Genomic DNA, 144,179 nt, shown 5'->3' with positions numbered 1-144,179 from the left:
TTCCAGGCGTTTGCACATTTCCCGGCGTTTGCACATTTCCCGGCTCCACAATGCCCCAGTGGTCTTCTTAACTACGGGATACTTATGATTTGCGCTTTTGATAGTTTGAATATTATATATATATATATATATATATATATATATATATATATATATGTGCCTATATTGCCTGCCGACAAAACCAACAATTACTACTCAGTCACTCCTCGAGAATACAACAAGTTGATGAGAGATAATGTCACAGCCATATACAGGAGGGTAAACTACCAAACAGAGCACAGCACAAATGTACAGGCCAAAATGACATTATCGTTGACTTCCATTTGACCTCACCAAGAAGGAATTCAGACCGTCACTAAGAGAATACCACAGTCCATTCAGTCCCGCCTACCCAACATCTCCAGCAACGAGGAAATCTTCAACAGCACCAAACCAGACTACGAGAACGCGCTCCACGAGGCTGGACACCAAACAACTTTGACGTACACACCCAAAGAGACCACCAGCTGCAGAGAAGAATAAAAATCACCAAAGAAAACGAAACATAATGTGGTCCAATCCTCCATACAGTAAACATGTCAAAACAAACATCATCCGGGAGAAATTTCCTAGTCCTTGTCCTTTTCCTTCGAAAAAGAGCATCAGCTTCACAAGATATGCACTTCTTGTATTCTCAGTGTCAATATGCTACTCGATACACATCGAATCCTTTCAACAGGTATTTCTAACGTATGTTACATGACTGAAAACCATGCCTCGTTTGCCTCTCCGTCCCGCCAGAAAGAGGTAGTCTTTTTGCTAGCAGCTCCTCCTCTCCCACTAGTTGTAATCAAATTTACAATGACTAATGATGCTAATATAAACTCTATATTCAGTTTTGTGACTGAGACTACAGAATGTGCTGACAACCCTGGGTTTTTACAGTCACTTTACACGGCCACATCTGAGCTGTAATTTGATTTTGATCTCAATGATCGGTCAGTTTATAACATCAGTAATAATCATCATTTCCTGAATGAAATGATTCAAATAACGCAAAAAGGATTCTGTTAGCCCACTTCCTCTTTTTTTTTTGGCATTATACCATAAGAAGTCTTAGTAAGAAAATTGATCAGTTGAAATTTTGATATCAGATGAGATCTGATTGTTCCGTTATTGGTATCTCAAAGACTTGGATAAATAACTTGCCGTCCTCATTTTGTTCTATTCAGTATATACAATGTATTCAAATAATAGACTCAGTAAGGAGAGGAGCCTGATTTTCTATACAACTTAGGCACATTTATGTATCGGTTAACAGCCAACGACTTGCCCGACATATTCATATGCATATGTTTCAGAAAAAAAAAAAAACTATGCGGATCATGCATACCCCACAAGATGTTTACGTTTGCTTTATCTCTGGTTTCAGCTTTTATCGTGCTTATGGTCCCGTATAATCACTACGCTATACACTCTTAAAACAGTTGGACAAAAAATCCCCAACTTTTAACCAAGACTGGGCAACATACTGTTCACACAACTATTGGTTATTGTTAGGGAATGAATTTGCTATGTGGTTGGGCAAATTAAATTGCCCATCAGCTGTTGACCAATCAGACTTTACCCAACTTCGCAATTTCCCAACCGTTGGTCATACTTTGAGTTGGGTAATCATTTGCCCAACCAATTCTACCCTATTAGATATTGTTGACAAAACTAATTTAGTGTTGAATTATTTGATGTATGGGTGTTTACGCGAACATGTATGTGTCAAGACGTTGTTCTTATTATCTAACCTATCATAACCCTACAGCTAGTCGTTAAGCCTGCACGTACAAGTACATCTAGGCTTAGCCTACATCCTACACCTAGTTAGTACTAGGGATATTTTATTCACAAAATTATATAGGGCCATCTTGTTGTAATGCTTTAAGACATGGTTACCATGTATATTACACCGTTTATGATAAAAATATGAAAATACCTCATCAAAGATACAAGTTGAAATTGTGAATGTCACGGCAATAATATTTAATTCATTTCTAATACATTTCAGATTTTAATGAAATCATAAAAAACATTAAATTTAGCCATATTTTATCTTTTTCACGAAGAGAATTTGAATAGCTTATGAATATTCATGAGTAAAAAAAAAAAGGTAGAAACCAATAGAAACCAAATGGTATCAACTGGTATCAAAATTTCAATGTTTTAGTTACTGGGTTTCAATCTGGAATAAGGTGGAAAGCAAGTGAATTCAAGTATATGGGTTTCATATTGTGTCATATAACTAATGTTTGCTCACAAACCGACACACAGACGCACGTACACACACACACACAAACGCACACACACACACAAAACACAAAAAGCAATATTGTAGGAGTATCCTGTAGTTTGCTCTCACAGACAGATACTCCCACAATGTTGATTTTTTTAACCCCTCCGGTGTTGACGGAATAAAGGGAAACGTAAGAAAATTATGTCAAAATACGTCACAATGTAGCTCTTGCTTATATTAATTATGATATATATATATATATATATATATATATATATATATATATATATATATATATATATATATATCATATATATATATATATATATATATATATATATATCATATATATATATATATATATATATGCATAGAAGATGAAGAAGTAATGCCTTTTGACAGTCCAACAGTGCTATTTATTCAGACCAAATTTTCGACGATACATTCGTCTTCCTCAGGGTCGACAATAATTATTGTCGAAGATAGACCTACTTAGAAAGAACTTTATGAAAATGGTTAAAAGCACACAATTCTAAGAGAGATCTAGTTTATTTGATGAAAATTCGGTTTTGAAAGTCCCTCCAGCTCTTGAGCAGAACCCATGCAGTTTGAACAACAGCAACACCAATAACAACAACAACAACAACAACGACAACAGTTAAATGCAATCGAAGAATGGTTTTATTCCAGGTGTTACGAAATAATAAATTGACTCTCCAAATCCACAGATCGGTCCGTCTCCCGTTCTCTCTTGGTATTTCTTGTCCTGCGTTTATGGTTGAAAATTCGAAACTCCGAGTGATAGCCGTAAGTACTAACGAGTGTAGAAGCTTTATGCTCTACATATAAGGTACCTGATCGTACCTGATCGCGGCAGTAATTTAGTGTTAACTCATCACGTCCGCGAAGGTGCAGTCGGGGGTTTTGGACATCTTCAAGAAATGTTGCGACCTCCGACCTCGGTCGCGTAAAATCGCAAGCAGGTCGCATAATAATCACCCCCAGATTTGCCTCGATCGCACACCGGGCAAAGAGCGCGCATGTTCAGGCTGAACTGCTCGTCCGGCCAAAAAAGGTACTTCGAGTATACAACTGCGAATTCGTGGGTAAGTTGTCTTAACAGTGTAGGAAGACAATGCATGTTCCACGAAGAGCCCCATTACCACTTGATCCTGAGAAGGAAAGCTAACAGTGCAATGATGCATGGTCCCAGACTTCCCCTATAATGTGGATTCAGTTGGGTACCACAACATGCCCTGGAAGGAGAAGCAATGGACCTAAGGGACCTCAAAGCTGGACATATCTGGTAGGTTGTGCTGCTACCTGCATTTATTGTGATTAACCTGCAGTGCACAGAAACCCTCAAAAAGAAGATGAAGAACAAGAAGAACAAGAACAAGAAGAAACTTTTCTAAAGCTAATAATATCTTGAAAAGAAAGAAAGAAACAAACTATTAAATCAACAAAATTAAACCTAAGTAAAACTAATTCTTTGATGAAAGACACACGGACAAAGTAACACACTCCCTCCATGGAAACTCGCCAAGTTCGGCATGCGAAAGAACACACAATTTGCATAGTCATCTTATGCACGCAGCGCGGACAAGCGTCAAAAGGCAATTCCCAGGGAAGGCACCTTGAGATCCCGAAAAGATCGCACAGTGGAAACTGATCTGACTGAAGAGATCGCGTACGCAATGAAATCGTGCGACCAGGTGCGATTCACGAAGAAATCAATAGAACTCTCAGTTCGTGGCAAATCGATTCCCCCCTTTTTTATCAGACCGGGATATAATAGGTTGAAAATGAGATCACTCAAATCACGTAGTACCTTGACAATCTGGTATTGTTATTCTAGGGTGGAAATACACAGGTGGCATATTGTCGATCGCGATATAGATCCTGTCACCGCTCCATTCTACTGCCATATATTTTGTAATGGTGAGCGGTATAGACCGATACGAGGTTTGACTGAATCACATCTATCTCGAGAGTTTCTTTTTTTTTCAAGCCAATCAGGAGCGTCAATTTCTGTCTAGAAACTCTCACATCTTCAGAGAAAAAAAACAAAACAAACGTATTATATACATAATAATATTGATATAGCTATACTGGCATGGCCGTATGAAGAGCTCAGGTGCAAAAGGTACTGCATCCATTTTCATTTTCATCAAAATTCACTTTTCAGTCTTAATGTGCTCATGTTTAGGACCTCTATACACTTATCCTAATAAAAAGATGAATTTCCAACCAGAAAGTGTTAAAAAAATCACATTTAAAAAACAAACAGTTTGGTTTCAAAAGGTACTACATCCACAAAATATGAAAATTATTAATTCATTTTGAATCTGGATTTCTTTAAGAGTCGTTTTAGTGTTGTATCATACAGCAGTCTGATAGGGGAAAATATCATTCCGATCTGAGCTTGTTAATTATTATGCTAATAAAAAAAAATCAAGTTTTCTCAGAACTTGAAATAATGGATGTAGTACGTTTTGAAACCAAACTCTTCATATCATACTGAGGTGTCCCCGAGCTGACCGAGCGATTGTACACCTGAATAAATTCAACATGTACGTATATATTGAAGACATATGAAAAAAAAGAAACAAACACAAATAAACAAACAAACATTGCGTAACGGAAATTACATCAATCTTGATGAAAAAAAAAGGTTCCAGTAAAATCTCGAAATGTAACATGTTTTGGTAGTAACATCCACATGACACCTAGGAATCTGTGTTAGAGAAGCATTATCTGTATTAGTGAAGCATTGTAAGCACCGAAAGTGAACAAGGTATCTTGTTTGAGACTTAAACAAACGAAAGGAAATACAAAACACAGGATCGAACAAACAATTAGAAATATCAAGACATCACGGGGAGAGTATCTCTTATTATTATAAGCCAGCGAAAAGAAATTTTCAATGATAGGTTTACATATCTTCTCCTTAAATCCTCGACGCGATGTTGGACTTTTAGCAGGCATCGGTTATTGGTTGTACTAATAGATGTTACAAAAAAAAACATTTCCAACTTCGATCCTTAATAGTTCAAAAACTATGCATCAGATAACACTGTCATTGATATCAGTAATAGCTGAATAGTGTACAATTTAGTTGGAGGTAATTTGATTATAAGAGCATGAATTAGTTTCGCTATTAAAGTCCATGATTGATTTTAAAGTTAAGTTCCAGATTTTGGTCAAATTTGAACCCTTTGTACAAAATATTGAACTTTACACAAGAGCCAATGGTGTGCATGTAAGTGTGTGCTTACAATGACCCTAACAATAAACATGAATACCACGACTACCTGAGCTCTGCTGACTAGGCTTCTGGACTCTTGCTCCAAGGCACATGAATGCTTTATTAATAATTCATGATGGATTGCCCTGGGCGCTGCTAATCTGAAATCATGGTAAAGGGTAAAATAATTGAAAACATTGAAAGATTGTTTGGTATCGTTACGAATTTTATGCACCTGTAGGATCGATACACGAAGTAGGACCTTGATCTCCTGAAAATGAAATTTAACACTCTAACCAAGCTCATTGGAACTATCACATGACTATAGCGTGAATTTGAAAGCACGAGTAGGAAAGTCAATGCTCGAATTTGGAAATTGAACGCCAAAGCATGAAACAGAACTCCCATAAAAGAAATTGATCGTTTTGATCCTGAATTTGAATGCCCGAATATTTTCGCGTGCGTACGCTGTTTGAATTCGAATGCACGTTATCGAATTTGAATGACAAAAGTATGAAATTGAACGCACGTTAACGAATTTGAATGACAAAAGTATGAAATTGACCATGAAAACCTGCATTATTGTTATCATCATCATCATTATCATTGTCATCAACATCACTATTTTTTGCCGTTGTTGCTATTATCAGTGTTATTATTGAATATAATCGGTATTGCTCTACAAAAAGCACGACATGACGGTTAAATGCCATTCCTCATCAGCGTCGCTGATATCGTTTAATCATTGTTTCTTTTAGAAGGCGCGTGTAAGGAATATCTCCACGGATTAGATCGACACAGAACGTTGAAGCGTTCGGCTTCAGTACGAATTTATCCTCCCGTTGGTCTTCTTTGTTCGTCGCATTTTTCTTGATACACTCGTCCTTGACATTTTGCTGTAAGGCCCGAAAATGAGCAAGATCCTGGCTAAAACTGTTGCCATACTCTTGGACTTTCTTCCAAAACGTTTGGTTGAAATGATCATAAAGCATTATGTCTCCGGCATTCCACGAGCGGATTCTTTGTTCAATTTCCTCCGTGATGGGAAAGCGGTGGCTTTTGCTCCGAATAGTTTTAGATATGTATAGAATGTCTTCATATTCCCAGCACATCAGTTTCCGCAGAAGAATCAAAGACTCGTCATAGTACTCATTAATCATCATCAGATCTATTTCCGCAGCCAATTCCTTGATTTTCTCCTTGATTTTGGGCAGATTTTCATCATATCTATGGTCAAACCCTAAATCATATAGCTGTCCGTTCTTGTTCGTTGCCACTGCAGATAGTTTCTTTTGGCATAGAATTCTTCTACATTAGACATGAACGTTTCAAAGGGATTAGAAGTATTGATATGCAAACGCCATGCTACTTCAAAATACCCAAAGAATGATTCAAGCTGCGCGACTGGGTGTCGAATTATTGAAATATATTTTGCATGAGGCACAGCGATATCCATTTGTTCCCGGTTATATCTAACATGATGAGCTAGTATGTTAAAACCTGTTTTCCTTCGATTCTTGATTTTAATAGTCATGGATGTTTGAAACAAGCAATAATCGGCTAGGACGTGGTTGCCCTCCAGTGGAGGTAGTGCAACGTCGAGATTGCGAAGATATGCGTACCGTTCAAGTATGGTAGCTAAAGTCGTTGATCCCGTCTTGTATGTTTTAGTATACACAACTCTTTGAAGTGGTTGACAGTCAGTCCGAGGTAGCTGATTGGATCCATTATGGACGTCATTAGCAACAAGTGTGATGGAGGATTTTGGAAGTGACCCTGCAATCATCACTGACTGTTTCTCTTTGCTCGTTGTTGCATTCGTTTTTCTGTAGATGAAAGAGATAGACATGATTTATTAAAGTTGAAAATGAGAACAATACAAGACAGTGAATTTAAATATGATACCTCAATTTAATTAGGATTTTTTTTTTTGGGTCATAAGTAGGCCAGTTCTTCGCTGAGGATGTAGGACAGTATTTTTTTTTTTTTTTTTTTTTTGGGGGGGGGCATTGTTTGGATAATCGTATAATGCATTGCGTCATCATATACGTTGCGTTGCTAAATCAGGCGCTTTTAATAGAGACCAGAATTTTGCTCTCTTGGTATCTATTCAAAATGGTGTCATGAAAATTTGCATGATTTCCATTGTCCGTCCGTCCATTCCGATTGTTTAGAGAAATGCTGAATATTTCAAAAGCATTAATTTCCTTTGACATTTATGAGACCTAAGGCATGCCTTATTGAAAAATGAAACCCAAATGGAACTCGAGCATGTGGTCAGAATTGAAGCAGATGGGAACTTTACCACAAATTTTCTAGCTGTATCGTTTAGTTGGGTTTAAACTGAACAAGGCTCTGTTATGTTTGGGGAAAGCGAAAACGGTTGAAAGATGTTTGCGTCCTAGATTCCGTCGCGTCATTCCAATACATGTATTTAAAGAGCACGGTGATATCGTGACTTCAATGAGTTACGTTGGCGCTGTCCTTTCTTCTTCTTCTTCTTCTTCTTCTTTTTCTTCATCTTCTTCTTCTTTTTTCTTTTTGGTCCATCTATGCAGGGTGGCCGGCGATGCTGTTATAATGAATATTCGCTAGATGTGTTCACGAAAATGGTTATTATTAGTTGATGGATTTCCATTAGAATGAATGTGGGGTGTCTCGAGGATCATGAAACCGTGTTCCTATAGATGTCCGTATTTTTAGTTAGTATGCCCCATATGTGTTTCCACCCTTACAGGCTTATGCGTCACATTCGTTATTATCTTGGTTTGGTTGATTTATCTATTCAAGCATTGTAATTATGTGACGTTGCAATCCAGCACATACTTGAGAGCGTAAATCATAATGTTTTCGCATTGCAAAAAACAACGGTGTTAGATTTAACACCATGGGTGTTAAATCTAACACCGATCAAGTGTCAATAGAGGACCACATCCACAGGTGTAGAAAGTATGTTGTGATGGTATTGAAAAGTGTTCCCCTGGTACTTCGTGGTGTTAATTTGACACTGTAGCTGGTGATACTTTTGACACTGCGCTGATGTTAATTCAACAATGACACCGCATGGTGTTGATTTGATATTGCTGGTGTTAATGTCAATGGTATAACACTCGTCCACCTTCAATATGAGACCACACCAACTGGTGTTACTATGGTGTAAATGTGTTCACACTTTTTTTTTCTTCAAAAATCAAGTATTTTATCGGAAAAATTCTTGATCGTCTTGTTGAAGTTCAAAATTAACAAGAAGAACAGTAACTAAGAAACTATTCAAAAAACAATTTTATATTTTTAAATGACACCCGGAGGTGTTAATCTAACACCATAAATGAGCACCGGAAATTTAACACCAGCTCGGTGTTTCATATTTAACACCGGACTTTTTGCAGTGTATGATTAAAATAGGCTTTACAGAAAGACAGCTATCAAATGAAAAGTAGAGAGGACGCAACGTTACTCATAAAAGATCATGACGGAACAAACAAATGAAGAAAATATAGTTCAGTGAAAACGGCATTGCGTATATAGTATTGGAATATTGACGAGCAAAAAGAGAATCGAAAATATCCAGGGCGGCAATAAAATAGTTTGGCGAATGCATCATGGTCCTGTTGTTCATGTGATATTGTGTTCGAGGCATTTGTTGTTCTAAAAGACTTTTTTTTAATGATAATTATTTTTCTTAAAAATCTACTACAGGGCAGAAATGTACACATTATTTCCACATCCACTCATACATGTTTACAAATTAAGATTAATAAGTAAATAAATGCAACAGATAAACAATAACGATCAGAATACAACAAAATAATAAAGCTGCAACCCAATACACGCAACCTATTAACTCACCCTTGCACTGAAATGACAAGTGCATTCTTTATTCTCCCACCTCGCAATGAAATGGTGTGAAACAATACGTTAAACCATTTTGTATTCTTCGGGGCCAAAATCAAGTTTCTACTTAAGATGGCGATCTCCATCATTGTTCCTAACAATTTGATTGAATAATCAATGATTTTCCATTTTTATTTTGTTCGTGTCTGACTACAATTTATCATATATGTATATTATATTTTAACTCCAAGATCTTCGAGTGATCCCTGAGGTCAGTCTAAAATGAGTGAAAAATAAACATTTTCACTCAAAATTCACTCCAATTTCACTCTAAACTCACTCTCTTCTGCAATTCATTCCTTCAAGAGTTCCTTTTTCCTTTTTTTCCTTTTTTTTTTTTTAGAGAGAGAGAGAGAGAGAGAGAGTACGTCTTCCGTAGACTGTTCGGTGCAGCTGTCTGAGTGTTGACTACCGGTGTAGTGTGTGTGATGAGCGCTGACATTATCCCCCCCCCCCCCCCATGGAATATTTGATATTCTACATCAGACATTATTTATCTGAAAACACAATGCATCACAAGCACTTTGAAAATAACATTTGATGATATATCGTGACCATCATAATCACACATAAAACAGGTGTCTAAACAGGCTGGTGTTATGATACTGCTGCACTTCTGGGCCCTGTTTTATCAAGAGTTAAAGCAGACCTCCGGATGATTTTCAGATTTTTACATTTGAACAACTACATGTATAAATTAGTTGTATTGAGGACAGAGTTTCAGAATATAAATGGGATGAAGAATAAGAATATTTTCGAAATTTATAACAAATTGCAATGAACAAGGATGATGACATGGCAGAGTCAACATAAGAATGCATGAGTTGGGGCTCAAGAGAACAGAACAAAAGAAGATGGCATGCATATCCCCATACACAGGTGAACTCGCAAGCAATCGGTATTTTAATGGAAACACACTGCTACATTTCTGAAATATGTGAGCCTCCTATGTCATCATCCTTGTTCAGTGTAATTTGTTTAAGGTTTTTCAAAGTATTGTTTTTCTGCTCAAGAATCGCAAAAAAAAATTCCACAAATATATACATGGAGCTGTTGATTTATATACTACATGATGTGAAATTATGAAAATCGTATGGAATTCCCCTTTAAAGTGTAAAGTTGAATTCAACTGTAAGTCTATGGCAGCCTGTGTGTTAAGGAAATAAAAAAAAAATCTTTTGTGAAAAAATGGGACCCTGATCTCAATGTTGCAACAAAAACTTTCTGGTAAAAAGCACTAGATTTTACTTTGAACTGTTTCTGGCAAGCCAGGGTCTAAAGTGCCAGAAAGAAAATAAGAAAGAAAATAGAGAATTCAACAAAAAGGGGATTTACTCTTACCCAAGCATAAAGAAAAAAAAAAAATCAGCTCAGGTATGTCAGGCCTATTGTTTACGTATACCTATTCAAAATCGGTCACATAAATAGCGAATGTCTCGCATGATATGGTATTCTATCTACCTTGTCTGTTACACGGTCATGTTTGAATGAACATAATTATGCCAAGATACAGTATTCTTTGTTATTACACTGTCATTGTAACTTTCTGCTGCGAGTCGCACGGTGTGATCGCATACATTTTCATGAGGGTTTAATTTTCGCGAATTTTGCGAATCACTGTTGGACCGCGAATATAGCAAGAAGCGAAAATATCTCGAACTGACAGGAATCCAGCGCACTCATGATAGCGTCGGCGTCAAAATCGCGAAAGCATCATTTTGCGAAAATGTCCGTTACCTCCTCATTCTTGAAAATATCTGCACAAGAAAATATTAGCGTATACTACAGGGATACGATTAGTCTGGTAGGAAAGGGTGGTCCCCATGCATCATCCGAACACATTTTGTAAACTTACTTTTTTTGTAACCCATAGGGCGTCTAGTAAATGATTTTTTTTTTTTTTTGTTCCCAAGCAAAAATCTTGTCCCATGGGGGTCATTGACTGGGTTCCTACATGCACACCTAACCTCGGGGGCTCCATTGTACAGTTGTACTATGGGTTGCCGTCCATGCCCACCTAACCTTTTCTCGTTGTCTTTAAACCAAATTGATTTGATATTTATTTCAAACCTTGATGAACTTCACAAGGTTCCTGTATCTAGACGATGCAATATCAGTATTTCATTCATACTGTATCAGCATAATTAATTACTGATAATCTCTAACATCCTCTTGTACGAGTGCAATGTTCACACAGCATACTTTATAAATTAATGGTGGCATTTTTTTTTTGTATCAAAATTTGTTTCCTATGGATCAGTTGTGTGTATTTCTTGCACACAGCTATATGTGTCCTAGCAGGGAGGTGGGAAGTCTATGAGTGCACAATCATGTAAGTCAATCAGACTTTTCTACCTGAATTCAATATTTTCATATTATGGAGACACTGAAGTCTTTGAATGACCCAAGTCACCCACATGATGAACCTACAGCTGTATGAGAAACTTTCAAGTTATGTAAAAGAAAGTAAAAATCATTGCATGAAGTCTCTCATAAGTGTGTCTTATAAGAAAACAAAATCTCTCATCAGAATTTCATGAAAGGGACCCCAGCTTTATGATTTTGAGGCTGATAACAACCAAGACCCCTATCGACAGAATAAATTTACAGGGGAATTTGTCTCAAACATAATTATGCATGTGGATTGAGGAAATGCAGCAGTATTAGTAGGGCCTAGAACACATCGGTACAAATTTGAGTATAAAAAAAAAATCGGACAATCCGTTCAAAAGGTATGAATTTTTAAAGCTTTGGTGACCATAAGACCGCTGGATTGGAAGGCTACTACAGATCATGACATCACAACTGAAGTACGATATAAAGAAAAGAGAGCGATAATTCAACATATTTTCACTTTTATAGCGTAATCAAAGAGCACTAAACTAACCTCTGTTACAGAAAATATGGGGAATAATATTACCCTTGATACAATGTGTCAGCAACAAGTCCAAAGCATGTGTACTTTTTAAATGAAATGATATTTTGTCAGCTTTCTTTATTTTTCCATCAACTCCAGAGTTCATGTCTCTTAATATGTAACATGTATGTTGTAAAACAGCTATGGTGCATTGTGCCCACCTTTTCAGCAAGGGGAGACGAACTTCGGGGTACTGGAAGAGGAATGCGGGATGTAGCTTTGCCTCCAGCAGGTAGCAGCACATGATAATCGCAGACGCCAAGACTGTCAAATACAGTAATGTCCGGATTGATCGGGATGACTTGTTGGTTAACATGGTTATCGCATTACCCTTGAGTGAAACCAGCAGAGATGATGATGGTAGAGAAAGTATGATTAGATAATTCTGTAGATACTGAGAGTAACAAAGGATAACGCAACATAAATTCATCCCATTAAGGGGATGGTAGAGTATATTGGTGGAGCTGAGGATTTGGCTTTTAACTTTTTGCCAGATACCAAGAAATCACTTATGAAATGGTACAGAGCATGCCATTCTAAGAGGAATTCAAAGTTTATTTGATGAAAATCGGTTTTGGAATGGCTGAGACATCCAAAAACAAAGTTATAAAAAACAATCGTTATAATGTTGGTCCCACATTTTATTATTATTGCTCTGTTTTGGGTATCTCAGTCATTTCATAAACAATATTCATCAAATAAACGTTGAATTCCTCTTGGAATTATATGCTCTTTCATATTTCATAAGAGCCTTCTAATTATCTCACCAAATTTAAAACCTGAAGTTAGGTCTCAACCAAAACTATACGAGCCCTTTAATAAAGCGCGACATCGGAAGTCACGTTCTTTGTCCAATAAAACTTGCATTATTTAGTCAGTTAACTTTTCAAAACCAGCAAATTCAGTCTGCTCAGCGGCTGGGCGGCGATTCTTATTTCTTTCTTTCTTTATTTTTATGTATTTATTTAACTTTTTTTTTTGGCCAATTTTTGACCGGCAATGGCCCACTACCCCAGTCAGGCGGTCACCTGTACCGGATGCGCCTTCCCGATTTTTCGGGAAAGGGGTATATTTTAGGGGCTCAGTTCGGGGAAAAAAATCCCCCAAAAATCCTTTTATCATTTTTTTTTTAAAGCGAAATATTTCTAATTAGGAGTAATTTTCAAATATTTCCAATACAATTCAGAAATGGATCCCGAACGAACTTTAGTTTCAAAACCCCCGAAAGAAATCTGAATTTAATGAAGAATGCCTGTTTTGCTGCAAAGCATGCCAGGCTGGGTTTCTTTTCGCAAGACATTTCGCCACATGTGTTCAGTCAGACCGCAAAACACAGTGATGAACAGTCTGCTTCCCAATTATCGTGCTTCATGTTTCACAAATCTTGCTATTTGGTTTAACGAGAACGAGATTTCGCGAGGAAAGAGGAAGGGCCCTACAAATATTGAGGTCAAACAGAGCGTGAATACAGAACATGGAAAGATGATGGAGTACTTTGGTCTCTGAGAAACACTCTTTCGTTTGATATGTATAATTTTCAACTTTTTAACATTTTTTTTAGGTCTCCTATAAAGTAGGTCCTAAGTGATGAAGTTTGTGAGTAATACCATTTCCAGTCTTTTTGTTGTCCTGCATCTGACTGATTCTCTTTTTTTTTCCTAGACCTGACCCGTGGAGAAAAAAAAAATCTTATTTTCGTTCGTGATTGGGGCTTGACGAAAAATCAAGCTCACAGAACATGTGAAAGAAAGATAACATCGAAGATTTTCATGGGATTTTGATAGGTATGGGGTTCCACAAAATGAGGTGTAATTCCAATCGTTGGAGAATGCTTAGATTGTCGAAGTTGCACATACTTTGACAGGGATCCAGGAATCAAAGGTTTCAATATCTTGTACTGCGTAATTCTAAATTTTGTATCATGTCACACTGGCGGGCAATTTGAAAAAAATTTGTACTTCTCCAAATCCAATACTAAACATCAAAATGATCAAAACACTAGATTTTCCATGATTATATATATATATATATATATATATATATATATATATATATATATATATATATATTTATATATATATATATAATATTATATATATATATATATATATATATATATATATATATATATACATATATATATATATATATATATATAGTATAGTGTAACTGTCGTTACGCTATATTATTTCATCCTGCTACCCAATTAAAAGGAAAGATATTCAGGAGTTTAATAAAGGGGTGATAATCTTGATGAAAAAGAGCTGTCACTAACTTGGTATCTTCTTGAGCCAATAAAAAACAGTGAAATATGTATGCATTCTTTCAAATGCAGAGGGCGGACATATTCATCTATATAACGTGTTCGTCACTTAACCCCCCCCCCCCAACCGTATTCTAATTTATTTGTATTAAACATAGACTTCCCATGAAAAAAAAAATGTATTTATTATTCCAAATTATTTGATTCAGTAGGATCTACACTCAATTCTCTGTTCTGGAGGAAGAAGGACGTTTTTCATACTTCTAAATACCAGCGTGAAACAGTAAACTTCAACCTTGGAACATGACAATTGCAGAAGATTAAAAAGTCTCTTCCTATCGGTGATAACAAATTCAGAGAAATAGATTTCCACCCTTTTGAGCATGACCCAAATAACCTCTGCATCCATTTTTTTTTTTGAGCTTGCATCATTGACTTTACACAGCATCTTATCAAACCTCCCTCCTCATAATCTTTTACTGAAACATCTTACCTTATTGTATCTGGGCCTCTCCAAACAATTAACGTTATTTACTTCGTGTATAAATGACTCTGGCACTGAGATAATGCTCGCAATTATGTAACAACTGAGATAATGCATATAGTAGAGGCTACTATGTAATCCCGTGAGATTTTCGTGCCAAAACTAGATTTTTTGTTGTTGTTGTTGCTAAGTTTGTCAATTTGGGATGCTGAATCAAAAAACAAACAAACTTTGGTTCCATTTTCCAGTCACGTCCTCAGTTGTATTTCTGAATATCAAAATGGCTGCCATAGCAAGCTGTATTTTGAACGATATATCTTAAAGTGAACATTGTAAAAGCTTCAGATTTTGTGCAAGATGCATAGTTGTGATGTCAGACACTTTTTTTCTGATATTGTGGATTGTTTTGATACGATTTGTAGGACGCCATCTTGAAATTCAGATGACCGCCATAGGTTTATTTTGTTTGGGTTTTACCGATATCTCAAGTTGCAATTATTGTAGAAGCATCAAATTTTAAAAAATGCACATGTTTGTGGTGTCCAACGGTCCAGTACAGCTGTTTCCGAATTGTGAGTCATAAGATAGGCCACCATCTTGAAATTCAAGATGGCAGCCAAAGAAAAACATATAATACACTGTGGTAAGCACCGTAGATGAATTTGTAAAAATTGTCCCACTTAGAGGGCGAATTCATTTCCAGGTCAAGCAGAATGATAGCCATCACTCAATTCAAAATGGAAACCATACATTCAAAATGTAAGGACGATGCTCCGATGACGTCATCGAGCCATGATGAGGGGCAAAAACTGCGTATGGTAAGGGGAGGGTTGGGAAAGAGGGTTCCCATACCACTGCCCCACTTGCGTGAAAACGTTACGTCCCAAAATAGCCAGGCGGGTATATGTGGTTCGCCAACTACACGCTAAAGCTATGCGCTTAATTTGCCTACTTACCTGTTTGTTTGTTTTTTCCCCTGACGCAGCACATTATCTGGCGTTGTGGAACATTGTCGGTGATAATTATATCTAACCCCAGTCATTAAATATTTGTACATTAGCCAGCGTTGATACGATTTAAAGTTGTAATCACAAATTTGATGCTGCCTCGACAGAATAAACGTGAAAAGTCTCACAATAGCCGAAAAAAAAAAATGCCATGGTTACCCTACCAGGCATCCCAATTAAAAAGCTTGTTTGATGATCACAAACTGAAACAACTCACCAGGGAGTTCATAATTGTTGGATGTATTTCTTGAATAACACAGAACGAATAAGCAGCAACAAGAAGGCCTACGCTTTTTCCTGACTGCCTTAGTGTGGATCAACTGGGAAATTCAGAGATATTAATGATTATAACATAGGCACTGACATTTTCATTTTCCTGGTGGATCTTTGCTCTACTTAGGCGCCTTGGCAGATTACATTGTGCGGGAAACCTGCGGCGCGGCCGTTCTTCGGCGCTTTGAGCGTTCTTTTGAAAAGCCGGCGATGCGCCGGGGTAGCGTGTTTTCACTTTGGCCCGCTCTACGGCGTTTCTTTCAAAACGCCGCGTGGGTCCTTTCTAATCCTTCAATGAGTAACAAACTCCAAGTTGTCAAAAGACTAGTGTGACAAACCACATTTTTAGCACAACGCCCTCTCGTGGCGGCGTTTGTGACTAGCACAGTATAGCGTTACGTTTTCAAACCTTCTAGGGAGCGCAACGCAGATACGTGTACTATCAATAGGTTGTTACATGACTCGTGGAGTTGATTCTATCTCCCTAAGTTCACAAAATAAATACAGCTCCAAACGTTGAGAAAAAAACAGGATTACGTCATTATAGTTTCTACGTCATCTTGCTTTGTTTTAATAAGCTATGAGTTTATCTGTTTTTGGAGTTCCATAATTCAATTTTTGTTAGGTATGCTTTTTATCTTTATTCCTATCAACGCACGCAGTGTACACTGCCAGCGACGCTCTAAATGATATAGAAGGGGACGCTTTTGTCATCTTGTGTTTGTGTGTATGTGTGTTTGTTTTCCTTTATTTTGTCCCGCTTTGTTTTGTTTTGTTTTGTTTTTCTTTTTTTTTTGGGGGGGGGGGGTTAATCAGTGAATTATGTAGGCCTATACAAAAGCATCCGTAACCAGTTGTGAAATCATGGCATGTTGAAAACGCTACAAATCCATCTGTCGTGGATTGCATGACGATGGACGAGTACCATTACTGTCTCTCATAACAATTTATTTGAACTCTAGATCCTATCTTTCTATCTGTTTAACTGTTTAAGTCTGTCAGTATTTTACAAACTTGCAAACTCCAAATATCATAACGAGAATATTATTTTTATTATTCTCTTTTCAAAAGCAAATTCGATCATAAATAAATATGCTAACAGGCAATGTTAGCAGATCATTTCATGTCCACACCAATTCAACTAAAATTCGATTTCTTCTGACGCGGCAGTTCACAATCTCTCATCGCTATCACCCACGCATGTACGGACACGAAGTAGGTTTTTATAATATCTGTTCACCACTTATTTCCTTTGATATCTCACTATGATTTGCTACATGCAGTGGATGTGATGGATACAGACACTTATTTCACCATGTAGTGAAACATTACACACCTTTTCATAAAAACAGCATGTCTCGAGGAGGTCATAATATTCTGTAGCATGTATGGTATCTTGTGAAATGAATCGAGTCTCTATTTAGCTCACCAGCCGATGTATATTGTTCGACGTTTATGGATCGCTGAAGTCATGCACGTCATGTATAGGGCTATGATATAGGGACTGCAGCCAAGAGATAGTGATCGAGGAGGCTGCAGCGAAACGATTAAAAAACCTGCGACCAAAGAGTCCAAAGGGCCGCGGTAAAATAATCAAAAGGGCTGCGATTAATTAGTGAATGAAAGGGGCCACAACCAAAGCCACCGAAGGGCCGCGGGAAGGGTGAATGGGGGAAAGAATACAAAACAAACCCTGTTTCTAAAGATCGCCAATAGACTGCGCGTATACAAATCAGCATACAGCGAAGGTGCTACACGTACAATAGATTTGGGACATAGAAGTCTCTCCAGAGTGCCCTAAACCTTTTTTTTTTTTTTTTTTTTTTTTTTTTTTTAATGCCTCCGCCACGAAGTGATGCCGGAGGCATTATGTTTTCGGGTTGTCCGTCCGTCCGTACGTACGTCCGTCCGTACGTCCATCCGTACGTCCGTCCGCTTTCGTTTACGCGATAACTTGAGTAATATTGACTGGAATTTTACTAAACTTGGTCCAAGTATAATGTATGATGGGGCAATTAATTGATAAGATTTTGGGTGAAATCAGCCAAAGGTCAAAGGTCAAAGGTCAAGGTCAAATCATGAAATTGTATCCGTTTACGCGATAACTCAAGACTGGATCGAGCAAATTTCACCAAACTTTGTCGGAGGATGATGTATGATGGGGCAATTACTTCATAAGTTTTTTACTGAAATCGGACAGAGGTCAAAGGTCAAAGATCAAGGTCAAATCCTAAAATTTATCTGTTTACGTGATAACTCAAAACTGGATGAAGCAGCTTTCACCAAACTTGGTCCAAGGATGATGTATGATGGGACAATTAGTTGAGTAGATTTTAGTGACATCGGCAAGAGGGCAAAGGTCAAAAGGTCAAGGTCAAATGCTAAAAATGTTGCTATTTCCCTCATATCTATGCAATGCCCAAAGGTATTTTCTTGAAACTTAGTGTAGACATGTACTACTGCGTAAAGATTCTCCAAAGAGAGTTTCATGTCATAAGGTCAAAGGTCAAAAGGTCAAAGGTTAGGTGAAAATGTTGCAATATCACTTTCCTCGCAAATGGTTCAATGTATCTTCATGGAACTTGGTGCATACGCATTTACTGACTGGCAGGGATTATCTAGGGAATTGAGGGGTGGTGGGTCAATAGTCAGGGGGTCAAAGGTCAAGGTCAACTCCTCAAAATTTTACTATTTCCCTCATATACTAGTATATGCAATGCTTGCATTATTAGTTTTAAAACTTAATATATACATGCATTACCTAATGGAGATTCTCCGGGAAATTTCCAGCCAGAAGGTCAAAGGTCAAAGGTTAAGGGTCAAAGGATAGGTTTCAATGCCCCCCTCAAAAAGAAAAACAACCAAAACTATTTTGTACTTTAATTACACTCTTTCTTCGTACCTTGGAAATTACTCAATGCATAAACTTATAAAAGGGTCCGTCAGAAGTCAAATAAAAATTCTCAATTCCCTAAATATGTGTACCTGCACTCTTAGACAATTATAGCATACCCAGTTCAAGAAAAGTGAACATTCAAGATATTTCTGACACACCTGTCATTTCAATATTTTGCCAGTTATGTGAAACTGTCATCACACATTGTGAAGACATTGTACTATACACCTATTTGAAGAATCATGCATTATGGCGGAGGCATCAGTCGCCATAGCGACATTTCTAGTATTTTTTTTTTTTTTTGTCCCAAGAAGATTAACTCTTTCGCGATGGGTACCGTGAATCAATCATTACCTATTGTCTTTCCCGGCCAACACGTATAGCTGTGATAGCTCACGCAACGGATGCTCATACTGCGTGAGTAGACAGTGATTTGTCGCATTTTCCATATGCAAATTAAGAAGAGCAAGAAGACATGATGCAATTGTCAAAGATTATGAAATTCTTTTTCACCCAAAATGCCTTCTCAAACTGAAATCGTGTACAGTTTTTTTTTTTCATTGTTTATCTGCTTTTATCATTTCTTATATTTGATTTCATCATTAGAATTATTTCATTTGCTTAATCCGCCCAGGAGATGAGGTTTTTCTGCACTTGGAGTGATCACGTAGCTCCTGGTCTTTCTACCTATCTCTATCTTTCTGACAGTTATCTGACATTCTTTAATATCCATTTTGTCAATCTGTTTATCAGTCATCTATCACAGTGGCTAATCGGGTGGGGGATGGATCGGGCGCGCGCCCCATTTTTTTTTTTTTTTTTTTGCTTAAACAAAAGAAATACTGAGAAAAAAAGATGGAAGGGGCATGCGCTCCCCTTTAATTTTTTTAAAGGCGCCCCCTCTTAAAGGCGCCCCCTCTTTAAGGAATTGCTGGATCCCCCCCCCCTTTATCAGCCTCAATTCATCATTTTTGTTTTTAGATATATATTAATCTCGATGATGTATCTCAAGAATAGTTCTGCTTAATTTCGCAGATGCATTTAGGTGGAATTATTGTCAAACTGATAACGTCAATTAAGTTGTTATCGTGATTTTTTGCATGTATAAGGTTTGTTGATTCTACACACACAAAGCAGTGTAACTCTATGCAATGCGTTCCTTCAGCACATATTTTCAGTAATTGTACTGCACTTTAATGTTACTGCCAAGTTCAATATGTTTTTGAAATCAAAATTTCTGTTCAGGTATCATTAGCCTCATTCGATAGTCTCCTTTCTGATTCAGGACCTGTAATAGGATAATACCTCACTGCCATGCGGTTACCACCAAGACATAACTCGAAGATTTATCGGAAATAAAAACACCCCGCCCCCTTTTCCTCCTCCTCCTTCCCGGAAAGAAAAAAAAAAGAAAGACTCTATATATATTTGTGATCATATTCATGTTTACTTATGTAAAAGATTGCAACCTCATTATGCAAACACTACAAGATGAGAGAAGAAAAGGTATCTACTATGTATATCTATACATAGCCCCGTCATTATCTACTTTGAGAATGGGTATTTAGGATCCCAGAGTGTTGTTAATGCGTGGTTTGTTTAAAAGTGGCAGCATTGCAGTAATAGGTTAAAGCAGTATCTCTATTACATTAACCATTATACTTTTTCAGCTTATTGCTGTTCCTTTTGAATTGCTGCGCAGCGTTGTATATATTACGCACTGTTTAAAGCTGCAATAGTCCTTATTTTTCTCAGGAGGTCATGTTTGTGATGATGATGATGAAGGGAAAAATATAGTAAGGAAGTCGTGAGGATTGACATAATGCTGTTAGGCCTATACTTGTTTGCGCCATCATCCAATGGCAGCGTACATGATGTGGTTGTAAATTGGATAGAAGTGGAAAGTAGAATGAATGTTATACTATCTAGAAGTTTGCAGAGTTATATAATGATAAGATGTTGTATATCCCGTTTTAACAAAAAGCCATCGAATTTCTTATAGAATTATTAATATTCTATATACCAAAGCCAGCGGGCGAGGTGGTCTCGACGCTTTCAGATAGGCACGATAGACCTATTTGCTAGTCGGGTTTCCAGACCCTCTGCCACCTGGACTCCGCGGCGACGAATTTGCAGCCTTTGCTGAAGGCAAATCAACCTAAAGCTAGTCCAGTTTTCGACGTTGAAGGCGTCACTCTAGAGCGAAAGCGTACGAGCAGAGGGTCTGGAATCCAGACAATATGGCTGTCGCGTATTGTTCCGTACAGAGACAAAAGGTACGTAATTATACTGTATAGCAGGCTGGCCGCAAGGCGCCATGTCGCTATGTCCGTGGCCCACGTTTTGTATGATGATCACAAGTACACGTATCAAAGTTACCGCAATGGATTTAGTCAGTAGTGGATAATGAAGGCAGGGTAGGCCAATAAAACCAACGAGTAATCCTAGGGAGTACAGATCCCTATGCAGTTTGTGTGTTTCTCTGGGATCAATCGTCAATGGCGTGGGTGTCGTTCAACACAACTTCAGCAAACGCGAGAAATCACGGAAACTAACGGGCAATAAAATTTTTTCACCAGTTGAACTCATGAAAAAAAAAAAAGAATCAAGAACGATGTGAATACGATGTGCACTCCCCCTGTACTCATTTTGACATTATTGTTTCTGTTTTAAAAATACCTAGAGACGGTTGAGTAATGACTGTGGAGGGGAAATATAATTTCATTCTTTTACATTTCTTTCTAAAAATGCATGTGCATGAAAATATGTCCAAACATACTTGAACCAAAACTAGTGGTTAAGATGTCCCCATCTGAATATTCAGAATAACGCATGTTACTAGATCAATAAATCACGAACCCATTTGCCAATACAGCAAACAGTAATGAAATTTCAAACTTTTGGCTAAGTTCAGGTTCCACCATTGTTGGACAACAAATATGTTACACTAATTATACCACGAAAAGTATGAAAAATATTCCACTTTTTTTTTTTCAAATCATTCCTACACACTCATTCCTTTGTAACCGATCTTTACATATTACATCCCCTCTCCGGAGGAGGCGAGTCGGTGCCACTCTTTTGTTTTGTTATGCCAAAAATGACAGTAAATTAGTCATGCTTTGTGAATATTACTCTGTCTCTATGTATATTCATGACCCCTTTCCACCACTTATACATATTGGATTTTGTATAGCATTAAGTTGATTATAATAACCAACATTTGTGAAATGTCGTTTTTTTTTTTTTGTCAAACATAAACTGATCTGCATTCACATTCTACATTCACTGAAGACACTCATGGGGATGTACATGACGATATTGTTGGAAGAGGTGTACCTATAATGTAGTATTGATATATGCGTGCATCGTACAGTAAACTGTGTAACCTTCTCCATCATATCATTATCAGAGGCGATAAAAGTTCACAAAACGAATCTAACAAAGTGAATTCGTTTAGCAGCTGGAATTGCTCACATGGCGGTATTATAGCAGCTTTTTCAATGATAATTAACAACGTGTGATGTATTAGTATGTGTCATGGGCCGTATTGTTCACCACACGCTTTGGCTGTGAATTTATATTCTCAGAGGACAAAACTTATAGGATACATTTCGGACACTCCCTCTATAATGAGCGTCAGTCTACCAAGAGCGAAGGGTGGCAAGAGATACATAAATAAGTGTTAGACTTAGATCAAATATTCATAAGAATCTCTGTTAATAGTTTCTAGCAAAGGGAAGCAATGTCTGTACGATAATATATTATTTTATTCTGCATGCTGTATGGTTTGGTTTGGTTTGGTTTTTTGTTTTGTTTTATTTTGTTTTGTTTTGTTTGGTTTGGTTTAGTTTGGTTTGGTTTGGTTCGGTTTGGCTCGGTTTGGTTTGGTTTGGTTTGATAGTAAATGGAATGACTTTCATTTACGTTTGAAGACATTTCAAGAGATGTAGTAGTCTGATATGTTAAGGGGCAAATCATTCTACTGTTTGCAGTCTTGTAAACATACTTAAATTTTAGCGAAAACTGTTCGAGTACGTGGACAGTGATAAGTAGGCCCCTATAAATCACTCTGTCGAGTATATTATATATGAAATAAATGGCTTCTTTTGAACATGTATTATGTTGAAAAGTTCTTGGTAATTTTTTTCCAGGCAAAATGTGTACATGAAAATTCCGATGTTAAAAGCATGTGATGGGAAATGTAAACAGTACGTGCGAATGCTTCTGTGTTTCCTGCTAAACTTGTTTGTTAGTGGGGAAAAGAAAAGAAAAGAGAAGAGAAGTCTCGCTCTACCACGTCTTCATACCACAACGCCTACGGATATCTTTGTTTCATATTGTTAGTGGAGAAAAGCAAAGAAAAGAGAAGTCTCGCTTCATGAGAGATGTTCAGATCCCGCTCCACACCACAACGCCTACGGATGTGGAGGAAGAAGGTGGGTTTGAATGTCTTATAGGGCCGATAGAGCACCAACAGTAAGTGCAGATTAATTGGCACGCTATCTTTTGAAGAGAAACAATACTTTCTTTCACACAAGATGAAAAAGCAGAAAGACAACTGATAATCATCCGCTCATGAAAAATCAAGCAGAAGTTTTTCAAAACATTTCAAGAGGCATCTTGGTGAGTTACAGTCTGTTAAACATGCCAATAATACTGTGAAAAACAAATTGAAGGCCACCTTCAATAGGCTACCTGCAATACAGCCCGGCATTTTCCGACATCACAAAAACTTTGATCAACACGTTCCATAATTGTATACTCGTGATGAAGAGGGAAAATAGTAAACAACAGCATTGCAAGATTGATACATTTCTTCCAAGACAACAGACAGGAACAGATTCCACGTAGAATACATAAACATGTACTTTGATTTTTCCATTCATTTTTCCCATATCATTACACACAATCATTACACACGTATACTTGATATGGTATTCAGCTGACAGATTCAGCTGTCAGGGCGGTGAGTTGGCTCAGTCGGTAGCGCGTCTGCCTCACGATCACGCGGCCCGGGTTCGAACCCGAGTCTGGACTGAGCAATGTTGTGTGTAAACATACCGTCCCCTCTAGCAAGAGGCAAAAGACTCTGTCCCTTGGATAGAACATAAAATGGAGGTCCCGTGTATGAGAGAGTAATAACTCATGCACGTAAAAGATCCCGCTTCATTCATTCATCGCAAAGAGCGGTGTCTAACCTGGTGAAGTGGTCCTACCTCACATCCAACTGGACCCCATGGAAGACCAGCTTAACGTAGCTAAATATGGGCTATCCAGCCATCTTCTCAGATGGAAATTAACAAACAAACAAACAAACAAACAGCTCACTGTGTGCAGACTGATTATCATCTCGTGCATCCTGTACTCTATATGCAATGCACTCAATCATAGAGACAAGCTTGCCTTCACCCAAACTGTTTAGATATTGCCATTGGAAGACTCTGATGATCGCATACAGTGGCTGTGCACCTATAAGAACGCTGGTCTGACCTCAGGATGTCTATCCAGTTTAGTCGTGGAGGAGATCTGTGTGCCGATCGCGTGCTTCACTGAAGACGCAGATGCTGCCCTGTCTTGAAAGAGATCGAGGGTATAGATCTAGACCAATTTCAGCAGGTTACACTGAATCATCACCTGCTGGCAGAGAGTCTTAACCGGATCATGCAGGTGATATTACCCGCTGCCAGCGTACCCTGATTCACACATTGGATGCAAACCAGATGGCGGCATATTGGAAACAACCAATATTTGGGCATGGGGGCACAACTCTTGGCCAGGCCCAAGTGTTAAGGAGTATCGGGCATAAAGAAGACTATTAGAGTAAATAGTAGTTCCACTCCTATTTGGAATTGAGGTTCCTAAACAGGTCATTGAAAAAATGCCCAAAATTTCCTGACGTAATGACCCAAACTTAATTGGATGACAATAGCAAGTTGCAAGACACAGGGTTGCTTCATGTGGAATGCATGTTATGCCTCACAGTATGTCGCTTTCCAGATGGTCCATGACGTCACTGTATGCTCCAGGACCATGAGTCATTCACCGAAACCATACAGCCCACGAGCTTGACACTGACCAACACAGGCCTGCCAGCTCGAACCTAGGTAGCATTGCCCATGAGCTTGACACTTAGGCAAACCAGGCCCATAAGAGTCCGACACATGGGGGGGGGGGGGGGGGAGGGGGAGGTCCACAAGACGTACACTGAATAGATTACGAGTGTCGAGCTCGCGGACCGCACAGCTTGTGGGCCTATTATATTTGATGTCGAGCTCATTGACCTTGTTCATCTACTAGTATAGTATTTAGGTCACAGGATGTATGACTCGTGGGCTGTACGACTCGGGTTGTTTGACTCGTGACGTACATCTGATGAGGTGGGCCTGTTGTTTTCTGGTTAGCATCTGTCACCCTTTCATCCAGTTCAAGGGACTTTGCCATATGCCTGTTCACAAACTATTAAGCATCAACCCAAAATATGGTACTCCTCTCCCCACCTTCCATGTTTTTTAAAGCGTACAAATTTTGTCCAGTGCAAATTGGATAATTGTGCACATAATTTCATGCAAGCTGGTCTGCATAACTAACCCAGACATAAATATTATATTTGAGGTCACTGCCATCACTGAAGACACGTAAGCTTCATTTCTGAAGTAATTTACCGCTCACATTCCTGAGACCTGTTACTATAAACCAATGTTTTGTGGAATGTGCATACATACTTTGATTATAACGTCAAGGCATGATTTGTACATGATTAAACATTTAGAATTAAACCAATGAAGCCAAACATCAGTATTTGCAATCCTACACAAATTGTTAGTGATATTCTAAAAGTCTGACCTGACATTGTCCTTAGAGGTCAAAGTTGGATATACACAGGGTAATGACCAATGTTCTGTGGAATGAGAAGACACTTCTTGTACAATATAGTATAAATGCTAATAGCATAATGCAGTTAACCATTGAATATACATCAAATATCGATATTTTGATATTTTGAGGTCATTGACTTGTTACAGTCCTCAGAGGTCAAAGGCAGAGACATGTAAATATTTTCCCTTGATCTGAGGAATAGGAAAACGATTCAGTTGTAACGTAAATGAATTTTTAGGACATCGTTGTGTTTATCATCAACCAATTGCACCAAATATCAAAATTCTGATAATTTGAGGTCAATGATTGACCTCTGGAGGTCATTAGAGGTCAAAGGTAGAAACCTGTCAAGGATCTATGGAATATGAAGACAATTCCGCTGTAACAAAAATGAGTTTTTATCTACATCATTACCATATTATTTGAAATTAATCAATGACGCAAAATATCAATTTTTATCAAATTTTGAGGTCATTGACCTCTGGAGGTCATCAGAAGTCAAAGGTAGAAACCTGTCAGGGTTCTATGGAACATGAAGACAATTCCACTGTAACAAAAATGAGTTTTTAGTACATCATTACCATACTTAACAATAATCAATGACGCAAAATATCAATTTCTATCAAATTTTGAGGTCATTGACCTTTGGAGGTCATCAGAGGTCAATTCAGACTTACCTCCCGATCTTAAAATGAATCTGATAACATGTACTAACACTGGTGAAAGTTTCATGCTTTAGTCAAATTTTGCACAATTTTTCGGCTCATTCTGCTCTACTACATTGCGTTCATGATCATTATGTACGTACAAATAAGGGTTACATGATAGAAACCAGTGGAAGAGAATGAAAGCTATAAGGTCAAGTCTTTTGAAAAGCGAACAGGAAAGAAGGTTCTCAAGGAAACACGTCCCCCATTGTATCGATGGTTTGACGCTGTAACGGCGTACTACAGTCATACATACGTACCTACACCCTTGGGCCTACCCTGTATACGCTGTTATTTTCGCGTACAGATATTGTCGCGGATGAGGTCACGGACATTTTCGCGAGATGTTGTTTTCGCGAATTGACACACACGCCTAGTAAGCGCACTACCATACTACCTTAGCATATGGTGACATTTTCGTGTGTTGTTAAATTCGCGGTCCAACTGAGATTCGCGAAAATTCGCGAAAATTAAACCCTCGCGATAATAACAGCTTATACAAGTACATGCAAAGGAACGGTGGAGGGGAATGTACAGGCATATTCATGATTATAAATACAAGCGGAAAAGCTGGGTTGCCATAACTTTAGCCATGTTAACACTGCTTGCACACGGAAAAGTTGACAACTGCAATTATACGTTTGCCCTTGCCGTGTATACATGCGTGACTTTATAAAAGAGTCAGGAATACTAACATAGATGAATTGTTCCAGTTAATTTTCCAGTCGTCTTTTGTTTCTTGTTATTCTACTAGATTCTATTTTGGCAATCTTGAGTTTTGCTTTTATTGTGTTTTATATAAAAGGATTGTTCTGTTAGAAATTGGCGTACAGCTCCTATCATTACGAATTTGAGTTTATTTGTTGTTGTTTTTTTTTTTCTCGGGGGGGGGGGGGAATATTATGAGGCCTGCTCAATAATACTTTATCAGACTTGTTGGCCCTTTTTAAGCACATAATCCATGACTTAAACCATGCTTTGAACCAGGAACACCAATGTTTATACATTGTAAGAAACTTAATTCTGAACAGTGATAATATTCTAGGTAATCTCAGCATTGACACTAGGTGTATTTTTATTTCTGACATTTTCGAACTCATAAACATCTAAATCAACTGTTACTAGCCATAGGTGTTATCTCTGATATGCTTTTGCGTTCGGGCCTTTCTTTACTAGTAAATAGTAAATCGACGGGAATATCCTGTATTTTACAAAAGGTTAATTCTGCTACAGAAATATAGAAATCATCATTTAATTGTGCAAGAAGATGACATGATCAAGCATTAACTAACTGAACATTAATGCAAACCTACCTCATGTTTAGTTTGGACCGTCTTCACATTATTCAATTGCACGCCAAAGCGAAGAAAGACAAGTTATGTAAAAACTCTGTAAATCATTCCATCGATTTGCCATAGGAAAAAAAAAAAAGGTCTTCTTCTTCTTCTTCTCATTAATGCTTACTTTCATAAATCGGAATACTCCGATGATCGAAATTCTCGTGAAAACAATGGAATCGAGAGAAGTTGTGGACCATGCGTATCACAGAGGACTTGTTTCCCGACATAGTTATGAGTGGCATGTGCGAATACTTTGTTTGTAACACATGTTTGATTTAACGTGTTTAATGATATATCCACAAGTTAGTTCTGAATACTATTATGACCCGAAGAATGTGTATAGGGACGTATTCCCTCACGTCTAATCTTTTTCACCGCAATTTCCTGCTCTGGAAGAGACCATTGATAAATTGTGTGCCTGTATCTAAATGTAAATATCAGCTTGTCAGTGTTTGGGTATCTGCTCCGTGACCTATTCAGCCATCTGCATGGCAACGGCCGTTTTATAAAGTATAATAGGTGTATTTGATTTGCGATGCAATTTTGTGGTAGGAAAACTGAAAAAAAAAAAAAACCAAAAGCAATCGACTGATGATAGACTTGAAGCGGATGTTATTACCAAGAGCTGAGAGGACGGGTCAACATCTTTGTAGTGTCGTGGAAGAAGCTTACACCTCCTGTATCATAGACATGGTCAGTGGGCCGAATGCATAAAACACTGAGCAATTGCTTGTAAGCAATTGCTTCAAGCAAAAGCACAAGCTTGTCTAGCAAAAGGTCTAGCTCAAGCAATTGCTTAAATTCATATGCATAACCTTTTGCTAGTGCTTATACCTTTTGCTTGTCCCGCACAAGCAATTGCTTGCGTTTTCAACAAAAGGGACGTCACGCCTGTGCGAACACAAGAACAAAGGCGAGTGTGGCAGCATGCATTTGAAAGGGCATGTGTGTGCAGAAACATTTCCTGACATAGCAGAAGAGCTATGAAATGACACTCATAAATGCACACACAGACGCACACACACACAACTATACACACACTCGTATTACTGGCTGATTCCCATCACTGCTTACAATGGGCCGAAAGCAAAAGCACAAGCTCGTCTAGCAAAAGGTCTAGATCAAGCAATTGCTTTATTCCATATGCATAACCTTCTGCTCATGCTAATACCTTTTGCTTGTCCCGCACAATATTGCTTGCGTTTTGAACAAAAGGGACGTCACGCCTGTGCGAACACAAGAACAAAGGCGAGTGTGGCAGCATGTACTAGTATTTGAAAGGGCATGTGTGTGCAGAAACATTTCCTGACATAGTAGAAGAGCTTTGAAATGCACACACACACACAAATATACACACATCTATACACACACACATAGTACTGGCTGATTCTCATCACTGCAGCTTACAGTAGCTCGGATCTGCCAGATCGCACGCGGAGAGAAGTCTCCTTGCTCTCCACCGAAGTCAGACATCCTACCTGTTTTTCATCACATTTTGCTTGCTAACCACTGGAAATTCCTGTTGTTGAAATGAAAAAGTTTCTTACACTACTTAAGAGTAATTTCTTGTAGATTTACCACTCCTTCACAAGTGTGGCCTTTCTTTCATAAATATGAAAAAGGATAGTTAAAAGGGTTTTATGATTTATATGCTGTTTATGATTTCGATTTCTGGGAAACAGATGTAGAATTTGATGAGGATAATAATGAACGATATTTAAGCTCCAAGTGTTATACTATGAATCAATTCAAATCTTTAACCGGACTCACCGATTGTTTTTCATTATTGCATTTGAACATATTAAAGGAGTTTGAACAAGAATTTTGATAAATTCTGTTGTTTTTTTTTGATAATACTCATGACATATCTTTTTCTATAATAGGTCTTACTGAAACATGGATTACTCAGGATTCTGCTTCCGCATATTCTCTTCCAGGCTATGATTTTATAGAGAATAGTAGACGCGATAGAATGGGCGGAGGTGTTGGTTTATACGTTAAACAAAACCTTGATTACGTTATACAAAAAGATTTAATTTGTATGAACGGAATCGTTGAATCATTATGTGTTGAAATCAAGGTCGCCCATGCCAAAAATATACTTGTATTTATAATGTATAGACCTCCTAATTCTAACACCCAAGGTTTTTTGGATTATTTGCAATTTCTATTCCATAATCCAATATTTCATGATAAAGACTGTTATATTATGGGAGACTTCAATATAGATTTATCTAAGTTTCAAACAATGAATACTGCTCAATCTTTTCTTGATATTATGATGTCCACATCTTTTTTACCCCTTATAACCAAACCAACTCGAGTAACCAATCACTCGGCAACTCTGATTGATAATATATTTTGTTATATTAACCCCTTACTGGTCTCCGGTATCATCCTTTCAGATTTATAAGATCATGCCCTATTTTCACTCACATTCCCCTTCAAAAAAAAAAAAAAATCACCATAAACGACCCGGTGTCAACTTTCCGGAAGGTGACACCTGGAAATATAGAGAGGTTGCAAAATGACCTCGGTAATGTGGATTGGTCTTTTGTATAGAATACCGAAAATACAAATGAAGCTTATGACTTGTTTATGAGTACTTTAATTTCGGTTATGGATAAGCATGTTCCTGTTGTTAAAAAGAAATCCAGAAATTATAAAAGATCCCCTAGACTTCCATGGGTATCCAAGTCCTTACTGCGATCAATCAATCGAAAGAATAATTTGTATTATGCTGACAAAATTAAACGTACCCAGCAATCTCATGATAAATACACTTCATATAAAAACGTCCTCACTCAAATATTACGTTATGAGAAACGGAAATATTTCACTACTCAGATAAGTTTGTTTAAACATGATGTTCAAAATACTTGGAAAGTCATCAATATGGCTATCAACAAAAATAAGGATAAACCCCGTATTACATCAACCAAACATGGTGATGTATTTGTTGATGATGTTTCCTCAATAGTTGATATTTTCAACCAGTATTTTTCACAAATAGGAAGTAATCTTGCCCAAAATATTCCACAGTCATAGTCATCTGAATTTTCAAGATTATTTAGAAGTCCCCAATCCAAGCTCAATGTTTTTCGTGCCTTTGCATAGAAATGAATTATTAGATATAGTTCAGAATCTGAAAAATAAAAAAGCTCTGGATATGACGGCATTGATAATGTCCGTTTGAAAAGTATTATTAATTATATTGTTGATCCACTTGTATATGTATTTAATCTGTCTATAAGTAATGGCGTTGTCCCTGAGGCTATGAAAGTCTCCAAAGTAATTCCCGTCCATAAAAAAGGGGAAAGGGAAGATGTCTCCAATTATAGACCAATATCCCTGCTAACCTCTGTTTCGAAAATATTAGAAAAGGTTGTGTACACCAGGCTTTTGAATTTCTTAGACACCCACGAAATTATTTCTGATTATCAATTCGGATTTCGGCAAAAGCATTGCACATCTCATGCAATCCTTACCTTCCTTGATTGGGTTTCAAAAGCGATAGACACATTTCATCATACTATTGGAGTCTTCCTGGACCTCTCCAAGGCCTTTGACACCATAGACCACAGCATACTACTTCACAAATTATCACATTATGGTATCAGAGGAAAGGCCTTGGAGTGGTTCAGGAGTTACCTTACTAATCGAAAACAGTTTGTATTTATCAACGGACATGCATCGACAACACAAAATGTTAACTGTGGTGTTCCTCAAGGAAGCTTAGTAGGTCCCCTTTTATTTATTCTCTATGTGAATGATAATATGTCAAATTCTTCAAACATCCTCTCTTTCTTATTATTTGCGGGTGATACCAATGTGTTTTTATCTGATTCTGATTCTGATCGATTAATTGATAATTTAAATAGTGAATTAATGAAGTTACTTCAGTGGATAAGAGTGAACAAATTATCAATAAATTTGCAAAAAACTAAATGCATGTTGTTCAGTAACTCGCTGGAAAATTTACCGAGAAATATTTTCCTGGAAGACACGGTCATAGAAGAAGTTTCCTCCATCAAATTCTTAGGTTTGATCCTGGACAATAAACTTACCTGGGGTTCGCATATTGATACTATATGTCGTGTTATTTCAAGGAATATAGGTGTTATAAACAAAGTTAAATTTTATCTTCCTAAAAATGTACTTTTTATGTTATATTCTACTTTGATACTACCTTACTTAAATTATGGGATACTCGCACGGGGAAACACTTTTCCTACTTATACAGAAAGAATATTATTATTACAGAAAAAAGTTCTTCGTATCATTTGTCACGAATCGTGGAGAAGTCATACTAATAATTTATTCCACGAAAATAATATTTTGAAAGTTCATGATCTTTATCGTTTGCAATTAGGACAATTCATGTATAAACTCACCTACCATTCTCTCCCCCTTGTGTTTGGTTCCATGTTTTTAAAGAATGAAACTGTTCATGCATATCCAACCCGTCAATCCCATGAATATCATTTGCCTTTGACTAGAACTGTTTTTGCAAAATCTTTATTCTCCTTCTCTGGACCAAAATTCTGGAATTCTCTGGATAATAACATAAAAGAAGCTTTAAGTTTTTATAAATTTTCTTTAAAGTTAAAGAATTATCTAAAAATTTCGTACGCAGCATAATTCATTTTTCTTTTTTTACTTTTGATTTTCAAAGTTGTTGTTGCTTCGTTATTCTCACTACTCTTTCTTCACCAGCGAGCCCGTGCTTCTGTGCCTCCAGTGCCCTGGATATGACCCACCATTTTCCTCTCCTCTCCCCTCCCCCCCCCCCCCCCTTGTCCACCTCGGACTTACTACCTTCTTCACTACTATATCCTCCTCAATTTTTTCCTTACAAGAGAACCGCCATGTGTTTGTTAATGTGCGTCCGTAAGTGTGCTTGTATCTGTGTATTACTCTTGTCTGTTTTTTTTTTTTTCGTTTGCTACCGCTTAGGGAAATTTGTTGTTGTTTTTTTTTTGCATTTTTTTTTGCATTTTTTTTTTCTTGATGAGGAGACTGCATTCTACAAGCTCTGCTTTTTAGCAGTCCCCTCCATTTCCAGCAATATCGTTTATGCATTTACCACAGTGACGTAACAGATATTTGTATCTCTGTTGATAATTTACCTATATTTTTCTTACAATGTTATTCTGTTCATCGCATTGTGGTACTGATTTCATGACGTCTGTGTATATGAGTGTTTCTTTGTATTTCTTATTTGTTTGTTGGAAGTGAAATAAAATCAACAACAACACTCAACAACAAGGGTACGTTCCGGTTAAGCAAAAGCTCAAGCTCATTTTACAGAGCTTGGAAAATCGTAAGCAATTGCTAGCAACAACTAGCAAAAGGTATGTTTTATGCATACGTTTTTAAGCAAATGCTTGGTCTCTAAACAATTGCTTGCGGGCAGCAAGCAATTGCTTGTGCTTGCTAGCAAAAGCTTCTGCTCGCAAGCAATTGCTTGTTTTTATGCATACGGATTCGAGTAAAAGGCTAGCACAAGCAATTGCTAGCGTTTATGCATTCGGCCCAATAGCCCGCATCTGCCAGATCGCACGTGGAGAGACGTCTCCTTGCTCTCCACCGACATTGACCGAAGTGAGACATCCTACCTGTTTTTCATCAAATTTTGCGTGCTAACCACTGGACATTCCCGTTGTTGAAATGAAAAATTTCTTACTCTACTTAAGAGTAATTTCTTGTAGATTTATACCACTCCTTCACAATTGTTGTCTTTCTTCCATGAATATGAAAATGATACCTAAAAGGGAACGTCCCAGATAAGCAAAAACTCAAGCTCATTTTACAGAGCTTGGAAAATCGTAAGCAATTGCTAGCAACAACTAGCAAAAGGTATGTTTGCATACGTTTTTAAGCAAATGCTTGGTCTCTACGCAATTGCTTGCTTCTGCTCGCAAGCAATTACTTGTTTTTATGCATACGGATTCGAGTAAAAGGCTAGCACAAGCAATTGCTAGCGTTTATGCATCCGGCCCAATTATTACCGCTTAAAAGTAGAATTATACTTACCTTTACTAGCGGGCTACAGAAGTCAGAAGTACAATGTAAAGTCAAAGTCAGGGTCAGAACGAGATCATAGTTCGACCACAGCAGGAAGTCGAAGACTGATACTTTATGAAATATGAAGTAGGCGAAATGATATGTCGTTATGTCCCACAATCCTGTCAGGTGATCACAATTAATTATATGAAAAAAGGGCTGGACACATCTAATGCAAGGCCACTGTTGGAATAAACGGGGTTATCATGTAAGGAGTAGAGGCATAGAGTAAACGCGCTACTACACCACGCCACGCATCTGTTTGCTCATTGTCGATATTTATTCATTTTATCTCCCAGGTACATATGACAAACCGGTGGTCGATTCACGGAAGACTGCATCCAATCAAGGAGGTGAAATAAAGTGCACACTAGACATTAAAAGCAAATATACAAATGCCGTGCACTGTGACTCTTTTGTATTGCAGCTTTCTAGAGACTATGAGCCAGTTCACAGTTTGCTCTTGGGCACATTGGTACAAATGACCTTTCTTTTTTCTCAATTGATTTCTCAATTGATTTCAAAGCAGCATGCCACAATTTATGGAATTCGTGTTCAAATAAAGAATGACCTTGCGCAGAGCAGGTGACAAGAATGGTCTGCCAATTGACACTTTGGCAGGCATTCATTTCATGTGTGTGTGTGTGTGTGTGTGTGTGTGTGTGTGCGCGCGCGCGCGTATGTGTGTGTGTATTGAATGCATAAACAAAGTCTTTCTACCAACATTGCTAAATACCGGGCTTGATGTCAGGTGGATGTGCTAGTAAGCACCATTTACAAGGGTTACATGAATATATTGGGGATGCTTATCTCAGTGAATTCAAATACAAACATGCCTGATTGTACAAAATGACATATTTCTGCTCATGCGCAAAGTGGAACTGTAAATTGGCTTATTGGACGGTATCTCATATTCATGTTGCGAAGTTCTAGATTTTAGTTGTAGATTTCAGTTTTAGAAGTAATTGCGAAGTTTTAGATTTGGAGCAGGCACATACCCCCGTGAAAAGTAACATACATTTTAATTGTGTAAAGTATTATACGACTCATGCGTCTTATATTCTTACGTACTTTGCAATAAAGTCTAAACATTTGTGCTTCTACGAGTCGCTCCTTTTAGCGGTTCGGTCACTGCTGGCAACACTTTTTAATCATCTTAAGATGGTTATTGTAGAAACATGATTAACCATGCATTGACCATGAGGCACGGTACTATGTATGGGGGGGGGGGATGGGGCTTATCCGTTTAGGACTTTCCCCCCTACCCCGGCTCTCGAGCAGAATCCGTTTGAACTAAACGATAGAAAACTAGTTACAAAGGCAAACGAATAATGGTTTTACTTCTGGTGTTGAAAGAAAAAAAATAAATAAAAATCCATGCAACCTTTGTTCCCAGGTCGATCCGAACCCCGTTCAGATATTCAGCGCCCCCCCTTTTTTTTTTCATATACCAGGATAATACACTTTCAAAGTAATGCGTTACTCAAATGTATAGCGTTGATGTTATTGAAAAGTATTTTCTCAAATGTATAGCGTTGATGTTATTGAAAAGTATTTTTCTTCTAACATTTCTCGTTATTCTGGATTGGAAATAAATAAATTAATTTGTCGCAATATCTGTCACCACTCCATGATACTGCCGTTTACTATGCACTGCTGCTATGCAGCTACTATGGGCAGCCGTATAAACAACTCCATATCAGTAAAGATGCATGCGCAGAAGAAGAGATAACAGAGATAGGGCTGCCACTGGTTATAGCCACTGACATACTGATTTGTGAACATTCAATTTTTTTCTTCTTCTTCGATCTAAAATGTACCACATCTCCTGTCATATGATTCATCGTTTACTTTCCATTCCTAGAATGCAAACCCTCCCTCATGTCTGAGGGGATACCCCTCTCTCCCTCCCTTCCTCCCTCCCCCACCCTTAGTCCCTGTGTGTTCATTCATTTTCACACACCCCTCTCCCCCCCCCCCAAAAAAAAAAAAAATACTGAACGTGCATAGTCTTGTGCCCATCCCATTTGCACAACGGAACATTATATATATATATATATAAGGAAATGAACTTCTGAATGGGTGATACATGTGTTAAAACAAATTATTAAAGGTCAAAATCGATTACTTTTTTTTTCCGTCTAAAGATATACCATTCCCACATCCTTTTCAACTCGGTCACTTCAATCCCTCAAAAAGATCCATGCACTCTTTCGATCTTTCTTTATTTTTCTATTATTTTTAAGGAAAAAGTAGCTGGTAATTTTGGTACACAAATACGCAGACAAATAAAGGTCTTGAAAATTCAGGGGGGGGGGGAGGGGGGTGACGGAGGGCAATCGACACGGTAATACTCTAGCAACTCCTCTTTCCCCATCACTCATTTCTTCCTCATACCACTATCGGAACACCCTTCTACACTTACGCACGCTTAATTGGTTTATAAGATGGCGCTGTTCATCTTGTCGAACTAGAATTCCATGAAGGCACTTTATGTCGAAGTCGTGGGCCTTCCTTCTTCAGTTTTTTACGTAAATATTTTGTTAGGATTTGTCCATAATCTTGTGCCCATCCCATTTACACAACAAAACAATTTTGTATGATACGGAAATGAACTTCCGAATGGGTGATATGTTATGTCTTAAAAAAGGTGAAAATTGATTTTTTTTTCCCGTTAAAGATGTACCCTTCCCACATCCTTTTCAACTCGGTCACTTCATTCCCTCAAAAAGATCCACTTTTTTCGAATTTGGACCCCCCCCCCCTCATAGTTTTATGTTTTAGGGGGTTTCCAAATTTGGCTCTTATGGTTGACAGACGCACTGTCATAAAGTGAGCTGCAGCAAGCAAATGGCAGGGAAGAAGAAATGAAACACGGGTAAAATATCAGTATACTGTTAACATGACGTGATTTTTTTCTTATGTCCGTACTTTTAGTCCATATTTTGCCCTACATGATTTGATTTGATTTGATTTATTTATTTTCCGTATGGCATCATTTACAATTTTTTTTAAATCAACAAAATCAAACGTATATACAAATAGGATACGCATTATAGCTAGTTTCTCTTTATAACAAAAAAGAAGGCACATTTCATTGCTTCGTCTGGAATCTTAGAGATTGAAAAAACGGAAAGCTTTAGATTATTTCAGATATATATTTTACTTAGGACCTCCTACTTAAGAAAATAACAGGAAGGAAATTTGTCTCATAATCATGCGCATTGTGAACACGTAAAAAAGCAATTCGACTGGGAAAGAACGAGTACCATCCCTACCATCTCTCATCTTGTATGTTCATCAGAATTACGAAAATTAAACGAAATGGATTTCGCATACTATCCGTTCGCAAGAATCTATACAAATAAGCCTGGTAAAGAGCATCTTGACATATGAAACACAGCGCATGCATGCAGAGAGTCGTGTGTAATAGCATCTTATAAATGCCAGCTAAAATTCGTTCTTGTGAGACGATCAGTTAGAGGAATCATAATAAAATTTCGCATTGATAATTCATAGGATTTAAAAGGCGGATTGACATGACTTTGAACCAAGTTGATGTGATATGAAATAATGGTTTTATATCTTATTTTAGAAAATAAATGATAGCTATAAAATGGGTTTTCGCTTGATATTGAATTCTCTCTACAGAACATTCCTCCCTGCACTCTGTTTCCATATCCCCTCCCCCTCCCCCCCCCCCCCCCCGGCCACTTTCCAACAGCAGCAGCTCGCATACTATACAGTAGTGACATACTCCTGCCATTACACCCGTCACTGGTTCCAGAAGGCGCCCCCACCGATGCAAATCATCCACAGCACGCACATCTGCCCCATCTCAGTGACTGCTCGTAACGGCTGACAAAAAAACAACAATAACAAACAAACAAAAAAATACGGTCTCTCGCCAAAATGACCCCCCCCCCCCCCGGCATTCCTTTATTGATTTTGATTTTTGATTTATTCTCTGTATGCCATTTTTTTCCCAAATACATCGACTTTCTCCAATTTCATTAACAAAGTACAAAATAACAGTAGTATACTTTCAACAATTTATTATCATCATTTTCATCAATTATACAATACATCTGTAATATAATTGCATGAGTAACATCTTAATAATTTGCATACAGAACGATTGCCAAGAATAAGCACAAAGCTTGACTGTTTGGCAACCGATAACGAATGACATTACAATGAAGAAAAACGAGAGGGTCCAACATGATGCTCGTGGAATAAGGGTTAGAGAGGGAGAGAGAGAGAGAGAGAGAGAGAGACAGAGACAGAGAGAAGAATAGAAGGGTCACGCTTTTTATGGAATATTTTTCCCCGACAATGGATATTATAATATCAAATTTTTTTCTAAAGTAATTTTTGTTCTTAAAAACTTTGAAGTATGAAAATCAGAATTTAAAATCTGTTTCAATTTCAATTTCAGCTACAGGGCAGCCACACGGACCATTCCGGATTGTTCTGCCAACATGACAGTCCCCGGATGACGCCGGATGTTTTTGACCTCCAAAAGTTGCCGTGTTGGCCTCCCGGATGTCCAAGGATGCCACGGATCTCTCCCCGGATCACCCGGATCAGATTTGGGGTGATCCGGCATGTCTATGTGACTGGGGCTTAAAGTGAAAAGAACATAATGGAGAGTGCACTTTCGTCACGCTATTTTTCATAATAACATCGTACTCTTCATGGACCCCCTCCATCCCCCTCAAAAAAAAAGAAAAAAGGGGGGGGGGGGGGGACAAGAACGATGTATTGCTTCAAGTTTAGGTCTTTGCATTTTTTGAGACTTGCCCCATTTCTGGCTAGAAGAGGCATGGCAGGACGTCACATTTCCCTTTTTTTCCTCTTGCTCCACGAGTAAAATTATTATTGTTAAGTATTCAATATTCTACTCGACTGTAAAAAAGTATAACAGAACCAATGTGTGTGAAATTGTAATTTTTTAAATTTTTTTAAAGGAAAAAGTAGCTGTTAATTTTGGTACAAAACATACGCAGACAAATAAAGGTCTTGAAAATTCGGGGGGGGGGGGGGAGGGGGTGACGGAGGGCAATCGACACGGTAATACTCTAGCAACTCCTCTTTCCCATCACTCATTTCTTCCTCACACCACTATCGGAACACCCTTCTACACTTACGCACGCTTAATTGGTTTATAAGATGACGCTGTTCATCTTGTCGAACTAGAATTCCATGAAGGCACTTTAGGTCGAAGTCGTGGGCCTTCCTTCTTCAGTTTTTTACGTGAATATTTTGTTAGGATTTGTCCATAGTCTTGTGCCCATCCCATTTGCACAACAAAACAATTTTGTATGATACGGAAATGAACTTCCGAATGGGTGATACATGTGTTAAAAAAGGTGAAAATTGATTATTTTTTTTCCCGTTAAAGATATACCATTCCCACATAATTTTCAACTCGGTCACTTCATTCCCTCAAAAAGATCCACTTTTTCAATTTGGACCCCCCATAGTTTTATGTTTTAGGGGGTCTCCAAATTTGGCTCTTATGGTTGACAGACGCACTGTCATAAAGTGAGCTGCAGCAGGGAAGAAGAAATGAAACCGGGTAAAATATCAGTATACTGTTAACATGACGTGATTTTTTTCTCATGTCCGTACTTTTAGTTCATATTTTGCCCTTCATGATTTGATTTGATTTGATTTAAAAAAAAGGGGGGGGGGGACAAGAACGATGTATTGCTTCAAGTTTAGGTCTTTGCATTTTTTGAGACTTGCCCCATTTCTGGCTAGAAGAGGCATGGCAGGACGTCACATTTCCCTTTTTTTCCTCTTGCTCCACGAGTAAAATTATTATTGTTAAGTATTCAATATTCTACTCGACTGTAAAAAAGTATAACAGAACCAATGTGTGTGAAATTGTAATTGATGAAAACGTTTTATATCTTAGCGAAGCATCGTCGATTTGTAGCTGGTGTTTGTAATAATTCTCCTCAAAACGGATAATTTGTTTATTAAAGGAAGTAGCAGTACTTGCATTTAATCACTTGTTGAGACATTTAACACACCTTCGCTTTCAGTATTTTCTGTTTTTTTTTTAATAATTTGTTATCCTGAACGCACATACTTGTAGATGTATGATCTTAAATCCCCTGCATTCTAACTGTTATCGATTTGACGTGCCTTTTTTTTTCTGGATAAACAAATGTAAATTGTGGTGGCGTGATAAAATTGAAAAATCATATACTGAGTTGCACATTTTTAGTCAAGGGGGCAGATGGATCATTATCTATCCATGCTATTAGCAAGGGTTACTGCCTGTGGAGAAAAAAAAAACACTTATGAGCAGTATAAGATTTAGCTTCATCTACACTGTTATTCTCATGAAGGATTTAATAATTATATTAAAACATTTCCCATTTTGCTGCACTTTCATCTTCTGCAATATTATAGACGCTGATATAGGAAATGGGCCGTGCAGTTAACAGCTTTTAAATCGGAAATATTTTGTTCACCTGTCAAGATAACCAACCACCACTCCCCGCCACTTAAATCTAGATTTGTGTTTATCCCTCCACGTCCAACCACATCAAGTAAAACTTTACACAAACTGTTAATAGTGACTTCACGTATATGTTCCCTTGTACATTAGTTTACTCTTACGGGCAAATGACATTGGGTGTATGTACTAGCACCTTACAATATAACAAAATATGCACTGACAGAGAGCGCAAAACGAAGCCATTACTTTTACAAATATGTAACTTTATTTTCTCGACAGTTTTAATACTCATTTATCTTACTAAAACCGATAAGGCTGAACCTCTATTCGTCGTGGAATTAACAGCAAGGATCTCCGAATTGTGAATGTAAATACTTATTAAAGTATTATATAAAAGTAAATTATATCATTCAAGAGCAACGTAGTGTTCTATATTTATTCAATATTGCCAAGTGATTTATGGCAACACGTTGAAAGAGCTTGGATTCATCTAAGAAGTCATGTAGATTTGGCTTCGATGGTTCCATACTCTCTTAAATACGCTCATGACGAAATCATGATAAAGATTTGTCATAAATTAAATACTGGAAAGTACATGTTGTGTTTTCTTTGTTATGCAGAATATTGTTATGTAGGCTACTTCATCACTATCAGCTTTTTAAGTAGACGTGTGCCTACAATTTACGACACTAAAACTCCACAGTGACATTCTATGGGGCAGCTCTTGTGACATGTGGCTCGCAATCAAATGGAAGAGTGTAATCTCACTGAAAAAAAAAAAGCTGTCCATATCACGGGAACGGAACATATTTTGCGTAATCCTCTGCCTGTGACTGTTCCTTACATGTATTGACATAGCAATTAAATCTTGGATAAGTTTTTCTTATAAAACTTTAACAGCTTTAAGAATTTCATCGTCTTCTCAGATAATTTATTCTTTGAAGTGATATACTACTGTTATGATATCTATTATTAGTTTTGGATTCTATTTTGATACACGCAAGTCAACTTGAACATTGAGTAAAGAACTTTTCGCAAGTCCGTGCATGCTCAATGTTTACGTGACGACATCACACCCGACTGTTGAAACACCGTTGAGAACAAAGTCTGTGAGGTGCACGCGATATAGACGTGTCACCGATCAAGTCGTTTTAAACCTCGCTTTGGGTACAAAGTAATTATTTTGGTATAACACGTCTCTTTGTGGTATCATAAATGCATAAAGTTACTTTAGATATATTGTGGCCCTGCACCACAAAAACCAACAAAAAATCGCCAGACATGAATTTTTAGTTAAGGGCAAATTCTAAAAAAGCAGACTCTAAGCTTTAAAACGATGTATTACTCGACTGATTTGGACTCTCCTATTAAACCTATCAAAATACTGTAAAGAAAGCACACACTCTGGAAACATGTGAACTGAGAAAAGAGGCTCTGAAGTACAGCGTCTATTCAAGCGCTTAATCTTTACCAAGCCGTGCCAGCTGTGCGATGAAAGGGACATAACACAGGATGTAAACCACTGGAGCAACAACAATGAAGGGATTTTCAGATTAAGCTGAAATTGAGCATGCTCTATCAACACATTTTGCCCGTGATTACTGTTAACTTTCAAATCAACACCGTTATCTTTTCAAAAGCTATTAGACTTGGAAGTGAAGAGTGTACAAAGGATTTCAAGAAATGAATGAGGGCCTCTAAGACATACATGATCATTCTACTCTCCTCAAAAAAAAAGAAGGGTTGTAGAAAAACTGGTGAAAACGCACTTTCTCATTCACGTTGTGATCCCAAACTAAAGTTTATTGTAAAAGAAGGAAAGCTCTTTCAGAAAACATGACCAAACTCAAGATTGACTCAATTGACCCATTTCACCTCTTTTGAGTCCTCGCGTAGAATTAAGGAGTGCGACTTTTTGTTTGTTTTGGTTTTGTGATGCACGGTCACAATTATTCCTCACCGTCTCTGCAGGACCATTCTTTTATTTTTTATTTTTCTGTTTATTTACCCTTTTTAGGCAGAGTTGTTTAGGCATGGACACTTATAAATGGAGGCAGGGCATGTAGTTTTCCATCTATGTTCATCCACTATGATTTTTCGTGAAACGATGTGTTTGTTACAATTTCAGGTCAGTCAATATTATATATGAAAACAGGTATATTTGAAAGTGACCACGCATATCAGTTGTATTGGCTACTTAGACAATGATTTTTGCCATGCCATGCAAATAAGATATACATAAAATCTATTCAAGCCTTTCGTAGATAGAATGCTGGCAAAAGGGCTTACAAGCCCTTCTAGATTTTTCATTAAATTAACCGACAGCCTACAACTGTGATCACAATGATAACGCCTTTTCATTTCAAAGTCTGGATGCCTTAAGTTTGTATTCATTTTTTCCTTCTTTATTGAAAAGTCATCTTCAGTCGGGCAGGCACACATCAACCTATTCACTTCTAATTTTCCAATTGCCGGATAAGGCAAACGCATGAGAAAGGAATGTCGATTTTTGGCTTTCGTTGATATCCGTTAAAATGCGTTTTATGTCCTTTTCATTCTTTGGATGGACGTTTATTTTCCGGTAATTTCCGTCAGAGCGGCCAGAAAACTTTCTGGCGGCACAAAGTTTTATCTCGATAAAATCGGATAGGGCGATCTAACCCTTGTCCGATAGTTGTGCGTTTTCTCCTGTATCTGTATTGTATATTGTCGTTTTCCACGCGTTTCCATCCGCTAGGCGTATAGCAGTGTCCGTTGCTGCAAGAGATGAAACGGATGGAACGGCTGTTCATGGCACATCAAACACCTACGCACTGTTCTCTGATGTTCGATTTACGTCTCATGCGTCAACAATTTGTTCCTCATGCGTTTTGTCCTGAGGGCATGCGGTTCATATTCGTTTCTCATGCGTTTGCGCACGTTCCAATGTCCTGTAGACAATCGCCCCACATGCGTTTTGTTCTGCACCTGGACCGTGCATGTACGTTCCTCTAAAACGGAAACCTAACACTTTGTACACTGGATTGACGATTTAAACAACGGATGTGCAAGATATCGCCTGTGTCTTGCACAATGAACTAAACCTATTCAGCAAAGTTTGACAGGGGCTTTATGAGAGAAAAGTCTCTCGTAAGACTTTCACTCAATAAACGGTTCCCTGGCTTCTGCATATAGCGTAGTGATTAATTTTTGATAACCTTTTAGGCGAATCATAGTAGCGCCTACCTTCATTAAACTCTTGGCAGGTACGGATCTGGGACAATGCATAGTCTACAGTGCATTTACATATTGTAGGCAGTTGAACAGACACAACTTTATCCATCATTACAAATTATTGATGCTTTATCACGCGCTTTTCTGTTGTCTCATGCATGCGTGCACCCCAATTTCCGTAACTATATCACACCTTTTGTAATTACACTGTAGATCGGCCTTTGACCACCGGGAGAGAAAAAGTTTATGGTATCATGTTTTTGAGCGAGTAAACAAAACATTTTTTTTTTTCTAATTGAACTTTGAACAGCAATGTAGTCGGTATGACTATGGTTTACTAGTATGCCACGTATTATGTGAGATATGGGGACATCGCAAAACTAGTAAGCAAACGGTAGCGTTGCGGGGTGGAGTCACGTAATTACATTTACGCGCTCTTTCTACAGACTTCGTCTCAAAAGGACGCATTGCATGCTGACGTGTGTTCGGATATCAATAACTGTAAAATGTGGTCATTTGACAGCCTTGCCGGACATTGCGATCGTGTATATTCCCTTTTCTTGATATAAAATTCTCAGCTTTCGAATCGCTGTGATGGATAGAGGATACGACCTCATTCTGCTTCTGACATTGGCAGCGTCTCTGTTCTATGGACCCAGTGCAACAGGTAGGTTAATACATCACTATGTCCATGGTTCCTTGTTAAGTTGGGTACGTTTCTGAGAGTTCTTCATTCCGCTGATTCCTTATTCCGAAGATTCGTTATTCCTATGAGTTATTGTTCCGAAAACGCTAGTATGTCTAAGTAAAATAATGATAATAAAAAAAGATTTTCAAAAAAAATAAGATAAGGAGTTGTGTTACCAAAAAATGAAATAAGTTCGGGTCTAATATACATCCAAAAACGACGTAAGATTTGATACCTTAATTTCTCCAAAACACTAAACAGTGTTCGGTGTTCCGGAAAAAAAAAAAACAGATACACATCCTGAAAACCACAACGAATTACACGCACACTAAGTCCATTAAATATGACTCAGTAAATTTTTCAAAATACATGTATCTCAGTGAAGGAAGATACATTTTGTGCATACAATATTATTCTGGCATCACATATAACAACGCGCATCAACCATTTTACTACATATGCGCTTATGCAATATGAGAATTGTTATGTCCCAAAGTAAGGCGGATATAAGAGTTAAACCAGAATGTCGTCAAGATTTCGTATCATTGATATTTTAATTCAATAGTCCTTTATTTACATCCAACAGAAGATAATACAAATAGCAATACAAAGTGTTTGTTTAATAAATCATGATGAAATATCAGATTGTGTGAAATACATATCACTAATTACAATGATTATAACTGAAATGATGAAAGAAATTAATGAACGTTAGTTATGATAATGATGGAAAAAATGCATAGCTTGTGACAAAAACGTAAATGTATATTGACAGAAAAGAGTGGTCTATTAGAGCATGTAAAACGTAAATCACCCACAAACAACATTCGAGTACTATACATCATGTATTAACCCTATAAAGCCCAAGGGGGGCACATTGTGCCCCCCCCCCTACCAGATTTTCATTCGCCACTCCTTCGCCCTTAATCCAATTTTAACCAAATTTGGTGACTTTTCCTAAAATCTTATTCCGAACATTTTGATATATAATTTAGCTATATTTGATATTGCTGGTTGCCATGGCAACCATAAACTGACAACCATGTCAGTCAGATTTTGCATATTTTTTCTGTTCCAATGCCAATTAACCATATTATAATGTATGAAATGGGCGTTTCTTGGCTGAAATTTGCTGAAGGAGCAAAATGTGAAGTTATTATGGCCCTGAAATGTTTTTCCTATTATTTCCTTTGTTTTTTGTGACAATGCCATAAAACAATAGATATAATAGAGATACTTAAAAATAACAGTATTTTCCAGAGATTGCAATTCTATTTTGTGTTATTTTGATTCCTTCACCCAAGTTATACCTCTAATATCATTTGTTTATCACATTATCAATCTGCAAACTTAAAATTCCGATATTATGGGAATATGAAATATGATAACTATGCATGTACCTATCCCAAACAATACATCACAGGTCTCATAATGTATTTCTTTATTTTGTTATGAATAGCGCCCCCATGTGGTGACCTTGAGAAATTTCAACCATAAAAAATAATGAGCTTTGACTTGCAGATCATTTGTGGCAAATATGAAAAATATTTGTGTATGATAAGACAAATATACTGGGGATAAAGAAATTATACAGAAAAATCATGTTTTTAGCATATTTCCTATGTATTTCTTTATATTTTGGTAAATAGCGCCCTCTATGGGTGACCTTGAAAAAATTCAAGTGTGCAGTCATGTAGACTATGAGTTGCTCTACCTATGTGCCAAATATGACGATGAAACATCAAACAATAACAAAGTTATATAGGGGGGCACAATGTGCCCCCCCTTGGGCCTGGGAAGGGTCAAAATAGCTTGGGCTTTATAGGGTTAAGATACCCATTAAGATGTATATGAAGAGCTTGCTTCCAAAAGGGGCTAAATCCATTGAAAATGATGGATTTAGCGCCTTTTGGAAGCAAGTTCTTCGTATATATATATATATATATACATATATATATATATATATATATATATATATATATATATATATTAATATAATTAATATATACAATGCATTTTCTTACTGGAATGCATCATGAATGTTGGTGGTGATATTGAAACATTTCTTGTTTTAAAGAGTAGAGGACATTCAAACTTTAGATAAGATAAATCTTACCTCACATACACTCTTCAAAGAGCCGTGTGTACCAAGAAAATATGGTGGCAAAAAGAACAAAACATAAAAATGCACACAGGCTACACAGCCCATCATGATAAAAAGAAACGGAACAGAAAGAATGGAATAATTCAACGATGACTAAAAGGGCAACATTGTAGAAGGGAGAAAATACAAACAAACAATGACATTACAACACTATACGACGGTAAAAGAGAGAGAAGGGGCAGACAGGTGAAAGTAGCGATTCAATCATCTAGTGTTGTGTCTAGAAAGCATATGTATCTTTATCATAGAAGACTGCTCCAAAATGTTTTCTAGCTATTCTGACGTCAGCTTCCAGTATAACAAAAGCTAATATATTTTGGGTATACGATATTTGTTGTTGTTCAAGTTCAAGTTCAAGTTCAATCATAGTTTATTTCCAATCAAAGAAAATCAAAACGTAATGCAAAGTATACATATCATAAAATGATATTGTCTACACTTTTACAAAAGGTTCATGTAATATACGAAATAAATTATATACATCAACATATGTACAATAATCAGAAGGAACGATGCGTATACATGTATACTTCGCGAGCTTTCAGAAAATAACTTCAATTTTGGAAAATAGCGATCCACAAATGTTGTTGTTGTTGTTGTTTTTTTTTGGGGGGGGTATGCTTATTCATGTCTGGTGTGGAACGCGAAATGAATAATTTCAGCGTTACTATGAATCTAAACTTCTCTGACTGGTTATAAAATGTAAACAAAAAAGTCATTGGATGAAAATATTACGTCCTAACTCGTCAGAAGTTGTTCAATGCGTATGAAGGCAGGGTCAATCAGATCCCCATCACACACTCACTTTTTCACCAAGGTTAGTAACGACACATGAGATTGTGCTTGATGAAAATAAAAAAGGGTGGAATTGTATGAAATGTTTCATTTTTCTTATCTCAATTGCCTTCTAGTTTGTATGAGTTTCCTGGTTTGCATGGAAAGATCGTAGTCACTGCCATTGAAAAGTTCATCGAACTTTGAACCACATCGGGATGGATGTTACAGAGAGCCAATGTGGTTCAAAGTACAATTATTATTATTAATATCATAATTATCATTATCATTATTATCATTATTATTATCATTATTATCATTATTAGCATTATTATCATTATTATCATCATCATCATCATTATTATTATGTGCAGTAAGAGCCATGTGCAAAAGATGCACGAACAATTAGGAGGGAACAGTAAATTGATTACAGAAAAATAAATTTGTAAGAATGATAACGCACAAAAATTGGTTGCCAATAATTTGTAATTTAAGATTACATGTTTTACAGATAAATAAGCTTTTGTCTTAAAGGGAATGGCTAGTAACTGATCAGTGGGAATCAGTGGGAATGCTGGGGATGATTGTTCCAATTCTTTAGGGATTCATTTAAGAGTACATTATATAGCTATTATTGTGTGAAAATTATTTGCGTGAGAATAGTGTCATATTCAAGTAATGTGCAGTTTAATGTTAAACGGGGCGATCGTTGAAGGGGCCGTTAACTATCGCCCGGTCACTGTACAGGCATGCTAACCTGGAAACATTTTGCAGTTGAAACGAAAACCCAGCATTAGAGATTAGAAATAGTTCTAAAATGTGGGTTAGGAATACAAACAACGATTGCAGAAAAAAATAGGGTAATGCTAATCAGTATAATCACTGTTAATTATTGTTAAATGTACGAAAAGAGAACAGTAGTGACAATATTTCTTTTTCTGAAATAAACCGTCTACAGTCATGACAGTGTTATGGTTTATTTAGAAAAATAGTGTTATCTCCTTATATTTTAGATTTTATTGCAACATTTTGATATGGCTAGATGTTTTGTGGTGATACATCAAATGGGATAACTCCAACCTTTTCTTCTTTTTTTTTTAATCACTACCCCCAATGGTACATAGTACCGTTAAAGTAGGAAACTGACAGGTATGTTAACTTTCATAGACTATACACATTCTATTATAGTGTATTAGACATTGTGCAGACATCAGTGATATTATAGCCAGTGCCATGTAACAATAAAGTACGTATGATGAACGGAAGCCATGAAAGTTCGGAGGTGATTGCAGTCTACAAACAAATGGGATACGGAAAAAAATATTTGTAATCATGGGCGAATATCACGACTTTCCTTTATTTGAAAATTATAAAAAAAAAACATTCAAAAGATATTCATGAAATCATTTCTGAGTATCAGTTTTGGCTTCCGGCAAAAACATAATACTTTTCATGTACTGCTTACCTTTCTTGACAAAGTTTCAAAGGCCATTGATAAACTCCATCACACCATTGGAGTCTTACTGGACTTCGCCAAGGCCTTTGATATCATCTATCATGACATGTTATACCTTTACATGTATATGAATTATTTCATATTATTAGTTTTCATATTTTTAGTTTTCGAGGCAATTACAGTTGTTATTTTGCAGGGTCGGGAGTTCAGCGGGCGATATTAGAGCTAGCATATTACGAGCATCCGGGGTTTTACATATACAGTGGGCTCTCGTTATAACGAAATCCTCGGGACCGGCAGTTATTCTTTCGTCATATCGGAATTTTGTTATAACCGAACAAATAAACGCTAGAAATACATAGAGTGGATGACATTGCAGCCCAAATTTTTACTTCGTTATAACCAGAATTTTGTTATAACCGCGTGTTCGTTATAACGGGAGTGCACTGTAAAACAGGGAGGTGGGAAGAGAGATTCCACTCCTTCTCTTCCCACCTCATATAAACATTCCGATCGACCACGAAGAGAAAACATTCAAGGACGTCGCTGCGTGTCGATTACACGCACCGCAGAAGAACGCCGATAAATCAACTCATACAAGGTCGACCACTTCCACTAGTTCCAGCAGCACGACGCGTCAAACAATGACTAACTGCACAGTGACCATCAGTTATTACAACTCTCCAAATTGAAACAGAAGCAAAAATAAAGTGTAAAAGCGTTCAGATGTTTGAAGTTCGCCTGTTACAACTACATATGTATCTTTGAAGTTGGAGTTGAATGATATACATTGATGAACAATTTTTCAATTATTCGACATGTTGGTGATGATCAACAGGTAGTCAAATGTGGCTTGATCTATATCATAGTGTATAGCTGTATTCAAATATTTTCTTAATTTACCTAGGGAATAGGTAATAATTATGATATTGACTGGCCTTGAGGGAGATACCAGATAGATATTGCCCGCACTGAAAGAATTTTGCCCTCGTCTTCGACTCGGGCAATATTCTTTCAGTCTGGGCAATATTTTCTAGTATCTCCCTCGAGGCCAGTCAATATTATATAAATATCCGAGGAAAGGTCTTGGAGTGGTTCAGAAGTGACCATAGTAATCGTAATTTGTACTTATCAATGGGTTTACATATATATATATATATATATATATATATATATATGTATATATATATATATATATAATATATATAGCTTGCGAAATATTCGGCAGTTGTGGCCTTCGTCGAGGATCTGGATTGGACCTCTTTCATTTGTGTGTTATCGTATTAACCTGGAATTTATTGAGTATTCTCTCTTTTTTATTACTCGCGGATGACACTAATGGCCCGAATTCACGTAGGTGGTACGTGAAACCAATTGTACCACCTTTGTGAATTCGGGCCAATGTGTGTGTGTTTTTTAAATATAATTCTGATCCCGTTGTATTATTCAATATTCAAAATATTGGATCAATAGGACTACTTCAGTGCATAAGAGCAAATCAACTGTCGATAAAATTTCAAAAACACATGGTGCATGGTGCAAGTGCATGGTTTTTAGCTATACTATGGAAATTTTACCAAGGAATGTTTCTCTGTCCATTCTGAGGACAGTCTCTTCCTGTCATGCATTTCAAGCTAGTAGGGTGTCTTTTTTTTCTGTTACATGAGAGCAGTTTGTTTATATGTCTGTATGTGTGTTCTTCTTTTCCTTTTTTTTTTTTGTTAAACAATTTGCCTGGTTGTAAGTTTTGTAATTGGAAACTTTTATGAGGTGACTACAAGTTACAATCCCTTCTTTTCAAGCAACTTACTTTGGGTATTTGTCATGAAGTTTACAATAATGTATCTCAGTTCAGTTTGTTTGTTTCAGCACATTGTTGTGTTACTGTGTGTATTCATAATTATGTAATGATTATATCTTCTTTTTTTTTGGGGGGGGGAATGTAATAGAATAAACGAAAAGAAATGAAAAAGACACATGATGTGTGGGCAATACATTGTAAAGGTAGGTTCAATCCCCTTGTTCATCCATGATCCCGTCCCCCCCCCCCCCAAAAAAAAAAGAAGTTATACTGTGGTGTATGAAAGAAATGACCACTGGAGAATGAATTATTGCATGCTCCTGCGACATTTGACCTGCTGGGTTCGTGCATTTATTGTAGGTTCGTTGTCACAGGAACTTCCACACCATCCTCTGTGACTTTAATGATCAAGGCCAGTGTTCGTTCATGATAACAGTGAAAACAATAAATACAAACAAGCAATGATTCATAAATGCAAAAGCGATCTGTGCTCAATCAATTTCCATTTATGTGACAATCTTACACAAGAGATGGATTTATGTATTCAGTATGCTCACAAATTAAAGTCATTTCCTGTGACTCTACCATAATTATATCCTTCCACTCTCCCAGTCTTCTTCTTTTTTCTCTTAATCCCTCAACACCCGTCCCGATGTTCTTTGTATTGTTGCATCTGTAGTGTTCTTCCTTGCACTTTGGTGTGTCTTATCTCAAGTGCTTGTCTTGTGTCTTGTTTGTTCGTTAGTCTAGCGTGTACTGGACTTATACACTCAATCATGATGCCCATTAAAACAACATATACATTTATGTATAATTATATTCATATTATCGCCACTCTTGTGGATGTGTTTTTTTTTTTCTTTCTGTCCCTATTTATTGCAAATCCAGTTCTTTTTTATGCGACTCATGACTTATTTAACAGAGTATAACGACATAAAGTTTTAATATTGTATATTTGCTCATGGGATCAGCCTCGACAGGCCAATGGCCTACTGCTGATTTCCTCCACCATTTATTTTAATTGTTATGTCAATTTTGAACACACACTTTTTAACTTTTAGCTGTGATTATGTACTTATCCAAAACAATATTTGGTTTGTATATGTATGTGTTAGAACTGATTGATTGTGTATTTATATGTTTTTACCTGAACTTGTGGAAATAAACTGAAACTGAAACTGAAACTATCAAAATTCCTGAATATTTACGATGGCATCGCCATCTGAAGTAAGTAAAATGCACTATTCATTGGTGTACGTTTGAGAAGGGTAAATGACTGAAAATAAAAAGTAATACAAAAAGAAAGACAAAAAAGAGCACCTGGAATAAATCGCTTTTTGATACATGTTGGTGTTCTGTGCTGTTCACAACAGCGACTTTGTGGCTTGGCATCATTACTTAAGCATACATATTACTAACAAAGAGGTTACTCTGTGAACAAGTTAGTACATGTACCTGCATGCATGCCTGCGATAACACGGGCTTGCTTTTAGTACATGGATTTATACTACTCATACGCATTTAATTGTCTATATCCATTGGTAGGCACTGTCCCCAACGTTCAGGGATGGAAAGGGGAAGATATCCGACTGCCATGTATCATTCCGGAGGAGCCTCTCGCTGTGTACTGGGACAAGGAGAGCACCTTACATCAACAGCCTAGGACGACCAAGGCTACTTTCTACAATGGGGACTTTGAAAGCAGGGATGAACGGTTCTACATCGAGAGGAACTTCAGCCTCGTCATCACGGACTTGAAGGTGGCAGATGAGGGTCTCTACCATTGTGAAGTTGTGCTGAATAATTTAGAGCGTTTCGAGAATTCTGTCCTAACGACGGTTAGCTGTAAGTATTCTATCCAGTAATGTCACCATGACACGTGGACAGGGCGACATTTTGAATAATCACTCCTGGTGTCAATTTCGTGAATGCAGAGCTGTTTAACACGTGAAACTAATATTATGTCTATTTTGTGTTTTACATTTTGTAATCATCATCATCATCATCATCAATATATATCATTGTTTTTCTTCTTTCATATCATTTATTCAGTAATTTTGTATTTTTATTGACAAAAGCAATGCACTTATCCTATGGTAAACACAGAATTCGCTGTAATTTCCTCGCAATAAAGTCTAGTTGATGACGCTTTTATGTATGTGTTAATAACTAATGTGAAAAATAAAGGAACCAGTCCTTCATTTGTTGGAACAGTGACCTGCAGCACTCCAGGCAGTCGTAAACTATACCCACTGTGCAGTTATCTTGTCATTCTCGTTGATCTCCAACAGCGGTCGTCATTCAGATGATAATAATATAGGCTAAATTATGTATGTGTGTGTGTGTGTGTGTGTGTGTGTGTGTGTGTGTGTGTGTGTGTCCATGTGTCCATTCATTTTTATTAATTCTTGGTGTTATCGTCAGCCAGAAAGCTTTCTTTTTCCAGTCAGTCAGGGCAATTACAACAATTGGTATATAATTATCAAAATTCGAACCGAAACCACTACGTAAAAGATACACAATCTAATTTACATACTATAGGAGAGACGCAAATACATGCATAGGCAAATGTTTATAAATATATATAATGTTATTATATATGGATTCACAACAGAAGTTCATATGAAAACTCCGTGAGAGACATAGTTCTGACAAATTTTCGCCCATAGCGATTTGTCAAGTCAATGGCAGATCTTATTTTAAAGCAGATATAAATCAAGATGAAAGATGCGTCGTCAGTGGTATAGCGCGGCCATAACAAAATGCGCGCATATTATGTGAACTACGGTTGTGAATCAATACTTTCTTGGACTCCGAGCAGAAACCTATTGCTGTCATTCATTTATATACGTGCAATCGTATCCGGGCAATTACCCACAGAGGGCAATTACCCCTCGACTAAATACTGGTTAGTGGTAAGGTTTAGTAGAGTAAAGATTATAGGGTAAGGGTTAGGTTCCGGGATAGGAGTTTGGGTTAGGATTATGATAAGGGCCAGGGGACGGGTCCATGGATTTTGCCCAGGGGATAATTGCCCTAGACCCATATATTATATATATTTAATAGGTGTGACGGTGGAATGACTGCGTTACAGTATAATGTTCGCTTAGCCTTTATTCTCCCGAGTTCTCGACCGAGTTACCAGTCTTTTTCAAGGGCTTTTAGGGTGTTTGGGGTATACTTGTGGTGTGTGGTGTCAGTGGGGTTCTAAGAGCACTACCCCCTGGAAAACTACCCTTCCGGATAACTAGCACCCGGATAGTTACCCCCCCCCCCTGGACAATTCCCCCTAGGGCAATTCCCAACTAACATTTGGACGTTTTCTGAACGAGGCTCGTTATTTGGACGTTTTGTCAAAACGTTTTCCGAACGTCTTTTTGTGGAAGGTTTTCGACATATTTAAAACGTGTCAAATGGACGGTATATAAAACGTATCTTTAACGTTCAACAACAACAACAACAACAACAAACCTTTCGGAATTTTTAAGAACCTGCAGAAAACCTTTTGGACGTTATAGAACAGGACGAGGCGCGCCGTGCAGCTGGTATTGATGACGTAACAAAAGGTTTCTATAATCGGGAAATCGGGCGGTTTTCAGCATGCATACGACCATGGGTGGAAATCACTGATCTCTATGGAAGAACAAAGTCAGTGGTGTGAATGAGCTGCTTGGCCAGTAGTGTTGGCGGAGGTCTGCGCTCTCGGAATGCTTCACTAGTTTATTTATTTATTTATTCACTTTATTCATTCATTCCGTCTTATTTTCACAGGGTAGCTCTTTCAGTTTAAAAACAAAACTGATTTACAAAGGGGCCCTGCAAAGTATGTGCTTCTGTGTGTGTGTGTGTGTGTGTGTGAGTGTGTGTGTGTGTATATATGTGTGTGTGTGTGTGGAGGGGGGATGTAGATCATCAAAATACATCTGTTTACTATAGAAGACCCAGAATCTGGAAGAGCTTAGGTAACAGTTTAAAAGAAAAGCCTAGATTAAGCCTATAGCTGGATTTCGCATTGCAGTTAATCTGCATGCAACTGTTGCCAACATTATACGCTATCATGAATACCTTGAAAGGATGCATGGTTCCCATGCGGTCTTAGCTACAAATCCATGAAGGTCCGACCTTTAACTAGGAACGATTTTTTTTGGGTCATATTTCGCAGCCATTTAAAAACCAAATGTCATCAAATAAACTTTGAATTCCCTTTAAAATTTCGCGCTCTTTCATATTTCACTTAGAGGTTTCTCATTGAATGAAAGAAAGATATTATTAAAAGGGGTGAAGTTTCAGGTGTGAGTTCCTTCAAATTGTCTCCCTCTACAAATCAATGAAACGTGTTAAGATAGTTCATTTGTTTATTTGTAGAGGGAGACAATTTCAAGAAACTAACACCTGAGGTTTCTCATTATCTCAAAAAAAAAAAATTACCTCTTCAAAAAATGTCGAAAACCTGAAACCTGCAGTACACACTCGGCCGCGGATGATTGCTGCTAACACTCAACTAGACAAAAATCATAATTTCAGGCAAAGTGTGCATTAGACTACCAGTGGTCATTTGACCATTTTGCAATAGGCTATAGGTATCCATTATTTTTTTTTTTCATAGACCAAATTGGCCGTGTGGGATACTGTTTGATATCCCAAGTAGGATAATTGGTTATAAGACCTAATGAAACTGTGCCGAAATGGTGATACATGGCATATGTTGATGGCTATATATAGCTAGTCAAGTGGATGTAGTGTAAGGGCTTATTGAACGTAAAAATGATTATACAAAATGAACATTAGTACTAATGGGGAATATACGAATCGGACATTACACTGGGAAATGATGAGACAATCTTTTAAATAAACTAATTGGTATGAATAGACCAACTGGATTAAATAAAATGGGCAAAACTTAACTGGTAATAACACGAATCAGGTCACGTTGTAGATAGAGTGAAATGTTGTTCGGAGAACTGGTTATAGATGAAACAGATTAGAGCATTTGAGATATAACCAAAAGGTGTAAAGTAAAGTAGGATTGGACCGAGTGCAATTTCCTCATTAGTGACTGTGGTTTCAAGTTTGTTTGTATGTTTACTTTTCATTGCGGATCTGCGGTGCACCACTTGGAGATGAGGGAGGGAGGATTTGTGCCCATTTTACGCATTTTCATGTTCTTGAAAAGGCATGGTCAAATTGTCACTAAACTGGCAATTATTATAGCTACTATGATTATTTTTGAACAAACACCATGGCCCACCGTAGGGCCCCCATTGGTGACCAGAAGTCCAGAATTGAAGAATGTTTCAATTTTGAGAAAATCTTCTATACAAAAAGCTTTAATGCTCTGAGTAAATACAATGTATCCTGAGAGTGTACTTCAAGCTTGATCATGGCAAAAATACATAAAAGGTATTCAAAATAATGGATTTACAAATGGACATCGCCCAGTTCTCTCTCCCCCCCCCCCTCCCCCCCCCCCCCTCCCCTCTGGTCTGAACCTGTATTCATACTCCGTTTCTCTTTCACAGAAACTTATTATTCGGGGCTTACAGCCAAACAAACTTGCTTTCACGTATATAGGTCCCATAATATTTCTTTTTGTCTAAAGAACCCCATTTTGTTCTTGTCCTGTTATTATCATAATTACTGTGTTATTATCATGTATGCATTCTATTTTGTAATTGTTGACAAGGAAAAAGAACTTGTGCTGTTATGTTTTGATGCAATATTGATATGCGAGAAGTACGACATAAATTGATGTTGGATGGACTTGAATTGACTCCCACTCACTTTCATTCAAAGAAATAAAATCCATTTAAATGATTTATTTACAAGGGAAAGAAATTATCGAAAATGCAAATATATGACTCCTTTTATGTTTTTATGTATCCTCAGCGATGGCGTCAAAGCATGCGATCGAAGAATGCGACGATACGAGTCAGTCCCATCAGAGCCGATGCACATATCAAACTCCCTCCAACACTCCTTCCTTTAACCTTACGTGTGTCGTTAGTGGATTTAAGCCGAACATTTCCATGTTATGGACCAAGGAGTCGGGGGAGAGACTGAATTTAGTTGTTTCACATCAGACAACACTATCTGACGACACATACGAGAGGTTCGAGACAATCACAGTTTCAGCCAAACGTGGGATTGAGCAAACCTTCATATGCACGGCTACCGGTGACTCGTTGAATGGAACGTCGACCGTAGGAATCACCATCCAACCTTTACCAGGTTTTGTGAATCGTTGTCAGTTTTGTGTTTCTTAATCATAACGGATAAGTGAGTAACGATACTCTAACAAGTGTTTGTTCCTTATTTGTCTCAGGGAAAGTTAAGTTGATTCGGTATAATATCACACAAAACGCTAGTGTCCAATGATGCGTGCGAATACAAGAAACATCGATTAATGTCCCCAAAACAATATTAACATTTCAATTCAATTCGATTGAACTCAAAGGTTTTATTTTCACTTCTTTAAACAGAATGTACAAAAGTATAAATTCGACATGCATTTTAAGGAGTGATGCATAATAGGTAGCAAGGAATAACATGTACATGTCAGTAGTCATTACAAAGTGAGGCATTTTTCAAACAAACATATTCAAATATTCTGTAAAAAAAATGGAGGTACCCATTCAAAAAACTGTGCTTGTGCTATGCGGGCACCTCACAGGGAAAGGGAAACAAATGGTGAAAAGCTTAAAACTACAAGTGTGTGGGAAATGAGAAAAGAAGGAGGAAAAAAGAAGAAAGGGGAAACAGAAATAGGAGGAAAGAGATGAGACAACTAAAATCAAAAAGCCTAGAGCAATCGATACATTAAAGATCAAGCCCACAGAGACTATTAGCCATAGATACGGCGTTTACAGCGACCTAGAAAGTGACGTAAGGAAATGCTGATAGCGGAACTTATCTGTTCTGTGAAGGCACGTATAAAGGTATACCAGTTCGCAATGATATAAACATGGGATATGATATGGAATGCGCCGCGAAAGACGCGACGTCGTGCTTACAAAATAAAACCTACATACCTCAGAAAAACTACCTCTCTATTACATCATAAGACTTAAAGAGAAATTATTTCAGTCTTTTTTTGTAGTATTTTCTCTGAGTGATATATTTTGCCAGACATGTTTTATTATACATATACATACATTATCTTGCAACAGTTCCAGTCATGTAATCAACCACTTCTTGTCACTAACTTAAAAGTATAAATGTCATAAATACTTAGGGTACATTGTCTACATTTTTACCGTCTTCTGAATCTTGTAATGAATATCAAACATGGTTAAGCTTCCTTTTTTTCTTTTCACAAAATTTCAGAAAAACGTCGTAATTCAAATTTCATCGTTGGATTAAGTATTGGTGTACCTGTTGTCTTGGCCATCTTATTTCTATTTGTCGGTGAGTATCTTCAAAAATTCCACCTGGACTGCTTGTTGCGAAAAGATGTGGATAATTTTGATATATGTATATGTATATGTATATATATATATATATATATATATATATATATATTTCCAGCTGCATGGGGTATTTCTTCTTGACTACATTGGAGTGAATGGCAGTTGGTCTGCCTTATAGCATACAGTGTGTAACTCGAAAATGCGTATAAGACTACGATTCTAATAACCAATGAACTCCCAAATGAAGAGAGTTATATCATGTAGTATGATGCTTATAAATGTTGTTTTTTGGTTACAATTTTGTTACAAACTCACCATAAAATCAGTCAAAATGGTAATGATGTAGAAATTACATTACAATCACAATTATGAGGTTTTAAATAATCTATCGGAAAACTTCCTACCGGAGAAAATGAACAATAAGATTATGATTTTCAATAAATGTACGTAAAGATTTATAAGATAGCTACAAATTAGTTATCTACACTGCTGTAGATTTAGTACCTGTTGGATTAAAAAAAATCATCAAGGTGAGGAATGACTTGTAGAATACCGTTTCTTTTTAGTACTTTTTTTTTAGTATTTGTGACTTTCTGTAATTTGAGGGGATGATTCGTTATCTTCACACATCCACCTGTTGCCATCTCCATCTCTCCAAAGAATGTGTATGCATTGCACGAAGCATATCATAGCAATAAGGAATATTTTGGCAATCTGAAAAGTGACGCAATCAATGAGGAAAGCTAGTCAGCATGACCTTACTCTAGATTCAAAGTGCAGTCAAGTATGCACTCAGGTTCTGATCGGTTGTTGGCAGATTTAGCAACTTTTGAAACAAAGCAGAAATAGAGCACCTTTAAAACCTGGCGTCTACTTAGGATGCGGATAAGACGCGGAAAGCATATAGTAATTTCTGGTTCATTCGGCAATCTCTCCGCATGTTCTTGAAAGAGTCTGTTCACCGTCTGTCTATACATATTATTCCTCACCAAATTTTAATCGAGACAATTTTATAAATCTTCTTGACACATTGAGCAACTTGTGATGACATTGTCGAGACATTCACTAGAGCCCCGATAAGACTAGAAAGGATTGCGGAAGCAAATTCTGAAAAAAAAAGTGTGTGAATCAGCTTGACCTGGGACATTCCTAGGAAAATCTGCGGATTGACTGCAGACCTTCCTAGGAGTGTAGCACTGGTACCGGCCCTCAATGGACCAATGTCTTTTTCTGATGACGACTCAAATTTTAGTGGTTAAGTTTGTCTTATCCTGGAGAGTAATCTTTTCTCTACTTACTGTTGAAATTATTTGACATGCGCTTCTCTCACCGAAAAATGCATGTTTTCTTGAATGCTTTTGCAGAGTTCCGTATCCATACTTTGTTTTTCTCTCTCTTCATTTACGAAATTCTATCTCCTTACTATCTCTCATTTTAATCAGTGTGTTAGAATGGTCCAATTCTAATTTTTAAAGATTGGAATTAATTGACTATTAATGGTTTATTAAAAAAAAAAAAACAAGCAAACAAACGAGGAATGTAGGCTGAAGACTAATCATCAATCCATTACATTGTAAAACAATATAACAAAGATGATACATATGGAAATGCAACTTTTTAACTATGACAAATAAGACATACCGAACAGATAAGATGTTATCAAAACGCAAATTGAAGGACAATTACCCACTTAAAAAGATAACAATCATAGACATCAATGTAGAATCAATCGCTCGCGCGCGCACACACACACAGTCACAGAAAAAAAGGAGAAGAAAGAAACACACATACACATGACGCCTACATGTCTTCAGATATACCCCTACAATGATCATAAGTTTCAATTCAACACTTGTAAAACTTAAAGTCACACATCAAACGAAGAAAGATTATAATTTCACGATTATAAGAAGTAGGACATTTTAAGTATAGACAACATGGTTTAATTCAATGATATGCTGGTAAACTTCATTTAATAGCAATTAGCTTTGTACTTTTGCTCAGGACCCAATTGATTGTTTCTTAAACTCCTAGTGGGATTCGAAGGCTAAAACCAGTGATTTGACGTATTTGATTTGAAAACATTACGAACAAACTCTAGCAACATATACTGACGCCTTTCTTCTAGTGATTTAAGTCCCATAAGCTCTATAATGCTTGGGAATAGGAAAGATAGTTATATGATAACATTAATATTAACAAGCGAATATTTACTCTCTATATTATACTGTATATTGTGATACAAATGCATTGGTTAACATGATTTGTATAGTATTCATGCTGCTGACGTTGCTGATGTTATGTTTCCCAGGATGTGTCCTCAACATCTGCTGGCGGAGACCACGCCAGCAACAAGAGCGACTTGGTGAAGAAGTGGAAGAACTAATAACGAGTATGAGAAGCATTTTATTTATTATAATCTTATCCCCAGTGAATGCTTATTTCTTGCTGTTCATTAACACAGAAACCCTGTATGACATTCTCAACATTTCATATGCATATGTTTATATATATATACATATATATATATATATATATATATATATATATACATATATGTGTGTGTGTGTGTGTGTGCGTGCGTGTGTGTGTGTCTGTGACCCTGCACCACAAACAAAAAGTCGCCAGACATGGATTTTTAGTTAAGGGCAGATTCTGAAAGAGCAGACTCTAAGCTTTAAGATGATGTATTACTTAATTAAAATCAAAATCTAAATATTGGAAAGATAGCATGCACTCTGGAAAAGTGTGAACCAAGAAAAGAGGCTCTGAAGTATAGGGTCTGTCTGTCTATTCAAGCACTTAATATTTACCAAACCGTGCTAGCTGTGCGATGAATGGGACCAAAAACAAAACAAAACAGGACGTTAACCACTGGGGCAACAACAAAGAAGAGATTATTTGATTAAGTTGAAGTTGATCATGATCTATTATCACATCCTGACCATGATTATTGCCAACTTTCAAAGCAGTAGCCTTATCCCTTCAAAGTTATCAGACTTGAAAGTGAAGAGTGTGCAAAGGGTTATCAAGAAATGAAAAGGGGCCTCAAAGACATACCTGATCTCACTATTTTACAAAAGTGAGTTGTAGAAAAACTGCTGAAAAGGCACTTTCCCATTCATTTTATGATCCCAAATTTAAGAATAACGTAGAAGAAGGGTAGTTCTTTCAGAAAATATGAAAAACTCAATATTGACCTAGTTGACAAGTTGTTATTCAAGCGTATACTCTTTCATTTAACAATGAAACAAAAGACAGATTCAACACATTAATAAATGCAAATCAATTTGCAAAAATCACCTTATGATCTCCAAAATGTCTTTGAAACCCTCCATAGATAAAGAAAGACAAAATAGACAAGGAAAAGTAGAAATTACGCGGTGCGTAATATATGTCCCCGCCGGAAGTAGCATTTTGTAGCAAATGTACAATACAGGTCAAAAATCAAGGTCAAAGGTCAAAGAAGTCAAAGGTCAAAATTCTGTGTAGAAGTTCTGAAGCCCTCACCTAGTGCCAGCACATAAAGCAAACGGAATTGAAATCGGGTTAGAAATGGCGAAGGAGTAGCATTTTGTAGCAAAATGTACAATACAGATCAAAAATCAAGGTCAAAGGTCAAAGAACTCAAAGGTCAAAATTCTGTGTAGAAGTTTTAAAGCCCTCACCTAATGCCATCACATAAAGCAAACGGAATCGAAATCGGGTTAGAAATGGCGAAGGAGTAGCATTTTGTAGCAAAATGTACAATATAGGTCAAAAATCAAGGTCATAGGTCAAAGAAGTCAAAGGTCAAAATTCTGTGAAGAAGTTTTGAAGCCCTCACCTAGTGCCATCACATAAAGCAAACGGAATTGAAATCTGGTTAGAAATGGCGAAGGAGTAGCATTTTGTAGCAAAATGTACAATACAGGTCGAAAATCAAGGTCAAAGGTCAAAATTCTGTGAAGAAGTTTTGAAGCCCTCACCTAGTGCCATCACATAAAGCAAACAGAATTGAAATCGGGTTAGAAATGGCGAAGGAGTAGCATTTTGTAGCAAAATGTGCAATACAGGTCAAAAATCATGGTCAAAGGTCAAAGAAGTCAAAGGTCAAAATTCTGTGTAGAAGTTTTGAAGCCCTCACCTAGTGCCATCACATAAAGCAAACGGAATCGAAATCGGGTTAGAAATGGCGAAGGAGTAGCATTTTGTAGCCAATATACAATATAGGTCAAAAATCAAGGTCAAAGGTAAAAAAGTCAAAGGTCAAAATTCTGTGTAGAAGTTTTGAAGCCCTCACCTAGTGCCATCACATAAAGCAAACGGAATCGAAATCGGGTTAGAAATGGCGAAGGAGTAGCATTTTGAAGCAAAATGTACAATATAGGTCAAAGGTCAAGGTCAAAGGTCACAACTGAAATTCTGTGTAGAAGTTTCAAAGCTCCCATGTAGTGCTATCATATAAAGCAAGCAGAATCAAAATCGGCTCATAAATGACAGAGAAGCAGCAAATTGAACATTTTGATCACACACGGACGCACAGACGGACGGACGGACACACGGACACACGGACACACACACGTACGGAGCCCGTTTCATAGTCCCCTGCTCGAACTCGTTCGGCGGGGACAATAATGGAGGAAAATTAATCTTCTGTCTAATCCATTTTCAAACGACATAAGAGAAGAAGTAATGGTAGCACAGATGGTAGAAATTTGAAATGTTGTTCCAAATTAAGAAAACTGTTTACGAATTTGATTTCCACTGTTAGCAAACCTTGACGAAACCTTAAAAATTCCGCAGAATTCGCTACACTCACAAACATTCGCCGCTCAGTGAGATGTCCTTGTAAGACCTATCGGAACCAATATATAGACCAAATACAAAGTAGACAAAATATTAATTACTAATAATGAATAGTAATAGTTAGTGACATAAACCAAATAAGAAATATTATTATACACAATGAAAATTAGACGAACTAGTAAAAGACAAAATGTTGTCAGATGATTATAGAGAAAATACGGTGGCAATACGGTGGCAATAATTTAACTTCGTCATTAATAGACAAATATTTATATTACTCATCATAGTGGTTGAAATATTTCGCCTTATTTTGTGATTTCGGATTTAGAGCGAATGGTAGTACACCAGGTTACTATACAGTGACACACACGCAGAGATGATGGCCTTATGTGAGTTAGAATTCGACCTGGAATGAAGGAGTAGCGCAGAGACTGTCAGCGAGACCCAATCCTCTAGCATTTTGTCTAGTGTTTTTGTTTGAAAGAAGAGACGAGCTGTTTGTTTTTTTCTAAGTATCAGATCCATTGTAGAAAGAAGTATCAAGAACACGGGCAGTTTAAAAAATATCTTATTTTGTTACTTTTTGGTCTAAAAGATAGGAGTTGGTCAGGGTTGGGAAATTGAGTAGAGAAAGACAATTACAAGAATATTAATGTAATGGATGTGTTTGAGGTCACGTTGATGTCCGTTTAGGAATGTTGGAAAGAAAGTATTGCAGTGATGATAAAGTGTCAAAATACTTGCATTACTTGGGGGAAAGGGGCCAAAATTGGGAAAGCGTTTGGGTTTTCAGGGAGTTTGGAGAAAAATCAATAATGTGAAAGATAGTGCAGTTGTCTTCTGTTCCTTCACTAATGTCATACTGTCCCAGCAAATCATTTTGCGTCGTCACCCCTGAGCTTTAGATCTGCGATGCGAACGCTGAGACGATGCTAATTAGGGTAAAAATGGTGTGATGCACCTGCGAAAGACATTGCCCTACCCCAGAGGTTGCGTGGTATTAGCGTTAGCGTCGCAGATTTAAATTTTTAAAAAATTTGCGCCGCCTGAAAACCTATATCCATTGCAGGTCAGGACTACCGTAAAGTGAAAGCTGTTTCGAGCAAACTTTCAGAGACTACATATACAGTAGATATAATACATCATAATAAAATGAATATTTTGTTTCACATGTGTAATTTATGATGATATTTTCTATCTAACTGTGTTGATTCTTCCTTAGGACCACCGACGCTTACAAAGGGACAGGTGCAGCAATGTAAAGACGAACTAAAGAGTTATTACCGGTTGTCACAACGCAAGGTCTCAGTGGATCCACTGAACTTTATGGAACGTGTCGAATTGGATGAAATATATACTAATTTGAGTCTAATAGACAGAAGTAGCATGCATAAGACGCCGATAACATACAGTGATCTGTTGACCAGCGATAGAAATAGTCAACTTTCAAAGCACCTACTTGTTCAGGGTGAAGGAGGTGTCGGCAAGACAACTCTCTGTGCTAAAATTGCCTGGGACTGGAGCCAAGGAAGAATTCTCCAGGATCTGGATATGTTACTCCTTATTCCGCTTCGACATGTCACAAACGAAAAAAGTATCGGCAGTATTGTAAAGAGATATCTCTCTGACTTAAACGCAGTAACAACGAAGGAGATAGAATACTACATCTCAACAAATCCAAGTAAAGTTCTTTTTGTGCTTGATGGGTTCGACGAATTTAAATGGAAACTAAGTGAAAAGAAAAGCAGTGCCATCATTCGCATTCTAGGATTAACGCAACATAAGTCATGCAAGGTAATTGTGACCACACGACCATGGAGAACAAATGAATTCATGGAGGAAAAGAATCTTGCGGAAGCTTACACTTTACTTAGCGTGGAGGGATTTAACAAGGAGAATTTATCAACTTATATCAGGAAGTATTATCGGGCTACAGAGAAGGACGTTCTGGCAGAAAACTTAATCAGTTTCATAGAAGAAAATAACGTTATCCGGTCGTATATGGCCCCATTTCCGATCTATTGTACAATGATTTGTCTCATGTGGAACAATGTAAGTGAAATGAGACGAAAAGAAATGCAAAAGCTGCAAACTTTCTCCAAAGTCTTTGGAGAAATGATATCCTTTCTGAAAGAACATTATGCATCAAAAGTATGTGAAAATTTACAGAATCGGAACGTTGTTAAACATTTCAACAATGCTAGTAAGGCTATTGAAGACATAAGTTCGATAGCGCTGAAAGGTCTGTTGGACAAAAAGCTATCATTTCCCGAAGAACAATTCCGAGTTTGTCGTGATGCCATGGAAACATGCTGCAGAGTCGGGGTCTTAACAATAGATAGAGATGTTATCAGTAGGGAGCGTCGGCGTAAAGTTCTTATTCCATCCTTCGTTGTGTCAGTTGTTTCGTTTCCCCACAAATTGTTCCAAGAATATGTTGCAGGGTTATATATTGATAGCTTATTCACCAGTGATCCTTCCGAGTACAACAAACTGAAGAGGACAATCCTGAATCGCTGTGAAGAGTTCCGCTATCTACTCTACTTTACCTCAGCTCTACGGAATGAACTTGGTCTTGATATCATCAATGGTATGATAGAGTGTGCTGACCGTGGGTTCCTGATTGACCCTCCTCGCCATGGTTTTCATGTGGATGAGAATGGTGATGATGACAGACGTGATTTTTGCGTTGACGTGGCATTTGAATGTTATACTGAAGATGCCACCACAGCAGTGGGAAAACGATGGAAAGAATACAGACTATTTTCAGATACATCGGAACATACCAAATCAGGAGTGGTATTGATGATGCACCGTGACCAAGTGGTGAGTAACATAGTCTGGCTTCCAGACCCTCTAATGTACTCGTACTATTTTGCTATACAGGATATTGGGCAACTACATCCCCGCGGAGTCCGGTTGGCAAAGGGTCTGGAAATCAGACAATGAGTGACATAGCTTGGATATTACAACCATAGAAATATAAGCTAGCTCGCAGTTACATTTTGCGCATGAGCAGAAGAAAGGTCATTCGTACAAATAAGCATGTTCGATTTGAATTCACGGTGATGAGCATCTGTGATGTAATGATAATTCATGTAATCCTTATAGATGCTGCTTGCCAGCACATCCATCTGACAGCAAAAGTGGTATTTGGCAATATCAACAGAAAGAGATTGTTAATGCGTTAAATGAGAAATAATGAAATTGATGCTTTTTTAAGTTTTAATTGACGGATCATTCTAGTCATCTGGTCTGAGCAAGTTCATCCTTTGTTTGAACAGGATCCATGAATTTTATAAATTGTTTCGTGAAGCTTACGCATTATGTCGCTGTCAAATGAGTGAAGTGCCCCTAAGGCCCAAGTCACATATAAACACGGATCCTCAAGGGGATCTACACCGCATGGTCCAGGTAAACGCCGTGAAAATGCCGTATAGATGCCTTGTGATACCGTGTATGTGCACAGTCATCAAGCTCGTCGACGCTCTATCCAGGGCGAAACTATCCTGGACTGGAGCTTTAGACTGTACAAACGGTATCAACACGGTAGCTCAGCTACACGGATAAGGACGGAAGAGCGCGGCGTCTACACGGACAAACACGACATCTACAGGGATCAACACGGCAGCTACACGGCAGCCACACGGACCATCACGGATTCAGAGCTACCAAGTCTCACGCATTGTCAGTGAGACTCAAGCATTTAGGGTCTGTCTCACGATCTCACGCATGACACCCATTTTTCTCACGCATTGGGAGCATAGCTTAAAGGATTAAAGGAAGAGCTGCAACTGAAGGCATATTTCCCTTTTGTCTTTCAAAATAAGTGAAAAATAATCACTTAAGTATGCACCAGCTTGCACCAGTAAGAGCTAAATATTGGAAAAGTTCCTAACCTGGGAGGGAAGACACCCGCCTCCCACACCCTCCTCTCGCTCGGTCACTTCGCTCCCTCGCTCATACACAGTCATGCACGCGTCATGAAAATCTCACTCATAAAAACTGTTTGAACTTGGCATGTATGCGGATTGCTTTGCCAACACCGCAATCTCCGGATGACGCAGGATGATTTTGACCTCCAAGATTTGCCGTGTTGGCCTCCCGGATGTCCCCGAATCCACACGGACATTCATGGATGTCCAAGGCGTCAACACGGATCTCTCCCCGGATCACCTCGGATCAGATCCGGGGTGATCCGGGATGTCTATGTGACTGAAGACATCCGTGTTCATGCCTTGGACATTCCTGGACATCCAGGAGGCCAACACGGCAACTTTTGGAGGTCAAACAGCAATCTGGGATGGTCCGTGTGGCTGCCGTGTAGCTGTTGTTTGATTCGTGTAGCTACTGTGTTGGTTTGTGTAAGATGCCGTGTTGGTCCGTGTATACGCCACGCTCTTCCGACCTTATCCGTGTAGCTGCCGTGTTGATACCGTGTGTACAGTCTAAAGCTCCAGTCCGGGATAGTTTGGATGGAGCGTCGACGAGCATTGATGACTGTGCGCACGGTAACACACGGCATTTAAAAGGACCATGCCGGACCCACCCGGCAACTACACGTTCAATGCCGGAAGAGCGTGGTCGAAACTATCCAGGAACTCCCCGGATCGTCGTGTAGATCCTTGATCCGTGTTTATTTATTATGACTGGTGCCTAACAGACTGAGAAAAAAGAAAGGTCATTCGGACCAACGTGCCCATAAGCTAACTCCGAATTGGGTTAATACGTAAAATGGTGATACAATTCTGAGCGTGTGTCTGCGTTTACGATTAGTGTAAGTCGAACACAAGGTGCCTTTTCATCCTGCCTTGGCTCGAAACTATTTTTTCTCTCATGATACAGTTCTTTAATTATAATGAATCGATATAAATATTATTGGATCCCCGAACAGAGTTCGGAGGACAGTATGGATTTGGAATTGTCACCCGGACGTTGCGTCCGCCGCAGAAATTTTCTTGTGAGCGCTCTATCGGCTGGAGTTCTTTTCGGATCATCTTCAAATGTGGCATGAAAGTGTATTACGGTAAAGGCAAAAAAGTATTTTGATTTTGATGATGACGCCCCCACTTGTTCCGTATTTACACACAAAAATGCAAAATATTCAAGGTTTATTTGTGTGTGCGATACTGGTAATGTTTCTTGATCAATTTTTTTGTTCTTTCATTTTAGTATGTATATGTATCATAGTCAAATCTAGATATCTATACCTATTGGTAATGCTGCTCCCACATTTAGACCTTTTACACGGTCAAAGATCATCTTCAGGTCAAAACTGGCAAAAATGCTTATCTATTCAATTATGTAAAATTCACTTTTCTCAATATGTGTATGTATATATAATATATATATATATATATATATATATATATATATATATATATATATATATATTGAAACAAGGAAGGAAAAACTGACCAGAAAAAATTGTAATAATAAATAGCGAAAACTTTGAGAAAAGAAAATGGGTTTTCATCGGGATTCGAACCCGAGACCTCCGGATTACTAGACCGGTACTCTACCGACTGAGCTATTGAAAGCCCTAGATCGGTGTTCGTCCCAAACCCTTAACTCTCTTTGCTCGTGTGGTCAGAAGCTATAGTGTGTGTATGTGTGCCACACACACACACATTAACCTGACATAAACCCAAATGATGGGTTCATTTGGGTTTATGTCAGGTTAATGTGTGTGTGTGTGTGGCACACATACACACACTATAGCTTCTGACCACACGAGCAAAGAGAGTTAAGGGTTTGGGACGAACACCGATCTAGGGCTTTCAATAGCTCAGTCGGTAGAGCACCGGTCTAGTATTCCGGAGGTCTCGGGTTCGAATCCCGATGAAAACCCATTTTCTTTTCTCAAAGTTTTCGCTATATATATATATATATATATATATATATATATATATATATATGATATAATATAAACAAAATAGAAAATACTCCGAAACAACTACTCATCATAATGGCAAGTCACGTCAGCCAGTGAGTTTCTTGGTAGACTCTTTCGATATATTGTTACCAAATACGAAATAGTGCAAGACGGGTTCTCATGCCATTACCAAAACTATGTTTTCACTTTGAGGATGTGCAAACGGTGTATGGATGGTCAATCTACATGTTGAACACAACAGTTTGTGATACAGCGCCCTCAGTTTTGTGATTTGGATACCATGTCACATTTCTTGTACGTGCTGTATCAGCCACTTTATAATTTTCTTGTCTGATTAATTCAAACTTGCTATATATGGACGTATATGAGGGGGGGGGGGATTGTTTCTAGGTAACAAAGGTTTCATTGACAGCCCTATTATTGTTCCGTCTTTTATAACATGACATGTCATATTTCTCGTATGAGCTATAACAGCCTTATTCCTCATCGGATTTCATTGATCTGAATGGGGTAAGGGGACGGGTTCAGGGGATAAGTAGATACTATAAACATAAATATAATATCATAATTATGATGTGCTTGAACTGGTCCCCCGTGCGAGTGTTCTAGTTTAACTAGATATTTATTATTTCTATGAAATGGAGATTGAATTTAAACTCTCCGTTTTCACTATGGCTTCTTCAGCGGAAGCTTTATTTGTAGATTTTGTAAAAATTTGAGGGCCATTGATAAAGAAAAACAACTTAAATTTGCTCTTTTATAAAGACATGGGGATTCCCTGTGAAATTACAGAGCAGAAGAAATATTTACAGTGCATCTCTCATATTAGTTTATTAGAGTATAGGAAATCGCTATAAACGCTCACTGTGCCACACACCGTTGTGAGGAGAACTTGTGTTAAAATGTCAACGTTCCAATGGTATGGTGTTAAGAAATACACAAAGTTATATAAGTTAAATACACGAATAATAGACGTATAAGTTTACCCGGAAATCAAAAAGAGTTTGTTATTTCGAACATAGATATGTGGCCTTATTCCGAAGATTCGTCAATCCAACATCGAATTAAGGTTCGTTATTTTAAGGGCTTGTTAATCTGAAGATGAATTAAGGTTAGTTATACCGAAAGTGCAATAGTCCGAAGATGAAAATACGGTTCGTATTAAAATCAAAAAGTGAAATTACGAAAGGGTAACTGAAAAATTTCAGGAATAAAAATAGCTGCCAAGTACCTGCGTGGGAGTTGCCTGCAAGGTGCTCCCGCTCAAGGCCGTGTCACACCAGCCTTGCATGCGACTTGCAAAGAACAATTTTGACGACCGGAGGTCCCCGTAGATGATCCGCACATGACAGTACCTAGCAAGTATCTCAAAAGTAGTCGCCCGGAGGTGCGCACGCATATTTTTTTTTACCCGCAACCATGTTTAGGCCCTGTCACACCTTTCCGGGCAAGCTACTCGGGCTTGTTACGTTTAGGGATTTTCTAGCATACCGGACATTCCTGAGGGCGGAAAAGGATTTGTGCGAGTCAGCGCATGTGTCTTACTTGCTGGACGCGTTATACTTGCGAGCATACTGTGTGACCTTTGTACCAGTCGCGTGGGGGCTGACAACTCAGTGAAGGAATTCCTTTAATGGAATGGCTGAAATCTCACAGAATTTCATTATCTTGGCTGCATACGGGACTGCGAAGTACCTGCGTGGGAATTGCCTGGGAAGTACTGCCGCTAAGGTTCTCCTACCGACGTTCTGCGTGGACCTCTACGGGCATTCCCGCGACTCACCCTGAAAAAGTTTTGGTCATGCTCAAAACTTGGCTGCGGTTAAATTGGACTTGCGTGAGCACCTCCGGGCAACTACGCGCTAGATACTGTCAGGTGCGGACCAACTGCGGAGAACTCCGGGGAGTAAATTTGTTTTCCCGCAAGTCAAGCCGTAGGAGTTCCCCCGTACGGTATGACAAGGCATGAATGAAAATTGCAAACATTCTTGTTCGCCCGCTGAAAATCTTCTTCGTGCTGGAAACTACATCCTCGCCACAAGCCCGCGTAGCTTGCCCGGAATGGTGTGACACGGCCTTAAGGGCCTTCTACTGCTGCTCCATGTGTGTACCACTTTCGTTGAAAGTGGTCTGCTTTGCAGCATGACTTGTAGATGTATGTATAACTACGAGACTCGATCTCGCATCTCTCGGAGTGTATCTCGCTTAGAAGCAATCATAGGAATCATTTGATGCCTGACCCATGACAAGGGACGCATGAAAGGCAGGAAACCCAATGGTCACCCAACCAGGAATCCAATTCACAAACTTGTTTGTTGGTTACACACTGAAACAACTCATCAGGGAGCTAAAGATTGTTTAAAGTGAATGTATAGTACTAGTGGAGATGAGAATTGGGCTGTTAACTTTTTGTGAGATACCAAGAAACCACTTATGAAATGGCACAGCTAGAGCATACAATTTAAGATTAATTCAAAGTTTATTAGATGAAAATCAGTTTTGAAATCACTGAGACATCCAAAACAAAGCGATCCTAGTAAAATGTGGGTCCCACTTTAATTTGGAATGCTCTTTTTACATCTCAGCCATATTAAAACCAATTTTCATCAAATAAATGTTGAATCCCTGTTGGAATTACATGCTCTTTCATATTTCATGAGAGGTTTCTCATTATCTCACCAAAAATATTAGAAACCTGCAGTTAGGTCTCAACCAAAACTATGCACTCCCTTTAAGGTATTTTAGGAATAACGCAAAACGGGAAAGCACTGAGTAGTTGTGTTTTATATTTTTTTTTTCCTGATTGCCAATGCGTGGGTCATTCTCATTTGTGACTGTGCATCACAAAATGAACAAAAAGGCGCACCCCTTGAATATCACGTGCGGACTCCAAGAAAAACAAAGAAGGTAAAATGGGTCAACCAAATCAATATTAAGTTTTTCATATTTTCTGTAAGTGATACCCTTTTACATTAATCTTAAGTTTGGGATGATAAAATGAATGGGAAAATGCATTTTTAGCAGATTTTTTACAACAGTTTTTTTTTTTTGTAGAGTAGTGAAATCAGGTGTGTCTTAGAGGCCCCTTTTTCATTTCTTGATAACCCTTGGAACACTCTTTACTTTCAAGTGTGGTAACTTTTATAGGGATATAGTTACTGCCTTTTGAAAGTTGATATTAATCATGGACAGAATGTATTAATACAGCATGCTTAATCTGATAATCCTTTCATTGTTTTTGCTCCAGTGGCTTACAACTGTTTTTGGTCTCATTCATCGCACAGCTAGCACAGCTCAGTAAAGATTAAGCGCTTGAATAGACAGATAGAGCCTGTACTTCAGAGCCTCTTTTCTCGGTTCATATTTTTCCAGAGTGCCCGCTATGTTCTTAAAAATGTCTAACCCTAAATCCTCGTCATTTGCGACGACCTACGTACGCAAGATCCACGCGATGTCCACAAACCTTCGTAAACCCCCAAACAATGCCAGTCAGTTTGGAGAATGTCTCGCTTATGTTTCGCGAAATCTGCAAAGTTTTTCTCATCATTTTTACCTCATATCCGTTAACCATTTGGGTACTAATTAAGACATTGTCACGACCGCTGAATGCATGTTTGGGGGGTTGGGGGAGGTGGGCTTTATCGGCACCAAGTGACGTCTGACTTATATAAAAAGCGCATGGCCGAGTTTTGTCATTTAGTTTGTTGACACATTTCATTTCGTTTCATTTCATTTCATTTCCCTATATTTCATTTCACTTCATTTTATTTCATTTCATTTCATTTCACTTCACTTCACTTCACTTCACTTTACTTCACTTCACTTCACTTCACTTCACTTCACTTCACTTCACTTCACTTCACTTCACTTCACTTCACTTCACTTCACTTAATTTCATATAATTTCATTTCGTTTCATTTTTACTAGTTTTTCTACAACCAAGATTGTAACATACTTCTTCACCTCAATTTATTATGTTGCTTCAAACATCATGAAAAGGAGAATATCTTAATCGCTTATATACATAGCACTTGAAATAACCTTAGAATAAACCGAAATTATATTTGAGAATAAAAATAATGTGTGGGGAACATTTATCCTTTTAGTACAGAAAATCATACGCTTGTGGGGGTAGGCCCTCAAAAAAGATGTCGGCACACAAACACATACACACACAACTAGCGAGCGTGCAAAACCCAACAAACACCAGAGAGAAATGAAAGGGATAGAAAGAAGATACAAAAGAAAACAAATTTGACTTCAACACAACTCAAAACATTTGTTTTTGCTGTGATTATTGGAAAATTCGTGTAGTAAGCATCAAGTCGCATCTTCTTGGTGTATATGTGACTCCCTGTAGTTTAGCAGTACACACGAGGTTCGCACATACGTCGTTAGAACTGCACAAAAACTGAGCATAAACGGTTAAAGCTCCAATGCCGGAACACATTGGGAGAAAAACTCTTATGAATGGTGGACTTCGCGTCCGTCCCAAATCGTTCGAAAGCTCTGTAAAATCAGTTCTGATTTTCGAGCACAAATCACGAAGAAATCACAACTGACATTATCACAGATTTTTTCTTCTTTTATCTATTCATTTATTTCTTGAAAAAAAAAAAGACACAGTCCCAGCCCTGATTTATCCTCAAAAAACGAATATTGAACTTTTTTCGAATCCTTCTTGAATGTCCCTTGAAAACAGACCTCTAGTTGGAACAAGTTCTGGGAGTACGCACTGCGTGTTAGGTTATCAAACCCTTTTTCTCCTCGAGAGAATCCCGGAGACAATCTTAAGATGTAACCTGCCAAGTTAGGGAAAAATCCGTTGTGGGGTCTTCAGGAAGGTGCTGTAAATGCAAAAGTCCGCCCCCCTTTTTTTTTCGGCCCAGTGCAGGGTACACCTTGATCCGCCATAACAACCCCTTAAGACCCTGTCACACCTTTCCAGGCAAGCATTGCGTGCGACTTGAAAGGAACAATTTTTGCTCCCCGGAGTTCCCCGCAGAAGACCCGAACATGAAAGTACCTAGCACGTATCTCGCCCGTAGTTACCCGGAGGTGCGCACGCATGTCCTATTTACCCGCAGCCATGTTTAGGCCCCGGCACATCTTTCCGGGCAAGCTACGAGGGCTTGTTGCGTGTGGGGATTTTACAGCGCGCAGGACAATTTTTGCGCGCGGATGAGGATTTGGTCGAGTTTCGCGTACGTCCTAGCTGCAGGAACTTTGCTACTTTCGCTCTACTTGCGTGCATTCCGTGCATTCCGAGTGAAGGAATTCCTCTAAATGAGTTTGATAAGGCAGAGCTCCAACAGAATGTCATTATCTTACCCTAGAAAGCGTACGCGGTGCACCGTGAAGCCTTTTACCACCCAAAATGGCAGTAACCGACACTCAGCATGCACGCAATTTGTTCGTATAACTCGCTCCACACCCGCAGAATTGACCAGCTACATGGATATTGGCTAGTGTCGATACCGTTTCTTGCTAGTAAAGCACCCATATTAGGCTCGTAGAATGCCCCGCAGATGACACACGCTTCCAGCGCATAGGCATGGATCCACGGGCAAATTACCTACTTCAACCGGGTCAACTGCATATGACATGCAGCAGCTACGGGCCTGCTACTGGTGTTTTGCGAGGACCTCTCCGGGCAGTCCCCGCCACTCACCCGGAAAAGTTTTGGTCATGCTCAAAACTTGGCTGAGGGTAAATCGGATTGACGTGCGCACCTTCGGGCAACTGCGGGCGAGATACGTGTTAAGTAGGCCTGCTGTCAAGTGCGGGCCAACCAGTCTGCCAACTGCGGGGAGCTCCGGGTAGCAAACATTTTTCTACGCAAGTCAACCCACAAGGCTTCCCGAGACACCGTTTGACAAGGCCTTGAACATGCGCAGAACTTGTTCTCGGCGAGTCGCTAGGTTTGCCCGCAGAGGCACACGCAGAACACTAGTAGGAGGCCATTAGCGGCAGCACCTTTGCAGTCCCCGTATGTTGCTCGTAAATCGGATCGGTTTCGAAGCTCTCACTCGGTCACACGGAATACACGCAAGTAGTAGGTAATTTTATAGCACGCGTCTAGCAAATAAGACGCAAGTACCGAACTCGCCAACATTCTTGTAAATATCATTCTAAAATAAATTCTTGAAAAAATTCTCCTGCGTGCTGGAAGATCACCACTCGCAACAAGCAAGCATAGCTTACCCGCGGAAAGGTGAGACACGGCCTTTAAATACAGTCATTAAATCGGACTTGCGGGCGCACCTCCGGGCAGATACGGGCGAGATACGCGCTATCTACTGTCAGTTGCGGGCCAACTGCTGAGAGGTCCGGGTTGCACAAATTTAAAGCAAAAATTGTAAAGTAGGTATCTCGCAGCTCCCGTATATCGCTCGTAACTGAAAACTGATCGCTTTCCAAGCTCGAAGAAGTAAATCATATCTACATTTGCAGACAGTGTTTGTACATTTCCCATCATATTTATTGAACGTATGCACGTTACCCGGCGAGACGTCTGTACATTTCTAGTTGATGTAAATTTTTAGATTTGTATGTAGAGTTTCCCGGCTTGTGTACAAATCCCGGCTCCAAAAGGTACATCTATGTGTTTCTGAAATCATGGCAATGAGATTCCATCTAATCTACAAACCAATACAAAAGTACGAACGGATATTTATCAAGAATTAACACAAGGATCAGATTTAAACGGGGAAAATATCAGACATATTTTAGCAGAGCTTTAAAGCGGGACTCCATACTCTAATTCAAAACAGCTACTAGTGTATGGACACATTCTGGTAGGCCCGTACCATTCTATTGTGAATGATTGTTCATTGCTTCTAATCTATTTTTCTTTCTCATTAGCAATCTTTATCTATCGACAATGCGAATTGCGGAAGAACTGTTTCGCGTGGTTTGGCAGAGGGTATGTGTTCCAGCAGTGTACTGCGCGAAGTATCAGTAAGTTACTCACAATTCCACGCTGACTTCTTCAAGATCCTCAGCAAAAAAGCTTGGAACTGTAAGGTAAGTTTTTGTTGCGATAGTAAAATGTAAGTCAGGATACACATTCGATGCTTTAAAGTGTCACCCAACTCGTCGTGTCGACATCCAGTAGGAAAGCTGGTCGGATGACGAGCTCTCTTGTCTTGTCAGTGTAGTATTTATCATACTGTCATGATTGTAGAAGAATGATCAAATGAGGAGATTTTAGATTCGGCCATGTCTACATCCTGTAGCGTAGATGATTTGATGACAAGAACGCAGGTGTCCTCATGTCTACATCCCATAGAATAGATGGTTAGATGGCACTACATTGTAAATACCCGAGAGTGAGCTGCATCTCCACTAACGTGACGAACTCGAACCTGTGTATTATTTGATTTATAAAATGGGTCGAAAACTAACAGCATTTTTCATGTACCTTTGTGGGTCAATACCAGTCAGCTACATGTAGCACTCGCTCAAAAGTCAAGATGTCCGAAGATGTTCGTCCCAAACATTTACGCACGTCGTACTCGGAAATCCCGCACATATAAGTACTGTACGTATAAGCGTATACGTCCGCCACATATTATGCACAAGAAAGACCGGCTGGCAGCCCGAACTAGAACTTGTTTACAGGATTGACAGCGCGTATAGTAGCGCGCGACGCACTTGTAACAACTGATTGAGTGTGCACTGCTAGTGTAAACATTGTGACGTCAGTGACTTTACGCTTTTTTACACGGCCGTGCAATAGTAAGAAATCATGCACGCACACGTGACTCATTTCAGCGCTTCCAATTGGCTACATTCTTGAACCCAATTTAAAATATACAGTGTGTATTTGTTTCAGTTTTTAAGTCTTCCTGAAACATTGTTAAAAGCAGGGTAGTTTCATTTAGTGCCACAAAGGCCTGCTTTCAAAGGGAGCCCTGCGTTGATCCTGTACATTACATTACATGTGCACACAATAAAAAACGAGAACAAAACAGACATACATATGGTACAGATAAAGACAGTTGGTTCGTAAGAGCATAAGACACATAACAAAAAATCATAAAATGAGTGTAGAAAATAGACATAGAATAATGCATAGCTAGTGCAAAGGGTTCATATCAAATGAGAGACAGATGTTGGCATACACGATTCTTAAATGTTTGCACTGAAGAGGCTGTTTAAATCAAAATGGGTAACTCTATAAATGATTTGCTTGTAACATTTTTAGAAGGAGCATTTCCTATATTCAGCTCTACCAGTTTGACTACGTACGCACTAGAACACATTCAGGCTGGCGTTAATGGTATTGAATTATTTGTTCAGTTGACTGCCATTATTTTCAGAGCATGAGTAAGAGCTTGCACTAACATGTAACCCCCCCCTTCAATACTTAACGAGCATACATATTTTGACAACGTTGCAATCTGTTTATATTTGTGACCGTGCACCTCAAAACGAACACAAAGTCGCACACACTGATTTTGCGTGAGGACTGAAAATAAGTGAAATGGGTCAACCTAGCCGAACTTGACTTTTTTCATATTTTCTGAAAGAGCGGGTCGTCGTATACATTATGCTAAAATTTTATATCATAAAATGGGCAGGAAAGTGTGTTTTTTAGCAGTTTATCTCGAACATTTTTGGTAGAATAGTGTGATTTGGTGTGTCTTTAGAATCCCCTTTTCATTTCTGAAAAACCCTGTCCACCCTCTTCACTTTCAACTCTAATAACTTTTGAAAGGATAGTGCTGCTGCTTTGAAAGTTAACATTAATTATGGACCGAATGTGTTAATGAGGCATGCTTAATTTCAGTTTAATCTGATAATCCCTTCATTGTTGTTACTCTGGTGGTTTACTTCCTGTTTTTTGTCCCATTCATCGCACAGCCAGCACAGTTTGGTAAAGATAAAGCGCTTGAATAGACACTGTACTTCAGAGCCTCTTTTCTCAGTTCACACTTTTCCTGAGTTTGTGCTTTCTTTCCAATATTTAGATAGGTTAGCAGAGTCCATTTGATTTGAGTTATACATCATTTTAAAGCTTACAGTCTGCTCTTTCAGAATACGATCTTAACTAAAAATTCATGTCTGGCGACTTTTTGTTTGTTTTGAGGTGCAGGGTCATATTTGTCTGTTTAATGACCCCGCTGCAGCACAACAGTAATAAACATATGTAGGTATGAAAGAAAAAAACAAGTGATTTATGAATGTACAGGTCAAACACGCTTTGATTCTTCGTATAAACACAGTAGAATTTTCATGACTACTTAATCGACATGGGGAGACCAGTCAAGAGTATGTTCAAAGATTAACACAATTTCCCAACGGTGTTTGAGTCTCATGCCAGTTTCCAAAGGCCTGCCATTCATACAAATTTAAAAAGAATGTTTTTTTTTTCGACAAGGTCCGAACATGCCGAATAACATGACTTTTTTTTTTCTAAATTAACAATCGTACCATTATCTGACAACCATTTACTGAGGAGTAGCGTGTCTGCACGGAGTTGTTCCTGTATTTTGTAATGCTACAGTCACACACGGTCGGGTCACAAAACGGATTTGATCCAAGTGAAAATGAACCGGATTAGTCCTGAAATGGAGGGCAATTTATTTCATTTCATTTCATTTCATATATTTATTGTCCATAAAATGGAAAATTTTTGTGATTCAAGTGGCATACAATGTACATAGATACACATATATAAAACACACATTTCAGAATAAAGTACAGAAAATATTACAACACACATCCTTAATTCATATAAATTAACACAGAAAAACTTAACACTCAGTAACAAAATATACATCCATGACATCCAGTATTGCACCTGTTTTTTTTTTTATATCTGTCCAGGCATTATATATATATATATATATATATATATATATATATATATATATATCAGCAGTTGTAAAATACAATGAAATACAGGGGGAAAAAATAAGGCTGATGCAGCACATACAAACAAATACTGCATATCATCTTAAAAAATCTGAAACACTACTATGAATAAAACTCCTATTAAAGAGACTCAACAAATTGAACAACATCCCACAGAGAATGTGGCTGAAACAGCACACGCAAGAATGTGCCAGGTGCAGGACATACAAGAATGTAACAGCTACAGCTACGGCTACAGTACAAACAAGAATGCGAGTGGTAAAGTACATCATACGTACACACACCCGAGCATATGGCATGGCATTTGCATTTGCACTATTTCCCAAACAGGGGATGATTTGTGCATGATATTATATACTCATCCTTCCTAATAATTTTCTGTCTACAGATACCATCCCATAAATATTGCACACCAGTAATTTTACTTACTTATTTCAATATCCTTATGATTTGAGCAAATTTCCCTTTCGTAGGCTATACAAACCCACACATCTCAACACAAATGTACTCTCCATATTACGGAGTAGAACGTAAAAGGTAGTGTCAACAAAAAACAGTACTGTGGCTGAACTGAAAAACATTGGTCAGCAAGTGACAAAAAACATGATATCAGAAATTGAATTTTCATTTCATTTCATTTCACACATGCATGTTCACATGCATGTTTTTTTATTTTCATTTCCAATCAAACACAGGTAATACACTTTGACATGATTACATATATTGGAACATAATAATACACATTGGTTCTTAAAAGAACTTCATGGAAATGAAAATTGAGGGGCTGCTAAAAAGCGAACTTGTAGATTGCAGTCCCCTCACTTACGTTACATTACTACAATACATCAATTATATATGACTTTATAACACAATACAACGATACATGTACCGTACAAGCTAGTCATTGAAAGTATACAGTTTTCATTCAATCGAATCGGATGGTTACATGAAGTATACGCTTTCACATGTATACACATACATATACACGTACACATACATATACAAATACACATACACACATACACACACACACAAGCACATACACACACACACACACACACACTTACGCATACACACGCACGTACACACATACACATACGCACACACACGCACGTACACACACATGTTTGCATCCACATACATTGTGCACACACAGAAGAGAGTAGGGAAAGAGAGAGAGGGAGGGAGAGAGGGGGGAGTAGAGAGAGCGAAGGGCAGGTCAGCATTCTCGATGCAGGGTGAAGAAAAAAAGAACAACAATTCCAAACAGTCAAACTAATCATGGGGTACATATGAGCTAATCAAATATTTCTTTAAATTACTAGAGAATGATTTCAAACTAATGGAATCTTTTATGTTTTTCCCAAGGGAATTCCAAAATTTGGGGCCACTGTAAATAAACGTGGATTTTGTAAATAGAGTTCGGGTAAGGGGCAAATGATACTCATCTGTTTGACGAGTGGGGTATTTATGAATATTTTTATTCTTATTAAACATATTTTCAAAGACTAAAGGAAGTGAATTATTATACAAACTGTACATAAATTGACCAAGGTAATAATAATACAAATCCCTTACTTTCAAAACCTTATTCTCCACAAATAATCCGTCAGTATGGGAATATTTGGAGGTATTACATATTACTCGAAGTGCTTTTTTTTTGTAACAAAAATAATCTGTCCAAATAAGTTGAATGTGTATTTCCCCATACTATAATTCCATACATTAAATAAGGTAAAATTAACGTTGAATATAACATTAGCAACTTTTTAACAGGAAAACAAAACTTTACTTTATTAATTACACCTATGTTACTGGAAATTGTGCGGCATATACAATCTATATGCTGTTTCCAAGAAAGCTTACTGTCTACAGTTACACCAAGAAATCTAACGGAATAAACCTGTTTTATCACTTCATTTTCAAAAATTATATCATGTGGCAATTTATCAAGGGTATTACTAAACAACATCACATTTGTTTTCTGCAAATTAAGCGATAATTTATTTGCTCTTAGCCATTGCATTATCTTGTTCAATTCTATATTCATGACATCAACTAATGTATGAGGATTTGAATGAGAAAAGAAAAGATTAGAATCATCTGCAAATAATATAAAAGAAAGAACATTTGAAGATTTTGGAAAATCATTGATGTAGATAATAAAAAGTAACGGCCCTAGTATACTTCCTTGTGGAACTCCACAATCAACTGAGCGCAAAGAAGAGTTTTCATTGTTTATACAAACAAATTGTTTTCTGTCTTTCAAATAGCTTCTGAACCTTAACATAATACATAGTCTGACCACATGTTGTAGGGGAAAAAAAAGCAGGTCGATGCGAGTCAATGCGGCTCGAACCGGGTCAATTCAATATCAATATAACCTGGTGGCCTGTGCATTAAGTCTATGGGGATTTCAGAATTCAGTATGGAACGGGCTAAGTGACTAAGTGCATTTTGTGTATTACGATAATACAAATAATTCATTCATTCATTCATTCAAATTTCATTCAACTTTATTTTCACTTCCATCAAATAAACAAAGAAATTATACACATTGCATATGTACAGGATATTTGTAATACTTGCAGAACATAATTTGACAAGGTACATAAATATGAAAATGAGAAATAGATGCGATTACATCTTTGTTAATATATACATAAAGCGTATAATACAAGTCAACTAAGGATGAGGATGGAAGTGGAGGGTCCCACTAAGAAGCAGAGCTTGTACGATAAGGGACCCTCAGAAAATACACAAAACAGCAATATAAAACAAAATAAGCGAACCGATGTCAACTGACAACAAGATGATTGGGAAGGGAAAAAGAAAGAAAAGGAAAAAAAGAGGGAAAAAAGAGAAAAAAAGGGGAGAAAAAGGGAAAAAAAAACTACAGCACGTGCCATCGTGGACGCAAGCAATCTAGATTCCATAATGTAAAATAAGTGATGAAATACAAGCTGGATTGAATGTAATGCAAAACATTTTTTATACGTAATTATGTTGGTAAGAATGCAGGAGAAAGAGAGAATAAACACATCGTTATATTTAGTACACAGACAGGGACTTAATTAGAAGGAGGACTTGTGTAAAAAAGAATGATGACTTGACTGGGATGATAAAGGGAAACTAACTCGGTCGGATATTATAAAATTTCAATAAAAATTATTTTAATTTATTCTTGAAGGAATTCAGAGATTGAGCTGTTGTAATATTGTTGGGAAGTGAATTCCAATACTTTGGCCCATCGTAGATGAATGTGTTTTGAGCCAACAAAGTTCTCAGAAATGGCAAATGGAAATCATTTGATCGCCGTGTTGGATAATTATGAACGGATTGATTTCTTTGAAACATTGTTTCAAATATATTTGGGAGATTATTTTTATTATAATTATACATAAATTGTCCTAGATTAAACAAATACAAATCATTAATTTTCAATATTTTATGCTCATAAAATAGTGGGTCAGTATGGGACAAAAATGCAGTATGACATATAACACGGAGTGATTTCTTTTGCAATAAAAGTAATTTATCTAAAAATGTTTTGTATGTATTTCCCCACGCGAGAATACCGTAATTTAAATATGGCAATATTAACGATGAATATAATATATGGCAATATAAGGATGAATATAATATATGGCAATATTAAGGATGAATATGATATATGGCAATATAAGGATGAGCATAATATATGGCAATATTAAGGATGAATATAATACAATAATAATTCAAAGAAGCACTAATGAAATGGGAATCAAGTTCTTCACAGTGCAAACAGTGGAGTCTACGTTTGAAAATTATGAAATAAATGCGCGTGGGGTTTCTACATTATTAATTTCTGACAGTGTATGTGTGCGTTTTTTTTTTTCTCAGATTCAAGATCTAAAATTGGCGTTTAACAGCTGGGATGAAGATCTTCAGAATCAATCCTCGATCGGAAGAGATTTGGCCGAATGGGTGTGTTCTTTGCCACATCTTTCGAGCTTTAGTGTGACGTGTTACTACTTGCCTGACAATTTTCTTTCAACAACTGCCTCCTTAGCATCATCTTGCCAGGTATGTCATTGTTAACTTAGCGTATTCTAAACTTAGCAGTGTTTCTGCACGTGGGGCAGTATCATGACTATTTCTGTATCTTTCATTCAAATTTTGGCACAATAAAACTTTTGGGCAAGTTTCGCGAATCTTTCGTTAAATATGCACAACGTTTTCGCAAACTATTCGTAACGGTACGTGCCAATGCGAGTCTTTCCACATAGTGTAGAAAACGATTAGTTTACGACTAACTACAGCATAACCTTTGCGCATAAAATGCGAATACCCCCGCATAGTTCTCGTCCTTCCAAGGCAAAAGACAAGGGAAGGAAGAGAGTCATTCGGTCAAGAAAGGACATATCCGGGGTACAAATAATGTTGTTTGTCGAATTTATCATATACATTAAATTGGGAGAGAGAGAGAGAGAGAGAGAGAGCGAGAAAGAGAGAGAGAGAGAGAGAGGGGGGAGGGAGTGAGAGAGACGAATGGTTGTATCGGCAAGGCCAGATTGTGGACTCGAGCTGAGGCGCCACTAGAATTACACTTCGTTATACCTTAGATATTTCGAATGTTTGTTTATTCTGAAATGATATAGGGTTCAATTTTCTAAAAATTACATAAGGTTCCTTATTAAGAAGGCTCGATAGTCAAATAATTACATACAGTTCATAATTCCAATCATGAGCTTAATTTCTTTTAAGGCTGTGTCACACCTTTCCGGGCAAGCCTTGCTTGCGACTTGCTAAGAACAATTTTTGCTACCCGGAGGTCCCCGCAGATGAGCCGCACATGACAGTACCATAACTACCCGTAGTTACCCGGAGTCGCGCACGCAGGTCCTATTTACCCGCAGCCAAAAAAGGCCCTGTCACACCTTTCCGGGAAAGCTTTGCGGGCTTGTTGCGTGTGGGGATTTTCCAGCACGCAGGACAATATTATTTTTGCGGGCGGACAACGATCTGGGCGAGTTTCAAGTGCGTCCTGGCATGTTGGACCCGTGCTAGTTAATAACGCGCATTTTTTTTATTTATTTGTTTCACATCTTTAAAAATGGGCGGCCCAAGTCAGCATTGACTGGTTTTTATCGGGGCCCTTTAAAACACAACTCATAAAACATTGCAGAATTACAGTTACTAGCAAACAAAGAAAAGGAAAATAAAGAAACATTTAAACACAATCAAAAAATGAAACATATAACGCTGATACAATTTTAAAGTTATGTAATACTACAACAGTTTCTAGATAAACACACACACAAAAAAAAAATGAAATTGGGAAAAACAATGAACAAGACATCTATTGCACAAATTAAACAACTGATAAAACTGTATGGGTATTAGTCATTGAGTAAAGATATTTCTTGATATAAAAGTCACAAATATCATTATCTACTTTTAACCAATCCGAAAGTGGGGGAACATCGTGTTTCTAATGACAATTTTTTCCAGTTAGATACCGCTGTGCATACAAATGATAATGCTGTAAAATTCCGTATTACATCTTGGGATCTCAAGTTGACAATGATGCGAGTAATTGCGTCCTATGCGTTGTGCCACTGCATCATGCATAACAAACTTGTTTGCTAGTAAAGCGGATGCTAGGTGGTGCACACATTTGAATGTCATACTTGCCATTTATTTTAGATACTATTTCCGTAACGTTGGCCAATTAAGTTAATTGAGGACTTGCTCGGATGGGATTTCCCACAAACAGCCAGCTATAATGTAAGCGGCTCGTTTGTGTAACTTGTTGATGACTTCATAATATATATATATATATATATTTTTTTTTTTTTTGTGATCGGATTTTAGGGGTTCATGTGTAAACATCATCAAGAGCATGGTTCAGTTTTGACTGAATTTCATCCATGTTTCTACCTCGCAGGGATAAAGTCGCGTCGTCTGCGAAAAGAAACATTTCTCCATTATGGGTCATCATGGGAAAATAATAAATACAAAAAGAAAGTAATGGCGCTAACACTGAACCCTGTAAGATTTCATTGTGTATTACTCTAGTGGATGACTTTTCCAATTCACAGATATAAATTGACTTTTAACGAACCATATTTCATGTCAGGATTATCGAACCTTCGGAACAACGAACCAGTCCATTTTTAGATTAGCATGTTTTTGGAATATCGAACATTACCGCACCTAGCACCACCTTCGTTTCTCAGGATTCTTGCTCCTGTTTTTAAAAGGATTTTTTTTTTTTTTGTATTTCTAAAAGACAGTGGGTTCTATACAGTCACGATGCAAACACTTTGCTCTGATACATCGTTCTGAGTATTGAACTTCTTTATTGTGTGGAATTTCTTATCATTACTTTAGTCTTGTGTGATACCATCAGGCATATAAAAGAGGAGGCAAGTCTCATGATCTAGAATAAAGAAAACAAAAAAAAAAAATGCAAGAAGTGTCCTGGCATTGGGCCGGATGCATAAACGCTAGCAATTGCTAGTGCTAGCCTTAATCCGAATGCATAAAAACAAGCAATTGCTTGCAGAAGCTTTTGCTAGCAAGCACAAGCAATTGCTTGCTGCCCGCAAGCAATTGCTTAGAGACCAAGCGTTTGCTTAAAAACGTATGCATAAAACATACCTTTTGCTTGTTCTTGCTAGCAATTGCTTTAAATAGGATTTTCCAAGCTCTACAAAATGAACTTGAGCTTTTACTTAACTTGGACGTTCCCTTTTAAGTATCATTTTCACATTCATACAAGAAAGACCACACTTGTACAGGAGTGGTATAAATCTACAAGAAATTACTCTTTAGCAGCGTTAGAAACTTTTTCATTTCAACAGCGGGAAAGTCCAGTGGTCAGCACGCAAAATGTGATGAGAAACAGGTAGAAGTCTGACTTCGGTGGAGAGCAAGGAGACCTCTCTCCACGTGAGATCTGGCAGATCCGGGCTATCTCTATCAGCCAGTACGTGTGTGTGTAAAGATGTGTGTGTGCGTCTGTGTGCGCATTTATGAGTGCCATTTCATAGCTCTATTGCTATGTTAGGAAAAGTTTCGCACACACACGCCCTTTCAAATACGTGCTGTCACACTCGCCTTTGTTCTTGTGTTCGCACAGGCGTGACGTTCCTTTTGTTGAAAACGCAAGCAATTGCTTGTGCGGGACAAGCAAAAGGTATGGGCACAAGCAAAAGGTTATGCATATGAATTTAAGCAATTGCTTGAGCTACACCTTTTGCTAGACGAGCTTGTGCTTTTGCTTGAAGCAATTGCTTACAAGCAATTGCTTGTTTTATGCATTCGGCCCAATGACCACGAATACGTAAAGGGGTGGTACAGTATTGGTGGAGATGAGAATTGGGCTTTTAACTTTTTGCAAGATACCAAGAAAACACTTATGATATAGTACAGAGCATATCATTTAAAGAGGAATTTAAAGTTCATTTGATGAAAATCGGGTTTGGAATGACTGAAACATCCAAAAACAAAGTAAATCAAAGTGATCGTAATAAAGTGTGGGTCCCACACTTTATTAGAATCGCTCATTTTTGGATATCTCAGCCATTTCAAAAACAATTATCATCAAATAAACGTTAAATTCCTCATAGAATTACATGCTCTTTCCTATTTCTTAAGAGGTTTCTCATTATCTCACCAAAAAATGTTAGAAACCTGAAATTAGGTCTCCACCAAAACTGTACGATCCCTTTAACTGATTCGTGAACTTGGCGTAAATGTGATGTATAGCTACTCTGACACCTGCACGAATTTGGGTTTTGCGCATGGTTTCAACATCATTTCGTTCCAATGCGAGAAACATTCGTGGCAACATGGGGTGGATGCTGGGCAATGCCGTCAATGTGTGAACATTTTTCGAACTGTTCAAACTTTTGGCAAGACGAAATTTGGGGGCAAGTTTCGCGAGCCCTTCGTGAACTATGCACAACCAATGCCCAAACTAGCCGTATCAGTACGTAGGCCTACTACTACGTGTCCATCAACCTAGTGGCACGCAAGTCACGACTTAATCACGACTTATTCGCAACTAGTTCACGACTAACTTGCGTATTCTTTGCGCATAAAATGTGCATACTCCAGCATAGATTTCGCACATGAATCGCAAAGTCTACGCATGATATGCCCGTTAAAGGAAGCCAAAACCCAAATATGAATTTGGATCGAGTGAAAATAGCAGCATTAGCAGATCATATCAGCTGAGGTTTGAGGAAAATGGGCTGTCGATTAAAGAAATATCACTCTTTGTTTATTTCAATGCAGTAAATGCTGGATATAAGAAGCCTACTATACCGTTCATGAAAAAGTTTTTTTTTTTTCATGAAAAAATGATACACTCCCCATCGTCAAGCTACTGACATAGGGTAAGGGTGGTATCATTTCCTCTTCTTTCTGAAAGAGGTAACCCAGCTGCTCTTTCATAATGCTAAAAAGGTGACATGTTGAATTTTCTTTATGTTTGCTATTATATTTTTGACCTTAATGATGTCATGAACTTTTGTGGTCTCTTTGTCTAGCGATTGCGGGGTCAAAACTTTAAAAATCCATAACTGTTGAATAGAATGCCTAATACAGTCAACTTCGGATACCTCGAATACGTCGGGACTGAAGAAAATGGTTCGAGGTACGTGAAATTCGAGGTACGCGTAATTCGAGGTACGCGTACGTACGTCGAATTTTCTTCGACTTATCCGACGGTTATCGATGTTGAACATGGTATCTGTTATAGTGCCTACCGATTTTTGCATGCTTGTCAATTGGAATTGAATCGATATTTTATATGAATGAATTGAATGAAAATCGGAATTGAAATCAGAATTTCAGAAATGAAGATTTTGGCGACCCTATCGCGCCACCAAAAAAGTCGGATGTTTGCCTTTACTTTTGAAAATGAACAGCGGTAACAATCGGCTCCGTAAGATACTAAAATAAATGTCGGATGTTTGCTCATACTTTTGGAAATGAAAGACTCAGCTCCGTATGGTGCTAAAACTAATGTCAGATATTTGATTTTGCGTTCGGAAATGATTAAGGACAACATTCGGCTCCGGAAGACGCTGAAATAAATGTCGAATATTTGCTTTGACGTTCGGAAATGAAAAACAATATTCAACTCCGTACGATGGTTAGGTAAGTGTCGGATGTTTCATTATACTTTCGAAAGGAAATAGCAAGAACATTCGGCTCCGGAAGATGCTGAAATAAATGTCAGATGATCGCTTTTACGTTCGGAAGTTCCAGTAACATTCAGCTCCATACGATGCTAAAGTAACTGTCTGATGTTTGTTTTTAAATTTCTAAATGAATAACAGTAACATTCAGCTGCGTTCAATGGTAAAATTAATGTTTGATGTTTGCTTTGACGTTCGGAAATGAGTAACAATAACATTCAACTCCTAACGATGATAAAATAAATGCTGGATGTTTGCTTTTACGATGGAAAGTAAATGGCAATAACATTCAGCTCCGGAAGATGCTAAAATACATCTCGAATGATTGCTTTTACGTTTGGCATGTTTGAAAGTGAATAGCAGTAATATTCTGCCCCATATGATGCTAGAACAAAAGTATTGGATATTTGCTATTACATTTCGAAATGAATAACAGTGATATTCAGCTACGTTTGATGGTAAAATAAACGTCTGATGTCAGCTTCGACGTTCAAAAATGAAAAACAGTAACATTCGGCTCCGTACGATGATAAAATAATATTGTCAGATGATTCATTTCACTTTCGGAAGTGGACAGCAGTAAAATTCGGCTCCGTACGATGATGAAATAAATGTAGTATGTTTGAAATGAATAACGGTAATATTCTGCTTCGTACGATGCAAAAATAAATGACAGATTGTTGCTTTTACATTTGGAAATGATTAACGGTATTAATCCGCTCAGTTAGATGCTGAAACAAATAGCGGATGTTTGCTTTCACGTTTGGAAATGGATAAGGATAGCATTCAGCTCCGTAAGATGCTAAAATGAATGTCGGTTGTTTGCTTTTACATTTAAAAATGATTAACGGTCATATTCGGCTCCGTAAGGTGCTAACAGACTACTAAATGTTGGATGATTGCTTTTACAATAAGAAATGAATAACGGTAACTTTCGGCTCTTTACAATGCTAAAACAAATGCCGGATGCTAACAGATGTCGGCAAATGCTTCCACTTTTTCTTTTCAAACGTAAGTTTTGACCTAAATTTTTAGGCATCAACTTTTATAATAGTCTATACGCCTATTTGCTAAATCTTAAAACACAAAATAAGATGATTGGATTTTCTAATTTTAATTTTGAGTAAATTCGACCACCAAAAAATAAAAACCAGTGATACTGGTGGCCCGATAAAAGTTAGTATGGAGCCCTGTCTATTCTATTCTTTATTATGCTCGGCCTATACTTCCACATCATAATCCACAATATTTTCATAATCGCATTGCTGAAAAAAAAAAAGAACCAGTGCTTGCGTTCTCGGGGAAGAATAAATGAAACATACTTCGTGAAAGGCAAAAAAAAAGTTAAAAAAAGGCACTACGCAGGAGATTGATGTTTGGACAGTGGACCGTGATTAATGCCAAAGATGTAACTGTCAACACCAAACACCTACGCAGGTGCGCCACGACGGTTTAGAAATCTACGCGCGCGGTATGACTATCATGATCAAGAATTAAAACACAGTGGTTAAAGAAAAGAAGATGATGGGCAGAGCGTAGTGCTATCGTAAGCACTCCATTGGCAAGGGTGCTATGTGCTTACCGTGTACGTATGTAGGTAGGTGTTGGGGATTTTTCTTGCCAGCTGTGTACCAGGTATTTCTTTGGGCGCGCGATTGTTCTGGTCGGGAATATTTACAGTCGAGTGTGAAAAGATTTGTGACATGTCTTCTTCGCTGTCCACGCGCGCTTAATCGGAGATGCTGAGTGATGTTGCAATTCGATTCGAGCTACATGCTGGGAAAAACAATAAGTTAATTAAGATCGGGACAGTAGATTTCACTTCGAGGTAACCGAACTTCGAGTTATTTCTTCAAGCTACGCGAATTTTAATACACGGAAACTCCACAGGAACAATCGGGACTTTCATTTTGCCCCCGAGGTAAGTGATATTCGGCTTATCCGACGTCGAGGTATCCAAAGTTGACTGTATTCCTAAAGCTTTCACTGGTGAGATCAACTAATCCTGCTGCTTCCACTCAATCCGCATATAATTTTAGCTTCAGGTTCCCATTAAGCGATCAAGAGCAGTCGTCATAATACAGCAACCCGCTCCTCTGACAGTACCTCTGCAATCCAAGACCAGTTTTTCAAAGGCAAAAGACAAGGGAACGAAGACAGTTGGTGGGTCTAGGATTGAAATTTCGGGATATACGATGTACACGATAATGCTGTTTGTTGAATTTATCGAACACATTGCATTAAAAGAAAAGAGAAAAAAAAAGAATGGTTAGGATGTATAATCTAAAGCCAGATTGCTGAGTCAAGCCTGGGCTTAACAATATAGGATTACACTTTGTCATACCGTAGTTTTGTAGATATTCCGAATATTTGTTCATCCTAATGATATAGGGTTTGTTAATTCCGAAAATTAATTTAGATGATGTTCCTTATTTGGAAGGTTCGTTTGTACGAAGGTTAAATAATCCGTCTTATTATGAACATTCAAATTAAGGTGTGTGTGATCTAATTTTAGTAACCTTGTCTTCATGCATTACAACAACTTGGTGGTATATAAAAGAATGTGATAGAGATTCATCAATTGTTAATCGGGTGTAGTATAGCTTGTAGGACATTAGGAACAGATTAGGATAGGATTTATAGGATTAGGATTAGGATACGTTAATCTCAGATTTTGTTTATATAATCTCATAACTGTAATTTTCTTTAAATACCCTATAAAAATAGATATTAGGCATTCTTAAAGGGTTTTCTTGACGTTCTAGACGGATATGAAAGGTTCTCTAAACATTCCGGAAAGGGTCATAAGACTTTTTAGACGTTCTTAAAACATTTTTTGAACGTTCTAGACGGTTTGCAAAGGTTTTCTGGACGTCCGCAGAACGTCCACAGAACGTTTTGAATATTCCGAAAAGGTTTTACCGACGTCTGTAACGTTGAAAAGGTTTTCTGCAGGTCCTTAAAAATTCCGAGAATTTTTTTAATTGGTTTTTCTAAACGTTTAAAAAACGTTTTTATAACGTCCATTTGAAACGTTTTAAATACGTCGAAAACCTTCCACAAAAAGACGTTCTGAAAACGTTCTGACAAAACGTCCAAATAACGAACGTGGTACGTTTCAAGAACGTTCAGAAAACGTCCTTGTGTTAGCTGGGTGAGTCACACATGTGTGTGTGAGTGTGTGTGGTAGAACCCCCCCCCCCCCAAAAAAAAAATAATGATAATAATACACATGTGTGTATTGATCGTTATTTTTGAAAGGATCTCGCGCTTTCCCGTCGTCATGATAGATAGCCGCTTCCCACCCACATATAAACTACTCGACAGAAACAGTGATTATGATTAACAAACCTTTTTTTTTTATTGTCGGATGAACGAGACTGGGGAATGCGAACATTCAGAACAATGCAACAATTAGTGCGATTTTAAGGAACGCTATTTCCTGTTAGGATCACCGAACCTTCGGAATAACGAACGAATTTCACTTTAAGACTTAACTATCTTCGGAATAACAAACATCCCGGCAAACATCATTGCAACTGTACCCACCTTCGTTTCTCAGGCTTCCTGTTTATTTTAAGATTCGGTGTTTCTCAAAAAAGATGAGCCCTAAAGTCAGTACATTTCTTTGCTCTGAACCAGTGTTCCGTTATTGCCCGTCTTTAATGTTTCTTCTGTATTTTTGGTGATGCTGATCTCACTTTTCCAACCTTTACGTATAGGTTCAAACGTCATATTTAGATCGCTGACTTGTATACACGTTGTCAGCCACAATTTTTCCCACCCCCCCCCCCCTTTGATATGCGAGTGTACAATATAGTATATGCTCTTGACCACTTCAAAACGAGACGGTAATACACTTCCGTTGATAATTTTCTTTTTCGTTTTGCTTATGCGATGGCAAATTTAAACACATATGTTTTTGTGTTTATTCAACAGATTCAAGACCTGCAGTTGTATTTTGAAGACTGGAATGACGATTCTCCCCAACAATTTTGGAGAGAAGACTTGGCCAGATGGGTGTGTACCCTCCCACGTCTTTCAAGCTTCAGTGTGCTGTGCCCCTACTTGTCCGATAAATTTTTCTCAACAGCCGCCATCTTAGCATCATCCTGTCAGGTATTGTATGTAGATATTTTGCTTTTCGTCCTTGAAATTTGGCAATTTATCTGCTGGTGTGTTAAGTATCATATGATGACTATAATGTCTTGTGTATGTGTGTGTGTGTGTGTGTGTATGTGTGTGTGTTTGTGTGTGTGTGTGTGTGCGCGCGTGTGTGAGTGTTGAATGGTTAGTCTCCTGACTGCTCACTCTGTTTTGTTTTGTTTTTTTTTTTACCCCACAAGCTCGACACCCACGAGTGATACAGCCCACGAGCTCGGAAAAAAAGTTCATAACAGCTGATGAGTCTTACAGCCTATGAGTCGTACAGCCAAAGAGCCCGACAATAAGCAAAACAGAAAAAGAAAAACAGTAAAAAAAAAAAAAAAACACCAACTTGACACTAGACAAATAAGGCCCTTGGGTTCGACACCGGGCAAATAAGGTCCAGGAGATGGATATTGCATGCATTCAACAATGTAATGTTGGTCTTGTGGGTCCTATTTTGCGTAGTGTTGAGCTTATGGGCATTATTTGCCTATGAGTGTCGAGCTGTGGACAGTCTAGCATCAATCTTATACTTGACGCCAAGCTCAAGGGCCTTGTTCAACTCATGATGTGGAAATTTATGTTGCACTAAAAAGGTAAAAATATGATCGCTTGAAAATAAAATCAAATATTCCAACCGGTAGGCATTTCTGCCGATCCAGCAGTTTATTTCTAAGAATTTAGTGGTATGGGTAACAAAGTATGTACGTCACGAGACTGAGTTAATACTCAAGTGTCATACAGCCCACGAGTAATATGCCTACAACCCACAAGTCATAGGGCCAATGAATCACACGGTGCACATTTCATATAGCCCGCCAGTTACACATCGCACGAGTTCGACATTGGGTGAACAAAGCCCACGAAGTAAATGACGCCCAAGATTTATACAGCCCATGAGTTCGACACTACGCAAAAATTAGGCTTACAAGACCGACACTAGACAAAAAACTGGCTCTTCAGACTGACACTACACAACAAAGTCCACGAGACCGTCACTATTACGGAAAATACATTAACGAGACGGACACTATATATAAAGCTTTGAGACCGACACTAGGCAAAGAAGATCCACGAGACCGACACTAGGCAAAGAAGGCTCACGAGATTGCGACAGGATGAACAGCGCCATCTATAAGCCAATTAAGAATGCATATATATAGCGTATAGCGGCGTAAGGAAGATATGAGTGATGGGAAAGGAGAGTGGCTAGCGTGTATAAGGCGTCATTTGCCCTCCCTCACCCCCCCCCCCCCCCTCGAATCCACAATACCTTTATTCGTGTGTGCTGTGTGAGTGTTTGTGCAGTATGTATATATATATATATATATATATATATATATATATATATATATATATATAAAGTGAAAGCGCGCCCTAGGTCTTTCCATTATTCAACCTCCCCCCCCCCCCCCAAAAAAAAAAAGTATGCAAAAGCACCCTCGCATGCGTAGTAACTCCTCGACGTTTTTAGTTGTTCTTGTTACCCCCCCCCCCCCCCCCCCCCCCCCATAGTCTGAATGGATCTTCGGGAAAAATGTGTCTGCTACAGGAATTTTGGAGTACGAGGTTGTATACAGCACTTTTTTTTTTTTGGGGGGGGGGGAGATAACTTCAGTATGCCGAGTTGACAAAGAGAAAGTTTGCAAGTAAAGTTCATAATCCAGACAAGGCAATTCATTTTCCATTAAAACAAAATGCCTGATAATTATTATTTATTATTATTATTATTCTATAAGGCTTTAACTCCTCTGACATTCTCTGCAGAACCCCCCCCCCCAAAAAAAAAAAAAATAATAAGGTTACCTCAATGTAATTATGAAAAGGTAGGGCTGCAGACAAGAATTTAATACATAATCATCCCACAACATTCATAAGCATGCAAATTATTGGAAACATATGTAAATTATGAGTCGTCACCTACATAGAGAATAGCATATTTCCAATGTTGTACTTATTTTGGGAGTCACAGCGAACCATAATAATGGCGTTGTCATAGTTACACTAGTGAAGATCACATATACAAAGTCGACAAGTTGGAAGAAAATAAAAAAAATATGCAAATCTCTATGCAGATGTAGATTAAATGCATGAGAGATGAGTGGTTAAGCTACTACGCGGGTTTCGAGATTTTATGAGATACTACTGTGATATCTGCTATCTACATTGGCCTCACGAATCCGGTTATGAATGGCAAAAAAGAAAAATCTCACGAAATATAATGGTAGTCAAAAAAAAAAGAGGAAACGATGGCACTATCTCATGTACATACTGAATCAATGTATCATTTTGCCCGTTTTGCAAGCGTTATTTTGTCTAAACTTAATCAATTGTGATTTAAAACTGTGTCAAGGGACAGCTGAATAGCTGCATATGTTAGAAGAATATTTCGAAAACAATTTGAATTGTATTAAACCCTTTGCATATCGCAGCCATTTATGACAATGAGCGACCTACGCAAAGTACCTTACCTTACCTATACAAATGCAAATCATTTTTAATCTCGCTCTGAATAATGTGACGAAAGTGCTCCGGGCAGTACGTTATTTTTCTCTTTTATGTCATAACAATACCCTGTACAGATGCATACTTGTAGTTGACATTATGGCGCTAGCGCTGTTCATCCTGTCGATCCCTTGGGCCTTTGTTATTTAGTGTCTGTCTCGTGGTCTTTGCGTAGTGTTAGTCTCGTAGCTATTTTTCGACATGTTTCGAAAATAATTATTCAAAAGTTTTATTATTATTATCATTATCATAAGGACTTTAAAAAAAAAAGGGTCAAAGCATGGCTGAATTGGCATTGGAGTCATTATCGCCGACTGGTAAAATTTGAAAAAAAAATATGAATTGCTTATGTTACTCTAAATCTAACACGACATGGCGCCACACAATGGCGCAACCCTTGTTTGACAAATACCCCGGGGTATTAAAGCCTTCAGACTCATTCTTCATGGCACTTGATGAAGCGTATCATTTTGCTTATGTTATATATCAACCGTGTTCCTGTTTCTTGTGCAAACATTCGAAAAGGTGAATTTGGGTTCAGACGAGGTGTTCTCGTCATATTTGCCAAGTTTTGGCAGATTTTTGTTTGTTTTGTTTTTGTCTCTCTTATACCTGTGCTTGCCCAAAATCGCCAGAAACAAGCGCCAAAATAAACATCTGCAGAAGGGAATACCTACGTGCCTGTAACTTGAAATGAGACATTCTCTTTTTTTTCTCTCTTTTAAATCATTTAATTGTGAGAAAATTGTTGTTTATAATCGTGTATAGCATTTACTGATTAGGCCCTTCAATAGGAAATGTATCTTTATGTAGAAGCGAAAGACTTACCTATTAATGTTCAACCATTTTTTTTTTCCATTTTGATAGAAGATAACACACTTTTGTTGTTTTTAGACAATATGGTCTTTTGTTCGTTTGTGTTTTGCAGATTAAAAACCTGAAGTTGACTTTTGACATCACGGAAGACGATTTTCAACGTCAGTCATCGCTAGGGAAAGACTTGGCAAAATGGATTTGTACTATGCCAAGTCTTTCGAGCTTCTGTGTGGAATGCCCTTACTTGCCCGCTGGCTTTTTCTCAACAGCCATCGACCTGGCGCAGGTCTGTCAGGTATGACTCCCATATTTTTCATAGACACAACTGCGCTGACGAAGAAAAAGATAAATAGTACAACACTGTACAATCAAAAGTCCACATTCCATAAGATGATAGAATCTCCCGATTTGCCAAGACCGCTGGTGAAACGGAAGTGCCTGCCGACCGCTAGCCTTGAGCGGGTATAGATCGAACTAGCGTTAAGGCCGTGTAACACCTTTACGGGCAAGTCTTGCATGTGACTTGCGAAGAAAAATTTTTACAACCCGGAGGTCCCCGCAGATGACCCGCACATGACAGTACCTAGTACGTATCTGAACCGTAGTCTCTCGGAGGTGCGCACGCAAATCCTTTTTACCTGCAGCGATGTTTAGGCCGTGTCATACGTTTCCGGGCAAGCTACGCGAAGTTGTATGCTTGTGGGGATATTCCAGCATGCCGGACAATTTCTGAGGACGGAAAAAAAATTGGGCCAGTTTTACATGTGTCTCACTTGCTGGACGCATTCTACTTAGGTTCTTCTTGCGGGTATTCTGTGTGACGTGCGTGCCAGGCGCATTGGGGCTGACAACTCAGTGAAGGAATTCCTCTGAAGAAAATGGCAGAAGTCCCGCAGAATGTCATTATCTTGGCCTCATACGGGGACTGCGAAGTACCTGCGTGGGGGTTGCCTGCGAGGTGCTGCCGCTTAGGACCACCTACTGGCGTTCTGCGTGGACCTCTGCGGGCAATCCCCGACTTACCCGAAAAAAAAAGAAGGAAAAACTGGTCATTCTCAAAACTTGGCTGCGGGTAACTACTGGTGAGATATGCGCTATAGGTACTGTCATGTGAGAACCAACTGCGGAGAGCTCCGGGTAGCAAATATGTTTCCCCGCAAGTCAACCCGAAAAAACTCTCTCAGATACGGTATGACATGGCCTTGGGCATGCTTAAAACTTGTATCAAGTGAGTCGCGGGGTTCCGCTCGCAGAGGTACACGCAGTGTGTATATTAGCATATTTGCTACAATCCAGAGAAACAGCTCGGCCCCGTCATCAAAGTGAGGCCGAGTTGTCCCCCAGTCAAATTTAGCCTGACCCCGATCGGATAAGTTCTCGGATGGGAACATTTATATAATATTGACTGGCCTCGAGGGAGATACCAGAAAATATTGCCCAAACTGAAAGAATATTGCCCGAGTCGAAGACGAGGGCAATATTCTTTCAGTGCGGGCAATATTTATCTGGTATCTCCCTCAAGGCCAGTCAGTATCATAATTATTACCTATCCCCTAGGTAAATTAAGAAAATATGTGAATACGGCTATACACTATGATAATATCATAGATCAATTATCTATATTATAGATCAAGCCACATTTGACTACTTGTAGATCATCAACATGTCGAATAATTGACAAACTGTTCATCAATGTATATCATTCAACTACATATGTATTTGTAACAGGCGAACTTCAAACATCTGAACGCTTTTACACTTTATTTTTACTTCTGTTTAAATTTGGAGAGTTGTAAAACTAATGGTCACTCTGCAATTATTGAGCACAAATGGACGCGTAGTGCTGCTGTAAGTGGTCGACCTTGTATGAGTTGATTTATCAGCGTTCTTCTGCGGTGCGTGTAACCGACACCCAGCGACGTCCTGGAATGTTTTCTTTTCGTGGACGCGATCGGAATGTTTACATTTAAAGCAGGGAGGTGGGGAGAGAGATCCCACTCTTTCTCTTCCCACCTCCCTATGTAAAGTGAATGGCGAAAACCGGAAGGTTGCATTGTTTGCACACATTGCTTTGTGTACGGTACGGTGTGTGTAACCGACACGCAGCGACGTGGCGAAAACCGGCAGAGGCGAACGAATATTGCCTGCTGACCTTTAACCCTGCAAAATAACAACTGCTGACCTTTAACCCTGCAAAATATCAACTGCAATTGCCTTGCAAAACTACCTCGTATAGGTAATAAATATTTCGCATTTCCGTCGTTCCCATCAAAAATTATCTTGTTATTACAATAATAATTAACATTGTTCCACACATTTCTCAGGCATCCCTGTACATTTTGGAGAGAAATTTGACTATTTTGCAGGTGTACCAGAATTATATTTTGCCTTTCAGTCATAACTATATTGCAACCGCATTCCCAAGACTCTCAAACACATAGCGGGGCATCCTAGCACCCAGTGCGCATCTTGGTAGCAGCATTACGTCATAATACAAGGACAACGAGTATAAAAGCATTCACGAAAACTTGGCATGATTGATGTAGAAGTATTTATTCGGAAGACGCTGCGATGATGATGTAAAATTAGTACAAGCAGTATATTATTCCCTTGGACCTTCGATATATACATAACTTCCATTCTGGTGTTTAGATAATCATTACATTATTTGATATTAGCATGATTCTGAATAATATGAACATTCGGTTATGTTTTTTTATTAAAGTGAAACGTCACTATGCCTAAAAAGACACTACAACCAAATGAAAAGAGAGCGCATTTTGATATTCAGCATTCGAACTCTATTACATAGGGAGTAGGAACCGTTCTGCAGCGGGGTATACGGGGAACCATGCACACAGTTTAGAAGCGGCGCATCTATAAAAAAAGTGTAATTCGTGAGCCATGTCATTTATAATGTTCATGCCCTGTCCCTAGAAGCTCCTTGTGTTTATGATTGTTTTTAGTTCTTTCATGTGGCTGTCGTCGAAGGTTTATGTCCTTGTATATAATGCAACATTGCAAGTCTGTTATCATGTGGTTCGTCGTGCTGAAATGTTGTGTTGGATGTTGTGTTTGATTTCTGAAAATAGTGTTTTTGTGGGTGAAATTGAATCGTCGGCTGAAGTTTTGCGTTTTCCCTACGTAGACAACCAGGGGACATTGTTTGCATGTTAGGCTGTACACTACGTTCTTGCTGTTGCAGTCCCCTGACATTGGACGGTGGATGTGGCCGGATCCAAGTTTGATTTCTGTATCTGTGACTACATAGTCGCATATCTGACATCTGTTGTTCCCACGTTTTGATTGCAAATAGGTCTGATCGTTTTGTGGACTTGTGATCGTATAGGCAAACTTTTGAGATTAGGTTGCTGTCTTTGGACACGCAGGCAATGTACTGCTACGTACCGAGGGTGGGGGGGGGGGGGGGGGGAGTGCTAGTGATGGAACTTGATTATTAAAAGCGTTGGCCATTCCTTCCCAAAGGGGGTATCTCACCGGGCTTGAAACTAGTTCACGACTAGTTCGCGACTCTAGATTTTGCTAGTCGCAGAGACGTCTCCTGAAAATTACAGTCTCCGATTAGTCGCCAGTTAGTCGCAAGAAATTTGAGCATGTTCGATTTTTCACGAAGTCTCCGCGACGTCTCCGAGACGTCTCCATCAGTCGCGGAGACGTCGCGGAGACTTATATCTGCGACGTCTCCGCGATGTCTCAGAGACGTCGCGGAGACCTGCTGGAGACCAGAAAAACTGGTGAGAGGTCGCGGAGACGTCTCCGCGACGTCTCCGTGACTCTATTTGACGCTGTTTGACCTACTTAAGAATCACGTGACCTATCTGCGTGCAGACTGGTAGATCAAGTCAGGTGATCCTGCAACGGCTCCGTCATATTTGACGTTTATTTTTTTTGGCACCTTCAATAACTCGTCTCAGAGACGTCTCCTTGGTGAGACCGCCAGACAATTTTATGTTGGAGACGTCTCCGCGACTGCTGTGACTGATAAGTTGGAGACGTCGCGGAGACGCCTCCGTTGATGAGATACTAGCTTCCTCTTTCCCGAGTTGCTATTGTGTTGGATGATATGTGGATACTATACCCTTGCGTTTGTGGGATTCCTATTTTTTGATTATTCTTATCTGATTACTTTTTTTATCTTTTAGTATTTTGTCTTATTATTACACCGACACGTGGATATGATTACGTCACCCTGCATCACAAAACCAACAAAGAGTTGCACCTCTTGATTTCATGTGAGAACTAAAAAAAAAAGGTGAAACAGGTCAACCAGGTCAAATTTTAGTTTTTCGTATTTTCCAAAAGTACTTTTCTTCTTCTACATTGATATTAAGTTTGCGATCATAAATTGAATGTTAAGGTGGGTTTTCAACAGCTTTTTCTACACACCCTTTTTTTTTGGGGGGGGGGGAGTTGTGTGATTATGTAAGTCTTAGACTCCCCTATTTTCTTGAAAATCCTTTGTACACTCTTCATTTTCTACTCCATTAATAACTTTTGAAAGAATAATGCTACTGCTGTTAAATTTGTATGAATCAAGGATAGAATGTTTTAATAGAGCATGGTAAATGTCAGCTTCTCAATAGTCTCATAATTCCTTTATTGTTGTTCCTACGGTGGTTAACATCATGTTTCTGCCTCATTCATCACACAGCTTGCCAGGCTTGGTCAAGATGCAGGGCTTGAATAAGACCCTGTGCTTCAGGACCTCTTTTCTCAGTTCTAGAGTATGTGCTTTCTTTTCAAGATTAGGACCCCGTTTACAGCGCGAGGCTCGGCCGCGGCTCGGCCAAGCCCCGCTTCAGTGTAAACGCGCAAAAGGCCAAATGCGAGGCCAAAATTGGCCTCGCATTTGGCCTCGCTCTGGAGGTGGTCTCGGCCGCGGCCGAGCCCGGCCGAGCCCGGCCGAGCCCGCCTTTTCTCAGTGTAAACGTAAACTTGGCCAAATGCGCGGCCAATTTTAGTCTGGCTTCCAAACCTTCTGCCTGCACCATTTCGCTGTTCAGGATATTAACCCCCTCAATGTCGAAAAGTAGTATAGTTTAAGGTGGTTTTGTCCTGCAAAGGATTTTTTCCCTTCTGCAAATCCTTTGCCCGAACGGCGACTTCGTCGCCACGGAATTCATTTGGCAAAGGGTCTGAAAACCAGACAATACCAAATTGCATTTGTTTACAACCAGAGCGCCACTACGACAACATATTGAAAGGTTTAAATCAAAAGCGCGGCCGAGCCCGGCAGTGTAAACGGACATAATTGTGGGGCCCGGCCTCGCAATTGAGGCTGGGCTCGGCCGCGGCTCGGCTCGGCCCAGCCCAGCACTGTAAACGCGGTCATTAGACCCCGCTTACAGTGCGAGGCTCGGCCGCGGCTCGGCCGCGGCTCGGCCCAGCCCCGCTTCAGTGTAAACGCGCAAAAGGCCAAATGCGGGGCCAAAATTGGCCTCGCATTTGGCCTCGCTCTGGAGGTGGTCTCGGCCGCGGCCGAACCGCGGCCGAGCCCGGCCTTTTCTCAGTGTAAACGCAAACTGGGCCAAATGCGCGGCCAATTTTAGTCTGGCTTCCAAACCCTCTGTCGGTACTATTTCGCTATTCAGGATATTAACCCCCTCAACGTCGAAAACTAGTATAGTTAAAGGTTGTTTTGTCCTGCAAAAGATTTTTTCCTTCGGCAAAGGCCTTTGCCCGAACGGCGACTTCGTCGCCACGGAATTCAGTTGGCAAAAGGTCTGAAAAACCAGACAATACCAAACTGCGTTTGTTTACAAGCAGAGCGCCACTACGACAAAATATTGAAAGGTTTGAATCAAAAGCGCGGCCGAGCCCAGCAGTGTAAACGGACAAAATTGCAAGGCTCGGCCCCGCACTGTATACGGGGTCTTCTGAGGTTTGGAGAGTCCATTTGAATTGAGTTATTCATCATTTCAAAGCGTAGAGTATGCTCTTTCAGGAACTGCTCTTAAAGCAAAAATCCATTTCTGGCGACTTTTTATTGGCTATTTGGTGTAGGGTCACATAATGATATACAAGGGATAATACGCTCAGGCATATCAGGTTGAATATGACGTATGATTAGGAAAAAAGGCAAGAAAAAATAAATGTTTTGGTCTCGTTTTCGCCGTCTTATACATATGTGATTCGTCCCTGGGATTTGATACAGAAACACGGTTTTATAGTTCGCTCTTTTCCTCTATTTCTTCTTTTTGCTGTCAACTTTATTTCTTTTTTTTTTCTTTTTTTTTTCACTTCCGAATTTGATCTCATGTCAGTTAACATTGCTTTCTTTGATTTTATTTCATATCTGTTTGTAGTTTCATTATCATCGTTCTCTTATGTGTTTTCAGAGGGTCCCATATCGCATTTTTTTTTTTTTTTGCTTTGTAGAGGGACCCTCTATTTCCATTCCTATTCTTATCCATTTGCACTATGCATTTGTATAATATCAAGGAAAACGCAATTATGTTTTCATAATTTTGTTACTCACTTTTACAAGTATACTGTTAATTTACATATTCAATTATTACAAATATGTTCTGCATATACATTGTGAGTGACTTTCTCTGTTCTATTAGAGGAAAAAAATGAACTTTGAACGAAATTCAGGTGTAGCCGTTCGAAATACATGACATCGATGATGTTAGAGATTTCGCATAATTTGCTCCACCATGATAAATTTAAGATTTAAGCTATCCACATCAAAACAATCAGGCAACTGTACGTAGATTGTTTCATACTTCCTTCCTTTGGATCTCTAAAATGATGATCATGGCGTATAAATAGAAAATCTGTCAAATATAAGGAGGGGTGTTGCGACACGGATTGTCGCCCCTACACGGATTGTCGCCTCCTGCTCGGGGCGACAATCCGTGACGGGCGCTGGCGGCACGGATTGTCGCCCCCGTCACGGATTGTCGCCTGGCGACAATCCGTGACGCTTGTGCAGTTCCCAGTTTTTGACCTCGGAGGCGACAACCCGTGTTGGCAAAAAATTTGTTGCGACACGGATTGTCGCACCGTCACGGATTGTCGCCCCGGGCTCGGGGTGGTTCCTCCGGTGTTAAGCTTTGGTGGGATGGGTATGACTGGTAAGTTATGCGTATGTGTGTGTGTGTGTGTGTGTGTGTGTGTGTGTGTGAGCGTGTGTGTGTGTGTGTGCGTGTGTGTGTGCATTGTGAGCTGCATGATATGTGATGTGTATGATTTTTTTTTTTGTGTGTGTATGTGTGTGTGTTTGGAGTATATGTAGAAACTGTGCATGTGTGGTGGTTGTATAGTGGTAGTGGTTTGTTTGTCTGTGTGTATACGTGTGCCTGTATGCTTACGTGTGTATGTGGAATATCGTGGCGCTACTGTGGCAATACAAACGCCTTCAGAGTGTATGAGCACGTGTTTAAAGAATTCACACCAGCGTTGATCTAAAAATAGTGTGGGTGTGTCAACCAATATCAGCGGTGAGGCGGGCTAGGCGAGAGAGAGACCAAGAGAAAATACATACGAGGGAGGTACCCTCCCCAAATGTTATTTGTCTTTGTTCATTTTTCACTGCAGTCATTTTCTTCCATCAGTCTTATAAACTAGAACGTCCATACCACTATTCTTTATTCCAGAATAGGTTTGGCATGCTTTAAGCATGAGCGAATAATTTCCACACGCCGTAAAAAAATTGTCAATCGTTAGTTGATTTTAGCACAAACGAACTGCCATTGCACACCGCTAATACATACGTAATACAAACAAACACCAACAAACACTCAAACAAATCCTCATAATGCAAATAAACCAACTCAACACTTTTCCCTTGATATTTATTGATTTCATTCAAATAGTTCATAAATCGACCCATTCTGGGTGTAACATGAACAAGAAAAGTTACAAATGGCAATTCGAAACACAAACAAATCCATTTGTCAATTTATACCACAAATAATCTCACTTCAACATAGATAACTCGATTATAGACTAACCTAGTGTGCCTTCACGAGAAAGTTTTGACATGTAGGGCCCTATATACCAAACCTATATTCCTTGAATATATTGGTTTGGATCATGTGACACCTTCTTACTTACAAGGGCATTTACATAAGAAAACACAAATACATTACACAAATCTAGAATGAAATCAGTCATAAAAAACCCGACCACCCCCTCCCCTCCCCAACCAAAACAAATCTAGGGCCTACATCTATCCTAAATATTAAATCCTACCAACATCTGTCATACCATTTATAACTATCCTTCTTCAAAATCCAATCCCCAACCCACCAACCCCTGATTAAACAAAACCTAAATCATCCCACACCCACATTCACCAACCCAAATACATACATACACACACACACACACGCACACACACACACACACACACACACACACGAAGGTTCGTTATTCCGAAGTTTTGTTTTTTCCGAGGCTTCATTTATCCGAAACACACAATTCCCTATACCTAGAGGTTCGTTGATCCAAAAATGAAATTCGGAATAACGAACCTTCGGAATAATGAGCCTTCGGACGAATGAGCCTTCGGACGAATGAGCCTTCAGAACAACAAACTTTTGCAATAACGAAATGTAACCCCCTTCCAACATACCGACGCACACCCGAACCGATACCACATTCCTTCCTGATGAAACGATTTCCCAATGTTGATAAATAAGACATAATGAACCGTATGCAGAAAAGCAGCATCCGCCCGCACGCAAGCTCCACTCCGAATTCATATACAAATCTGCCAAACAAATTCATCAAATTCAAAGCTGCTGATAAACTATCAATATCAACGTTTATGCCAGCAACAGCTTATACTAGGTATCCCTCCCCACGCGCAGCTAAAAAACACATACGCAAAAAACTGACAAAATAAACACATTCTTCCATCACACACACACACACACACACACACACACACACACACGCACAAACGGACACTAAAAAATATAATTATCATGTGCACGCGCACATACACACTTCCTTGAAACCTCACCATGACTTTTTACATGGCATGTTTGCATGGATGTAGCCATGTAAGTTATGTGTTAGTGTTTCAATGATTATGTCCAGAACGATATTACCCAGCAAAATGTGCTTCGAGGGCGGGCGACAATCCGTGCCGCCAACGCCCGTCACGGATTGTCGCCCCGAGCAGGAGGCGACAATCCGTGTAGGGGCGACAATCCGTGTCGCAACAAGGGGCCTACATAAATGAAGTTATGATAAATCATGGCAAATGAGACTTTCTGTCAGTCATGAAATATCTAATCTTAAATGTTGGGTACGTGTTATAGGTGCGGCTCCCATTTTTTTTTTTTTTAATGAAATCATATATATATATATATATATATATATATAATATATATATTTATATATATATATATACGTATGTTATGTCATTAATATTATTTCCTCATGTTGTACAATGTGTGTTGCTTGTTTTTTTTCAGTGATATAATGGTTTATTTGATTATTAATTATTGATTGTTTGCTTGTTTATTTGTTTTGACAGATTGAAGATCTCATGTTTTCTTTGCAAGACAAGGATATCGGTTCTCCTTATCAATCGTTGATGGAAGGAGACTTAGTTCGATGGATGTGTTCTCTGCCACATCTTTCTAAGTGCAGTGTAGAATGTACTTACTTGCCCGTCACGTTCTCCCCAACGACCTTGCCGTCACCCTGTCAGGTATGTCACCCTTAACTATGCATATTATAGTCAGTATCCTAAAATGCCATGAACTTGTATCATTATGGCTTTGGTGATCGACTGCCGTTATTGCTATCATTAATTAAGAAATCTTGGAAAAAAAAGTCTCAGACGACATGGAAAATAATTGTAATAGCTTATTCGAGCCAATAAAGAATAACCCAGGTGATTGGGTGTAGACACTCCTTTGTATGAAATACTAATGCTGATATTGATAATGATAATTACATGAATAATAAAACATTGTATTTGTGACTTGCTCAGTACAATGATTCCAAGCGCAAGGGGAAAGAGACGAAAGCAAAGCAAAGAGAAAAATAGCATGTATATGTAAAGAAGAATATGACATACATCAGCGTGCAATAATAAGCACTCGCGAGGGTGATATAATTCGTCTGCGCTCTGTATAAACGTTGGCACTGGAGGGGTATTATGGAAATTGATGAGTTTTCAGAAGTAACTTAAATGTTTCTAGTGAAGGGGCTTCCTATATGAATATTAATGGGTAGATCATTCCATAACTTTGGTGCAATAATGTCCAGCGAATGAGCGTTCTCCGTAACTTGTATCATGGTGCGGGGTCTGGAAGCAGTTGCAGGTGGGCTGTAGCATGGGAGCGTCAACATCAAGATGCAAAATGATGAAGTTGATGAGGATAGGAGGGAGATTAGATTCTGAACGAATGAAGGGGCTTAATTGTGGATAGCTTTGACGTTTGAAGTGTAGACGAGGAGGAGAATTTTTAAGACAACACCTTCCTGTATTGGCAACTAATAGTACGTACACCATGTACACAGCATACTCTTTGCTTAAACGCAGATCACTGTCCTTCATCAAATCTCCAAGTAGAAAAAAAAAAAAAAAAAAACAGAGACAAAAAATACATCGATGTCAGAACGTGATGATATTATCATAATTCCACACATTTCCACGTCCCAATGTTGGTTTACCATGGCCTGAGAAAGGGGAGGGTCCAAATGCTAAAAAAGCATTGCCTGTACAGTTTTGTCTCCTCTTACCCACGTATGGTATTGTAGCCACATGATTGAAAGAGCGTAGACATAAATGAAATAAGAGATATTATTCAGAGGGGTGAAGGTTCAGCTACGAGTTTCTTCACTTTGTCTCCCTCTAAAAATAATTATTTTTTTAAGATCGCAACTGCTGATCTGTAAATTAACAAACATGTCTGAAAAAGGAACCAGTGGGACTCGGACCTGTCATCTACTGCTTTCCGGGCGGCGACACTACCACCAGGCTGTCCCTGGTTGCCAGTAGTTACACGATAAACATGGAAGAAATACCCAAGCTCCGAAATTCCGAAATTGTTATGTTAAGTAGTCCAAAGCGGACAAGGCATATTAAAAGAAAGAGAGAAAGATACTCTTCAGAGGGATGAATGTTCAGGTACAAATTTATTTGTTAAAGATTGCAACTGCTGATCTCTAAATTAACAAACATGTTGGAAAAAAGGAACCAGTGGGATTCGAACCTGTCATCTACTGCTTTCCGGGCAGACTACCACCAGGCTGACCCTGGTTGCCAGTAGTGACAGTAGATGACAGTATATATACGTGGTTTTCTATAGCCCCAATCTTTACTTTTAAGCTTTGGCTAAATAAAAGTCGTGATCTATTGATTATAATAAAGATTTTCAACTGCAGTTTGTTTACAGCTTTCCATGAAATTCCAATCTCTAAATCATAAATTCGACAGCATATTTAACGAATTCAGATTACGATGTGTTCAATGTACATTTTTTTTTTCAGATTCGCGAGTTTATCATGGACATTTCCTTGGGTTGGATTTCAGAGCAAGCCGGAGCAAACCTGATCGAATTTCTGAGTCTGTTACCCAATCTTGAACGTGCCGATCTCAAATGCGAGAACGTGCCTCAGACAGTCCTCGAAACAATTCCTTCACTGGCCACACGTTGTAAAGTAATTATTAGACATTGCAATTTTGTTTACTGATTGTTAAAAAAAAAGTCTTGAGGAAGTATCAACGTGTATTATTCAAATTCTGTTTTCAGAAAGGAAACGTTTTCATGTATATGCCTACCCAAGACAGAGAGTCTAGACGCAAGATTCTTTACATATCGGTGTCCAGGAAAAAAAAAAGACATAAAGACTGATATATTTTTTTTAAAGGCCAAATAGTTCGTATTGCATTTGCATCAAACATTTATCCTCTAGTAATTGGTTGAAAAACCTTCACGTGATTATATGATATATACATATATATATATTTTTTTTTTGAGCTATGTGAGAATGTTGGCATGTTTGACACTCCATGGAGTACTACGTGCAACATAACGTCACTTCTATGACGCCATATTTTTTTTTTTTTTTTGCAAAGAGTATACTATTTGCAAAATTATGTCACAAAGCAATTTTGTAATTTTGCGAGGCTTTGTACCATCACTCTTTGAAATGTAATGATTTTTAATAAAACAATTATGAAATCACGAAGCAATTCTGATATCGAGCACTGCTTCGTACTGTCACTCTGTAAAATGCAACAATTTTTAAATATATATATATATATATATATATATATATATATATATATATATATATATAATGTCATTAAGCAATAATGCCTCTCCTTTGAATTCTCACATTGGCCATGCCACAGCTGGAGAGCATTACCGTCAATGGAACACCAGTGAACGAGTTGGTCAGTCCGTGACTTTCAACGAGGTTTGTATGCTCCTGTCACACTTTGCCGGATAAGGCAAACGCATGGGAACCGAATGTCGGTTTTTGGCATCCGTTGCCTCGTCAAAGACGGATAGAGCGAGCCGACCCTTGTCCTATAGTTGCACGTTTTCTCCTGTGTCTGTACTGTACTTTGTCCTTTCCCTCGCGTTTCGATCCGCTAGGCCTCCTGTAAAGTCCGTCGCTTCAGAATGTCAACATGGCCCTTCAAAAGTATATTGCCGCCTGAATTAGGGAAAGCAAGCAACAGAGAAGACAGATGCGGTTCAAGAAGTTTCAAATTGGTCCTGAGAGACACAGGCAATTTGGTTTGTATGACCAATTGGCATATGGACACAAAGGCGAAACAAATTCGAACTACTTTGCAAAGTCTCCCCAAATTTACCATGCAAATGATGTGTTTCAGGTGGAAAGGTGAGAGGCACATCAAAAAGAAAGCAAAATGCATCATGTGTTTCAAGGTCGGAAAGACCACTGGAGAGATCTGATCAAAATTTATTGAAACATGCATAATTATTATCACCTATAATACGCTAGTTGTAGGGTTTACCAGCAAAAATGATTTCATTTTAATTCAATGAAGAATAATTATGTGCCTTTACTTGAAAAATCAACGTTCATCCGGCTGTAAATCATTATAAAGAACATCTGAAAAAAGAAAAATCAACCAGGAACAAAAAGTAGAGAAGGTTTAATTTGTGAAGTTACATCGGGCATGTATGAAAGTGATTTTGTGCAAAACTCTTCGGTAAATGTGCATTTAAGTGATATTTAGAACCAAAATAAAGAAAGCGGTGTCAAAGGTCTAGCAATAAGTTGTCAACATATTGAAAAGGAGGCTAAGTCTTGGCCTTCTATCCCTTGGCATATTGATGGGAGCTGACAGGAGATATGAAGTGAAGTGTACAGGTAGTAGAAGCAGAACTTGCCGAGTGGTGGATGCTCCAAGATGATGTAATAAATGTATAGCCAAATAGCCATCAAGATGATGTAATAAATGTCTAGCCAGATAGCCATCACGTCAATGAGCTGTTTGACGGAGGTCTGTGCTCTCAGAGTGCTATAATAAATCGGACAAACATGCGCATTTTGTCAATTTGAAAACGAGTGAAGTGACAAACCGACAGAGAAGGAAAATAAAAAAAGTTATCAATATCTTACCACTTGCATATGTTTCGTTGAAGTAACTACTAGTATAAAGTGGCTTATACGAAATGCTGTTTTTATTTACTGAAAGGGTATAATTTCTATTAAAAAAGTCGTTTTTTATAGCAACCATCATGTCACATCTTGAAAACTTTTGCACTAATTCACGCAGAAAATCCGAGTTACGGACGGAGTGGACGCTCGTGAAGGTGACTGAGTGTGTGGCGCTTGGCTAGTCGACACGTTACAATGGGAGTGGCAGCGCCGTGCGTGGAGGGATATCATGTTCACATAATTTCCCGCGTAGTGTGTTGTGTGTGCAGGTGACAGAAATTGGGTTAAATCTACAGTTGTCATTAAATTTTCTGGACAACACTATTTCAGGTGATTACCTGTGTACAATACGTGTATTCAAGGGCCCGGTAGCAGACAGCAGGTGGCAATCGACCGTTGCAATCATTTACATTATTACTACCTGTGAAGAAAATGCACCAGTCCGACTAGAGCCATCAGCGAAAAATGAGACGGAATGTGGAATATATTTGGTTGTTTCTGCTCCCAAACATAACAGTTATGTTGTTTATAAAGCTGCTATGAATATCTCACATACAAAAGTATCTGGGAAATAGATTGAAAACGATATTTGGCGAGAAACAAAGGCTTGAAATTACATGAATTCACCCTGTTGCCGATGGCAGACAGTGAAGGTCAACGACTCAAATGTTCGTTGGTTGTCTCGTCACGTGATAGGTCTGTATAGATTGTGCGCCTTCCCTGTGGCAGTTTATCTTTACTGCAAAAGTGCGTCAGGACTGCTGACGTGGCTGAACCAATGAACAAGGTTCTTATATCACGAAAATGGGTAGAATCTCTACTTTCTGAAGCCGTCCACCCCAAGATCGTGAAACCTTCCGTTCCCGAGATATCCCGTGTGGAAGAATTGCAAGACGACAAAACTTGCTCAAATTCGCCAAATTTGATTAGACTGTTCGCCATAGACAAATCTGCTTATACTAAGGTACTATTCTGATCAAAAGTACGTCAATGCTACAAATGTTACAATAATCATACATGCACATGAATAATTCCTGAAGTGTATACTTTCAGAATCCGGGCACCCCAAGTTTGCCACTTTAATAATTTTAAAGTTATGGCAGATTTTGTGGAAAGATGAGTCGATTTTTGACCCGTTTTAAGTGTTGTAGCGTTCGCGGGGAAGCGCGGTTTCGCAGATGACCGAAAGTTTTCAATATGTAGAGTTATGTCTTTGCATATGCAATATTCTTAATAGCAAACAAAGCTTTAACTAGAATTCTCGTGTTACCCTGGCAACGACCAGTTTTGAGCATTCCCGTGACACGGTATCTAATGAATCATTCTTTTTCCAACTTGAATTATATTCTGTTGTTATAAACTACTCTTTTCTTATCATTTGTTACCATGGCAACAGGAGCAGACGCCGTATTCTGAAGGTCTCGACATCCAAATCTACTGGGGATATATAGTCGACATGTGTGCCAAATATCGTGCTTTTAGACAAAACTGAACATTGTTCTACAATGCCGCTCGAATGTCGGTAGGAGACTTTTGTCTAAGGCTAAAGAGTGCGTTATAATGAATACTGACGAAAAAGGGGAACATGGGCCAGAGCCGGGGAAAAATGAACATCCAGCATTCAAGGAGGGAAAGCGTGTAATGGACCACGCCGCATCGAGTCTTACACCGTCTCAACGAATTTGATTGACATTCACATCTACACTCACGTGCCAACGGAACACAATGCTCTAGCGCATGCTATGATGATTCATCGGATGGGAGTAGCATCAATACCCATTATTACACCCTGTTAAAAATGCGAGTGACAATTATCATGACACATTATACGTCTAAAGCTGGTGTTATGTCTTGTTAAGGTGTTATCTTGATCTGCAGTTAAACGAATGCATTGGAAAGAAACCTGGCTGAAATAGAAAAATCGGATTTGCATGTAAATAAGTTTCCATTGATGTAAAATGATTTTTTTAAGATGATCCGAGTATCCTCTCGTATCACCTTCTGTATCTGTACAGATTCTTTCTTCTTCTATTTCTTTAGTCCTCCCCAAAAGTTGTGCAGAGGTTCACTCGAAAAGTTCTTCGACTATCAATTTCAAACTTATATTGTGTATGTATCATGTCGCAAAGACAACAGATCTAATGTATCATTGTGATTGGTCTACCGTGATGTCACTATGACGTTATTATATAAAATCACATTTTCGTTCATCTCTCATTAATGGAATGGAATTTCTCGATGAAATTTTCGTCTCATATAGCTCAAATCAAGCTCTTATAGCTCATATTCTCAAAATGCATCTCTACAGCAAAAACATACACGAACGCGCGCGTTGAAATGTTGACATGCTGCAATCGAGCTCAAAATTATTTTGCACACGTTTCAGATCATTTGGAACATTTTTTGAAAAATTGAAAAAAAAAAAGATGGACGGACGCGTACGCGTGCGAATATACGCACGCGCAGCTCGTATGCAATAGAAATTCCCCGTGTTCTTTTTTTACCTGGATCAGATGTATAAAAAGTCAAGGAATAATTATACCTCGTTTCAAGTCAATCTGATCCAATATGACGTCACACGGGCCCATCAAAGTTTAAATTCCGCGCTCGCGTCAATAGCGTCAATGACAATACACAGTGCATATATATACAAAAACCCGCTAATTCAAATCCCATTTGACTCATCCTGACGAGTAGGAAATGGGATTTAGAATTAGCGTTTTGTTTTTGTTTTTTGCATTATGCACTTTGTATCGCCATTGACGGACCCGTATGACGTCATATTGAGTCTGATTGACTTGAAACTTAGAATTATTCCTTTTCATTTTAGACATCCGATCAATTTCTGAATTACTGTTGCATACGAGCAGTGCGTGCGTATATGCGCTCGCTCGTAAGCATCCGTCCATTTGTTTTTATTTTTCAAAAATGCGCCAAATGATCTGCAACGTGTGCAAAAAAAAAAAAAAAAAAAAAAAACGAGCTCGATTGGCTGATGCCAACATTTCAACGCGCCTACGCGTACGTTTTTGGTGTAGAGACAAATTTTGAGAATATGAGTGATAAGAGCTTGATTTGAGCAATATGACAAATAAATTTCATTGAGAAATTCCATTCATTATTGAGATATGAGCAAAAATGTGATTTCACATAATGACGTCATAGTGATGTCACGGTCAACCAATGACAATGATACATTAGATCTGTCGTCTTCGGGACATGATACATAGATGGTATAAGTTTGAAATTGATAGTCGAAGAACTTTTTGAGTTAACCTCTGCACAAATCGGGAGAAATAAATAAAGAAAGAAGAAAAAATCCGTACAGATACAGAAGGTGATACGAGAGGATACTCGGACCACCGAGTCTATCTCTCGATCTGAGACGCATCTCAAAGAGATATCAAATGGGCGTTAAGTGTGACAATCAGTTGGGCAGGCGCAGAGCAGTCCTGTGTTGAAAGGGGCACAAAGGGCATATGGAGGGACCCTGTGTACCACAGGGACGTCAAGACGTCTGAATGGGACGAAATATACACCTGGCATTCAGAGCATCCAGATACTGTATTTGTTTAAAGCTTTGTGTATGTCTTCACTGGCCGAAGTCAGAAAGTGCTCTCCCTTTTCTTTTTAATCACTTCAATAGTCTAACTATAAAGTGTTTCAAAATGGCAACCGAGTAGTATATCAAACTTACTTAAGTCCGTAGTCTCAGTACTGAAAGGGAAAAGAAAAAGGTTAGATTCACGTAATGTACAAGAACGTAAAAGGGAGGATGGTCATCCCGCTACCAAGAGAGAGAGAGAGAGAGAGAGAGAGAGAGAGAGAGAGAGCGGGGGGGGGGGGGAGGGGGGTAGAGAGAGGAGAAAAGCTGGAGATTCAACCTTGACTAAGTCAACTGTGCCGAGCGAGAAAATATGGAGGTGGGGGACTTTAGAAGAAGGGAGACCGGGACTGACCACCAATGACGAATCATAAGTACTAAACACCACAGTACAATTACACTTCAAGTATAAGTGTGTAAAATAAATTATATGAATTCTATGGCAATATGACCTGTGTTTACAGTATTTTTACCAAAAGTTGAGTGAGTGCTAGAGTCTCAATCTTATGAGACAGTGACATGATACACTGAAAAATTGTGACTTTAGCGTCATCGGGCTTGATTGTCGAAAGGTGGAAATAAAAAAAAAGATACTGTTTTAGTCAATCAGATAGATATTTTCCTTTAACCAATTGTGTCTGAATTGAATTAAAGAAGGAAACAAAGCTTGGTTTTATTCTCATGTTTAAAAAACGTGTTGGATAGAAAGCATAAATTGTACATTTTTTTTCAATTAAATTTTCTTCAATGCAATAATAGTTTATTTCCAATCAACGAAAATCAAAACGTAGTACAAAGTATAGTACAAATTTTGTAAAGATCCCGACCGTTTATCATGAAACCCAGTATGAAATATATAGAAATTTGTGTAATTATCGAATTCGACAAACTAAACTTTTTTTATTAATGGCGCGGGGGTCACACATTTGAAAAAAAAAATACCTCATTAAAAAAGTGGAAGGTTATCAAAATTAATGAAATTCTGGATGAAAATGTCTAAATCTAAAAATTAAGAAATATTGAATGTAGTGATGTATATTCAAATAATATCCCCACTCTTGTAGACTCTGAATTCATAGTCTATTTCCACTTGTCATAGTATCCGTAGACAAATAACATGAAATCCTTCCTTTGATGATTTCCTTAGCTTTAAAGCTTTAAGAAAGCCAAAGTGATACCAGTATATCAAAATGGTGCTGAATATAACTGAACAAAATACCTCTTTTAACCGTGGTTGGTGATTTTTTTTGGGGGAAAAAAATGACGATGAAAAAAATAATGTAATTTGTTTTGAGAAGTATGACTAAATCTCGTGACCAATTTGGTTTCAGTGAAGGTTGTAATACACGTTTAACTTTGTTAGATTTGTCAAGGCTCTATACGGGGACCGTTGTTTTGCTTGGTATTTTTTCTTTACTTCATGTAAATGCTTAACAAAATGTCAATTTGCTGTTGTCAATAATTAAGTTTGAAGATGAAACATGTTTTTTTTTTTTTTTCTATCAGCCTTGATCAGGGTACGATAAATTATCTGTAGAATAAACAATGTTTAAAATAACGAGTTGAGAAATTTTCAAGAGGGGTATAAACTGGACAATTACAAATCAATGTTAAAATAATGTCACATGATTTGTCAGGCAAAGAATGGAAATATTGATGAAAATCATTAATTTGAATGTAAATGATTAGTATATAAGAAAAAAAAAAGTGTATAGCACAAAATCCCTTGGTGTAATCATCGACCGTAAGTTACATGGAAAGATCATAATAAACCATCCTATTTGCAAATAATCGAAAATTGCTGGTGTGCTATACGAGGTTAAAGATATTCTTACACTTCTTATATTGGTTACTTTTCACCATACGATACGTTTGTCCCACCCCCCCCCCCCCATAGAGAATTAAAGTATGGAGACATTGTGCTCAGTACTCTAAAAAAAAAAAATGAATGCAACGAAAGCGTGCTGTGGGGATGCCATTACTGACTCGAATTGTTGTCTTTCATCATTTGTATAAATATTGTATTGTATTTCAGTTTGTATGTATCGTACTTGTGGTCCTTTTTGCAGTAACATACCAAATAATATCCGAGGTAAATCATTTTTGTCTACATAAATTGATATATATATATATATATATATATATATATATATATATATATATATATATATATGTGTGTGTGTGTGTGTGTTTGTGTGTGTCGCTAGACATGACATTCTAGTTAAGAGCATATTCTGGGAGAGTGGACTTTAAGCTTTAAAATGATGTATAATTCAAAGCAAATGGACTTTCTTAACCTATCTAAATATTGGAAAGAAAGCACTCACTTAGGAAAAGTGTGAAGTGAGAGATGAGGCTCTGAAGCACAGTATCTATTCAAGCACTTAATCTTTACCAAGCTGTGCTAGCTCTGCGATGAATGGGACAAAAAAAGGATGTAAGCCGCTGGAGTAACAACAATGTAGGGATTATTAAATCAAACTGAAATTAAGCATGCCTTATAAACACATGCCACTTTTTAAAGCAGTAGCATTATCCTGTCCAAAGTAAGAGGAGTTGAAAGTGGCGACTGTATGAAAAGAGGACTCTAGAGACACACTTAACCACACTATTCTGCCGAATAATGTTCGAGATAAAGTGCTAGAAAACACACTTTCCTGCCCGTTTTATGATCCCAAATTTTAGCATAATATAGAAAAAGACTTGCTCTTCCAGAAAATATGAAAAAAAATCAAGATCTGCTCGCTTGACCCATTTAACCTATTTTCAGTCCTCGCATAAAATCAGTGTGTGCGACTTTTTGTTCGTTTTGTGATGCACGGTCACAAATAATTATGGTATATATTACGAAATCGTATCGAAATTAAGTTTTCACAGCCACATGGAAGAATAAATTCTGACGTATTTAGATATGTAAACAATTTTCCGAAATTAGACGCCTACGTGCCCCAATTATGGAATAAATCAAATGCTTTACCAAAATCTTGAGAAATTTTGGCGCGTTTGTGCGTATGAGTCGTAGACGGGGAACACTGTGCTCCTGTAACAGCTCATAGTCGTGCAATTTTTGGTCCGTTTATCGCCAAAGTTGGTGTCTTTCCCCTATTCAAAGTCTTAAAATTGATGATGTAATTTAATAATTAAGTATTCTATGAATTTATCGTTGTCATGACAACCATAGAATATGAGTTGTAATTCAAAGTCTGAACGAATTTGGGCTTTCAGTATAAAACACGCATTAGATAAACATGTTGTGGGATATGGCAACAGAGAAGTGGATGTGTTCATGTGTGTGTGTACCTGAGTGAGTACTTGCGTGTATGCACATGTATGTTTATTGTCTGTCTGTCCGTTTGTGTTGGAGTGTATGTAGGACAATATGTGTGGTAGGGCAGGAAGAAGATATGGGGCTATGTTGTTTGTCGTGTATCTGAAATGTAAGCAGTCATGAAAATACATGTAAATGATGTTTGTGTTGGATTGTACTATGTTAAGCCATCATTGTGTTCCCCTGAATGTGAAAAGTGTTGTGTATGTTTGTGTGTAGGCTTACTTCTGTTTGTACTTCAAGATGAAGTTGTTTAAGTCGATTTATTGAATTTCCAAAACAAACAAGTAAATGATTAGGAGTACAATGAAATGTTCGTATATACAGATGTTAGATCAGTACAACAATGCGAGGAATATAATAACATGTAATAACACAGGTAAATTATCAACAAAGATACAAATAAATGTTATGTTATTATAGTAAAGGAAGAAACGAAGTTGCAGGAAATGGAGAGGACTGCTAAAAAGTAGAGCTTGTAGCATGCAATACCCTCAATATATATATATACATATATAATTGCCAAACAAAAAAAGACAATTTCCCTAAGAGATGGACTGATGGAAAAAGACAGAGTAATACAAACATCATTTGCATGCACACATTATAAGCACGATGCGGCTCTCTTGTAAGGAGAAATGATGAGAGGACAGAAAGATGATGAGGAAGATAGTAAGTCCGAGGAGGACAATCGGTGGTTCATAACCAGGCTATAGCACTTAGGGGGTGTTGCAAGAAAGTTGCAATTGATTGCAACTCCCAAAAATCTATTGCAAATCCTGAAATCCATTGCAAATTTGCAATCAATTGCAAGTTGACTTTCTTGCAACACCCCCTAAGACACTTGCGTGTATGTACATCGTATGTGTATGTGTCTATGTTGGCTGTCTGTCTGTCTTTGTTTGAGGGTATGTGTGTGGTGAGGCAGGAAAAAGATAAGGGGACCGTCTTGTTTTGCATGTCCAACGTACACAATTATAATGTTTGCATGTGTTAGACTGTATGTTAAACCATAATTGGGAAAAAGGTCTTTATATTCTAAAAATGTGCATGCATATCCTGTCTTTGACTGTGTGTGATATACGACTGAAATGCTACGAACAGGGCCATGGTTTCAAATGAACAGCCATGTTTGTACGAGTGCACTGCACGTCGCGAGATCGACACGCACGAGTCATACAGCCCACGTATTATACATCTCACAAGTCATACAGCTCATGTAACTGTCATACAGCCCAAAAATCATACAACCCAGTAGTTATACAGCCCACGGAGTTCGACACTGAGTAAATAAAGGCCACGAGTTTGACACTGCATAAATAAAGGTCACGAGTTCGACATTAAGTAAAATAAGCCCGCGAGTTATAGAGCCCATGAGTTCGACACTACGCACAAAAGGCTCACGAGACCGAAAGTACGCAAACAAAGCCCAAGAGACCGACACTTTCCTTAAAAGGTTCACTAGACCAACAACACGCAACAAAGCTCAAGAGACCGACACTAGGAAAAGAAAGCCCACGAGACTGACGGGATGAACAGCGCCACTTCAGGACCAATTAATTGTATAGGGTGTCCAGATAATGACATGAGGAGGATATGATCGATCATGGAAAAGGAAAGTTGCTAGGATCGTACCTCGTCAATTGCCCTCCATGACCACCTGATATGCTCAAGATCTTTCATTAATTGTGTTTGCATTTGTGAGTGTTGTGAGAAATAAACAAAATTCAGTTAAAGGTGTATAACATCTTTCCTCATTAATTTCGAAAATGCAAAACGCACTGGTTTCCCTTTATTCATTTCTTCATTTACACCTACTTAGAAAAACAATGAAATAAAATGATGTGGTCATAAAGATCAACAAACTAGAACAATACCCAGCTTAATTTTAAGCTAAGTTTAACAGAAAATAATTCACAAAATGTTCACTGTTGCAGTGCACACCATCTTTGCATGATTTGGCGGTGGAGTAGTCATCTGCAAAAGTGTTGATTCAGTATAAATTCACAGAAAATAATGCAATTGTCTAATTCAAAGGTAGCGTTAAGGATTAAAAATAAAAATCATCCATAATAACAGCTTTTTTATTTCATGAGAAATGTATTGTTTTGAGGAAAATAATTTTACGAATCAATCAAATCAAAGTGAATCGCTGCGGCTCTTGTAAAAACGTTTTCATTCCTTGAAAGCCGTACATTATAAATACATTAAAGAAAATAAAAAATCGAAGACTAAACACGCGGGTATAAGCAGGCGGATATGATATCTAATAAGCCCTACTCAACTAGCGAAGGGAGAGAGAAAAGGGCGAAAAAAAAAAACACCTTACATTCTGTCCACCGTCTAGTTACACATTGGAAAAGCCTATTAAAAATAGCAGGACGGCAGCTAAGATTAAATCATTCATTGTTCCTGTCCTCTATTTTTGTTCATGTTTATTATTGTACTATTTTTTTTTTGGGGGGGGGGGTGGGGGGGGGTCGCTAGAAAAGGATTATTTTATTTAAAAGAAATGGTAACAATGTCGCCTCCCGAGCTGTCCTCTTAAAGCCACACAAGTTACAATCTCTCACTCCATGGCGTGACGAAATTGCACCGCCAGTATGTACAATGTAATATTTCCCTTCATGGAACTCCCGGTACAGGTACATAATACATTTGTAATTGACATGTAATTGGCGCTGTTTATCCTGACGGTCTCATGGGCTTTCTTTGCCTAGTGTCGATCTCGTGAGCCTTCTTTGCAAAGTGTCGATCTTGTTCGCTTTCTTTGCCGAGTGTCGGTCTCGTGAGCCTGTTTTGTATACTGTCGGTCTCGTGGGCTTTCTCTGCTTAGGGTCGGTCTCGTGAACCTTTTGTGCGTAGTGTCGTACTCATGGGCTGTAATGCTCGTGAGCATTATATAAACTCGAAGGCTGTATGACTCATGGACCTAATTTTTTTATGTCGGTCTCGTGGACCGTATGACTTGTGAGTGTCCGTCTCGTGAGATGGTTCCATTGGGCCTATAAGCCGGAGAAATTCTGAGGTAGACAGAATACCCAACACCTCTGCTCTGACAGTTACGTCACTTTTGGCTCTGAAGCGACTTGTAAAGTCAGTCCTGTGTTACCTGCTGATCTGCTATAAGGTGGAGATAAGGCCTGGGAGACATTGCCATTCGCCTGAATTTTACTTGTAGATTTCTTCTTCTGTGTCTACTTTAGGTTGAAATTGCATCCATATTTCTGGCATCCCATATAGTATAGAATACCTACGCTGTATTATGTATTGATTTTAATGGAGTTGAGTGGAATGGGAAGAGATTAAAGAGTTGAAAGTGCAATAAATCTTTACTCTAACGAATCCAACATGGAGAATGTGCCTACAATTCTTCATGCATTTCTTTTTTCCTTTTTGATACTGTTTTTGAAGTATGTTATAGTTTGATTTGTTTGCATAGTGCATGCAGTGTTCTCCCAAGTACACATATCTAGTATTCATGTATGTGTTTTGCACATGTATGTTCAAATGAATGTGAAATTGGAATATTCTTTTTGCCATTAACATAATTCTAGTATACTTTTGCAATGTAAATGTAAACGAAGGGTAAAAATAGATAAGCCGTCATCAATTTTATCCTAGACTATGAATATAACTAAACACATTTGCTACATCACGTTCTTTTTTTTAAATATCACATTACAGCTTGTATGTGTAACAGTGCCTGGATGTGCCGAACATTGCCGTAAGGACTGTACAAACGGGGTCATCCCATTAAACCGACAATTTTATGGTCCATGAGTCATACAGCCCAAGAGTTCAACCTTGTAAAAAAGGTCCGTGGGTCATACAGCTCAAGAGTCGCATACAGCCCATGAGTTCGAAACTAGGCAATCAAAGTCCATGAATTCGACACTAAGTAAAAGCAGCCCACGAGTTCGACAGATAAAACACGGGACTTAATGTGTCGGTCTTATGGGCCTTATTAGCTTAGTGTCAAACAAGTAGGCTGTAGGCCTATGACTCGTGAGCTGAATAACGCACGGACTTTATGACTTGTGAGCTGTGACTCGTGGGTGTCGTTCTTGTGACGTTTCAGGGGGCAATAATTTGTGCAGGGGCGACAATTTGTCAGCCATACAAGTGTCTTGGTGGACAATTTGGATGTTATGCCAAATGGTCTACTTCCCAGTTTGCATAACATCCACTACGGCTAAACTCATTTTGGTCTACTATCAATTTCGTGTAATGCCCATTTAGTCTAATCCTCACTTGGTCCTATTCCAAGTTTGACTAATTATCATTTACTCTAATGGCCAGATGTTTTTTTTTTGTTTTTTTTTTTACTTTGCCAGTCCTTGCAGTAATTACATGTATAACAAACATGATTCCAAAGAAGTATATGCATGTATCTTTCAAAGATCTTCAAAAAGATATGTTTTATCATCGAGTACGCCTACCCATAATTCTAATTTTAATACCCATAAACTAAAATGCACCACTTTCTCATATTATATGTGCTTTCCAGTCGGTAGTACACTTTGGAAACGTGGTGGCTGAGGCGATGCTTACACTAAAAAGTGTTTCTTCTATCCCTCGGATAGGACATAAAATGGAGGTCCCGTGTGTGAGAGAGTAACAACTCATGCACGTAAAAGATCCCGCTTCATTCATTCATCGCAAAGAGCAGGGTGTATAACCCAGTGAAGTGGTCCCAACTCACATCCAACTGGATCCCATGGAAGACCAGCTAAACGTAGCTGAATATGGGCTATCCAGCCATCTTCTCCGATGGAAATGAACAAACAAACAAATAATCAACATTTGACTTTTATCTAAGACAAAGCCAACTTGATTTTACATGATTCATGTTCACAATGACCTCTGACACGATTGTCAAAAGTTTGTTGAGAACAAGGTTATGATGTGTGCAATGGTGGGACGTGACTGATAATGTCTGCTCCAACTCTTTGTTGAGGACAAAGTACATTAACGGTTTGGTCATACTATATCAATACTGTACATGTTATCGCTATCAAAACATTAAAAAACCAAAGCCAAGACATAGCTTCTATTTATACTGATTTTATACAGGCTACACTAAACATGTTGTAACCCGAACCGCTACGTCGGTCGCAACAGCTTATATTTAAGGCAAGGCTTTTTATACGTGCCCGGACATGTCCACTTGAAGTAAACAGGTTTCTCGTGATGTTTGTTTTTGTGGTAAGTGCATTTATTTCTTAACTTTATATGTATGAAATGTTATTATTTCCAAAAAAGAAGAAGAAGTAGATAAGAGTATTAGTTTTTGGATCTGAGTCTGAAACCCAATCTTCTCATGCAAGGCTAGGATCACTATAAACGTTTATAAGCTGCTTTATTTCGGATCAATCAACAACGTCTTACTTCAGATATAGATAGTTAGAGATGATCGGGTTATTAACCGCAAACTGAAATCCAACCAAAAACTGGCAAAAAAGAAGGATATGACTGATTTAGCTCTAACAAGTTAGGAGTATTCCTATTACTTTCGTTAGTGTATGGACATTTTTAGGGATGAGTAACGTGTTCCTCGTAATTTCTACTTGCCTTCGAAAAGTGTACATTATGCATATGTATATATTTTACATATACATATACATATACATATACATACAGCTTACATTTCTTTTTTATTTCAGAGCCCTCCCTCCCCCCCCCCCCGCAGGTTTTTTCATGATTATAGTTTTTATCTTTTTTTTTGTTTCCGCTTCGAGAAGAGAGGTAGAAACACTTGGGCCGCACTAGCTGTAGCATACTACATTGTAGTCTAATATATAACATTGGTAAATTCCTGTTTACTTTTGTTATAGAGTTGGACTACATTTGAAAGCAAAAATATACAATATTGATAGTGTGTGGGCACACCTAAGTATACACTGGAAGGTGAAACACAAAGTATAAATATAAACAGAATACAATTCTTGACATAAGTAAATGATTTCTCAATGCATGTGGAATATTGAGTTAGAGCATCTCAAAAAGAGAGAGTTTGATGTTTACTTCTAGTGATAACTAACAGCCGAATTGTCCCTGACGGAAAAGCGAATGTCTCTGATATAAATGAGTAATTAGGTAAAGTAGTCGAAATTGCTCTCAAATTAATTTTGGAAGTTTGTAGTTACAATCGGTTAGTATGAAAAATAATTCAGGTTGAAATTACAATTCTGAATTGTTGACAAAATTTAACATGATTATGTCTAACTAAAAAATAATGTTGTTTGCCCACAAAACTCTTATTTATCGATCAAAGGACGTCTTTGTTTTTATTGCCTATGTCTGAGGAATGTCAATGAGTGAAAGCTGAACGTCTCTGATTTCAAACATGGCTTATTACTTGTAGCATCTGTATAGAGGGCTTTTGAAGTGATTTCATGAAACAAAGTGCACTTAACTCATTATTAGTATCTACTGTACACTAACATAAAAAAAAACTCCCCTGCTGTATGGTTTGTTTAAATTTGACCGCGCATCTCAAAACGAACATAAAGTCGCACACACTGATTTTGCATGAGGACTGAAAATAAGTGAAATGGGTCAACCTAGCCGAACTTGACTTTTTCATATTTCTGAAAGAGCGGGTTTTCTTTTACATTATGCTAAAATTTTGTATCATAAAACGGGCAGGAAAGTGTGTTTTTTAGCAGTTTATCTCGAACATTTGTGGTAGAATAGTGTGATTAGGTGTTTCTTTAGAATCCCTTTTTCATTTCTGAAAAACCTTGTCCACACTCTTCACTTTCAACTCTAATAACTTTTGGAAGGATAGTGCTACTGCTTTGAAGTTAGCATTACTTATGGACAGAATGTGTTAATGAGGCATGCTCAATTTCAGTTTAATCAGATACTCCCTTCATTGTTGTTACTCTGGTGGTTTACTTCCTGTTTTTGTCCCATTCATCGCACAGCCAGCACGGTTTGGTAAAGATTAAGCGCTTGAATAGACACTGTACTTCAGAGCCTCTGTTCTCAGTACCCACTTTTCCTGAGTTTGTGCTTTCTTTCCAATATTTAGATAGGTTAGGAGAGTCCATTTGCTTTGAGTTATACACCAGTTTAAAGCTTAAAGTCTGCTCTTTCAGAATATGGTCCTAACTAAAAATTCGTGTTTGTCGACTTTTTGTTTGCTTTGAGGTGCAGGGTCACACTAAAATGATATTAAAGTGAAGATAAGAATAAGAAAATTATATGCTTAAATGACAAAAACTTCACTTTTTCTTTAACTTCCGTGTGTAACTTTTGTATACTTCACAGTAGGTAAACAATATTTTAGGAACAAATTAACACAGCCTTCGCTAGGATGAACGAGATGAAAATATCTTCATTTTGATATTATTTTTTTTTACCCTTAATTCTGAATTTTGTCTAAAAGAATGCTCATTTTAATCAGAGACGTTAGCCAATATGTTACAGTTCCATTTAACCTTGAATAAAAGCAGCATCCCAGTATAGTCGGGTGTGCAAGAAAGCTGACATCAATGAAATTTCACTGAGATATATTTTTATCAGTGACTCACAAGTTTTAATTTAGATTCCTTATTTGCCGAATTGTACATCGTTCAACGTTTTCACCCAAATACACTAATTGCATTTGACTGGTGGAGCTGCACGTAACAGAAGAAGAAGAACAGATGTAATATAAATCATCCTCAGAAAAGTATCACTTCAGCATGCGCTGGTCGTAAAGCATGGAGAAGATTATGTGTCAGGTAATATAATCACTGTCATCTAAATGACTTGTGCATGTATGAAGGTTGTTATGCACACATTTCTGGTGAATAGTGTGTTTATGACAACGCCGTGAATGGTTGAGTTTTAACTCTTTATGAAACATTAAAGTTAATTGACACCCGTCATGCACTGTTTGAAATGGGCATATTCTACAAGTATTTGGCTTTGTAGAGCTGATATCAACATTTTAAAGTCCTTTGGTCGCAAAAAAAAAAACCCAACCAAGATCACGTGTTTGATGCTGTGCATCGTTCGAGAACATTACCCCTTACTATCTTAGCATGAGTAAACATGTGATACCTTTATCCCTCCTTAAAGTATGTCTCCATGCAGCAAAATATCATTGTCAACAGAAGGTTTTATGACCCATAACCAGAGATACACAACCATAGAAGTAAGCAAATTCTTTTGACGGAATATTTCCATGTATTGGCCTATCTCTTCAGGATTCAGTGCATGAAAATATCAAGTGTTTTCGAATATCGAGTCTTTTGGAGAACTGCCATCGTTTGACAGGTTTGCCGGAGAGATTCAATCAAAACAAATGCTAGCTTCCTTTTGGACAAAGTGTCTCAGTTTTTTCAATACTTGTGATGGATCGAAGATACGACCTTGTGCTTCTTCTAGCACTGACTTCATCTGTGTTAGGTAGCCCCTCTGGTAAGTGCAACGATATTTCTATGGAGCCTGAATTCATATCAGTTCTGGTACCGTCGATTTTTATCTATGAATGTATTTTCAAAATTACAAAACTAAGTTAAAAAAAGTAAAATTGTAGATGTTTTTAAGCACTTGATGATATTGTCCATCTAATTTCATGATTATCATTACATTGGTGGAATATTTCCCATGAGAATGCATCTTATGTAATTCAGGTAACTCCCGCGTTGTTCTATTCCATGCTGATTTTATGATTTTGATATTCCCTTTTCGAATGTAATTACCTGTATATACCTATGTATCAAGATTAAGAGTTTTATACATTTATAATTGATGTTGTATTATATTCGTATTACATTACATATATAGATATGACCTCACATTTCTTGTATTGATTTGTATGTTAAACTCTCTTCCTCTCTCTCTCTCTCTCTTCTTTTTCTTTTTGCATACGCTGTATCACTCTGCTCTCATTTGCAATTGTATTTGGAGAAAGAAAATGTAGAAATAAACCAAACCAAACCAAAAAACCAAACCAAAAATTCATTGTAATTTTCAACAAAACATGCATTTTGCTTTCTTTTGGTAAAGATATAGTATACAACAAAATTAGTGAAACCTTAAAGAAATGTCACAGTGATCAGGTTAAGAAAACAATTATAAGGCCGCATGTACGATATGGGCTGGAGCTGGTACCACTAGATTTCGGTTGCTTGATATAGGCTACAGAGAAAAGCCCTCCGCCTCTTAAGAATTGATGACTCCAAGAAAATTGAAATCTATTCAGTGGAGTATCGAAGAAATGTTGCATCTCTTTGTTCCTGAAACCGTCCCTTGAGGTGTTTGGAATTCTCCCCTACTGGACGGTCTCGATTAACATACTCTTCTGCAACTGTTTACCCCTACAGAGTCACTGTACCAAAGTCAAACAAGTATCCCCATCAGTTTTCCTACATACCACGGACAACTCGGCTGTGGAACTCATTACCGACAAACATAATTTATTTCCTTTAGCTTTGCTGTTTTTTATATGCATACATTTTATAAGTTATCTTGATTATGGTCTACAATTTGGCAGCGCAGGGTTACTTATCATATTATGATGGCAACATCAAGCCCAAAAAGCAAAAAAAAAAAAAGGCCAAAAAAAAAAGAAAAAAAGGGAGACCACTGAAAAAAAAGCAATGCTTGGAAAATGTGGGCCAAGCTGGGGAAGAAGACGAACGGAAAAATAGGTTGAAACAAGAAAAGAAGAAGAAGAGGACAGGTTTGGTTGACAACTAAAGAGACAGAGTAGAGTAACACATACACACGCACACACGCACACACATGGATGGAAATTATTGATAACAACAAAGCAGAACGGGCAAGAACATGCAACACGAAGACAACGATCTTCGAAAGTTTGTAAAAGAAAAGAAAAGAAATAAAACTACTTAAATGATGTGCTGAAAAGGGAAGGAGCATAGAGGAACAACAATAGAAAGAATTTGAATTATGATACTCTTGTCGTAACCATATGTGTATTTTTTTGGTCTATAAGGAAGATAATTATATGTGGCAAAGCAGAATTTCAAGTGAGTAACAACATACGCCAACAGAGACAAAATCTTAAAATGTTAAAAGAACATTATAAAAATCTTATAATGTTCTTTTAACATTTTAAAATTTTTTCGTATTTAATACGAAAGGGGAAATTTCGGAATTAGAATAATTTCAGCCAGTAGATAATGTGTTCTTAGCTAGTATCGTTCGCGGATACTGACTGAGCATTTTTTAGGGATTATAGAATAAAATGTAGACGAGAGTCAAAACAAATCTTTCATTTTTTTTTTTGGGGGGGGGGGAGGAGCGTATAGGAAAATAAAAAATTAGGCGGAAAGCTTTCTTTTGCAAAAGTGACCTAACAAAAAACATGGGCTTGGTGAGCATTGCCAAAATCTAAGGTTTCATAATCAAGGTAAAACAACATCGAGGCCAAGCATAACATAATTAATGGATTTTGAGGAATATTTCAGTCGATTCTTGACGGTTGTAACATGAAATGGTTTTTATATCATTCATATGTAACTTTCAAGAATCTCAGAGTTCACCGTCTACTGTAATGTTTAAGGACTTTGAACTGTGATACGCTTTCTATTGAAAGTGAGAAACTCTCTTTGTATTGGCACCTGGAGTGTAAACACTAATACTGTACAAAGCATATTTCTGGAGGTTTTTTGATTAATAATTATGTGTGACTAAATAAGTATTGTTTATTTTTAGTTCTTTTATATCAATTTCTTAAACAAGAGCATCAATATCATCATGGGCAATGAATACATTTGTATCGTCGGCAAAGGGTGTGGTGATATGACTATAAATGCGTGGAAGGCTGAAAATAACTTCTTTTAAAACAAGTTATTATCAAGTTACATCTATTACCTAAATAATCTTTCAGCCACTCCAAGACCTTTCCGCTTATTCCACAATGCGGTAACTAGAGTAGAATTACTACTACACTGTACTTCAATAACTACTAATTCGAGGACATGTACTAGCTTCAGCCTATCTGCCAACTCAGGTTCCATAAACGGACTTGCACCCCCAAACCTGTCTATCTAGCATGGCTGTCCTCAGTTAATTAATACTATCAAGGCCTGAGACCTTTAGTACACTGATGAAATGGGCCCAAAGCCGCCGTTTTATGTCGTCACTAATCTTGAAATGCCTTGTACAGTATGAGGAAAGTGTGGAAATCCCAGCCTGATGAATGAAATACCATGATTAATTGTGTCGAAGGCTTTATAGATAGATATTTAAAAAAATATATAACTACTACTCAAATGAGAGTGCTGTTCCGTGAGACACTTAAAAAAGGGCATGTGTTAACATTTTGTGCTGATTCAACAAATATAGGGTTGTTGTTTTTTGCAAGCAAGGCGTTGAATATTTTTTTTTTCAAATCTGTCCTCGTTGACAAATAAAAGTATTGGTTTATTTAAAGTATTGGTCGTGAGATAAATATTTTGATAAAAATAACTATTTATCAACAGGAATCGATATACAATACTGTATATCAGGTTTCAACAATAGAGGTGTCCTGGAACATCTAGAACTTGATGACCGACTAAAACATTTCCCAAAAAAGCTTATCTTTTTATTATGCCTCCGCCACGAAGTGGTGCCGGAGGCATTATGTTTTCGGGTTGTCCGTCCGTCCGTACGTCCGTACGTACGTCCGTCCGCTTTCGTTTACGCGATAACTTGAGTAATATTTACTGGAATTTTACCAAACTTGGTCCAAGTATGAGGTATGATGGGGCAATTATTTGATTAGATTTTGGGTGAAATCGGCTGAAGGTCAAAGGTCAAAGGTCAAGGTCAAATCATGAAATTGTATCTGTTTACGCGATAACTCAAGACTGGATGGAGCAAATTTCACCAAACTTTGTTGGAGGATGATGTATGATGGGACAATTACTTGATTAGTTTTTCAGTGAAATCGGACAGAGGTCAAAGGTCAAAGATCAAGGTCAAATCCTAAAATTTATCTGTTTACGTGATAACTCAAAACTGGATGAAGCAGCTTTCACCAAACTTGGTCCAAGGATGATGTGTGATGGGACAATTAGTTGAGTAGATTTTAGTGACATTGGCAAGAGGTCAAAGGTCAAAGGGTCAAGGTCAAATGCTACAAATGTTGCAATTTCCCCCATATCTATGCAATGCCCGAAGGTATTTTCTTGAAACTTTGTGTGGACATGTACTACTGCGTAAAGATTCTCCAGAGAGAGTTTCATGTCATAAGGCCAAAGGTCAAAAGGTCAAAGGTTGTGTGAAAATGTTGCAATATTACTTTTCTCTCAAATGCTTCAATGTATCTTTGTGGAACTTGGTACATATGCATGTACTGTCTGGCAGGGATTATCTAGGGAATTTAGGGGTCATGGGTCAATAATCAGGGGTCAAAGGTCAAGGTCAACTCCTCAAAATTTTACTATTTCCCTCATATACTAGTATATGCAATGCTTGCATTATTAGTTTTAAAACTTAATACATGCATTACCTAATGGAGATTCTCCGGGAAATTTCCAGCCAGAAGGTCAAAGGTTAAGGGTCAAAGGCCAGGTTTCAATGCCCCCCCCCAAAAAAAAAAAAAAAAAAAAAAATCTACTTTGTACCGTCATCACACTCTTTCTTCGTACCTTGGAAATTACTCATTGCATAAACTTTCCCAAAATTCCCCAAATATGTGTACCTGCACTCTTAGAAAATTATAGCAAACCCAGTTCAAGACATTTCTGACAAACCTGTCATTTCAATATTTTGCCAGATATGTGAAACTGTCATGGATCACACATTGTGAAGACATTGTACTATACGCCTATTGGGACAATCATGCATTATGGCGGAGGCATCAGTCGCCATAGCGACATTTCTAGTATTCATTCTATTTCTGGTCACTATTTAGAGGGGGGAGGGGGCACCAAAATTTAAGATACCAGGGAAAAAACGGATTATGTCTATCCCTGTATAATATAGACCCTATATACAAACCTTTCCAAGCAAGATCTTGACTGTATTGAAGTGTGCTGGGATTTTTTTTTCTTATTAGGATATAAGCCTAACTGTGTTGGTACGTCGTAAACATCATCCTGTCTGCACGTAAAAACTTTGTTTGATTGTTTCTGACCTGTTAGAGGCCTTGATTATGTTTCGAGCTACATTACTCATCTTTAGCTCTATACCTTCGCCCCCGTCGGAAAGGAAAATAATTGAATGTTGAGAAATTCATAAGTGGAAAAAGTGAAAATGATTATTCAAGTCTAACCAAACTACACCCAATTTGTGTTACTTTACCGAGCTAAAATTCACATACTCGCTTACGCAGTAGATGAAAAGGAAGATGTTGTCGCCGTTGAACCAACGTAATGGGCTGCAGAACCACGAGAGGGGAAGTGTGCCATTTACGGGGAGGGGAAGGAAATTTGCTCCATAGCTCACCACGTGCTCTCCCCCCCCCCACCCCCACATTGCCCCTCCCCGTCAGCGCGATAACACACACACTAACACACACACACACACACACACACACACACACGAGCCCTCTATGATATATCATAATCTATACTTTAAAGGAACATGGTTCATCTTCGATCATGTCAAATGATTTGACTTTTTGAGACGGCATTATCATTGTATACACATTGTTTGTGTTCTGTATATAAATATATATACAATGTATATATTGGGCCGTGACGCGAGAAAAGGGCCCTTAGGGCATTAAATACCGAAAATGAGTTTTCACCTCCACATTGTGGAAGGAACTCTGACGTATTTAGATATTCAAACCTTTTTCTGAAATTCCAATCCTAACTGACCCCATCACGACATTCAAAAAAGCATATTTTGTCCAAATCCTGTCACTTTATGATGAGTCTATGCATGTGCGCGCAGTTAGCTAGTTTATCTTTTTTGCGCGTATTGCTTTGTCAAACTTCCGCGCCGTTTTCTGACGTTTGCGCGCAGCGGAGCTAAGGGCCCTTTTCTCGCGTCACGGCCCAATTATATATATACATTTATATATGTATAACACCAATTATTTTTCTATCTACTGGATTTACAATGACTGCTGCATAACAAAAGTGTATGCGATACAATACATAGTAATTTAAGGAGTGGTTTTTCTAAAGTATAGCTTTATTTACTTGCACTCCTTCGTCATAGTTGCTGATTATTTCATCCTTGGGTTTGATGTCTGCAATTGTAAAATCGTCAAAAAAAATCAACACTGTACACAGACTGCTAAAGTCTTTCTCTATCATGTCTATGTCTTTCTTTACGAATGTGTAATATGCGCGTGTATGATAACAGGAACTAGCTTTAAGCAAAGCTACTACTCCGTGTACTCTTATTTCTTTACTCTATAGGCCCGAGAGTAGGCACTGCCCCAAGCGTTGGGGGTTGGAAAGGGCAAAACATCCGACTGCAGTGTGACATCCAGGAGGAGCCTCTAGCTGTGGTCTGGGCCAAGGATACCATCTCTCATCAGCGGGTGACCAAGGCTAGATTCTACGATGGGATCTTCGTGAGCGGGGAGGAACGGTTTGACATCAACAGAGATTTCAGTCTAGTCATAACTAATCTGAAGGTTGCTGATGAGGGTCGCTACCATTGCCAAGTGGTGCTGAACAATCTTGAAAATTTCTCGAATTCTACCCTAGTTACGGTTAGCTGTAAGTATACTTTGTCATCAACATACAACGCTCTGATGTAGTCGGTTATGATAGGGAAATAACTTGTGAATAAATATAAATAAAACCAAGCAGCGATTGGGTCAACGTTAAAGATACAAGAATTAAGAAAGGAAAAAAAGAGTTCTTGGTTGCTATTCTGGCAGGCACAACCTTGATCTTTAATTAATATAATGATACTACACTTTTATCTGTTGTTCTTTGATCTTTTTTTCAGTGGCTTATTGTAAGGTATTTCATACTGAGCCTGTGGGAGACAAACTGAGTAGATTGGAAATCGCGGCAACGGGCATGATATGTGTGCTTATTGCCTCATTTCTAAAACACTTCCAAGATTTCGTTATTAATTTCCATTTTCATGCTCTAGACCAATTCAGAGAATCGAAACAAACCAATATTTTGTTCTATAATGGCTCCATGCATGAGCTGAAGTCTGTTTGAAAGCTTGAAGTACTATTAGCTGGGCCAATGAGGTGGCGCAGTCAGTATTATGTGCGTCTTCTGTTCTTCAGTCATATAACTCAGGTTCTAAAATATCACTGAGTCTAGCCAAGGAGCAGTATCTCCAGACCTTAGGCTAGGTGAGCGATGTGTTTGACATTATGTCGTCCTACCCCTTCAACACAGTAAAGGCAAAAACACTTTGTCTCGAAGCTAGCATATTGGATTGAGTCTTTGTGTTTGAAGGAGTCACAGCTCATGAAATGTCATTTCACTTCCTCCCAAGTAATACAGATACAAACCTATAAAGCGGCGGTTGGCCCCCTATACCAACTAAAGAAAGCAGGGGAATGATGACGACCCCATTAAGGGGAATAGCAATAGCCAGCTAATGTCATAAGATATCAACGAGTGCCACAGAAGAAGTAGTAAAAGAAGAAGAATGAAGATATGCATTTCTCAACAAACTGTTGACCTTCAATTGTTTTTTTTTTTCATATCAATTTACATATTTTTCCTTGTCTCCCTAGCTTTGGCATCAAAACATGAGATCCAGGAATGCGTCGATAGGAGTCGGTCCCATCAAAGCCGATGTACATACCAAACTTCCTCCAACACACCTTCCTTTAACCTCACGTGTGTCGTCAGTGGATTCAAGCCTAACATTTCTATGCTTTGGACCGAGGAGTCGGGAAAAATACTAAATTCAGTGGCTTCGCAACAGAAAACACTTTCTGACGACACATACGAAAGATTCGAGACGATCACTGTTACAGCGAAAGAAGAGACATGGCAAACCTTCACGTGCACTGCTACCGGTGACTCGCTGAAAGGGAATTCCACCGCAGAAATCACCGTGTTGCCAATATGCCTTTCAGGTTTCATGAAACTTTGCTAATTTTTTGTTTCTCAATGATATTGTGATCATGACGTATCATGACGTATCATTTGCTGTTTTTGTTGAACATGATATTTATGATAGATGACAGAAGAGAAGAAATTTCCCACTCTGAGGACCTTAAGTCTCAATCGGATATGTCTTGGTGAATGCTTAATCTGATTGGGTGTATTTCGAGTGAAAGAATAATGTTTGGAAACACAATCCAACAAAATACAAATACATGCATGATATCCCATGTAAGAGAAACAGTGATTTTTTTAACCAAATTACGGTGTCAAGGAAGACACCTTGTGAATTTCGAGTCATTCCTTTGACCAACATGTCAAAATATGCATCGAAGTTCTACCCATAAAATCAATAACTTCTTTGGCACTACCGAAACTGTATGTGTCACAAAGTAAACACGTTTTTCATGTAATGTCTTCCTCATTTGGTAATGCAAATATATCGTGTTGCAATGGCGTATAAACCACATTGCAGTAAACCGGGATGATTTGAGACTCATCATTGGACTAGCCATTGGTCTACCTGTTGCCCTAGTCATCCTCTTCCTCCTTGTGGGAAAGTTTCTGCAAATGTACCATCCGGACTATCTTCCCCGAAAAGGTGTGGAAATTTGATTTGGTTTCTTCTTTCCGTAACCACTGCTAAGCATAAAAAAAAAAAATGTACCACCGAATTTTGCGAATGAGATGACAACAACTGAATAACAAGGTGTCTATTGAAATATTTCGCCAGTGTAAATGGTGTCAGCAATATCGTGGTATGCTTGTTTAACACCACGAAATTCCAATGAGATTGCACTTTATGGAGATTTTATGCCACACTAACTCCATCCCAATGTACAAGTTATACATGCTCAGATGGTTTTGAAACCCCTTGACCCTCGAGAAGAATGAATGACCCCACGCCGGCAAAATAGAGGAAGGGGTGACAGCTACTATATGATTAATATACCAATAAATGGTATTTGTAAAGTTTGTGTGTTTTATATTCGAAGATATCAGAAGTCAATACATTCCAATCACTTACGAAGAGACGCAGTATAGGCCTAATGTCCGTCGTGTGTCCTTGGACAGTTTTTCCAGTTCAGTTTCACAGTTATTCCCGTAAATATATGACAAATAACACACACACACACACACACACACACACACACACAAACATATCTAATATATATATGGGTAGGGTGGGGGTTTTTTTTTGAGGGGGGGAAGGTCATGAAAAGAACACATGCTACCCCTGAGTATGGACTGTTTCCTTCCCACGAGCAGGAAGGTGGATGGAAGAGAGACTTCCTCCTCCACCTCTCCTAAAGGAGATAATGTTCATAATTTCGTGATGTAAACGTTCGAAAAGGACAAAAATTAAAATCATATATAAATTGGACAATCTTTAGAAATTTAAGTTGGTCAACCTAAATGACTATTCGGTCCACTTCAGAGAATCCTAATCTATGACTTTTTGTGGGTTTTGAGCTGGACGGTCATATAATAAAATGTAATTGTACATGCATATATACATATTTGCTTACATATTCAATTATTCATTCATCCATTTTTCCTTTTCATGGAATGTTTGGGAAACGACAGAAAAGTGCATTTGTCTGATGATGGTTATTGGTGTTATGTGTCACAGGATGTGACTGGAATCCCTGCTGGAGGAGACCACAGACAACAGAGCGCTGTGACGTGGAAGAAGAATTAATGGAAAGTATGAGAAACAACATAATTCTAACAACTAAACTTTTTACAAAATAGAAGGATATGTACAATGATGCCAAAATTAAACAGCGAATCTCAGCAGATATAGATGTATGTACTTATATAATTATAAATATACCTTTTAGTACTATACACATGGTACATTTTGAAGTGTGATTAGCAAAGAGATTAAGGGCTTGTAAATCCCAAAAATAGTGTTTTTGAATGCTACCTCCTTTATGACCTGAAAGAGTAGGGGTCAGTCTTCTGGAAACTGGAAAAAAAAGGGAGAGTACAAGGGGTGCTGCAGCATCCTTGGGTTTTTGGAGTATACATATTGGGGCATAGTTCCCCTGTGAAAAATAACAAGATTTAAGTGCTCATGTATTTTATTGTATTTTCGACTATAACAATGTGTGTTAATTATGTAATGTTTATTGTAAACTCTGAAAAAAAAGAATGTCCTACATGTTGTTATGTTCCAGCCCGTTGAATGGCGGGCGTTCAGTTTCATTGCGTGCATAGTTATCATTTTTCTTTATATGTGTATTATTGCCTGTTATGCCGGAACAGGACCTGTTACTAAAATCCTCTCTAGACCAATACCTAGCTAGAAATGAAAAAGGTAGCCTCATTCACAATTATTTATGTATATTATTATCCACATATCACACACAAGCACACACACGCACGCATATGTATATATGTATATATATGTATATAAACACGTAGGCCTATAGAAGAAACTTTACTTTTGTCTTCTTTTTCGTATTACTTCCAAGGGTCATCACTACACTCAACCTCGCTTACAGAGAAACAGGTACAACAATGCAAAGAAGAGCTAAAAGAGTATTACCGTGTGTCACGATGCAAAGTCACAGTGGATCCACTCGACTTCATGGAACGTGTTAACTTGGATGACATTTATACAAATTTGAGTTTAATAGATCAGAGTGACATGCATAAGACCCCGTTATCTTACGAGGATATTTTGAGCAACGATGGGAGACTGTCAAAGCGCCTACTGATTCAGGGTGAGGGAGGAGTGGGCAAAACCACACTTTGCGCCAAGATCGCCTGGGACTGGTGCCAAGGAAGGATTCTTCAAGATATAGACATATTGCTCGTAATTCCTCTTCAAGATTTCATCGACGACAAAGGTATTGGTACTGTAGTAAACAGTTATCTTTCTGATCAAAATACAGTGACAGCTAAACAGATAGACGACTACGTCTCAAAGAGTCCGAGTAAAGTTCTTTTTGTATTTGATGGGCTTGACGAGTTTAAAGGGAAACTAGACTTCAAGAGTAGCAGTGAGGTCATTCGCATTCTAGGATTAGAGCAATATAAGTTATGCAAGGTAATTGTGACCACACGACCATGGAGAACGGATGAATTCATGGAGGATAAAAATCTTGCTTATGCATACACTTTTATTAACATCGAAGGATTTAACAAGGATAATTTATCCACGTATATCAAGAGGTACTTTCGGAGCAGAGCGAATGACGGTCTTGCAGAAAGCTTGATTAGTTTCATGAAGGAAAATGATGTCATCCGGTTGAGCATGGCTCCGTTTCCTATCTACTGCGCGATGCTTTGCCTCATTTGGAAGGACCTCACTGAAGAGAGAAGAGAAGAAATGCAAAAATTGAAAACTTTCGCCAAGATTTTTAGAGAGATGATTTCTTTTCTGCAGGAACATTATGCATCAAAAATGTCTAGAAATGTATATTACACACCTGACAGAAGCGTTATGACGGAGCATTTTAGGGAAGCTGCTGAAGCAATTCAAGAGATAGGTGAGATAGCACTGAACGGTTTATTGGAGAGGACTTTTTCATTTCCTGAAGAACAATTCAGCAAGTGTCGGGTTGCCATGGAAACATGCTGCAAAGTCGGGGTCTTGACAATAGAAAGAGATATCCTCAGTAGGCAAGATCTGCGTGATGTCAACATTTCATTTTCCGATGTGTCAAGGGTTTCGTTCCCCCACAAACTGTTCCAGGAATATATTGCAGGGATGCATATCAAGAACGTATTCGCCAGTGATCGTGCCAAGTACGACATCCTGAAGCAGAAGCTTCTTCTTCGATTTCAGGAGTTCCGTTTTGTACTCTACTTCGCTTCAGCTTTAGAGAATGAACTTGGCCTTGATATTATCCAGGACTTGATTAAGTATGCTAAAAAGAATTTTTGCGTTGACGTTGCGTTTGAATGTCATTCTGAGGAAGCAGCAATAAAAGTGGGAAAACGATGGGAAGAGTATAAACTGTCATCGTATATGCCAGAACATACAAGATCAGGAGTTGTATTCATGATACACTGTAATCAAGTGGTGAGTAAAACAGATTTATATTTTGATACACAAAAATATTACGCAGCATGACTGTGCAGGCCCGAGATCATGATTGTGATTGAACCAGGTTAATAGCAATGGCAATGATCTCCAACTTTCTAAGTAAAATTCACTCATGTCAAAGCCAAGCGATTGTTTATGAATTGTCGTTATGAGATGCATCTATTCTTAGACGTCTTATAACTGATCGGTACCGAGTTTGTAGAGATATAACTGTTCCTGTCTCATAATGTAAGAGTATAAGGAATTGGATCGTGAAATGATTTGAACTATCATAGTTCAAATATATTATTTAGGTGTAACAACTTACCCCGATGGATTTTCAGTTTAGTTATGTTTTGTTACTTACATGAAATCTGATTTATGATATCATGCGGTTTTTATGCCTCCGCCACGAAGTTTTCGGGTTGTCCGTCCGTCCGTCCGTCCTTTTTTTTTTTCCATCTGTCCTTCCATCCGTAATCAATTTTGTAGACAGCATATCTATATATAAAAAAAAAAAACCGTTAGAGGTATTCAAATGAAACCTGGCATGAATTTGTATGAGTAGGCGAAGTTGTGCCCATAACTTTTGGGCGCACATCATGCTCAAGATCAAAGGGAAAAAGGTAATGGAGAAATGCTCAAAATTTCACTATTTCTCCCATATTTATGCAATGCATTAAGATATTTTCTTGAACTTAGTGTATACATGAACTACCAAATAAAGATTCTTCAGAAAAAGAGAAAGTTTCAGGTTGTAAGGTCAAAGGTTAAGTGAAAATGTTAAAATCTCACCTATTTTCTCTATATCTCACAGACGGGTTCAAGGTATCTTCGTGGAACTTAGTACATATGCATGTAAAGACTGGCAGTGTTATCTAGGGAATTTAGGGGTCATGGGTCAAAGGTCAGGGGTCAACTCCTCAACATTTCACTACGGTATTTCCCTCTTATCTATGCAATCCTTGATTTTTGAAACGTAGTGTATGTATGTATTACCCAATACCGGGTGTCCCCCAAAAAAGCGGAACGGTAGATTTTCAGTACCTTGCGTTCTAAAAGTGATATATTTTTTGACATCATTAGAAAACGCATCTTCCGCAGAAGACAATGATACCAAAAAAATTAGATTTGGTTCAGTACTTTTTATTCTACCCTAATTTCTGAAAATGCAGTCATTTTCAAATTTCGCCGGATTTTTGCGACTTTGAGTGCGACACGGTCTATACGCTGAATATTGTGTAAGCTCGGTGATCCATGTCAACAAAAGATACAGCTTTCATAGTGGGCACGGGCCAGGATAAAAGAGTGTGTGTGTGTGTGTGTGTTTGTGTGTGTGCCTGTGCGCGCCCAATATGAAAGCGTTATCTTTTGTTGACTTGGATCAATGAGCTTACACAATTCACCTTATGGAATGCTTGTCGCACCCAATTTATTAACTCATAAGTCGCAAAAAATTGAAAATGACTGCAATTACAGAAATTAGAGTAGAATAAAAAGTACTGATCCAAATTTAATGATTTTGGTATCTTGGTCTTTTGCGGAAGATGCTCTTTCTAATGATGTCAAAAATATATATCACTTTTAGAACGCAAGGTACTGAAAATCCACCGTTCCGCTTTTTTTTTTGGGACACCAGGTCTTAAAGATTCTCTTGGAAGTTTCGTGCCAAAAGTCAAAGGTCAAGTGAAAGTGCTAAATTTCACTTCTTCCTTAAAATCATAAAAGGGTCAAAAGTCAAGTAAAAATTATCCAATCCCAAAATACCTACACTCCAAACAACATAGCCGTTTATCTCATTCAACCTAGTTAAAGGAAAGTGAACATATTCAACACATTTGTGACAAATCTTACATGCCCTGATTTTGTTCACACTCTGATCATTTCTCTCTTTTTTTCTATTCACTACTATCTATATCAATGTCCGTCCCCATTAGAAAACGCTATCTATATACGATGTGAACTGTGGAAAGACTGTGTCACGTGACGTGGCAGAGGGTATATGTTCCAGCAGAGTCCTGCGCACATTGACAATAGACAACTCACAATTTCACAACGACTTCTACGAAATCCTCAGGGCAAAGGCTTTGACGTGTCAGGTAAGACCATGTAATGACAGCTTACGAATGATGAAAATTCACTGCTAAAGTGCAACTTCTGTATGGAGGATAAGCTTGCTCTTCCCTTCATTAACTTATAAACCTTCTTCTTCAGCTTGATAAAGAGGTGGTTGGTGCAATTTTGTTGTTAACGCACCTCTGGAATTGAGACACGATAGAATGTCAGCCATTAAGTGTTATCCCTATATACTTTAAAATGTCGAACATTTCCCTGGAGTATAACAATTTTTGATAAGGGTTTTCCTACTTTTCATATCTTTTTCTTATTATATTTCGTTTCCGTCAAGTCAAATTTACGCATGTGAGTTCAATTTGTAATTGCGAGCACTGCATTTCCTACACAAGGGACAACGCCCCAACACTAACCACACAATGCATAGGCAAGTTAAGGACAAACTGACAAAAAATGATTTTACATAATCATTCTCGCAAGAATAAACCGATAAGATATCAATAGGCATACACACACAAAAAAAAAACAAGGCATATACAATGTCTTACTTTAATATTGGTTTCAATGTAATCAAAATTGTTTTTCTCAACGGTATCAATCCAACTCCCCATTATGCTCGTTTGTATACATCGACCATTGTGCTTGTATATGGCTGTTGTTATGCTCGTGAAGTTCAAATTCTGGAGTGAACAAGTGGATATGAATGAAATACTTACCAATGCGATAGAATCAATCGGGGCTACTATTTCATATTGATTGTTTGTTTGCTTGTTTTGACTGACATTATTTTACGACTCTTCGGATATTTATATTTTTTCTGCTTTCAAAACAGCGGCATAATCAATGTAAGCTTTGACTTTTGTAAAAACAAAACAAAAAGAGAAAAAGTTATCGAATTCAGGAGGAGAAAAAAGATCTGTATCAGTAAGTGCAAGGGTCGTCGCATAGTGGATACGTGTTTCGTCTTCAACCAGAATATCCAGGGTGGAGTCACACTCCGCGGTCACTCAAAGATATTTTCATCGCAATGCAAAATTCGAGTTTTATTTATGACCGTTTACACGCGATGCGCTGAACAAATTTTATGCTATTATAAAAAGTAAAAATCAACATCGACTTCGGTGGCCCCGGGCATCAGAATATCGTGAATGAACGTTTGCATATCTGTTCTATATTTTATGATATATCATCCTCAGGATCTAGGGACGAGGAATGGCAGACGACATGCGGAAAGTACAAACCAAACCTTTGAATCGTGAACCACTGGTTCACGTGACTCGGGTTACGCTATTGTCTGCTTCGCAGAATGGAATTTATTCCAGTTTCAGATCGAGCAAATGTTTTTTGGTTGTGTTTTTTTTTTCCAAAGGTCCATGAATCTACTGATCATCCTATCGGTATAGTTTTCTAAAGTAGCTGAGAGTTTTGGTTTATAAAACCACAATCTAAAGAAACCTTCGATCTCTTATGCCTGCGTAAACAAGTGCGATTACATGTTTTAGTGTACCACAGGATTTTTCAGGTACGTTGATCTTATCTTCATTCTAACTCAGTTATCATTCCCATATTCGTATAGTTTAATCGTGTCTTTCGTATGATTTTGCTGTTTCGTGTGTAAATTGCTATTTCTATCTTTTTTTTATCAGATTAAAGACCTCAAGCTGTCCTTTAACCGCTCTGAGGAAAAATTACAAAATCAATTCTCCATGGGAGAAGACTTGGCCCTCTGGGTGTGCACTATGCCAAGTCTCTCGAGATTTAGGGTAGGATGCTACTACTTGCCCGAAAATTTCCTCCCAAGGGCCGCATTCTCAGCATCATCCTGCCAGGTATCTCACTTGTGACGCAGAGTCATTTACGTCTGACCATGAATAAATTATGTTTGTGTCTGCAGAATTTTTCAGTAGGAGCTGCTTTATAACATAACGTCGAAGAGGGGTAAAATGATTAAATAATGGCATTACTTGCAACAACACCTCTGACAAGTACTAGAGAGAGAGCAAATAGTTATTAGCTTATTTCTTATTACAATCTGATGATAAAGTATACGTTTTTATTATCTTTTATGTTATGAAAAAGAAAATGTCCTTGTTTTCCAATTATCATTCTGATTCGTATAAGGTTACTTTGTTTTCGTGAATACATAAAAGTTGATATATATGTGCGAGGTCTTTGTGGACGTTGGAGCTGAATCTCCGGTGATATTCGACTATTTCATCTCCTAACTATTCTTCAAGAAATTATTTGGTATTATGCTATAACAGTCTACAGTTTACAGTTACATTCTATAAGAGGCATATACAAATCAAAAGAAAATATATAAGGTGGTTAAATAACAGTGAATAAACCTCAATAATGCCAACGTGTCATCGCTGCAAGGTGCAATTCAAACGACCAATAAGCAGGTTTTCATGTTTAATTAAAAGCTTGACTAAAATAAACGGTAAAGGACAACAATACAATACACGTGTCAGCAAAACTAACGTAAAGAAATCAACAAAATGTAAATTTCTTAATCAGGTAAGAAGACATAGCAATTGACTTTATAATCATTATGGCAAACATAAAATTGGTAGATAGTTTCAACATTATCATTCAGTTTCTCATAAAGTATATTGCGACGATGTAAGTGAGGTTGAAAGAAAATACTGGTGTTCAATTGGTCTATAATACCTTAAAATGTGCGAAGAAGAATTCAAGAAAAATCAACGTATTTTCTATATTTTTGTAGCGAGAACACTAGACTTTAATACCTATCTCAGCAAGCAAGGGGAATAATTCATAAACATAAACATGAACATAAGGATTATGTCATTGGCAAGGCGATGGAATGTGTAGGCCCTACTTTTAATTTAGAATAACATTTTGTGGAATTGTCCCGATATTTTCTCTATGAATGTGGTCAAAACATGACGTCATAAACTATGGGTGCTGTTCGTTATTCCGAAGGTTCACTATTCCGAAGGTTCATTATTCCGAAGGTTCGTTAATCCGAAACACAAAAAATTCCCTATACCTACAGGGTCGTTAATCCAAAAATGAAAAAGGGTTCGTTAATCCGAACATTTGTGGCGTTATTCCGAAGGTTCGTTATTCCGGAGATTCGTAAATCCGAAAATGAAATTCGGAATAACGAACATTCGGAAAAAGCGAATATTTGGACTTAAGAGCCTTCGGAATAACGAACCTTCGGAATAACGAGCTGTAACCATAAACTGTAGTACTCTTCTTATCCAGCGATGATGGAACTGAAACTTTGAAATTTCAGAACTTTTGATAATATTTTGATTTTCACGTTTTCTTCAAACTACATCAATTTCGCTGCCTTGGCTCAATTCATACTAGTACATGTGTTTTAGTTTTCTCTTGATAAAAAGGAGAGTTGAGTTCTCTCTCTTAATGTGCATATCTGAATTTAAAGAATCATCCGTTCCTATACGTCGATAAATGTCCATAAATGCGTCGAGGCTTGTCCCCTGGTATTGCGTCCACGCCAATTCTACGGTCTTATCAAACCCTTTTATGATTGATTCTTTTCACCCATAATAGATTGAGCATCTGACGTTGTCTTTGTGGAACTCGGACGACGATTCTGAATATCAGTCGTCGATGGGAAGTGATTTGGCAGAATGGGTTTGTGTTATGCCACGTCTTACGAGCTTCAGTGTGAAATGCTACGCCTTGTCCGATGAATTCTTCTCAACAGCCGCAGACCTGGCACAATCATGCAAGGTAAAGGGTCTTTGTCCACGCTGTTCTAGTTCCTTTCTACAGTCTTAATACTTCCTTTCTATTTTTTCGAATGCACATTCAAACCCGAGGCAATTCACGTCGCAAAAAATTATAAAAATTACAAGAGCAATATGAACGGAATACAACTTTTCTTTTCCTGAAGCCCCTGTCACACTTTGCCGGATAAACCCACCGTACAAAACCGGCCGATATTTTGCTCCTCCGTTGTTCACATCGTCAATCCAATGGACAAAGTATTTAGTTTCTGTTTTAGAGGACCTGAAGACAAACGTCCATCCAAAGGATAAAAGGACGTGAAACGCATTTTAACGGATATCAACGGATGTCAAAAAGCGACCTTCAGTTCCCATGCGTTTGCGTTATCCGGTAAAGTGTGACAGGGGCATAAGTGATCGTTGTCTCCAAAAATGTTATAGTGAAGGTTATACAGAGAGCGCCACTGCCCCGAGCAAATTGCTTCATACTACACAATCTTTGCTAAATATGCTACCAACCGCATAAATAGTGAAAATTTGTAATTGAGTTAGGTACATACATTATTTTCAGAAAATATAAAATTTGACAATGTGCAAACAGAATCCAGAGTTTCTTGTGCGGAATCTTGCTGGTTGTGAAATTAAATAAGAAGATGTGATGAAAAACGCTGGCTGCAAATAGCATTGATATTGTCTTGCCTGTGCTTATGAAAATCCTTAATCTGTTTCTGGTTATGGACATTTTAACAGGAATTAAAAAAAAAATGCCATACACCATTACCGAAAAGGCCGTTTCAGACCTGCAGTTTAAAATTGCAGACCTTTTAGTGATTTGTAGTATGTTTCTATAAAGTTGAAGGACATTTCAAGGGCTGGAATTCTAACTCGCTATACTTCTTTTTGAACAGTGAATATCAGCTTTGCTTCATTCGTTTATCGAATACTCGTAATGATTGTTTGTTTGTTTGTTTTCTGGCTGGTAATGAGACTTTTTATGTTCACAAAAAGAAATAACTCTGTCAGATGTCTTGTACCTAACAATACGTTAGCTGAAAGTATACATTCCACTTTTCAATCTTTCAGATCCAAGAGCTCTCCATGAAGTTGAAGGGAGATTATATTTCAGAGATTGCAGCAGTGAATTTGGCTAAATGTCTGTCTCAACTGCCTCATCTCAAGCGTGCCGATCTCATATGCCGTAACCTGCCCATGGCATTCTTCAAAACAATTTCTTCACTGGCATTACACTCTAAAGTGAGTATTCGAGTGTGAATTCTTCAATTTGTCTCCCTCTTAATTTGTTAAGATCGCAACTGCTGATCTGTAAATTAACAAACATGTCGGGGAAAAAAGGAACCAATGGGACTCGAACCTGTCATCTGCTGCTTTCCGGGCAGCGACACTACCATCAGGCTGTCCCTGATGATGGTTGCCGGCAGTGACATGATGAACATGGAACAAATACCGAAGCTCCGAAATTCCGACATTCTTATGTTAAGTTGTCCAAAGCGGACAAGGCATATTAAATGAAAGAAATATATTATTCAGAGGGGTTAAGGTTCTGGTGTAAGTTTCTTCAATTTGTCTCCCTCTGCAAATTAGATTTGTTAAGATCGCAACTGCTGCTAAGTAAATTAACAAACTTATTGGTACAATTTACAAGTAACAATTATGCCTTGTCCGCCTTTGTCAACTGGTTCTTTTTTTTTCGACATGTTTGTTAATTTAAAGATCAGCAGTTGCGATCTTAACAAATATGATTTGAAGTGGAAGACAAATTGAAGAAACTCTTACTTGAACTTTCATCCCTCTGAATAATATTTGTTCTTCATTTAAAGTGAGTATTTATGGACACTTTTTAATCAATTAATGAAACAAAACAATAATTTAGTAAAAAAAGTATCACAAACTGAGGGGAACATTGATGCTCAAGATCTTAATAAGGGCAGATTGTACCCGTATCCACCTACCAGAAACGTGCAAATTTAAAATCAATTTTCTTTTTAGATCAAAATTCCTCACGTAGCGAAGGAGGAAACAAAGAGATAGAGTACAAGCAATGACTTTCGTATAATCTGGTACTGTAATTGAAATGTAAACAATATACAAATCAAATAACACTGAAATATACGTATCAAAATCACAATCTCATACAACTTAACTACTTTATGTTTTGCTGATGCAAGTTTTAGTTTGAGAAAATGTCATTTAATGTTTCAGACATTATGATTAAGCATAATTCTATTTCATGGAAGTAGACCCATACATCATTGTCATTGTTGTTGTTTTTTTACCTTGATACTACAGCTGTACGATATCAAAATTAATGGAGAA

At 38.1% G+C, this 144,179-nt stretch overlaps 2 protein-coding genes and 1 pseudogene across 2 annotated transcripts; 2 read left to right on the top strand and 1 right to left on the bottom strand.

Annotated features, from left to right (window-relative positions):
- Nucleotides 1-6,229: 6,229 nt before the first annotated feature.
- On the bottom strand, nucleotides 6,230-12,565 carry LOC140241125 (galactosylceramide sulfotransferase-like; annotated as a pseudogene).
- Nucleotides 12,566-52,303: 39,738 nt separating this feature from the next.
- LOC140241124 (uncharacterized) lies at nucleotides 52,304-133,707 on the top strand. The gene is made up of 6 exons (XM_072320889.1): nucleotides 52,304-52,652; nucleotides 56,694-57,035; nucleotides 130,335-130,640; nucleotides 131,630-131,964; nucleotides 132,474-132,608; nucleotides 133,639-133,707. The coding sequence occupies exons 1-6, from the start codon at nucleotides 52,304-52,306 to the stop codon at nucleotides 133,705-133,707; spliced, it is 1,536 nt and encodes a 511-aa protein (XP_072176990.1).
- On the top strand, nucleotides 60,473-107,846 carry LOC140241071 (uncharacterized). Its single transcript, XM_072320839.1, has 9 exons — nucleotides 60,473-60,605; nucleotides 64,224-65,616; nucleotides 65,677-65,827; nucleotides 75,762-75,923; nucleotides 82,662-82,844; nucleotides 91,913-92,097; nucleotides 94,325-94,346; nucleotides 95,556-95,738; nucleotides 107,793-107,846. The coding sequence occupies exons 1-9, from the start codon at nucleotides 60,473-60,475 to the stop codon at nucleotides 107,844-107,846; spliced, it is 2,466 nt and encodes an 821-aa protein (XP_072176940.1).
- Nucleotides 133,708-144,179: the final 10,472 nt, after the last annotated feature.

This window comes from Diadema setosum, chromosome 17 (genome assembly GCF_964275005.1).
Source record: "Diadema setosum chromosome 17, eeDiaSeto1, whole genome shotgun sequence".
Lineage (NCBI taxonomy): Eukaryota > Metazoa > Echinodermata > Echinoidea > Diadematoida > Diadematidae > Diadema > Diadema setosum.
This window is presented reverse-complemented; position numbering and strand designations above follow the sequence as displayed.

Bases quoted from the DNA above. Each gene is read 5' to 3' on its own strand.
- LOC140241124 (XM_072320889.1), top strand. From the start codon at position 52,304: ATGGATTTATACTACTCATACGCATTTAATTGTCTATATCCATTGGTA. The intron at 52,653-56,693 runs GTAAGTATTCTA...ATGTATCCTCAG, and splicing joins TGTCCTAACGACGGTTAGCT to CGATGGCGTCAAAGCATGCG. The intron at 57,036-130,334 runs GTTTTGTGAATC...TTTACTCTATAG, and splicing joins CACCATCCAACCTTTACCAG to GCCCGAGAGTAGGCACTGCC.
- LOC140241071 (XM_072320839.1), top strand. From the start codon at position 60,473: ATGATTTGTATAGTATTCATGCTGCTGACGTTGCTGATGTTATGTTTC. The intron at 65,617-65,676 runs GTTCCTGATTGA...TGATGATGACAG, and splicing joins ATAGAGTGTGCTGACCGTGG to ACGTGATTTTTGCGTTGACG. The intron at 92,098-94,324 runs GTATGTAGATAT...ATGGCAAAAAAG, and splicing joins GCATCATCCTGTCAGGTATT to AAAAATCTCACGAAATATAA.